Source organism: Nyctibius grandis, chromosome 1 (assembly GCF_013368605.1).
Source record: "Nyctibius grandis isolate bNycGra1 chromosome 1, bNycGra1.pri, whole genome shotgun sequence".
NCBI classification, from domain to species: Eukaryota; Metazoa; Chordata; class Aves; order Nyctibiiformes; family Nyctibiidae; genus Nyctibius; species Nyctibius grandis.
In genome coordinates, this window is record NC_090658.1 from 110,037,494 (window position 1) to 110,181,672 (window position 144,179).

At 40.6% G+C, this 144,179-nt stretch overlaps 2 protein-coding genes across 4 annotated transcripts; one reads left to right on the forward strand and one right to left on the reverse strand.

Annotated features, from left to right (window-relative positions):
- Window positions 1–7,054: 7,054 nt before the first annotated feature.
- Window positions 7,055–33,695, forward strand: TDRP (testis development related protein). Its single transcript, XM_068404869.1, has 3 exons — window positions 7,055–7,377; window positions 30,026–30,129; window positions 30,473–33,695. The coding sequence occupies exons 1-3, from the start codon at window positions 7,249–7,251 to the stop codon at window positions 30,816–30,818; spliced, it is 579 nt and encodes a 192-aa protein (XP_068260970.1). The 5' UTR covers window positions 7,055–7,248; the 3' UTR covers window positions 30,819–33,695.
- Window positions 33,696–39,481: 5,786 nt separating this feature from the next.
- Window positions 39,482–75,560, reverse strand: FBXO25 (F-box protein 25). 3 transcript variants are annotated; one of them, XM_068404281.1, is made up of 11 exons: window positions 75,494–75,560; window positions 70,397–70,540; window positions 62,512–62,621; window positions 61,129–61,178; window positions 56,948–57,040; window positions 52,486–52,579; window positions 51,581–51,765; window positions 49,503–49,685; window positions 47,251–47,394; window positions 43,455–43,481; window positions 39,482–40,651 (listed from the first exon to the last, which is right to left on the reverse strand). In XM_068404281.1, exons 2-11 carry the CDS (start codon window positions 70,531–70,533, stop codon window positions 40,562–40,564), a joined length of 1,113 nt encoding a protein of 370 aa, XP_068260382.1. In that variant the 5' UTR covers window positions 70,534–70,540; window positions 75,494–75,560; the 3' UTR covers window positions 39,482–40,561. The 3 variants fall into 3 exon arrangements, with proteins under 3 accessions (XP_068260382.1, XP_068260390.1, XP_068260400.1); XM_068404289.1 differs by lacking the exon at window positions 75,494–75,560 and adding an exon at window positions 70,647–70,711; XM_068404299.1 differs by lacking the exon at window positions 43,455–43,481.
- Window positions 75,561–144,179: the final 68,619 nt, after the last annotated feature.

Sequence of the window (144,179 nt, forward strand, 5' to 3'; positions counted from 1 at the left end):
GTTAGGAAAAACATAAATGAGGAAACATCTATGCTCCTGTTCTGCTGTGGGATGGATAAAAGCTTCTGTGGCTTTGAGGAAGTTGTATCACTCAGATGACAATAATTTGAGTTTTTGATATCTTTAAAAAATGTATTATTTGTAGATATACAATCTGTGACTACTTGTTGAGAGTTCTGCAGCAATACTTGCTAGTGTAGATGTGGCACTTGAAACGAAAGTGGGCTAGTGGATAAACAGCAAGAATGTGAAGTCAGGAAATTGCTGCTTGCTTAGTAACGGATTTGACAAAGCTTGCTAGAAAAATCTGTGTATTTTGGCTTCCAGCACATATAGCACTTCATTATTAATCATGATTTGTTGTTTGATTCCAGTAATAGCAAACTTTGAAAAAGAGGCAAAAATGATAAGATGCAGTTTCCAGCTATGAAGATGTTATTTGAGAAATACGTTGTCAGGATTAATTCACTAATATGTAAGTGAGCACTTTCAGATCATTGTACTGAAGCTGCACTATAAAGGAAGCATGTAATTTGTTTTCTCATATCCGAAGCCCATTTATTAATATAGCAAATAAGGAACATTTTAACTGTCAGGAAAGAGTAGAAGTTACAAATAAACAAAATTCTGTCTTAAATCACACATAACACAAAAAAGCAGGCTTTCTCACTGCAGAACAGTATTTCAGTCTTGCCTAGATTAAAGAATACTTCTTCAAACACATTTTCATTAATGATTACTTGCGATGTTTGTAACACAACAGGCAGTAAACATAGGACCTATTCATCAGTCTCCTCCCAGTCATGGCCAAAGTAGCCGTTCATGCCACCAGGAGAAGCAAAGTCAATGACGGGGACCCTGCAAACTGCATCATCTGCTTCCAGTCCCTCATCTTCTCGTGTCAATGAAGAAAGCACTGGCAGGCAGCATCCATTGCTTCCCTGGGCACATTCCAGGAGCGATTGATGGTGTTGGTGGCTGCCCTCCGCCAGTGCCCCTCAACTATTTTTGAGTCTGTGACACTCACACACCTTCCCTTTAACCTTTCTCGTCCCCTGGAATCACTTTTTGTTCTCCTCCTATTTCTTTTTTCCTCTAGCCCTTTCTCTGCTCAGAGGGCTTGAACATTTGGTTACGGTTGGGCGAGCACCTGGCTCTAGAAGGGAGGATGACCGCTAACATGGTTTAAACAGGACTTAATTAAAACTTTTTAGCTCCTTTTTGCATGGTCTAGTGAGAGCTTATATGCTCATTGCATCACTGAGAAATACTTGCAGAATAATTGGCCCCAGGAGAGTCAAATGCCAGTGTCTTGAGATTCTCCCTTCACACTGAGTAGTTTCCTTTGTTATCTTTCCACTGCTGATGTCAACCAGCAGCAGCAGCGCTGAACTGGAATGTTTCTGGAGTATTTTTCTTTGCCAGTCACTTTCTTCTGTCTGTCTTTTCAGAGATTTTTTGTGAGAGCTGGCCTCACAATGCTTTGAGCAAGGAGAGAACATGGAGGTAAGCTTTGCACTCTTCAGAGTCCTTGTGCTGTAGATTTGGACCAAAACTGTAGATAAGAATTGGCCCTCCAAGGAAAACTGAAGCCATATCTGCTATAGCCTGGCATACCCGCATAGAGCAGAGATGTCATTCCTGGCCAGAGCAGCTGCACTGGTAGATAGCTGTGTGTAGGCAAATCAGATCCCTTTTTTTCCCCCAATACACTTTGTTTTGCTCAGATAACAGTGGAACTACAAAACAAAAGGCCCTATCTGCAGTAAAAGTGCTTTGCCTGTTTGGAGTGCTGGTATATCAATGGAAATATTTCAGGCTGACATCACCAGTTCATCAGGCAGAGAAGGCCTCAATCTGCAACGAAAATTTTACTGTTGACTTAAATAAAATCCTGGGGAGGTTTCTTTAGGTTTAACTCTTTAGTTCTTCTGAAAGGCTGATTACTGAGTAGTCTAGTGGATGATGCATGTTTACTGTTCTTGTGTGAGTCTGGGCAATCTCTCTCATAAGCACTGTACCCTGTGGTTTCAATATTCAAAAGTTAGTCTCATAAATTTTCATTTTCATTAGCTTTTGGTAATTCAAACTTGTAAATGCACTAGATTTCCTGAAAAACTCTTTCTGACCAACACAATACAAAATACAGCATACCTCAAAAAATTGAGAACTTCACCCACTTCAGATTATGACATTTGTTTCCTGCAGACAATGAGATTTTGGTACTTGCAATCTTCTGAGTGCACTTCTATTCAATGTACGTATTGCAGACAACAGCATTGTTTCAGGTCATTTTATTTTAACTCTTTCGTGCCTAGGAAACTTTTTTGAAAAAGACTTGTGGAAAAGAAAAGGAATGTAAGACCAGAGAGGTTAAGTAGTGGTATGCTTTATCTAATATGCCATTTCCAGTAGAGGTCACTGCCAATTTGATTTACGTTACAGCAAGAAATCCTACAGTAGAAAAGAATGGAATATATTCTCATAAAGCTTTGTTATTAACATCTGGCTTGTGAAAATTAGGATATTGCCCAAAATCTGAGCTTTATACATCAGATTACCTTTTTGGTTTTACTTGTGTTACCTAACAGTCTTGTTATCCTCATAAACTTCCTGTTTCTTGAATCCTGCTTCAATGACATTCTTTGGAAATGAGTACACACAGTGTGCAATTACACAGTTGAAAAATATCTATTTCCTTTTATCAGTTATAAATGCATTATCTTTCAACTAAATGGATGCCTCCTTGTTTATGTCTGATGAGAAGAGGCAATTCTATTAGGTCTACCTACCTTTCTAGTCTTTTTCTGCGTATGTTTATGCCATTTCCTCTTACTTATTTCTGGGTTAAAGCACAGTATTAATCTATCTTCTTAAGAGTATTTTTACATGTCTAACAGTCTTTTTCATCAGTTCTGGCCTCTTCTCTTTTTGCTATGTCATCCCTGGAGACGTAAAATCTCTATAATAAATCATAATGACAGAGTATAAATTAATTTAGCATGCATTTGCATGCACTAAATCTGCTTCCTCTAAGACTCTTGGTATTTCTTGAACTGACTTATAGTTGATTCAACCAGCTGTCATTTTTTTTTTAATAAGTGTATTTTTCAGAAATATTTTGCTTTTCTCTCACACACATTTTCTTTGGACAAAGGGCCACACTGAATAAGTTGCCAAGCCACAAACAGCTTTCCTATACATGTCAGTATTTTAAATCAAATTGGTTTTGTTATCAATAAGAATGGAACTTGGCTAGAGACAGAAGATTTCCTTCCCCTTATGGGGCTGGACCTCATTTTTCTATTGGTAAGGCTTAAAATAGTCATATAAGAGTTTAGGAAATAAGGTTAGACCTTTTTGGGGTGTTTTCTGGCTCCTAAAACTGCTATATTTTACAATTTGCTTTAATCAGGAATTACTCTTAAGTTCCAAAAAAGTAATTGGAAGATGTAGCCCTGGCATTATTTTTGTGAACTTTGGTATGGTTCTAGCTAGATGCCTACAGTAACACCTAAGAAAGCTAAGATGAAAAAGGCAAAACCACACACTATTTCTCTCCACCAATGAGAAAGGGAGAATAACTGAGATTAGACATCTAGGCATTTAAAAATTCATGAGATTAATTCCAGCCTAGGACTCTGGCACTATCAGCTTCCAGAAAGTGAAAAACACTTGCTTCTAAATGGGGGTAGGAATCCAGGCAAGGATATACGGATACGCCAGTGCCTGTGCTGTTCTGGCACAGTGCCATAAAGACAGTTGTCACCATAAAATGGCTAACAATGGGCCACCGCAGGAGGAGAAGGATGTCTCTCTAATGCTCGTGGTGCATGCCTAACACTGCTGGGAAGTGGTGAACCTCATCGGGCTGGCAATAGTCTCCAACAGCTTGGTTAAACACTCTGAGTGCCAAGTGCAGCTGAGAAGGTTGCCAGTGGTGGCAGCAGTGGTAGATGTGTGGTCTCCGATGCAACGTGGCTCACCGTCCCTGGGTTTCTTTTTCTTCTTGCTTAGAGCAGCAGCACTGCAGCTGTGTTCACTTCTGCACAGCTTGCAAGCTTTTCAGAACAGGAAGCCACAGCAAGGTTAGTTTGCCAAGAAGGGCGATAGACCCCTCGCGTAAGATACTGATTGTGGCACAGGTAAGTGAGAGATGCCATGAATAGTAACAAAGATTTGAAAGGCAAACCGGGAGCTATCAGGGTAGATACGGTGCCTGAAACCATTGTGCATGTACCTGAGAGCATGGCAGTATCCAAAGGGCCTGCAGCTTGGAGTCACTGAAGTATGCTAAAGCCACTAAGTGTCATGCAGTTATTTGGTATGACACAGGGGATCACCTCTTTATTGTTCTTTCCTACCTTTCCCATTTTTGCTTTCTGTCTCTTGAGAGCCCAGTTTAGTGTGCTGAAAGAACTCCACCCTTTTCTCCCCTGGGTGAGAGACTGGAGCAAAAGAGCAAAGGAGAAACAAGTTTTTCAGTTTTGCCAGGTCATGAAGTGGCTGCTAAAACCATGTTGTCTGGCTTTGCCTTCAAAGCAGCTCAGTCTTCCATGGGAGTCAAAGGCTGCATTTTCTGGTACTTCTCACTTTTTTTTCCCCTACTTTGTGCATGTCCCTTAAGGGAGACAGGATCAGTGTTCAGAAGAAAAATCATCAATTTCTCCTCATAATGATATTTATAAAGATGTTCATAACATTTAAAATACCATGCAAGAAGTTTCTCACACAGGATTTCACAGCCTTCCCCTGCATACAACTTACGGAAGCATCACAATGTAGTTGCTTAGAGGAAGAAACTTTGTATTTAAGTGCTTTGTATTCTTTTTCATCCTAGGCAGTTCCAGTCTGTGGATGTCAGCTTCTTACTCGAAAAATCTTTTGATTAGGTGTGTATAATTAATTTTAAAAGGAAATAATAAATTTGTAAGCACAATGTCTGTAGAACAGATCAGCAGAAAATAATATTATTTTTAGAAGAACAAGAGATAGTGCTCAACCATGCCTTGGGGTCTTGAAGACAAATAGAAAATCTGGACTGAAATTCTCACCTCTCTGAAGTGAACTGGACAGATTTTCAGTGACTGAAGTAAAGCCAGGATTTCACACCAAAGTCCAAAATCTTAAGAGAAAACCTAAGGCAAAAAAAAATAAAACATAATAAAACTAAAAAAAGACCAAAGGCATGTAGTTTTTGTTTGGAAACTTACTGTAAAACTAAAGGCTTTTCCAGTCCTTCAAACACTTGTGCACTTGCTTTGTGCACATCAATATAATTTTGCTAAGTTCATTTTCAAGACAGAGGGCTAAAACTGCACTGGTGTAAATTCTGTGATTTCAGGTTCAAGTGCAGTGAATGTGTCTTTTGTGCAGTTAAGTAATAAATTACGGTTAGCTACACGGCATTCCTAAGTCGTTACAGAAATCCTTTATCAGTACAAAAGTGAGATTACAGTTAAAACCATGATGCCTCTGAAGTTAGCTGTTAGGGATAAGGATGTTTTATGACAGAAAAAGTAGTGTTTTTTCATTGATTTGTAAACCTTGACTCTGTGGGTGTTTGTACGCCACTGATGGGGAGTTATGAAGTGACCCCCCCTTACGAACGGGCAGCACACGGAGCAACCGGCCCGAGGGAGCTGATGTCCCAGCCCCAGGGTGAGACCTTTGCTGGCTGAGCAGGTAGGAGCACATTGCAGCCAAAAACACCCTCAGCAAAGCATTGCTGCTGTCCCATTGCTGCTGCCTGGCCTCCGAAGAGATCAGGCAGTCCAAGCAAGACTTGCAAGTCTTTCCGTGGTGCATGAGGGATCCTTGAGGGTTATGGCCTTTCACTAGAGAAATCACAGTAATGTTAAGCAAGCAGAACAACCAAAAATGGCTTTTTAGAATACTTTCACAGTTCTTTGGACATCTGACCCTAACTCACAGTTCAAATTAATGGATAAATGAGTGCTTGGGTGAGGTTTTTTCATGGAAAAGTATGCTAGCACGTCTGTTTGAAAAGAAGAACTGTCAAAAATACCAGCTGGTACATAGGGTGTTATATCTGGATCATTCAGACATCGAACTGGGAGCTGCTGGGACTCACTGGACTCCAGCCAGACACACCAGGCTTTTCCGTCCCGGCTGCAGGGCTCTGCGGGAAGGGGCAGGTGTGAAGGGGCAGGCGGGAAGGGGCAGGCATGTGGCGCCCGGCTTGTCCCAGGCTGCGGGGCATGGCTAAGGGGACTGCCTTTCCGGAGGTGCACCCCAGGTGATCCGTGGTGGAGAGGGGCCGGTGGGCACACAGGTGGGCACACGGGTGGGCACACAGGTGGGCACACGGGTGGGCACACAGGTGGGCACACAGGTGGGCACACCGGGACCCTCTGAGGTGGTGTCAGGGCCGTCTATGGGTGCCATTACCCTCAGCACCACGGACGTGCCCCACTCCACCTCAGAGTGCCCCGCGTTGCCCAGAGGGACACCCCGCGGCCACCGCTGCCCGGGCAGCGCCATCCGCACCCTCCACAACGCCCGCCGGCCTCTCTTCTGAGGGACCCGCGTGGGCTCTCGGCGGGGCCTCGTCCCTGAGCGCCCCTCCTGTGCCAGCGGAAGGCTGTGGGGGCTCATGCCCGCCAGGGGCGAGGCCGGGAGTGCTGCCAGGCGCCCGGCGTGCGGGAGGGGCGACCCCCGCCCCGAGGGCCCGGCGGGGCGGGCGGTGGCCGGCGCTGTCAGAGCGCTGCCGGCACTGCGCCGGTTGCCGCGGTGACGGGAAAGCCCCCCCCCCCTCCCCCCGTGCCCCCGCCCGCGCAAACATGGCAGCGCCGGCGTGGCGGCTGCGGGCGGCGGCTCCGGCGGGGCGAGGTGGCAGGTGAGGAGCGGCACAGCGGGGAGGTGTCGCCCCCGCCCGCCTTGCCGCCGCCGCGGGCGGGACCCTCCTCACACCCGGCTCCCCCCAGCCGCCAGGCGGGGCCGGGGCAGCGGCTGGGCGGGCCGGGGCCGCCAGCAGGCCGGCGGGCGAGGCGAGGCGAGGCTAGGCGAGGCGGGCGCGGGGGACGGGCTCCCGGCAGCGCCAGACAGCGCTCCTCCCTCCCACCGCGGGAGCCCCCCGCGGGGTGACAGCTGAGCCGAGCCAAGCCGTGCCCAGCCGAGCCGTGCCGAGCCACCCCGGCCGGGGCTGCGGAGGCAGCGTCCGCTCCCGCCTCGGCCCTCTCGCTGCCGGGACGAAGAGAGGCGGGAGCCGCCACCCCCGCGCCCGCCATGTGGAAGCTTAACAAGAGCAGCAAAGTTCTGCTGGACGACTCGCCCGAGGAGGAGGAGACGCGTCCCCGCGGCCCGCCGCCCGCCGCCGCCTGCGCTGCCGCCGCCGCCGCCTTCGCGGCCCCCCAGGTAGGCGCGCGGAGCCCGGCGGGGGAGGCGGGGGGCCGCGGCGGGGGAGCTCCGCGGGGCCCGGGGAGGTGTCTTGAGGCTCGGCCCCGGCCCCGGCCCCGCTCCCCTCCTCTCCGGCGGCATGAGTAATCACTTTTCCCACCCCTGGACGTGCCGCCGGGCTGGCCGTGGTCGGAGAAGGGGGCGTTTGCGCGGGGCGTGCAACTGTCACCCGATTTTTTGGGGTGCTGACTGGTTTCTTCCAGCAGCTGGCCTCCGGCATTGCTGGGACTTGCTATCCTTCATTCCAGTGGCTTCATACCGCAGGGTACTTTCTCTCCCAGCCCTAGGCAGGGGCACTGCAACCCATCTGTTAAGCACTGTGCGTTAAACAGTGATTTGTAAGGCCATGATCTTCATTTGCAGATGTGTGCGCGTTTGTGTAGAGCACTGACGTTTTGTCAGGATTGCTTTTTCTATAGTAATAGTAGTTGGTTATCTTTAAATAGCTGCAATCTTATTTGAAGGCTTTCATTGTTAACTGATGAGTTAAATGACCTTCTCAAAGTAATGGTCGCCTAACAAATACAACCTGAAAGGAAGGGTATCAGTTGAGTATCAGGCAAAACAACTAAAAGAATGTTTGTTGACTTGCTTTTAAAAACTTGAGAACAATTAGGCATCAATCCAGCTCAGAAGCCTGTTAACGCTGTCCAGTACTACTTTGTTATTGATCTTCCGTGGCCACAGTGTAGATGTCACATCTGTAGATGTTGTATGAGAGATTGCAGGACACCTGCATATCTAAAACAAGCAGTTGCTCAGGGCTGCAAACTGGTGAGGTTTGTATTCTAAAGAAGGTACCAAAAACCCACCCAACTTCCTGCGCTATGGCTGTCTTGCCTGCCTTGCTGGAAGAGCTGGAGTGTATCATCTGGATAATCTACCTTCTGGTTGACAACTGCTATGGGTTGTCAACATGCGTGGCTCCTGAAGAGCAGCCTCCCTCAATCACAGCAATTATTCCCTCCATCTTCCAGTAGCCAAAATCACCAGTCTGCTCCCCAGTTCAGCCTTGCCTTGTCCTTTCCCCTGCACAGGGAACAGAAGAGCCCTAGCCTTTGCTACTTGTTTGAGAGCAGCTGTGAAGACGCATATGGATGAATAGGATCTTCTCCTGTGGGAAAGGAAGAACAAATACTCATTTTGGAGACCCCTTTCAGGGGATGAAGGGGGATTTTGGGGTTGGAGGCAACCTGAAGTATGTCCCACAACCTCTCATACAATATCTAACCTCTCCCTCGTACAATTCCTATCCTCAGGTGTTTGGAAACTTCCACTGTTTTCACTAAGCTGCTGGCTTGTGCTATCTACAGCCCTCCTAGACTTGCTTACCTCCTGAAACCCTCCTTGAACACCAAAGGTCACCAAAAGCTTCCAGTAAATCCCACTGACTATGCACTGCTGCTCTACCACAAAGGCTCCAAACCCTCTCTGAGCCTCCTGACCTTAGCCTTCCAGTCAGAGGATGATTCTTCAGACTTCTGTCCTGACAATTCTTCCATTATTTTATCCTCTACTTTAGCAACAGAGGTTGGGGTGGGTTTTTTTTGTTTATCCATTTGTCTTTATTGTTCTGGGCTTCTGTTCCATTAGTGGCTGTCTCAAGTTGTAATGGTGATGTCAGTGATTTCTGGTGCAAGTTTGCCATTTTTATAAATTTTAAGAAAATTCCTTTCCAACTCCCACAGTGTCTATTACCAATGGCACTGGAATAAAATATGCTTTTTGGTATTGGAGGTGGCAGAGGAAAAATAAATTATTTTAAGGCACTAAATGAAATATTCTTGAAGATAAAGGATTCAGAAAAGTTAGCAAGGCTGTAGTGTAGCTTGGCACAGAAACCAGAGTGAAGACCATAAGCTATTAGTTGTTTTGTGTGTAAAATCAAGGAGATTTGACAACTGGGGGGAAAAAAGGAACAACCCCCCCAAAAACATTTAAATGTAGTTATTTTAGAGTTTATGTGCACTTTAAGGAAGGATAGACTGTATGGAAAGCTATGATTACCTGATTAACATTGTAATTCTCATGATCTATCAAAGGCAGCTTCTAGGTCAGCCATAGGTATAGTATGTCTAAAACGTGGCTTAGACAGGTGTCAAGGAGAAAGCGTGAGGTAACCAAATGCACTTGTTCAGCTTGTAAGAGCAGAGCTGGTTCGAGGGCCTTGCTTTTAGTCTTGACATTTTCAATGTTTCATCAGAACCTGTTTTTGCTCCCAATAATATGATCACAAGGGAGTGAAATCCAGTGATGTGTAGGGGGATTTGGTAATGATCTGCACTTTGCTACTGTGGTGTCCAGACCTGCATCGCCCAAACCCCTGACTGGGCAGGACAGTGGCACCACCAGAGCGGGGAGGAGTTAACGGTGGTGGAAGGAGTTCTCTTGGTACCTCAGCTGTGCATGAGAAAGTCGCAGTCTTCCTCAGCCTCTGCTCTGTTTGTCATGGTACAACCTGCTGAAGCTGTGAATGAAGGATTACATCATCAAGAACAGAATCCAGGACTTCCCTAATTTTCTGTCTTGAGGGCCAAAATCTAGATAATTTGTTTGAGTGCTTTTTAATTAATTAAGAAAGCCCAGCATTAGATTTCATGGAGAAGTTTACTGTTAGATTTAATTTCCTCTGGGTTGTTTTCTGATACGTCATGTGGTAAAAGAGAAGATGAACTGTAGTCATCACATTTTGACTTTGATTTATGATGATGTTTTCCCTGACAACTAGGTTTTGTCTTTATTTTCATTTTTAATGGGCAAGTGGGAAGAAAATCCTTAAGCTTCTACCATTCATGCTATAAATAACGCTGAAACTTTTTACTTCAAAGAAAATAAATTGGTAGTCACATCTGTGTCATTAAAACAGACCAGGTTGAAAGTGTTCAGTGTAATGAAATGTTGGTGCTGTATGTTCTTTCTTCAAAGCTGAGAAAGTGAAGGAGTTCTCACTGTGCAACCTAGTAATTAGGACATTGCAGTAGCAGACAGCAACAAAGAATTACGCTACTGTAAGTTTAAAAAAACCTTTGTTACTCTACAGAAATTTTAATCATCCTATTTAGATACGCAAACCTGTTCTGAGATTATTCAAGCAGACATTTGAATTTGTAGAAGTTTGTAGTTCTTAAATGGAAAAGCTTAGCTGATCTAAAGAGAGAAGTTTTGACAGTTCTGGTTTTGTGGAATACAGAACGTTTTGATTTTGTTCCAGGGGAGAACAAAAACAAATTTTAGAACATGAAAATTGCAACGGGAGGGAATTGTCAGCCTCTGGCCACTTTTTAGCAAAAGTTTCTGCATACATTCAAGTACTTTGAATTGTTAACACTTATTTAACATAGTAAGGTGTTTCCTGAGATAAGAAAGACAAGTAAATTTTGAAACAGTACTTGTGTAAATAAATGTGTGGATTGTTGTGTGTTTTTTTTAGACCAGACAGTTTTAGACTGAATCTTAGAAGTTAATTTTAATTTATGCTTTGAAGCATAAATACGAATTTATGCAATGAAGGTGCTTTATTGGCTAAAGTTGCAATTACTACATGAAGGCAATTTAACACACATAAACAGTACACATGTATAAAATGAAATTAATGTGTTTTTGTGTGTCTCTCTCAAAGTATGCTAGAAATGTACAGTGATGCATGCCAAACTTGCATTCAGTTTGTAATATAGTCATTATGTTTCAAACTGCAGTTATATTTTTGGAAAGGGAAAAATGTTGGGTATTGACTTCAGGAAGGCAATGTTTTGGCAGTCGTGCTAAGTCCTCCTTGATTCAAGCCTGCTATCATCTAATCAGTTCTCAGAGATGTCAATGCTGTGTCAATATCGCGTGTAACTCTGTAAAATGGCACTCAACTTTAAAATACGCCTATATATTGGGGTAGTGGATGGGTGTCGGGTGTCGGGGCTGACCTATATTATCTTCTGCAACTTTATCTTTCATGATCCTTAGCCTTGATCTGTTCTCCTTGGTTGTATTTTTTTATTATGTTCAAAGAGAATATGTGCAAAAACATGTTTTATGCTGAATTTTGTTTAGACTTGCTCACTGGATGTTTTAAAGTTGGCTATACAGAATTCTAGTTATCTATTTTAATGAAGGTGTTTAAGTCTCTGGTACAATTTTAATACTGGCTTTCATCTTGGAATGAGTTGAACTCAGACAGGCCCTGCAGGAATGGGTGGGAGCTGAGCAGCATTTCTTATGTTCTACTAATATGTTGAATAAGGGTATTTTTTAATTAAAAAATAAAGCAGTCAGTGTTAATCCAGCTAATGCCTTTCCTTCACTTTCTAACCATTTCAGTGCTTTGCCTGCAGTACTCTTATAATTCCTTCATACCTTCTTCTCTCTGCTAGCCTGTTTTTTTCCTTTCATCAGAGTTGTTCTTGTGACATTTCGGTGACATTTTCCTGGCTAAAATCCATCACCTGTATTCTGTCATCATTCTTGAACATTAGATTGTGGGACTGACAGCGAAGACTTCCCTGAGCCCTTCCTTGGCCTGCATTTCTTGCTTTTCCTCCTCCTTGTCACATTTATCTTCCAGCAGCTTCTTGAGTGGGTCTTGTTTCTTTCTCACAGTCTTCCTGGAGCTCTACGGAGCTGAGGGTGCTTTTGGGGCTTAGGCTTTCTTTTTTTTAATCCCTTTCATTTCTGAGGTGTTTTGCTTTCTGATTTATACTGTCATCTTTACACAGTTGACTCGGATCAGATCTGCTTCTCACCTCTTACGCCCTCTCTGTTGGTTTATTCTGCCTCTTAGAAGTCCTACAACGCATGTATTGTCTGGTTGGTCTCCTGCTATAGACAACATCAGTATCTATCATTTTCTTTCAGGCAAGCCTGTAAGCTGAAGGTTGTCAGTGGTTTTTATCTATTGTGCTAAAGAGAATTTGTGTCCAATACTTTACTGCTGCTTCCTCTCTAAAGTCCAGATCTGCCCTTTTTTTTTTTTAATTATTATTCTTTTTCTTTCTGTCTAGAGAGCTGACATTCTTGTGCAGACCCTCATTTCCCATCCTGATGGTGATTACTTCCTCTGCAGCTTCTAATACCTACGCAGTGTTTCCCCATCCCCTAGGCCCTGCAAATCCCAATGCTGATATTAATGTTGTTGCTTATGGCATAAAGTTTAAGTCCTCCTCATCCTTCGGTTTCCGTTTCTTCAGCTGGCCTCTCTTTGTTTCAGGACATTTACATTCAGATCTCTGTCCTTGCTTTCAAGGTTTTTCTTAGTACATCCCCTTCCTCTCCCTCGTTTGTCATTTTTATCACTTGTTGTATCTTTCCTCGAGCCAGTTCTGCTTTACCAGCTCCAATCGTCTCTGTTTGCCAGCAGCCTTGTCTGTCTTCCTCCCCTCCAGCCTAATACAGAATTGTCCCCTTTCACTGATGCACAAAACCGCTGTCTTCTCCTCCACATCATTCCTTGAGATCCACTTTCCCAAAGCTATTTGTTGTATCTTCATGGGGTTTTGCGAGGTTTCTGGAGCCATACTCTCCTAGCAGTGCTGGATTTGTTACCATTAATATACAAACTAAAATATATTGCTTTTTGAGAAAGAATTAATGGTTTTAATCTATTTAATTCTTTGCTGGTAAAATAGTTTTATTATTTTTTTCCTTGTTTCTATAGAAACTATTTGCCAGATTGCATGAGGACATCTGTAACATAAATAGCATTACTAGAAGTTACTGAACACTTTACCAGGTAGACTATCTTTCAGTTCAGTCATCATCAGAGGTACATTTCCAACAAGTTTCACCACTGGCTCTTTGTGAGGAGCTCCGGGATGGGTTCTAGTAGGTCTGTGCGAATATCAAAAGTGCTGATGAAAGCCGCATGTCAAAAGGAAGCTGTGTATTTGCGGGTGAACACTATAACCAAAAATAATGTGTTCAACCTGTTTTGCAGAAACTATACTACAAAAATACTGCCATTACTCATGCAAGAGCTTTTTTTAAGATATGTAATTTAATTGCAAACGCCATGACTGAATAAAAATTGTATGCCAGCTACTGTCTTTTTAATTAGCATCCATTGGTTTTTTTTCTGGATCAGAAAAAAGCAAATACGAACTTCTAGTATGGATAAGTTGTTAAAGATACTTGACAGATTTTCAGTCAGAAATTTCATCAAAATGGAAAACTTCACTGGAATATTTGGATTGTCACAGCGATTGAATTAAAATTGATTATTTGACTTTCTTACTTCGTTTTAGCTTTGACACACTGATGGTATTTTGGTCTTAATACAGCTGTCTGCATTGCTCGAAGCGTATTTGAAATATTATAAATTGGGCAAAGCTAAATTCTTAATGAGCAGAGCTTTTTTTAAAAATATTTTTAAGGTGTTTAATCTTTAATAACATTCTTCCAAAAATGTTTCTGAGAAGCAAAGTCTGAGTAAGATGTATTATAACCACTTGTTACGGAGATGCACAATAATGTGAAAAATTAATAGAATAACCTCATGTATTGATGTAAAAACAGAAAGCATAGAAATCTGGTGTTCTGATGTTTCTCTTTGTAATGCCAATAAAATGCAGAACTACAAAAGTATTCTTATGTAAATACTTACATTCTGAAATTAATCTTCTCCAGTAAGTTTGGTCATTTATATCAATTGACAGTAAAAATGTGGAAATAATTTAGATACTGTATTTAAAACATAAAGGAATGTGAAGCAATAACTGAAGTGGTTGGATGAAACAGAGTTTGTGAAAATGCTAAACAAGTTCTTGACAGCTGTGGATGCTGAAGGAAAGAGCGTCATCTTAATTTTAATTTATTCAGTATTAATAATAATTTGAAAGGTGAAAACATAGGAAAACGGTTTTTCATCTTCCAGTCGGTCTGGTGAATAATAGGTAGGTACAAAAGACTGGGGCGTAGAAGATGGAAGCGTTTTTAAATACATTCAGTGGTTGCCTGCTGTATCAGAAATAGTCACCTGGACTTTTTAAAGTCAGCAGAGTGAAATAAGTTCTAGAAATGGTCTGATGGATTATATTTTAGAAGCATGTGTCAAGATTAGTGTTGCCTACTAAATATATCCCAAGATGAAAGTATAATTCTTTACCATACTCAGATTTTTACATTTTCCTTTTCTTTATGGACAAAGTATTTTCAGTTTTGCCAAAGACTGGCAGAGGAAACTTGCAGGATAGGAGTCACTGTCACTATTTAGTTGCAGTGGCATTTCAAATCGTTTATTGTCATCATGTAAATGTTTTTCTAAGTGTAGTGAGCAATCTGGAGTGGAAAAGTATTTTTTATAGAAGAGAAAAATGAGTTTAAAATACCGAATTACCCTTGAGCATGAACAGACTTTAGAAATGCTAGGTTAATATTTTTTCATTGGTGATATTAATAGGAAATTTTCAATTTACACCACCTGCCCAGATAGCTAGTTTGGTTCACTCGCTTGCTTTAGGGACGTACAAATGGAAGATTGAGATCTAGCAGTAGACGAAATATGGACAAGACTAATGAAATGGTCTTGATCTCAGTCTAGGCTACCTCTGCCAGAAAAGAGCAGGGGCAATTCACAGTTCAGCACGGGACTTACGTCTGCTGAGCACATAGCCTCGTGTCCCAGAAGCAAGCTATGTATGACTGAGTAATGCATCCTTTATTTGTTAAAATTTCAAATGTCGTTCTTCCGTATAGGGCATGTTCAGTTTTGTGTGCGTGTTCAGGTACAGTTCAGCTTTATTTTTCAGCTGTGTTAAAAGAATATGTTGAAAATAGTATAGTTGTTTCAGTGCCTGTTTACATTTGATCACTGTTGCCTCTGTTGCATGGCTCGGAAAGCATATTCACATGTAGCATTTTTCCAGGTGTGTATTAAAGGTGCAGCAAAGAAAATGAGGCCCAGTGCTACTGATCTGCTGTTGCTAACTTTCTTCTTACTCATGTTTGAGTGCATTTTGAGTTGTTTTTTATTCGGTTCTAAAATTACATAAGCAGAGTGACTTTTGCATTAATAACCTGCTTTAGTCTTGTTTGTTTCATTTGACGTTAAGCAAGATCCTGCTCAAACCCAAGGAAATGGTTTCTTTTGTTCGCTGTGTTTTAAGATGGTGATCTGGCAATGTGAGCTCTTCTGAATCTGTGCTGACTGTCTCTGATCAGGCTGTGTATATACAGTTGTTCAGCTGTTTGGTTTGTAATCAGTGTTTTGGGAATCTTTCCAACTTCAGAGGTTAACTTTCAGGTTTGTGATTTCCTGAGTGATTTTCTTAATTTTTTTTAACCTTCCCCTCTCCTATCACTAAATTATTGAGTGGGGTTTGTGGAATACTGGGAATTGTGTTAAATTCTACCCTGGAGTATACCTCTTGAGGCGGTGTTTGTTTGGGTTTTTTTTTTTTTCCACTTAAATTATACATTTGTGGTTCATAATCTAATTTGCACTTACAGGCATGATAACCTAGACTTTAAATTACACTCAGTCCTTGATGAGGCATGGCAAGAGGCGGAGGGGATATACAGGTCAGTAGAAGGGCGAGAATTTGCACCGAAAGGACCTACTCTTTTACTAACAGCTTGTTTACTCTTACGTGTGCTTGGCTTTGACAGCCAGTGTGTGTACGATAGGAAGGTTCCACAACCGGATAGAGAAAATCGATAATGTACCATTTTATGTACTAGAGCAAAAGAAGGGCATGTGGGGTGAGATGAGGCTATTATTTGTCTTAACTCTTTGATGTCCAGTGTTCCTCATCTTGGCCTGAATTGCGAAAGTGAATGATCTAAAGACACTAATTAATTACTTTACCACAAAGGAAGCTGAGGGAAGTAGATTACAATTTTGATCTCTGTACAAAAAGGTTTGTGTGCTAGTTGAATTAATCCCTTGAGTACCTTATGGTTTGCAGTATGTCCAACAAAAGGGCACTTGTTTCCTTATGAAAACACACTGCGCATACCAACCTTCCCCTGCCAGAACTGGAAGGCTGTTCAAGTTGCTGATCAGTATTTCCCACTAGCATTACCATTTAGTCACCTATTAGTTACTAAATACTATACTGTGGTCCATGTTTTTGTTTTAAATTGAAGCAAAAAATGAATTGTTGTAACTGAACTGCCCAGATTAAAATACACTGAAATAATTTGTAAGTGTTCAGTGTCAGCATGTATTATGCAGCATGATAAAGAAAGCCCATCTTCACTCTTTACATGTAGCTGTACAGTAGATTGTTCCCTAAAGAAAATTTGAAAAACCAAATCGTAGACTCCCTGATCTCTGAACAGCAACAAAAGTAGAGAATATGTATCAGAAGAGGGTCTACTAATGTGTGTCACTGAAAAACGCAAATTATTCTGTGGGTAATGAGTGAAGACAGGTTGTATATGACTTCTCATCTTTTCTTCTCGCCTCTTCCCAGTGGTGGCACTGGTCCCCTCCCTCCCTCTCCTTTTTCCCTCTGTCATATTTATTTTTTAATACATAACCCATCCCTACCACAGATAGTGTGCAGGTCTCTCCCCGCGATGTGGTCCATGGCTGGCTTTGAACCCCCACACGTGCTCCTCCCGCGTTCTCTTCCTGCTGTGGAGCGTTAGTCTGCTTCTCTCTGCTTTCCCTAGCCACGGATTTTCCACAAAACGTTCCTCTGAGACTGGTGAATTGAAACCTACTGGCCAGTTTCAATCAAGAGTTACTGTGAGCACATGGGACATACAGATGGACATCACAAGCACACCACAGTTGTCCAAGTCTCCTTTTCTTAGGCAGTGTATCTTAAAAGGATGCTATGGATACTTGGTAGGTCTTCCACCCTAAAAAATGGATTTTAGGTATTGAATTCTCACCAATTGCTTTCTTGAGGGTTTCATATCTTTTAATCTTTGTATTTCGTATCTTTTAACTTCGTGTTGTCTTTTTACCATCAGCCCCCAAAGCGCGAGCATAGTTACTGCAAACTACTGACTCATTCCTTGTGAGGTAACACCTTGTATGTCCATGACTAGTAGCAGTGTATTAACACAGAAACACAGCCCTAGTTGTCACACTTTTAAAGAAACAAATAAATACCCCTTTTTTGTCTACTGTTTGTTGTGAATTACATCTTCTATCAGCAATAGTATTCACATTTTATTATGCTGACTCCCTAGCCACATGAGGTGCTCATTGCATCCCTTGGTTTTTCCCCAAAAGCTTGCACTGTGAAAGTTGCTTCACACTCTTGCTTCCTTGTGCTCTGGCTTGCTAGAGGCTGTATGCCTTCACACTTCTGTCTTTCATCTTCTGTGTAGCAGAACATGAAGTCTCTTTATGCGCTTTCATATTTTTATTATCCTTCTTAGATATTTGCAGAGCTAGAAGAATTAAAACAAGAGGTGTTATTTCTTTGGAAGGTTCTAACAGTGTCTTGTTTATTCTGGAGACAGTATTGTTGGTTGTTGAAAATGGTAGCTCTGCCAGCTCTGGATGTCTGAGATAATTTCTCCTCTTACCGTACTTCCCCTTGAGGCTTTTCTAGTTCTTGTAATTTTTTCTTTTTGGGAAAAAAATGGACAAATCAGATGAAGTATTCTCTAGCTCTTACCCTGTGTCCAAGCAGAGATGCCATCGTGTTAAGTGCAAGGCTTTGCAACCTCATCCAAAAGTTTGCGAGCTGAGAATGTTGAGGAGAAACAAGGAAACTTCTGAAACGGTATGTGTGTGGCATTTCTGTTTAAAACATTGCCAATGATTCTCTTAAAAGGAAAGAAGCAAAAAAAAAGGGGGGGAGAAAGTAATTGCTTGGAGAAGAGGAGACTGAGGGGTGACCTCATTAATGTTTATAAATATGTAAAGGGCAAGTGTCATGAGGGTGGAGCCAGGCTCTTCTCAGTGACATCCATTGACAGGACAAGGGGCAATGGGTGCAAGCTGGAACACAGGAGGTTCCACATAAATATGAGGAAAAACTTCTTTATGGTGAGGGTGACCGAACACTGGAACAGGCTGCCCAGAGAGGTTGTGGAGTCTCCTTCTCTGGAGACATTCAAAACCCGCCTGGACGCGTTCCTGTGTGATATGGTCTAGGCAATCCTGCTCCGGCAGGGGGATTGGACTAGATGATCTTTCGAGGTCCCTTCCAATCCCTAACATTCTGTGATTCTGTGATTCTGTAATTGAATTTCATTTGAGAGTACTACACATATCTTAACTTCATCATTTTTGGTATCCCATCTGCAATAATATCCTCCTGCATTAAGGAGAGCTAACTGAAATCCGGAAGTTAAATAACTTGTTGAGATCCACAGGAAGTAATATTCTCATTTTGGATGATAACAGGAGTTCCTGACTTTGTCTTCTGCCCCAACAAGCAAAGCTAGCTATCTACAAATCGCTCTGTTGCAACATACAGTTATTATTGAACTATAGCGTGATTGTCTTCATACTTGTTCTAGAAATGCTCCCAACTCCATCCTTGTCCCTTGTATAATACAAGTATTTCCCATAAAGGAAACTGAAACATTAGGAGGCAAATAAATAAATGTAAAAAAAAAATATAAAAAATAACTATAACAAAAAAAGGTGCATGGGATTTGAAGCTGGTATCTCAAAATGAAGCTGATACATGTGGGCCCCCACATGACTAGAAATACCTAACGCTTCTCATGCTGTATTTCTCACCTGTTTCTTATGCTGTTAGCAGAGTGAAGGAGGTCTTTGGTAATGCGTAGGAGCTGAGATATGGTGTGTTTTGTGTGTCTTGGGATATGTGCGCGTGGAGTTACCCTAAAACAAAAATTAAGCTGATGGAGCAAAGAGCCTGTCAACTCCTTAGCATTTACTTTAATGGAAAAGGAAGTTGATAAATTTGGTTTAGAAACAATGAGGGGCTGACATACGCAAAAAATGGACCAAAGTGAAGATGGGATTCTGTGAAAATGCCACTTATAAACCATTCTGTTGTGATTTTGTTTTTTCTTGGAATTGGAGTTAAATAATTTGTTCTAGGTAGCTGCTCTTGTTTTGTACTTGTGGACTGTTTGTATTTGGAGTTACATGTAGAGCAAAAAAAAAAAAAAGTACCATTTTTCTCATTAAAACACAGACTGAAGAAAATTAAAATTACATAATTCCTGTATGCTATGCCCCACTTTCTATATCTTTCTTTGGCCTCTAAAGTACTCCTGACACTCATCTTACTTGTCCTGTCTTGAAGAGAACGTTGATAGTAACAGGATGACCTGAGCGTACTAAGATACCAGCTTGCTTCAGAGATGGACAGAAATGCTACCCTACTGAATTACCTTCACTAGCATCTTCAGTACTCTGGTTTTCTTCAGGAATCTACAGTTATAAATGCAGGGGAAAGGAATGTGGGCAAAAGTCTGTCCTTTAGTTAAGGAAATGTAATGCTTTTTAATGTGAAGGAGGAAATAATCTTGGGGCATACCTCTCCCCGCATCCTACAGACACTGCAAAGACCATCATCTAGTATGGTATTCAGAAAATCAGTGTAGATCCAAAAAATACAGACACAATTATTAAGTTTTAAATTTTTAATTTTAATTGTACTAAAATTGTTATAATGCGAGGTTTTTCTTGATCTCTCTTTGGGTGTGGGGTTTTTGGTTTTGTAGGGATTTGATTTTGTTTTTTTTACATCTGCTGAAGCATTTTTCATCATTCTAAGTGCTGTTTTGTTCACATTTCTTATTTTAGTAGTGGTGTTCACTTAGTTTTGCATTGTGATCGTATTTTGTCAATTTTCTTTTATGATGGGCTGAATAGAATAAAAGCATTTATGAACACTCTAGAATTTGTCACTGCTAATTGTCAAACCAAAACTGACTATGGGCCTTTTTTAGCTTTATCCTTTTTTTGAGAATAAAGACCAGTTTCTTCATGATGAAGTTTCATCTTCAGTGTCACAACTTGCAACAAAGGTAAATAACTGTTCTTTGAAGTGTAATGTTTCATATCATATATATTTCAGTCACTGTATGTTAGGAAGTTACCTGTTTTTCATGTACAGCCTGATTAAGGAGGATATTTATTCACTTCATGGATGATTTTATAATTACATAATGATCCTTGGTCATGGGGTTCTCAGTGAAGTAGTATTAGTAGTACAGTATTAGTTAGAAAGCTGCCTTACTTCCTTTCATTAATGGGGAGGGGAAGGTATCTTAATTTTTTTTCTTCCACATAACAGATGTTAAAACACAAAATGAAAATAAGAAGCCACAGGAATAACTGAAGTCTAAGGCATCACTAAATTTTAGCTTTAACCAGCGATGGAAACATTAAAAGTAGAAGGGATTTGGGTTATTCATTCCATTATATGTAGCTCAGCTGGCTGGCTGACCACAAGAGGTTAGAGACTTTATCTCGTATCTCTTTCAGAAAAGAAAAGTAAGCATACAAGTTAAGTCTTTTTACCTTGATATGTGTCCAAGAATCTTTTTTAATGTTCTTAAAATACATTAGTAGAAGATTAAAGAACTGGAAGTTGTTATGATATGCTAGAGCTTGTTTTGAAATTCCATAGGTATAGAGAAAAGTATTTAAAAAAAGGTTCATTAGTGTAATAGAATGCATTAATATGTATAAACTGAACATCTGTCTCTGTTGCTTCTTTTTGTTCTACTTCAGATGCAGCATGATTTTCACTGAAAACAGAAGTCAGATTGTGTTATACCTTTTTCTACTTTTTAGAAGAAATGTATTCCTTTTCATGAAAACATAAACTACTGGTTATTTTATGCCAGATGATGAATGTTTAGGAAAAGACTCTTAAAATTAATTTGTTTTGTATTGAAGCTTTTTTGCCCCTTACTTAGTCATTCAGGAAGGCTTGCTAAGTGTGTGTTTTGACTTTAGAAAAGAAAAAAAGTCATCAGGCAAACCACTGAGCTGCAGTATTTTTGTCTTTTAAAGTAAAACACCCTTGTCTTAAAAATGTATTCACAAAAAAAGCACCTTATCCTTCTCATCTTCTCTTTCTTTATTGTTGTTTCTGAAAGCACTTCTGGATTTTATTTGGTTGTTCTGTCATCTTAGAAGCTGTGAGTACAGTGATATTCCAGAAGTTCCAAAATCTTTAATATGTTAATAAAAGGCTGATGAATTACATGTGTGGCCTTTTCAGTATGCACATGTCATGAATAAAACGGTTTCCATGTTGAAGCAGTATAGTGAAGAACAACGAAGTTCTTGAGGAAAAGGGCAGTGGATGAAGTGTATGTCTGCCCTTTAGGGAGACAGCCTTCCTGGTCTCTTAAAGCCTGAGTTTTAAGACAGTCCAGATGCCCAGAGGAAAGCCTTCAACCTAGGTCTGGAGGTGCAAAAGTGGGAACTAGTCCTAATGGCTGGAGATGGACGTTGTAAAATGGTCTTAGTTTCTGCTCATGCAGGAAGCTGCTCACTTAGCAGTGAGTACAGGCTAACTGCAAAGCTGAATTTTTCTAGTTCCCTCTTCACAGCTCTCCTGAAAGGCAGGTGTAGCTGGTTAAAAAGCCTCCTGACATCTCAAAGTAAGGAACTGCGACCCCTCTAGTGGTGCTCCTCCAAATGCAGAACTCTGGAACCCATGTTCATGATGTGCCTGGCCCTTCAGCCTCTGCAGCTGATCTTGGGAGTTTCCTCTGTGTGCTGAGCTTCTGAGTTAAAAGTACAGCAAAGGCTTCATCTACAGTTGTTATTAGGCCAGCTTTTGAAAAGAGACAAAGAGTTTTGAGAAACAAAATAAATCGTTTTAATAATGAAATTGGAGATGCTGGGACATTCTGGTGAAGATGCTGGTAGGTCTATATCCTGGAGTTTCAGCTCACGTGTGCCACAGAATAGAGTAACTGTTGGTCTGCGCACCAGCAGTTGGTTGAGTTGAGAAATTCTCCCCGCAGATGCTTTGATACCTGGAAGACAAATTTGGAGGAGGGTTATTTTTTCACTTTCTGTTGAGTTCTTCCATGTTATGAATATGTTTCCTGTAATGTGGGAACAATGCTTCTTTAATTAAAGCTGATTGATTGGCATTTTTAAATAATAATAAAACACTTAGTTGTAACTTTATTGAACTGTAAGGTACTTGTGTGGAAAATTCCATCTCTAGCTTTTAATTTTAGGCTCATTTTTTTCAGGGGGAGGAGGGAGGAAAGCTGTAGGACAAACAATTGTTTCTTCTCAGTCAGGGTTGAGAGGAAAATCTGTTCTTTTTTGTTTACATTTATAAAAAAATTCTGCAAGTATTTTGTGGAGTGCCTCTACTTTGCTGGAGGGTTTTGATTCACCAGTTGTCAATCCTCTGTGAAAATACTTGTGAAGGTCTGCTAAAACATGGCTAAAATATACATTTCTGGAAATCTCATTTCATACATGCTGAGCAGTGGATTTTTGGGGATTAGCTGCTTAACTACACAATGGCATTGAACATGCTCATTCTCATTGCAGGTATACAGCAAGAATCCCCTGTAACTGCTCTTTTTCATTCCTAATACTCTTGTTATGTGGCTTCTTGTAGCCTGCAGAGAGTGATTTCTGTGCTCCAGAGTCCTGCTGACGAGGCAGTTGGGATGTAGAAAAGTCTGACCAGAATATCTTGAAAGTACTGTACCCACTCATAAAGCTGTGCCATTTTAGAGCCAGAGTAATATTTGAACATACTTGAATCTCTTGCTTTGAAATGTAAACTGTCTTGTACCTCTAACATAGTGTCCCAAATCTTTGCTATTATTCTTTGACTTGATTGAATTCTGTGCTTTTTTTCCCTCCCATAATAAAGTGTTTATGTATATTAACTACATCGAACTAATGGATAGATATAACTGTTTTCAGTTAAATTCACACAGTTTTCATCATTAGTATATGTTCATCTATATCTACACACTTTTTTGTGCAATGTATTTTTTAAATTTGCTTTTAGGCAAATCTACTTCTCTAGTTTAAACCCAACTGTTAGTATTCCTGGTTTGTTGCCTTTTAGCCTAATTTTTCATCAAACTTCTTGCCCTCTAGTAGAGCTCTAATGATGAACTATGTACCTTTGACAGTAAAATGAACTGAACTTTCTTCATAGTGATGCTTTACTGTTTCTCAGTAGACTCTTCAATTGTTCAGTTATTACTCATTGCCTGTTTACCTAGTGTGGGAAGCTGAGAGTCATGTAAATCATCAGAATTTGTTGACAGGGTGAAAAAAGGTATACCTAAAGTCATTTTTGGTAACAATACCTCTCAATTTTGTAGGAGACTTCCAATTTAAGAGGAGCTGTCCCTTTCTGGGGCACTCTGTAAAGTTAGCTGTCAGTAGACATTTGTTCCCTGTTTTATCTAAAGAAAGAAAAATTGTAGTCAACATATGCAATTCATATACAGTTGATTCACTTGAATCAATATAGGTAACAAAGCAGAAAACCCTTACTGTAAGGGTTGAGTTTACAGAGTGAAGCTTAGGGGGTGAGTTTGGGGAAGCCATACTGTATGTACAAAGATGTATGTATGGAAGAAAGTGGATAGATGACTGCTACTTTCAGAGGGTGTTTGAGCTGCTACAAAAAAGGTGCTGTTGCCCCTAACTTCTACATTCTTTGGTGACTGACTGACTCAGTCATCTTTTAATGAGCTGATTCTTATCACAGACTCAAAAGAACACAAAAAATGAATGATTTAGATTTCTGCTGGCTTAGTGAGTTGTACTGGTTTTCCACAGCATCAGACAGGTACAGAACTATAGCATAAGGAAGGCAGTATAGATATGGGCAGGCAATTGACTGGGTTGACCCTTTTCAGCAGCAATGTCTGACCAGCCAGATCTGCCACCTTGGGAGACTTCTCTCTGGGAATCTGTCTGACAGATGGGCACCAATGCTGAACCATTGGCAAGGCAGAGGGAAGGGGAGCGAGGGGAAGAAACAGCAGGCAGCTTGACTAGGGATACAGACTGCATCCTTTACATGATGTTCTAGAAGTGACTACTTGTACTCCCAGTTTCAGAAGATATGCTAATTAAATGGCAGCTTTCTCATGGTGGAGAGAGTACTTTGTAAGCTGGAATGTCCTCTACTGAAGGGGAAGAATCTATGCTCTGGGCTTGAGCTTTTTAGATGCTTGTTGGGATAGACAATGATGATGGTTTTTCAGTAGTCTGCCAGTTGATGGATTAATATGTATGTGTAATTTCACTTCTACTGATCCTTTTAGGTGATTGCACAGGGCATTGCGCTGCACAGGTTTTCACAATCTAAAATGGAAGAGATGGGAGAAACTTTTATTAATTGCTGTTCTGATAGTCATACCCTATGCTCTCAAACTGATACGAGACCAGTCTGTAATCCTACTTCACAGAATACTGAAATGGCATCTTGAGAAGTTTCTGCTTTGTTTCTCATTGGCATTTTTGAAAAATAGTAGACTGCAGCATCCAAGCTGGTCCTCTAAAGGTTTTGACTTTCTAACATCTGATGTTAGAATTCTAGTCCTTCTTAATAGTGCTCTCTTTTCTTAGTAGTCCCTTATGGGCATTTCACTTGATTAATTTTTTTTTTTTTTTTAACCTGGAGTTTTGACTGTACACCTAGTTCTATTCTAGAGGTATCAGTCATCTTTGATTTTTCAAAGATCACCTCCTCCAAGCTCAAGAATAGCCCATCCCATCAAGCACAGAAAGAAGGAAAGTTGGGAGGAGGCCTGTCTGCATGAACAAGATGTTCCTGAAAAACCTCAAATGTAAAAAGGAAGCATACAGGAGGTAGAAGCAGGGTCAAGTGACCTGGGGGGAATATAGAGACACTCTTTGAGCAAACAAGGATGGGGTTAGGAAAGATGAAGTCTACCTAGAGTTAAATCTGGTGAGGAAAATGAAGAGCGAGAAGAAAGGTTTCTGCATGTTCACCAGCAGCAGGGACAGTGTAAAGAAGATGGAGTCTGACTCTTCTTGGTGGTGGTGAGTGAATGGGCAAGAGGCAATGGGCACACACTGGAATAGAAGAAATACCATTTAAACATAAGAAAAAATGTTTTCACCATGAGGGCGGTCAAGCCCTGGAACACGTTACCCAGATAGGTTGTGGATTCTCCAGCTGTGGAGATATTCAGAACCCAGCTGTATGTGATCCTTGGCAATTTGCTCAAGCTGACGCTGCTTTGAACAGCGTGGTTGGACAAGATGGTCTCCAGAGGTCCCTTCCAGCTGTAAAGGCTGTGTGATTCTGTGAACTTTGGATGTTGAATTATTTCTTTTTCCACTGACACATGGAAAAATACTTTAAAGGTTTGAGAATACAAGTTAGTCAGTTATGTATATAAACTTTCAAAAAAGTTTTAGTAGTACTTTTGTGTAGACAGTTACATCATAAAAATGAAATACAGAACTTCTGCAAGTAGCTTGATGCTTTAAGACCATATCAGTACTGTATTTTCATACTTTGCATAGCTTTAATCTTTTTACATAAAACAAGTCTCCGGTGTGGTGAGGAGTCAGCTTACCAAAGTGTCATCTCTTCTTTACTTATTGGCCTGCCTTTGACATCCATTGCAAGGAAGCTAATTGTTCTAGGATCTGAGTCTTTCTCCACGTGCTGCATAAGAATGTAAGAAATTCCTAGCTGATTCCTGGCCCACCGAGTCTGGCAGTCTTTCTTTGGCTGTGGTAACAGGAGATGCTGTTCAGGGAGAGCATAGCTTGGCCAGTTTCTAAGGCCTCTTCTCCTAACATCAAGAATCATTGTTTCAAGATATTAGAGGATACCTCTAAATAGAGGGTGTCCATTTACGGATCTGCTGTCTGAATTTGTCTAATCCTTTTTGTCATGGTTCCCAGCATTTTTTGGCTTTGCAGCTGCTGCATGTCAAACTGATGGTTTCAGAGAATGGTGACTTGAAGATCTCTTTCCTGAGCTATACCTACCAGCAGATACAGTTGTAACTGTTCCAGATGCATTGGTGGTGGTGCTTGTCTGTAGGTTAAAAGTCTTTAAAGAACATTGAAAAGAAATACAGAAATGCAGCAGGCTGATTTGAGGGATTTTTTTAGTACAGGACAGAGTTACATGACAGCTGTAGTCAAAAAGAAACATTGTTGTCTTAAATAGTTCAGTAGTTAGAAAAAATCTTCTGGAAGTGGGAAATAAGTATTTGACCTCCTCCTTTGCTAAGGTTTATATTCTGAAGTATGGTGCCACTGAGAAGCCTATCAAGAGTGAGCTGTTCATTCCTTTTCAGTTGAGTGAAAAGATGCTTCAGAAGATCAGCGCTGGTGCAGGCAGGTGTAGAAGAGGAGGCTTAAGCGTGGCAGGCAGAGGTTCTGGTTTTACTCTTGCACTTATGGGGTTTCTGTCAGCCTAGTCCATTTAATATGCAGTAGGCTTTGTGCAATGAGTTTTATCACATATTAGCAAAATATGGTCTATTTGGACACGGATGTTCTTACGTAGATTATCCTGGCAGTGTTCCCTTTGGAAACCCCAAATAAGTAAGTGGTGGAAGTACGTCTGAAAGGTTTAGTGTATGTTTCCCCTACGGACTAGTTGAGAGAAGAATAAATCAGTTAGAATCTGCTACGCGCTTATTACCCTTGTGTATACCTAACAAATGCCATGGATCCATCGTGGGAGTGCTTGTTTATGAAAATAGTGAAGGAATGGTACAATGTGTACATAGGTACTGATTTATGTACAGGTAGAAAGAGTGCAGAGTTTGTAAATTTGTATCATCTGGAGACCTGTACACACTATCTGCTTGCCATTGAGTAGAACTTTTTAATTGTTCTTAAAGATATCTGTAAATCAGAATCAGGCTTAATTAAATTAAATTTTAAAATATCTAAAGTTAAAAATATGGAAAGCTTGTGACTAGATATTAACAAGATTTTATTATGTAATGGTTTTGGTTCTTTTGGTGGTGGTGGTGGTTTTGTTTGGGGTTTTTTTTTTTGGCTGGAGGATTGCTTGGGTATCCAAAACAATGCAGCAAAGCTAGGAGTTTAATCAGTGAAGTACATATGATGTTCTAGGTTAAAAGAAGGTGTATGGGTAGGTATATGCTTTTTACGTTGAACATAAGTGTGTGTATAAATGCTTATCTCTAAATCATCTTTCATCAACGCTGTTCTTTAAAGGCACATATAACTTAAATTAAGCTGGTTCTCTGTATTAAATTGCTATCTGAAAACCAGTAACAAGGTGTTTTTTTTTTTAATCTGCAGATTTATTATTTGGCAATGGCTTGATGAAACATCATTAGTGAAGAAAGACAAGCTTATATATAAATTAGATCACTGAGGTATATTTAGGTCTTTTACCAGTTTAAAGGCCTAAAGGATTAAGGCAGTATGAGTATGTGCTGCTTTTAGCTGTGAGTTTGCCTATGGTAGCAAAGGTTCCTTCCCAAAGACCCTGAAATTACAGTAGAGTTTGAGTTAAGGTAACAGAAGATGAAGGATTTAACATATGAAAAGCTGAGTGCTTTCTAGAGTTTCTCTTTTTCTTTTTTTTTTTCTTTCTTTCTTTAAACAGACTACTTCCTTCAGCAGCTAACTTCGTGGAGATTCTTCCTTTTTTTGGAAGTTTGTTGTAGATGAAGTACTTTGCAGTGAGAGGAAGCCGAATCAGAATAACAAATCCTCTTGTTAAACTTGTTACAGAATTTAACTGAACAACAGAAACAGATGAACAGGTTTAGGCCTTTATAGACTAAAACTGAGGTTTTAGACCATTATTTGCACCACAGAAGCATTGAATATTGAGTACTGCTTGGAGAGGCTGATAGTTTAAACACAAGGATTTTGTATAGCAAGGTATCTGTTTGAAGGTATAATCTGCAGCTTGCCTGGTTTTGTTTTATACTATCGACAGTACCAGTCGTCTGTCAGACGGGTATGGTGAGTCTGCCGCAGCGATGAAAAGGTGAAGTTAGCCGTCTACATATTTTTAACGCAATTAAAAATAGAAAGTGTATGTTTAATTTAAACATGGGAGTTTACTTACTATAATCTATACTCACTTGATTCTCATAGTGGAAAAAGAATATGTAGAGAAGCTGTTGCTTTTCTTGTGAAGCCACGAGGAATGCTGTGGTTTATGGTAAGATTAGGCGTGGGTTTAGGAAGAGGTGAGCAGAGCAGTTGCGGAGGCCTGGGTTGTGGTGAACCTGTCTCTGCTGTACATAGTCTGTCCATACCCATGAACGAGAGCTGGAAATTGCTCTGGGCTTGCTCAGCCTTCCCTCTTCAGAGTTCTCCAGAGCTTTGCTGAAAGCTGGGTCCATGTTTGTATCTAACCAAGGTGAAACTGAGTGGTAGGAAAGTCTAGGTTAGACCTTTCTCCTGATCCTAAAATGGACCTGCTATGTCTCCTGAGTTGGAGTAGCTGAGGCGGTTCAGATGTGTGTAGGGAAGGTGGGTGAGAAGTGAAGGTGTAGGACATAGTGAAACGGGAGAACAAGAGACAGAAATACTCCGTGACTAACGTGTGATAACAAGGGTGCTGGTTTACTCCTGTAAATGGTAGAGGTTGTGGGTTTCTGAAAGGTGAGGAGTTGGCAGTACCAGTGTTTTACTGTCTGGTGTTTGTGCTCCGTTGGTAGGTGATGTGTCATATGTTTTAAGGCCTGGATGTACCAGTTATGCACTGTAATCAATTAAAACCTATATGTCAAATTGACACTAATTTGCACCAATGAGTTCTGCAGAAAGGATGAAGCATAATAATAGGTGATGAATTTGCCTTCACTCGTGTTAATTACAATTTTGTTTTGATTGTCTGTTATACTTTGTAATGTATTGTTATATTTTTTTAAATGTAATCAAGTAACGCTGATAGACTGTCACTCTGCCATTCTTACTAGACCTTGAGAGAAAGAACAGCCACTTCCATATTCTGTGCTCAGCACGCATGCGTGCATTTCTGTTAAGAGTCCCTAAGCATGTTATCAAAATAAAAATAACCAATACCTATTTTTTTCACTTTGGAGGAGAGGGGATCAAACCTTTAATAATGTTGAAAAAATAATTTATGCTACATGTTTAACGGTCGCAGTAAATTTAGAGAGCACACTGTAGTGCACCAGTGCCACGTGTTACATTTCACTGGTGAGCCAACGCTCTTACCCTTTTTGCTTGCAGGGCCACAAGAAGTAGTTTTGGTGAGTTAAAAAGAGGACCAATGAGTGCAAAGCAGGTTAAATCTTAAGAGTTTCATAATTCAGCTGGCTGTCCTGTCTTTTGTGGCCCCTTCTAGCAATGACTGTTCGTTTCATTTCTGTCTACTGAAGCCCCTTAGACTGTTCCCTAAGCTGCCTAGGTTCCCTTCTTACTGTGATATACTAAAACAGAGCCAGCAGCTCCTGCCTGCAGAAGAGCATCCAGGAGCCCAGCAGTACCCACTGACATCACTTGCCAGCCTCTGCAAACTGACAGGGTTTGTACTCTTTGCTCACCAGGAAAGAGCTCTCGCTGCAGTAACCCAGCCTGCTCTTTTCTGAAACACGGCCATCCTCTGCAGGCTGTGTAGAGCCCCTGCGCTCCCAGCTGCACCGTGCGCGAGATGTAGGGCTGTAGCTGCCTGTCAGCCACCCAGAGTCAGCACTGACATCCATACTCTGTGCTTGTAAGTCTGTAACTCACATTTATGACGACGTTCACTTCTCTCTGTAGGTTCAAGGTGCAAGTTTCCGGGGTTGGAAGGAAGTGACGTCTATGTTCAATAAAGATGATGAACAGCAATTGCTAGCAGGATGCAAATCTCCAAAATCCAAAGGGTGAGTAAATTCAATTGTTCTAATGCATGCTAAAATACTTCATACATTTCCAAAGGCAGTTCTGTGTAATTCATGGGGGGGGCAGAGTGTAAGTTCTTTTATAGTAGGAAATGTCCATACTCAGTCCACTCCCAACTTATCACTGCAAAATTCTACTGTGTTTAGGCTTACATGTATACGAGGGTGTTTCTCCTGAAGTTCACAGTAATGGATGTGCTGTCATAGGCTGACAACTGACTAGCATTCCTCACTATAAAACATAAATTAATTGAATGTTTATTAAGAACTATTAAATGCATTGTTAAATGAAGAAATTAATCACCTCATCATTGTTATTTTCTAGAACAAACTTCAAGTTAAAGGAAGAGATGAAGTCTGAAAAGAAGCCAGGTTTTTGGGACAGTTTGGTGATAAAGCAGAATGTCCAATCCAGGAAACCAGATGAGATTGAGGGATGGGAACCACCACAGATTACCGCTGCTGACTCTACCCGTGATGCAGCAGCTACTTTAAGTGACTGCACAGCCTGGTCAGGCTGGGAAGATGAAACCAAAGGCTCCACAAGATACACAAACCTGGCCAGCTCAGGAAACAGTTCCAGGTGGAGTATCAAATCTGCTGGCAAGCTGGTTAGTATTAGACGTCAAAGCAAAGGTAACCTTACTGACAACTGGGAAGAACTAGAATGATACTGGTAATGTGAAATACTTCATAGATAAGAAGAGAAAGGTTCCATGATTTACTCATATGTTTAAACCAAAATCAAATCTGCTCAATATTGCACCTTTATACAGTACTTTGTTTTATTTGGATTGTTACAAATTTTTGCTCACCTGATAGCAAATTTTCGTATTACATTGTTAAATAGCTATGTTTTCCACACTGAGAAAAAAGTAGAGAATCTATTTTGTGCCTATATTTCACATTCAGACTCTGCAGTATGTTGGATTGTTGGTTTTACCAAAAAAATGTAATTCCTTAGTGAATGTATACACTGGTTGTAAATTTGTCTGCCTTACGTAGGAACTTTCACTAGCTTGAGGTCCTGTTTTTTTTTCTGGTATTTGAGGGCCACTCAAAATTTTAGTTTTGATGCTGTCCCTTTTTAACTAAGAATACTGATCTGTCGCTTGCAGGGAGAATGCTTGTACTTAGTAGACTGTTTTCCAGATCTTCAGCCTCAGCATATGCTTCAGCTTGTGCACACAAGATGCTCAACTGTCACAATGTGCTATACTGTGTATGAAATGGGAAAATACTATTCTAATGTAATTCCTTCCATCACAGGATCTTCACCAATAGTCAGGTCAAATGGGTCTTCCAGAGTTGTTGTTTTTTGTTTTGTTTTTTTTTTATAGTGAACATTGTTTGACAAAGCTAAGCTGCTCGGTTTTTAAGGTGCATGTTATGTCAAAAAAAAAAAAATGATTGGAATTTGGAAAGCAGCAGTGAGTAGAGTGTAAGACGATCTCGATTTTTCAGTATCTGTAGTCCTGAATCTATGGATAAGTTGCTTCTTACGGAAGGGCATATGTTTTCATTTTTACAATAGCTGATCCTTACTCTACAAACAACTTTTTGTTTTGTACCATGTTGTTCCTTCCCTGCTCCATACTCTGGCATTTTCAGGGTAACTGAGTAACTGAGCCATTGCAAGTATGTGCATGCACACAGCTCTGAAGCATTTTTGTTCTAAAGCTCCGTCTTATTAGCTACTGATATTTTAATTTTTTTGGTAAAAGAAGGTGAAGTGTTAACCTTGAGATTTGAAATGTATGTAAGAATACTAGAAGTGCCTCTTTCTAGCATATTGTCTCTCATTAGCGGTGTGGCTGATGTCAGATCCAAAGTTAGTTTCCATTTTGTTTATATGACCTATATAAATACTACTTTAACATTCATGGAAAAAATCCAAACCAAAAGTTTCATAAGAAATGAACAGTAGGCCTTTTCTCTCCTGATTGTTAAACTGGTATAATGGAACTGAAAACTTGTTGACTGCCTAGCAACATGGCCAGTACAGTCGGAAGATCAAGTTAGCATGTCAGAGGAAATCCGCGTTTTTACAAGAAAGCATATACCTTTATATAACAGATGTCTTGTAAACATATTTTTGCAAGAAGCTTATGCTGATGAAAAGGGATACACGCAATTTTCTTCTAAGCTTGTACCTTGTTTCTGTTACTGCCACATTACTCCTTTCTCAGCGCTCTCTTTCTCCTCTCCCAGCTCACGTATAGTTTTCTGGATTACAGTTCCTGCATACCTATCTTTTGGACATTCCTGTTGAGATGTGCCTGGAGGGAAACTGTAGTAAAATGTTTTTGGTTCTGGTTTTCTTCCTGTTTTAATAGGATGTTAAAAGTCCTTGTTCTTAAGTTTATATAAAAGAACATCAGTGTTTTATGCTACAAAACAGGATCTTGTAACTGGCAAATGTAATTGTAAAATTGGTGTTATATATTAAAAAATACTAATAGAGGAGAAAGGGTTAGCATTTATATCACATCATTTAGTCTGTGAGTAAACTCTGTATTTGCCTTTGGCAAGTACCTATGCTGAGGTTAATAATAGGAAAGAATTAGTATTCTTGGGTAAAGTATGCTGCATTTTATAGTTTATGGAATACCCTCTAAGGCATGAGCTAGTATTTAGTTTGGTTGTTGGTGCTGACCTAAAAGAACAGAAAAAGATCTGCTAGTAGCCCTGAATATTTTGCTTTCAAAGATGGGCTGAGAACTTTTAATTTCCCTCCTGAAGAAACTATTTATACTGTGACCAGTAAAGGTTTTGCCTTGCACATTATACTGTCAAGTGCCTGTTTATCACCTTGATGATGTGTTTGATGCACAGCTTAACTGCAACATTTTTCAGTTTGTTTTTAGATGTATGATAAAGAATACGCTCATAAAGCTGAAGCCTATTATAAAACAAAATTGCATCCAAGTGGGAAATTGAGATATGTAAAGTTAAGGTTTAACTCCTAGTGATGAAAGTTTTGGTGTGCTTTTTAAGTGATATTTCCTCAGAAATAACCATTCTAAGGATGAACATTGTTAAATTTAATATAATTTATTGTTATGCTTTAATAATGTATTTGTCTTTTGAGAACTCACTGGTTTGAGCTTTTCTTCTCTTATGTTTATAAACTTGTCTGAATTTTCAGAATGGGGTCCTCTTTTCTTTTACCTTCTTTAGATGCTTAACTACATTATACATTTATGGGCTTAGGCTATACACAGCTCCATATGTGGAATAAGTGTAGAATATATCCCTTGATACTTGTTTTGAAATTGCATTTCAGTCTATGTGAAATGGTTTAGAAGAAGGTAGCATTAAGATTGTATTATAAGATTGCACAAAATAAAATATAGTTTATATTGCTTTCTCGTAGCCAATCTGCATGATTGTTGGTGTGGTTTTAACGGGAATTAAAAGCTTCATGTGGCTGTAATTAGTCACTTAACTCTAAGCAAAGTTCTTTCTGAGTATTTTTATTTATTAGCATCATTTGCAAAAAGAAAAATAGTATTTTCCATATGAATAAAGATTTAGTTTGAACTGAATTGCCTTATTCTTTGATATTTTTTGTCCCATGTTATTTGTCATGTGAACTTGTTTCCATCTGCATGGACGTTACTTGCATCATTGTAGAATACGGCCAAGGAAGTAACAGCTATGTTTGTTTCACCTCGGTGAATCATGCCGTCTCAGAAGCTGCAGCATCCTAGATTTAAAGCATCACCCATTGCTTTCACCGTAGGAAGAATTCATTGGTTTTGAGAAACTGCAAATATTTTGTTTTACTGTTATTTATTGGCTTAAACTTTTTTTTTTTTTTTTTTAAATTTATTGGCTGTTATGAAAGCTTGGGCAGAGCAGCATTCTTTCCCTAAGGATTTCAGCAGCTACACGTAAACTGGAGGACCTGGAATGCTTTTGCATACACTGGCCCCATAACGAGGTGAGACCTGCACGTCCTGGACTGTGACAAAAGTGAGATGCAGCTGCTGTTATCGGCAGATCGGCTACAGAAAGCAGCGTATCGTCAGCATCTCATTCTTCCACTCCACACTGCTGGCTCTGTTGTCTAAATAGACTTAGCAGGGAACATTTAGGCAAAATGTTTCTTATTAGAGTGTGTCAACCAGCTGAAACAAAAAATTTTATTCCTACAAGTTACATTCTTAGGGGAAAAAAACCTGTATCGAGATGCCTCTGACTATACCCAGGTGGGTCAGGTGCATGTCTGGACAGGTGAAGGGGAGTGGAGTGACCTGCATTTCCACACCCTGGGTAGACAAGGACCCTGCCAAATTTTGAGCATTGTTCCCACAGCCCGAGTGAATTCGGCCTGGCATCTGTCTCAATTTCCACAACTTTTTGAAACGCTTGGTAATGTATATGGATGTCAGATGACAAAACTGTAGTCATGTCTCTGTACAGTCTGAAAAGAACATGAATGTACGTGTTACGTAGCTGTTTCTTGCATATCTAAACTGTTCTTACTGATGTTTTCTTTTTCCCCCGAGTGCCTGCTAGTTGGTTTCTGATGTATCATCTGGGAAATGAAACCAGCACCATGAAGAAGAATAATTTCCCAAAAGGCTTAGTCACTGGTGATAGTTTGAAAAGGTGTATATCATTAGATGTCTGTCTCTCAAAAATTTCTTGTAGTGTGACTGCTTTGTACCATACAAGAGAGGGAATTGGACAGGTAGGCAAAGAATCCAGTTTGGAGATTGAAAGGAGAGAGTTGCATTTATTGTAAGTGCAACCAGTATAATAGCAGAAGAAAATGCTTCTTCTATAGTTACAAAGTAATAAAGAGTAGGAAAACAATCAGAAAATAGGGATGTAAATAATAGGAAATTAAATGGAATATATAATAGTAAACAAAATGTAAGGAGAAGATGGTTTTTCATATGATATTTACCAATTCTTATCACAGGTACTGATGAAGAAATACCTGCTCTGTATCTGAAAAGAAAATTTTCCTATTCTGTGTTTAGTATTTGCCAAAAGATGCAAGAAAGCCACTATATTCTTTTCAAGTCCATAATGATCTGGTAAAAGCTTGTCTGGCACTTAGATTTTTGTGCTCTTGAGATCCAAATAACACTAGTGAAAGCTTAATAACACATTTTGAACTCTGACTTTACTCTTGGAAAAGAAAAAGCGTTACTCTCTGCAGAGAAAAACGCACAGCTGTATTTTGTAAGACTAATTTGTCCACTACTGAAAATAATCACGTGATATTTTGCTTTCTAGTTGCTCTAACCCCTTCTACTGACAAGACTAACTGAACAGTTGGGTTTAAATATTTTTTCAGAGAATTGGCTGGTTTTAATTATTTCAAGTTGTACAGCCAAACAGCTCAGATTTGATACAGAACCATTCCTTGAAGTTAGCAATGCCTTCTGGCCTTTCTTATCTTGTACCTCTTTCCTTGAAACCCCCAAATGCTGTTGTCTTGACCATCTTTGTCCAGGAGTCTTGCGATTCTCCACAAGATTATGCTGCTGATGTTGGAGAGACAGAGAAAGTACTGTGGTGCATGTGTTTGTGCTGGAGAACGGAAGGGAGACTCATGTATTCAGAGTCCAAGTACTGTACTTGGTATATTATTATTTTCTTGCTGCTAAAGCTTTCTTATGTGCAAGATAATGAATATTAATTATTCTTTGCTTTGTTTTATTTTTGTACTTGTCCCCTGTTCGGGTTTTTTTTTTGGGTCACATATGCAAAGATATCCTCTCTGATTACATAAAGACCTAATCCTTGCTGTTCCTGTCATGACGGACACCCCCTCTCAGGCAGACTTGCCTTCAGTTTAATGCCTGTAAACAGTTTATCGTTTGAACATTTGGACAGAAACTTGGCAACCAACATTTGACAGGACAAACAAAGGAAAACAAGTCAAGCATCATTTCCCATTAGGAAGTAAACTATTGTTTGATAGGATGGAGCACAAGATTCCCAGAAGTCGTACTACAGATACACTAATGCTGCACATAGGGTTATTTTGAAAACTGGAGACTTAATGAAATATATACTAACTCTTTTTTTCGTTTTATAAACTCACACGTCTCCTGAAGCACGTTAGCCGGTCTGCATAGTGTGGCTGTTACGCTGCTGCCTGCAAGAGAGCATGTGTGCGTTGAACCTAACGGTTGTGGCCAGCGTGGATGGCCTGTTGGCAGTTTAAGCCACAGTGGAAGATCTGAGCTCCTGACCTGTGTGGTGAGAACTGGCTGCACTGGGGAGAGGGGGAAGGTTTTCAAGACAAGTGAAGGAGCAGATATTCTGGCATCGAGGAATGAAGCACAGTATAAAGAGAAGGAAGAAGTCCAGAACATCTGAGAATGTTCCTAGCTGGGTTAGTATTAATATTTACTATTAGGCTAGGGATTTAGTGTTAAGAGCATCAGCACTAACACACAGCTAGTCCTCTTGCCGAGTGTTTCTTCTTTGTTATCCTATTCAAGAACAGGATTTTTGGCTGTGATGAGCAATTAGAAAGAATGTCCTATGGGCACAGGTACAAAATGAAGGTTTTTGGATGCCTTTAACTTTGGTGCCCTGTAACTCACAGCAAGCACTTCTCCAGTTCTGTTCCATACTACTATGCCTATTCATTAGACTTAATTGATCAAAAATGTCAAAGGTGAGTGCAGGTGGTAAAAGACTGTACCTTTAAATGTAGGATCAGTAGAAGGCATATGGTCAGCTTGCAGCAAGAACTTAAGTGGTGGTGGGATTAAACTATTGAAGTTTTAGCTGAACTAAACAGCTCCATCCAGCATGCTGCTTCTTCAAATGCTGTTACTTTCAGCCTCCTCCCCTTCTCTGCTCTCTTACCAGATTCCTGAATTCTCTTACCTGTCATGTCCTTGGGTGACATGAACTTTGCAGGAGCTGGGAATTATGTTTCTGGTCCAACTGTCTCTTTGAGACTGTACATGCTGCGGTATGTACGCTTGGTCGTGCCATGCCGCACAGCCAGGCAGCTGCTGCCCACGTTTGGCTGTGATGCTTTCACCCTTTCTTTTTCTTAGGTGAGTACCTGAACATCTATCTCCATGATTAAATACTGACTGAGGGCTAGAGAAAATTAATTATTATAGGGGAGTGGAGTAGGTTCAGCTGCAAAGACTGAGGAAGAATGGTTCTGTGAAAATTATCCCTAGCAATAACTCATTTGGTTGGATCAGCAACTTGAACTGACTGGCTGACTCTGCAACTCCATCCATGCCTGCCACAGCATGGGGGAGAGGAGGGTGAATGTGACATGGGACACAACACAATGTCAAATGTAGCTTTCGGGACAGTGAGTCCCTGGAATGAAGGTTCTAACTGTGAAGATTTGGGGTGAAATGGGACCTCTCATGGACTTTGAAAGCGGTGTGCTCTCCTCAGCCTTTCAAAGAAGAGTGCAGGTGACAAACTTCCAGAAGAAGATTCATATGGTTGCCTTTGGAGATAAGTCTTTCTCTGTCTCTGGTCAAAAGTTAAGCACCTGAGGCCGTTTGTAGTATGCTGCTTGACTTAAGTGTCCTGTTTCTAGCCGTTGCAGAGTGACTTCTTGGGCACTGAGCTTTCCCCATGTCTTCTGTGAGAAGCTACGATGTACTTGGTTTGTTACATTTGGGTTACAGAACTTCCAAGTATCAGGTGCTGAAGTATTGGTGAGTGATTTTGTGACCTTTTTGATGAAATCAGCTTCTGGTGCAATTGTCTGACTTTCAAGCCATGCGGCTTAAGAAATAGGTACGCTCTTTCTATATGTATGTATACATATATATGTATATATACATATATATATATGTACACATATTTACATATATATGTGTGTATATATATATGACAAGACTTTGAGGTTGAGAACAATAGCATAAATGCAAAATTAATAGATTTTGCCTCTTATTTATTGCCTCCTTTCTTTACAAGTATATGTCTTTAATGATTATTGGCTCAGAAATGCACTCATATGTAAGACTGAAGCTAATGCAACTCTGCGTATGACAGCCAGCACGCAGGAGGCCAAGAGTGGAGGTTTATGACATAACCCTTCTCAGGGGTTACAACACTTTAGGTTACAAGGGTAAGTGCTGCTATAAAAGGCAATGAGATTAATTCAGGTTGTCAGAACATGTTCTTTACTACAGGTGAGGTATTTATTAACAAGATCATTATCCTGAAGGTGAAGTCAGCATGATGGGTGAAGAGCTAGCCCAGCACAGTATCAAACCATTTTTTACAAGGGCATGTAGTGACAGGATGAGGGGCAATAGTTTTAAGCTGAAAGAGGGTAGATTTACATTAGATATGAGGAAGACATTCTTGACCATGAGGGTGGTGAAACACTGGACCAGGTTGTCCAGAGAAGCTGTGGATGCCCCCTCTCTGGCAGTGTTCAAGGCCAGGTTGGATGGAGCTTTGAGCAACCTCGTCTAGTGGAAAGGTGTCCCTGCCTGTGGCAGGAGGGTTGGAACTAGGTGATCTTTAAGGTCTCTTCCAACCCAAACCATTCTATGATATGCTGACTTCAGAACCTTTCTTTAAAGCTCTCAAAGAAAGCAGGTAGCATCCACAGAGATAGTTACAGGAAGTTTCATGAAGGGTAGCAAAACTGTAACCATGTTAAAAGGAGTGGTTAATGGATGCCAGCCATCACCAACCACTGTCAAGGTTACATAGGGTCATGTAGACAGGAAAGCAAGTCTGCACCCCTTACATTAGTTAAATAAATGGGATGCAAGTCATTGGTAAGGAAGAGCTGCTGGTTCCTTAACAAATCCACTGGCTAAAGCAGTGCTTGGGCTAGGAAAGCGAGGCTTGCAGCACCATTGTGAATGAACAGAAATACAAATGGATGTCACTGCCTCCACACCTGATCATCACCATAGCCACAGCAGACACCTTAACTGAGAGAATGAAAAAACCCAGTGTATTGAAAATTCCACCTATCAGCAAATTCAAGGGAGAAGGTTGGTATATCACTGAAATTTAAGTTAAAGGGAATAAAACTGTCTCCTAAGGAAATAAATATTCTCTTGTGCAGAGTTTATCACAAGATTTTAACAGTCCAGCTATCCCATTTAAAAAAGTGCTAATGCAACTAGTTAGTGAAAAGTAATGTCACCTGGACTGCTTCTAATGCATCTCATTCCATTACCAATTACTACAAGGAACAGGTTACAAAAAGATCTTATAAAATTCAAATGGATTCATATCTATGCACAAGAGATTTTAGGAATAATAGGTAAAACCATGATTTATTACACTGTACAAAACTAGATTCAGAACAAGCAAATGCAGAATATAGTACATGATTTATTTTTTCTGTACATTACATATTATTAAATTTCATTGACAAACCCATAACTTCCCTAATTTTTCCTTTACCTGCCTAAGCCAAGCAATTAATTTTGTTCTACACAATAGAAGAAAACAACTTCCTGGAGATTTTATCACCTGATTAACTTGGCAGAAGGTGCTTCAGCTCAGACTGACTTCTGTGTTTCCCATAGGTTGTAAAGACTTGTCAGGGTAGAACCTCTGTTGGTAGCATAGTGTCCTGCCACTGTACCAGGCTAGAAATAAGCAACTCCATTCTCATTAAAATTTCAATGTCTTCTTCTTAGAAGATGAATTAATGCAGTTGCATTTGTAGACATACCATAGACTGTATAAATGATGGCTGTAGCTACCATCAAAAAAATCGCTTTCCAGTAGCCCCAGATCTGTCTCTTGAGTTATGCAGGATGTGCTGAGATAGGTTATATGTTTAATAAAGTCCTTAAGAAAAATAAATATTTTTGCATAATGCATGTATGTACAAAGATTGGTCAATTTCCTTCATTCATAGCTTCAATGACAGATATAACCCCAGCTCTATTTTATTCACTACCTCACAGTGATTAATGCCACCTTGGTAACTGATGTATTAAGAGTCCAAGAAAATATTTGCCTATTCTTTATAATAGTGCAAATTATATGGCGGTGTTTTGAAAACAGTGGTTTAAAGAAAGAAGGATTAACAAAAAAAAACAACCCTCCTTTGGTCCCTGTAAGAGTAGTTTAACTCTTCCACAAAATTTTCAAAACTCCCCCACATAATTAACCAATTATTAAGGCGTCAAAATAGTGGAATTAAAGTTGAGATTAAAATGGTCTTTCTTGGACTTGAAAAGAAGTCCACTGCAGATTTCCCGATAAAGAAATGTTCTTAATGTTTCTCCTCAGCTCTTGTCTGCACAAAACCAATACACCAAATCAACCTGTCTGATAATCTTCCCCCATATCTTTTTTTTTTTTTTAAACAAGAACAAAACATTACACTTAAATATATTGCACAAAAAGCATAACGTATCCTGCCTGACTCTTCACAAAAATGGCCACAAACACAGGAGAACAGCTACTGAACATCTCAAAATTTGAAGAGATCAATGAAATGCTGAGGAGATACTGGCATGAGACAGGTGTTTGGATCACTGGCTGTGCAGGGGTGTCCTGTATCCTGCAAAATGAAGGTGGGAAAAAAATAAAAAGTAAGTTCTCTTTCCATACCCATAATCTCCCTCCACCCCCAATTAAAAAAAAATGCAAAAATTCACATACAGGCACATGCAACTACTTCCACTGTAAACAAACTGATAGGAACTTGCTCTTTTTAAGAATTCACCATATTTTTCTTTAACTGTTTTAGAGTAAGTTGTTAAGAAAATAGGCCTTTCCAGTTTGGCTGTGGTAGTGCACGGTAGCTTCAGATTTCAGAAAAAAAAAAAACCAACCCTTCTCCTCCTACCAAAACTAGAACCTGAATCAGAGCTCTTGAAAAAAGTTTCATATTGCTTACCCTTATAAAAAAATAATGGATAATTAAAAAAAAAAAAAAGGAACTGCTTTGCTGAACCTAAATTATCTGTTTAATAAAAATCCAAAATCAACTACTACACTTCAGGGGCGAAAATGAGCTCCTTGCTTTCAAAGTGAAGGGCAGCAGACACTTCCCCAAAAAATCTTGAACAGCATGTTTGAAGTCCCAGTCATAAAGGTTTTTCTACCTTCCTTCCCTTTCCTTTCCCCCCCAACATATTTTTCTCCTCTTTCACTCCTGCCTTTTCCCCACCTGCAAGCATTGCCTTAAAACAGAAGTTAGCACCCAGCCAAGTTAGGAATATAGAAGACAGACAGGATGGAAAGGCTTTGTCATTCCAAATTCACTAAGCCTGCAGTGCTTTCTTTAATATTACAGAAACTTAAAATAATCAGACAATTGTGCTGAGTTCAAGATTCAAATTCCTCTTCAAATGAAAAGTTCATTTTTGCACCTTATGAGAACCCTCTAAAGGAAGGAAATGCTAGAAGTGTGATGAGAAGAAGGTCCCAGACAGTTCAATGGAGAGGTTAAACACGTTGATCAATAATGTTGTAAAGCTCAGAAACTCTCCTCCCCATGTCTTAAGGAGCTTCTCTCCCTTTTCCACCAGTGTTGATGAATTCACCATGTGGGGCAAGAAAACTAGAGTAAATACATGGTAAGTAGATCACAGACCACTGCAGTCTTCATTACTTTTGTTTCCATACAAAATGAAGTTACATGCAGTTCAGTTAATAGAAGGAAAGAACCTCTAAGTGAGGTTTTCTTCTCACTTGGAAACTTAAATAAGGCAAGTGCTGTCAGAGATGCCACGTTCCCTTCCAAAGTCTGTGCAACACCAAAGTGCACTAGGTGAAACACATTCTAAATACTACTCAGCTTTTCCAATGAAAATTGTTATTCTATAGATACATTATCTGTGTTTGTCCATTAAGTCTATAGATGACTACATGAAAACATCACATGGTGTCACCTCCTCATACTCCCACTTTTTCATAATTGCTTTAATATCACCCAAGAACCAGTTGTTACTGGGAGAAACAAGCAAGCAAGCAAAAAAAAAAAAATAAATAGAACAGACAAGTGGATTAGACCCCAGGTAGAACTGCCTATTTGGGAAAGTTGCAGATGAGAACAAAAAGACTAAGACCAGAAGTGTTAAACCTAACACCTTCATCTTGAGAAGACATTTGCAAGGAACACATACACCACAGCAGAAAACGCTCTCAAAGGTAGTTGCTAACGAACTATCACCTTCTCTACCCAGCGCCATGTCAGTGTCATGTCATCGCTTTCCTAGTTTCCAGGAAAAAACACCATCAGAATTAGGATTCTGGGAAAGAAGTTAGCGTTTATCCTCTTTTAGTGCTTATTTACACTCTTAAATATTTTAGACAGACTTTGTAACATGCTATCTGCTTTGCTCCACACATCATCATAAAAACACTTTTGAAAGCTCTGCTCAGTCAGGAATTACAGGTCCAATAAAAATCTCAGTAAGATCAGTTCTTGTGGTTTTTAATTATTAAAAACAACAGAAACAGCAATTTTACAGTGAAAAAAGTGTTGAGGACTGAAAAGAAGGATCAAAACTTTCCTGTAATTATGAGTATTCTTCCTTCCAAGTAAAGTATATTTCCCTTGAAATTACGTTTAATAAATAGTGTTCAAATCATACTGATTTTCAATGTACCTACTTAAAGCTAAAACAGAATTCTTTTAAATTAACAAGAGAATTCACCAGGAGGAGTGTTTACTGGCAAATGTATGTTTTCCTCCTCAAATGTTATCATAACCGGAAATTAAGAAGCTCCCATAACAACTTTGGAGCTACAGTCCTTTTCTGTATAATTGTTTCCACCATTTCTTGGTTCAGAAAACAACATTATAATTGCCTCCCCCCAGTCTCCCAAGTCATGTGCAGCATGTTTTGGAAATTTCTTTTCAGAGAGACTCTTTTGTAAAAGTATGTGTGTCTACAGCATTCCAAGTGAAGTAAAATCAATTTTAGTACCTTTGCATTAAATAAAGCTGTCTGAGATTCATGTTATTGTGTTCAGATTTAAGTACTGAATTAAATACATCAGGGAGTGCAGAAACAGTTTCTAACATTGAGTGCAGAGAAACTTATTTCTTAGTGAATCTTGCCAGTCTCACTAGCACCATGCATCTATGTTCATCAGAAGTTGAATTATGGTCCCTAGTTTAGATGGCATTAACAGGGAATGTGGCAATAATAAAAACCAAGTCTGATTAAAAACTGAGATGGAAAGTCACCAATACCTTATCTAATAGGGAAACAAGAAACAAAGTATTCCTGCAGCTCAATTGATGTGGGGAAACAAAATCAAAACAAAGAGTATCAAACCCTTAGAAATGAACACACTTTGACATTACAGAACAGTCAGCAATGGGAACAGATGAGACACAGAGGAAATACCTTTAGTAACAAAGCAAGGTGGTAGTCCTTTGAGATCATGAAGAAGGAAGCAGGAAGGACAGCCGTAAAGTAAAAGAAGCAGAGTTAAGGTTTATTGAAGCTAAGGTTCATGTGCCATTTAGAAAAAGTGTCTTTATTCTTGTGGCAAATCACAAGCAGCTGGAACACCAGAACCAGCACAAGCCCCAAAAAGACTAAAACCAAGTGTGAAGCATATCACTTATGCAAAACAATTACACTATTTTACATAAAATATATATGGATACTGAAAGAAAAGGTATTTCAACTTCTATGGCCACCTCAGGGATAACTGAAATGTGCTACTGAGTTAGCTAAGAAATTAAAAGAATTGCCCATGATTGCAATGTTGCCTAGTGGAACAGAAGGAATAGTATGCGTAAAAAGCATTCAGAGGCATCAGTCAATAATTAGTTTGCCATTAGTTTTACGCTCTTAAAGACTTCTTAAAAGTAACACCAAGATTATTATAGCATACTGAAAAGGGAGACGTCATTTCCCTACTTGAACAGGTTTGCTAATTCAATTCAGTAGCCATCAGGCCCTTCTTTTGCAAGGCCTTCTTTAAAAGGACACAAAACGCAGGACTGAGAATTTCCTGTGTGTAGCCCTCATCAACTTCATAAACTGATGAGCAGAATTTTCATCACTAGCTAGGCCTGTGCTTTGAGGCTACTTCAGAACCTTGCTGCTCACTCTCAGTGTAAGTTTACCCACAACTAGTTCCTATAACTTATTTGTGTCAAGGCTGTCCCTTAGCTTAAATAATTTCCCTAAGTAGTCTCACAGTTATTCATCTCTTCTCTGCCTCTGAGAAAAGTTTATGGAGAGCTGTCACATTCCTTACTAGCTTTAACACAGCTAAGTTAAAAGAAATTAACTTCTGCTGGTCTTCTTTATGCCCTGATCACTTAAGCACTTTTTCCTCTGCAACTATTCCAATGTTTTGCTTTGTTCTTGAATAAGCGGAGAAAAAAACCCCAAAGGTGCAATACCAAGAAGTGTGCAGCTCATTGCCTAAAGTTCTTCTGGATGCCCTCGAAAGCAAAAGCTGCCCAATTTTGGAAGTGTACCATTAAAAGAAGAAACTAATTTTTTGCATATTATTAACTATTTGAAGAATCCAGTGCTTCCATTTGTTTCAAGATTCAAACCCTTGCTACTTTTCCTCTGTAAAGTAACTGATTTCTCTTTTAAAGTTGTTTTTTTTTTTTCTCTGTATGCCCAATGGAATTTGGCAGATTAAAAACTTCAGTTGAGAACGAAAATCTGTACATTATGGATACAATTATATGTCAACCACTCATATACATATTTAATTTAATAATCTGTCCAATCAAGTATGATACTGAAGCTTAAATGAATTGTCAAAGCCTGATAAAAGTTCTTTCTGATTAAGAAATATTTTTACCTAGCCCAGAATTTTTCTAGAATTAACAAAGTACCCCCTGTTCCCCTGGATTTCTCACCTCTCTTTAGAAAGCTGGGGAAATTATATAGATCCAAGTGCCTGAAAAAGCAGAACTATTTTTCCCCCCTGTATAACTCAGTGACTAGCACTACTGTACCCACATTGCCCTGTAAACAGAGGGGCTGTTTTCCAGACCAGTGATTAACCTCTTAGTGTCCCTGCCAATAAGGATGCCAGTTGTACAGAAATCAATTTGTTTAACAATCTATTTCAGCCTGATCAGTTACTTTAAGACAGGGACAAGGCTTAGATTCCAAGACCTAGAGAAGGAAAACTGTAATGAAAGCTTGTAGAATAATCAGGTTGGAAGGCACCTCAGGAGGTCTCTAGTTCATCCTTGTGCTCAAAGCAGGGTAAGCTATCAGATCAGACTCAGAGGTTGCTCAGAGCAGCCTGGCTCTGAGCTTTATCCAGTCAGGTCTTGAAAACAAAGGATGGAAACTGCACAACCTCTATGGTCAAAGCGTTCCCTTGCTTGGCTGTCCTCATGGCAGGCTCTTAGGTTCCTCTGAAGCAGTCTGCTCCAGCCTCTCCTCACAGGGCAAGTCCTCAGGCCTCCCTGATTATTTGGCCCTCACCTGAACTCCATCCAGTTTATCAGTATCTTTTTCATACTGCATCCCAGCTGGATGCAGGATTCCAGATGAGTGCCAAGTGAAAAGGGATAATAACTTTCCTCAACCTGCTAACTGTGCTCTTGTTAAAACAGCCAGTCCCAAACACCTGCTACAGAATTTTAGCGCAGAAGCATGCAATTAATCTATATCACACCCTCATTTTAAGCCCTGCCCAAATCTCCAGAATGAGGCAGTCAGCACTGGAATGGTGATCTAGGAGGTACTGCTCATCAAGCCAAACAAAGTACCTTTACAACTTACTGTGCTGTGTTTCACTGAAAATGTAAAACCACAAAATGGGTGCTATTATTCCAGTAGTAGACTGGAGTAGTCAAGGTAAGAAGACATCTGCCTGCACAGGTTCACTGCCTCTTACTGTCACACAATCACTGATGTTAAACATTTAATTCCAAACACATTTTAGTCATTCCTAATATTAAAGTGCTATACTTTCAATTATACCAAGATCAGAATGAGAGAAATTTACTGTAGAAAGCATCAACACTTTACACAAAGCCCAGGAATCCAAAGAAATCTGATACCAAAAATGCCCATCTGTGTGCATACTGTGTGCTTACCTTAAAAATTTCCACTTTCAAAGAGAAAACTTTACCCTACTACTGAGCAACACTATAAAGACTAATTCCACTGTAATGTCATTCTTGACACAGGTTCTTCAGCAAATGCCCAGGCTTTTCACAGCAGAAGCCAATTCTGACTACCTGCTTTCCTACTATTAATTTAGCAAAACATATTAGTACCTGAAAGGGCTCCTGTGATACCAAGGATACTCAGCTTTAAGATAACATCATTCAGTAACATGCTACTTTATGAAAGCTAGCTTTTCCTGTTGAACAGCCTAGTTTTTTCTATGGGAAATAAAAAAGCCTCACACTGACATGCAACTCCTCTTAATATTACAGAAAGACAACACAAGAGCAACTCATTTCTGTGAATCAGAACAAGTATTTTCCAAGATTTCTCAAGCATTTCATGCTTTTTGCTGTCTACTTAGCACTACCCATATCTGATCTTTGAGCTGAAAAATTAAAGAAGTCTCTCTAGCTAGAAGGCTAGATTATGGTGCAACACAAAGTAAAAGCAGGACTATGTGTTCACAAACGAGTTAAACAAGAAAATGCCCTACAGAAATTAAAATTATCCTGTAGGACAGAATAGGCTTCATAGCAAACATCAGAATCAACATAAAATGCATTTTGAATGAAGTTTCAAACACTCCAAGATTCACAAGGGACAGAAGCAAGACTAAAAGCACAATTTTACACCAATGTGGAAGGAATACTATAGTAGTAAGTTCTCATTAGAGACTTATTGATTGCCATGCCATCATTACAAAATGGACGTCATACAATGGCTAACTTCATACAAGTTCCTAACAACTTTGCCTGAGACTGAAGAGATACAAGACAGAGTGCAACTCTTTCCACATAGCACTTTTCCTTGCAATTCTAAGTATTGGGGTTATCAGATATCAAGAGATAAGGATGCTAGATAAAGAAAAACTTCAGAATTTAAGACTGATTTTATATATGATTTAAAAGTTAGATGTTAGTTGTTCAATCACATTTCACATGAGAAAGCTGACAAGATGATCTTAATATTTTTCCTTTCAGATGATCACCAGTAGCTGTTTGAACTTATTTCTGATTATCTGTTTCAAAGCTCTTACCTTCCAAAACAGAATACTACAGTGTCGACAGAAATGCAAGGTGTCCCCATACTGTTCCTTTATTGGGTAGTATTTCTGAAGTGCAAAGTACATCAGCTTCCAATCAATGTGACCTTTCTCTGATAGAATCAAATGCCTACAAAACTGGACATAAAATTAATATCTTGCTTTAAAATTGTTAAAGAACTGGTTGAATCAAGTAAAGGACTGGGGTGGGGTGGGAAGGGGGGTAGTTAAACTGAAGTTTTGTAACTGGAATTCTTTGAAGTCAATAATCTAACATCATACATCTCTGAAAAGCAGTGAGAAAGATCTAGCCACAAAAAAATGGAAGGTAGAACACTAAAAATAGGAGACTGCATATTTGTCAAGAAAAAGTAGGCCATACACAGCTGATCTAACTCCACTGTCTTGAAATGATTCTAATTATAGCCAATAACCATTAACAAAAACAATATTTAGAGCCATAAGTAATTAATTTTATACTTTAAAAAAAACACTCAGGAATGAGATTAAAAAAGTGATTGTGCATTACAAGTAGTGGTTTTCTGTTAAGACAGCAACTATGGGTTTAAATAATGCTTTTTCTTTTATTTTAAAAGTATTTACATGACTATTTTTCACAATTACTTATCTTTCTAGAAGGATAGCAATAATCAGTGATTCATGTACTTCTTCAGGACATAATCTGCATGTAAAGATTAGCTGATGCACAATGGCTATTTCTCCCCAGCTTAACATACAGCCAAGTTTTATTAGTATTTATTTGTAAAAGGCTTCCTGTTCCACTCAGTGTGGATTAATACTAATACATTAAGAGCTTTCTTCATTCAGAATACAAGTTCTAGATGGGGAGAATAGCACTGCCTTTGTGATTTCAGCTACACTTCACATCATTTCATAATATCTTCCCTGTGTAGAGTTCTCATTTTGTCCAAAAGTGCTCTTCAGATATCAAGTATGTTTTTGTGGTTGTTTCAATGGTTCAACAAATATACTGCAGAGGACAGGAGAAACAACCTCACATGACTCTGTAGCTTATTAAGGTAGTAAAAGCAGAATTTGATATTGGAAAATAAATAAAATCATTAGATTTGTATCATTAACAACCTGATAAGAAATCGAATGTGAACATTCAGGAATGCATTAGAAACACGGTGTAGAAGTGTCCTTTATAAAGCACAGGGCTAGCTAATTCTACTAAAATGTTTAAGAGATTTTCTTCCCAGCTTTACCTTAGTGTAACAGCTTCTACTCCAACCAGTTTTGTCACTGTTCCGTAGAGCTTACCTCATCTACCCTCAAAATCCATTCAATTGTTACATTAAGCTTAAACTTCTTATCCTCATAACTTCACCGTGCATTCTTCAGAGTTGCCTCTGAAGGAGGGTTTTTCGGTTTGCCTTTGTCTGTCTATATTCTCCATGAAGTTCACTCTAAAGCTTTTCATCTCACCAAAATTCTTATTTGGGTCAACTGCATATGAGTTAATTATCTTCTCTTCTACCTTTCCTGTTATAACAATAGTTAATCTGGTAGTCATCAACCAAATGGTACCACTTCAACCTATCAGATTTAAGAATGAGTATTTTCATATTCTTCAGTCTGGCATGCACTAGGTTTTTAAAGTTCTTCCTCCAGCTCTGATGTGGTAACTTCTATTTTCATACCTTTATTTTCACCTAGTCTGATTTTGTCCCAGCATGTATTAGTGTCAGAAAACGAAGACAGTTCTGGAGGCATTCCTACATTACTTTAATGCTTTTTATGAGGAAGTGACAGAAAAGTACCATTTCTCTTTTTGTTCTTAATTTCAAATCTCAAATATTTGTGTTTTTCTTTTTTTTTTTGCAAATCTAATTTTGGCTTCACCAGACTGTTCATGTAGTCTAAAAGTCTGAGCAATCTGTCTGCCTACCTCGATAAGTAAAACAAATTCTACTTTAGGTACTACAATTAGAAACACCTTAGAAGTATCCTCTACCACATTTGTTGGGAATTGTGTAGTAAAATGTCACCTTACAGTAGACATTTTTTTAAAGTAATGCAAGGAAACAGCCTGATAGTTATCCTAAACTCACAGGCATACTGAATACAAATTTTGGTATGAACCAAGACCAAAAAAAGAGAACATTTTCATTATTACTTCATGCTGTCACATTATCTCAAAAAGGGCGAGTTCACACTTCATTATTAGTATACCATATTGCAAAGATAAGGGCCACATTTACACAAATGACAGAGTATATTACCTGCTTTTCCGCAAAATGGTACTGGCAGAGTTTTTTCCACAACTGTCTGTCTTCACTGAGCATGTACAAAGTTGGGGTCACTTGACCCAGCGTAATAATGTCCCAGCCATCAGAGAATCTGTACAAGATGTTATTCAGCATATGCAGAGGGAGATCACTAAGCGTAAGACCACTGTTGACTTGCTGGAAATAAAAGTTTAAGATTTTTAACTACAAAAACTTGATAGTATAAGGTACAAATAAGATTTTTACTTTCGAGGTATCTCAGGTCTTAGTTTGTACAAAACCATTGAGTAATATCTATGGTTAATTCTGTGATACTTTGATTACTTGGCTACTTTTATTCTCTAACTGCTGTTGTTAAAAACTTAAATGACTACAGGTACAGAAGGGGCTACAGGCTGTAGCTTTATAACTTACAGCTTTCCTACTGTCAAAATAAACATATCCTAAATTTCAAATAATTTTAAAACACTTCCATTCTCAGAAAATAATTCAAGAGTATACAGTCTTGAAAACTACAATATATTCAATTCCACCTTTGACAAAAGTGGGCTAAAACCCTAACTATAATACAGGTATGAACCAATTATTTATATTTTGTAGGATAACTAGTTTCTCAATTTTTATTAATAAACAGAGCACATGTCAATTTGCCTTAAGACAACTAGAGTACTGAATATAGGGCTGACAAGCAGAAATACAGAATGAGAACATTATGAAAGTCAGAAGCAGAAGAGAATAGATTTGTTTCTGAAGTCTAGAGATAGTTTCCCTCATACATAAATGAGGAATTTTGCAGGGGGTGACAGATCAGAGCAGTGAGAAAGTTTCAGGAAGTTCAGCAGAGGTGTATACACTCTTTAACGGGGTAGCCTACAGTACAACTCCTACATGACTGAATCTGAAGCCCATGCTGCCAGGTGGCACAAAGCCCAACAGGGCTGGAGGCGGTGTCCCAGCTGGCCAGGGAGGGAACGTGGGCAGCTGCCGGCCCCACCTAGCAGAGCTGCCCAGTTGCAAGGCACAGGCAGCACAGCAGCTGTACTCTAGAAGGCTCTCGCTTATGTCAGTTTATTTCACGACCATTCATCTCACTTGTAGACTAGACTTTCCATAGTGTCATCTGTTATAAACATCTCTGGGACTATCATTCTGTTCAGGAATATGGGAGCACTGCAGATGCAAGATTTCTCATCAGTTTTTTCCATCTGAGCTGTTTTACATTGGTTGAAGTGGCACACTGGAAAGAAACAAACGCAGCAACGGCAATGTCTCAAAACTGTCTATGCTGTGTTGCTTGGCATATGAAAACTGCTGAGATCGGGTTCCCCACTTCTCCTTTCTATTCCAAAATTAGCTGTTCTATTCAGATACTCAGCACACACAGCAAGGACAATTTCAAAATTTCATAGCTGAAAGCAAAAAGATGAAACTGTTGTATGACTTCACTGTGAGCAGTATCTCACAGCATTTCTTCCTCCAGGACTAACCCAGCCACGTTGAAAAAAATTGCCTGCTTATCAGAAGTTTCCACTATAAAAACCTGGAGCAGTGCATACCACATGCTTTGAACAAAGTCACGTGATCAGAGTCCAGATGCTGAAGTCATTATCTTTTTTTTTTTTTTTACAAAAAGCAACTGTGCTAATGAATAAAGCTGTAAAATTGCTACTTGAATATTTTATTTCTGTTTTCTTTATCCACCTCTAAAATTCCTCTTAGATTTGTATTTCTTTAGTAACAACATTTACTTTGGAATTAAAAATTGGTATTTTTTCCATCTGACAAAGATTTTGAAATTTATTTGGGTGAGAAAAACAATTCCATCTATACATCTCTACCAGAAACCAGTTGTACAGGCACTGTAGCAGTCCTCCTTAGAAAAGAGCTATTAAAACATTAGAAAATTAAGTTGATCCAATTTCATTAATTTCATATTACTTCTCTAAAAACAAAGAAAACAAGTAAAACTGTTTAAGATGTATTCGAAACTTTGTTCACTTACAAATCATAAACCAATGTTCAACATACTTTCCCTCCCCCAATTACTTTTTTAGCATGATTTAATAATATACCTTGTTCATCTGAAGGTTTTTTAGTTGTTGTTGCCACAGAAGGATAGTTTCTAGTCTGCAAATCCAAATATTGATGTTCCCTACCAGCACAGATTTTCCTACTCCCCTAATCAGTATACAGAGAGTAGAACTGAGATCCTGTAGAAGATCTTTGATTAATCGTGGGTTATATTGGTCTTCCATGACTGGAAAACAAAACAAACCAAGTAACAGTTTTGGTTAACTCAGTTAATACAGTTAGCTCATGCTCATCAACACTTTTTTTAGATGAACTGATTACAAGTCAACTGTTTGTGTGCAAATAGCTGCCCTAATTCCCACCATGATATTCATTAATGCCGTTCCACAAGTGCAAGATCAATAATTAACAATTTCACGGGCAAATTTGATGAAACATTTCATGCTATGAATTTAATAAACTTAATACTGAACAACCAGTTATAAATCTGATTTCTTCTGTTCAAAGCTGATAGTATTACATCTCCATTTAGCATGGTTACCAGAAAAAAATTTTTTCAATAGTAATAGCTTTTTTAAAATAAACAATAAAGAAACTCTAAACCTCAGTATGTCATGCAAATTGAAAAAACAAACATGTTGCTAACCTAAAAGCTTTCACATTTCATAGAGAGTATAATTTAATAGTAATCAATAGTTTCTGAATAGAATGTAATTGTCATTTAACTTCACTAATCTGTTTCAACAGACATGATTCAATAATCAAAAGAAAACAACTTACTGAAACTGTGGGATGGGAAGTATGAGACCTTTTACTAATTAAATATGCTACTGCTTTATCTTATAATGTAAAAAGCAGTAATAAAGCTAGAAAAAAAATGATCAACTGATACCTTAGTCACAGAGATTAAATCTGAACAAGCAGATTACAAAACATTAGGTCTTACCCTTCCGCACAATTTTGTCCAAAATGTTAAAGTAGTTCTTCTGTGCTGCACCACTCAGTGAGGTTAACTGGGATTTTGCAATTAACTGCAAAAGCTAGGTCAAAGAATTAAAACTCAGAAGAATGGCAGAAGTAAAGGATGGTTTTAAATACACACTGTCAGTACATACATTCACCTACAACAGCCTAGACCACTGCAACCGTATTTCATGAAAACGTTAACTACAGAGTTCAGAAAATGAGGCAAGAAAAATGTGGAAAGTTTTCGGCATTCCCACTGGCATCCCATGAACAACTCATGAAAGCAGACACGTTTTCAAAATACTATACAAACACTAGTGTTTATCTCCGTGATAGACCACATGACATATGCTCTTTATAAGCTGTAATGCAACAGTGGAGGGAGTCTGTTTTGGATGCTCACAGACAGAAATATGGTCTTCTATGTGGCTGGGTCCTGCACCCCCTGATGGAATTAGGGGCCAGGAACATCACACTGAACTGATACCAACTGCCAGACTTCCAATTGCTGAGTATTATACTGGTCAAACCCAGGTGTGATGGACTTAGTGCACTACTTTCTGCTCATGGAGGGGAAATGCCGTATTTTACCCAAACTGGGGAAAAAAAAATAAATTTGTATTACTCCCACATTGAGGTTCCTGGTAGAAGAAACCACAGTAATCTAATAACAAGCAGTATACATACAGTATTAGTAACTTTCTCTTAACTATATAGTAAGGATCTCCTAACTGTCCACACATTTCTCTCTGGAACCACTGTGACAGATGAACAGCGAACAGTGGGAATAGTTTAGGGGAAAGTAACCAGAATGGCTGAGAGTTCTTCCTGCACATGAATGCCAAGCTTTAGCTACTAGAGGCAGCCCTCGCTCCATTTCTGACACCTTTGCTTTACATTTTAGATTCAGTTTTGTAGCTGATAAGGACTGTTGCCTCTTTAACAAAAAATAGTATGAAATAAAGAGAGACTTCGATGTTATGACAGCACTGCAATGTTTGGAAGTGTGGCACTGAGCTTTACAATTGTGATTCATAACGCTGAGTTCAGAACAAGTGTTCTCAATACACCAGAAAGGGAAAGCAGGGAGCAGAAACCAGCATCCCCTACAGAGTGCTCTAAACACTAACCTGCAGGGCTGTGCTTTGTAGGACAGCATCAACTATTGGCACAGAGGGTGACCAAAGACTAAGCCTGCCAAAAATTATTTTGTATCTTCAATTCTAAAACACCGATTTGGCACTACACTCAACGTTAATTTTCCTTTTGAGGAAGAGAGAATACACCTGTTCGCTCCCTCATTTAATAATGTTCCTTCTGGCTTCTCTGTATGATCCCTGACAAAACATTATGTGCTATGAAAGGAGGAAATAATTCTCCTGATGTATTTAAACACAAGCAATCTATTTATACAGTTTTTGAGACTAGATATCAGGACCTCTTTCTTGGCTTTTTCAAAACCTTTTAGTTTGATTAATAATTTGGAGCACACTTAGAGGTCTCTGACAGTTTGCCAGTTCAAGCAAGCATGTACATTTCTCTTGATTAATTTTAAAAAAATTCAGTTATGTCACTCAGACTCAAGATCAAACCAAAGAAACAAATTCCACCTGGCTGATTTTAATGAAGATTCCAATTTCAATGAAGGTTAACATGCAAGGATTAAGACAATTTTAGCAGGTGCATGAGTACAAGGATCTGACATCAGTTCAGCCTTAGTGAGATGTGCACAGCCATGGTTTATGTTGTCTACTAGAGATTATAACTTTGAATGGATCAACGATTTATTCAGATGAAAACATTTTGAAAAAAGACCATTCATATCAAACTCAATGTATCAGACATTTAACAGCTAAGAAGTGATCATAATACTACAGAACAAACAAGCACAGGAACACAGCTGATCCTAACTCCTCCCCCCACTGCCCACCCTAAAAGAGTCTTGGGCAGACATCTATATTAACTTTTAATAATAACTAGGAGAATTTTAGTTAGCTGGAGAATCAAAACAGATCATCGTGGTGGTCCGGAAACGAAGAAGAGCTATGCAATAGGGCTTGGTATTTAAAAAGGTCATTGATTTATATCTTGCTATCTTAAATGCAACAAGCAGAACACCACACATGAAAGTAATCATCATTGTGTTCATGCATAACTAAGAATAATTCTTAGAGGAGAAGAAATAGGAACTGCTGCACTGCATTAAATGATATCTACACAAAACATCTCCACCATTAGAAACTTCAGGGAAGTAAATGAGAACTTGTATAAAGCAGATGGGTATGGGATGACCTGCTAACATTAGGTCTCAGTTGCAGACTGGCTTAAAACTTGATAGAGCAGATTAAACATCCTTTTTAAAAATCTGCTGCAACTTCACATATTACTGATATCCACACAGATGTTTTAATTTATTAGATACAACACCACAAGTGTTTCTCAAGTCAACAAGTTCCACAGCTACAGAATGAGGAGCAGCTGCATTCATATTGATCATATTTATTAGCAGCTCAGTAACTTTTAAGGTCTTAGATGTACATTTTCTGTACCTGTTGATAAAAGTCAGTTTGCCTCCATCACCTCAGAGGAACTGATGGGAAGACTTAATTGGAAAACAATTCTAAAACTTTAAAAATTTCAAATAAAGTCTAAAATGTTAAAAGGATTTTGGAAGTCTGCCTGCTATTCTAAATCCACCCTAATTTCTTAGGGTCTACCATCACTCCAGTAACAGTCTGGATCACAAAGCCAAATTTCTGAATTTTAAAGTATTGCTCCTTTCTCAACAACCTTAAGCCTGGCTAACTAAACCAACCACGTTATATTTTTTGGCAAACAGAAGGAAAAATGGTCAATGTGCTTACGTTATACTTTGTACTTTGTTCCAATCAACTCTTTTGAGCAACCTGGCTTAGGCACTGCAGCATCTAAAAAAACATGTAAAATTCTAGTTCTGGATTCATCCTGCCTGTTTACCATCCAAGTGAGGCACTCAACGTTGACCTCATTTATAACAAGATTCATCATTTTTAGGTGCTCTTTTTTCTTCCTACTGTTCGAGGCCGAAAAGTCTTGGGAAAGATCAAGGTTCTTGTTTCTGCTCCCAAAACAGAATTAAAAAGCAGTGTTCTAAACCACAATGCATACATATATGAAAAAATCTGCAAGGGGAATAAAACAGGTAAGCACCCTAACCACTACCCTGGAAGCAATCCTTTTTGCTTTGTTTCCTTTGGTCCCACATCTCTTTGTTTTTCTGAAAGTATAATACACTGTCTCAGCTTCACAAGGATGGGTAGAATGTGTTTTCTCTCCAAATACTCCACTGCCTAGTGGTAAGGGTGTTCTCCTGGTATGTTTGTTTAATTTTGATTTGTGTCTTTTCAAGCTCTGGATACATTCCAACCACTACATTATTTGTGAACAGCCTCACCACTGAACCGAACTGAGTCCTGATATGTCTCACATTTTGAGCTTGTCTAGGAGTTGGGACAAGCACTTTACTACCTCTGGTTAGATGACAAAAAACTTGGGGCTAGAGGAAGATCAGTACCTTCCAGAACAGGTATTTCCAAGTGGGCAGCTGGTTAGGCATCAAAGAAATTATGTCATGCCTTAATGTGGCTCCCTAAAGTACAAGTTGTGTAGTTTTGGAAAACAGGCTGATAGTGCTGTTGTCCAGAACTTACATGTTCCATGCACTTAATTCTCAGCTTAAGACTAGACCTGACCCAGAGAAGCTAACATAGTGAGAAAGGGACTTTCCAAGAATCATGGGATTAGTATATGATAAGTGTTTCTATAAACTTTATGTCACTACATTATTTGTAAGAGACAACTTGCAATAAAACTCATTCCTGGAAGACAAAAAAAAAAGGAAGACTGAAAAAGCTAGAGCCTCGAGTTTTAAGGGATGATAATGAAGGCAAATGCATATATATAAAAATAATAATAAAGTGCAATGAATCACAGAACTGTTAAGAAGCTGCAGAAGAAACAGAAACTGCAGAATATTTACACATTAAATATTCTTCTGGAAATTGCTATTTTAAGCATATTTAAAACATAGTAAAGTATATTTAAGATGTAGTACACTCTGCTATTTTTGGTTGTATAGTAATTATTTTGCCTTTAAAGAACATTCACTACCCAGACTGATGAACAACAACTCAAACTACTATCAGTGTTTCCCTGTAAATACACAGCATCCTGGCCACCACCATCCTCCTCAGGCTATAGGCTTTCATAGAGCAATATAACGAGTTTTCACCAAAGAAAAATTACTCAGTTTAAAGTTGCTTCATGCTGTATACATTACATATGAACAGGGTATTTATACAGTCACAAATCATCAGCTGTTCAGTGCAAAATTATTTCCTTTGTACACATAGGCACATCAGCAAATGCATTTTTAAAATATGGATATAAAATAAAGAGCTTACTTTGACCACATAATTGAACCTTCTGATGTCCTGAATTGCACTTGAAAAGTCTAAGCGGTTAAAAGCTTCTCCCAAAGTGCAATAGCCATGTCTCTGAGAAGAAGAATAAACACACTTTAAATGGAAAGAAACAAAGAAATGGAGGAAAATATTCAGAAAAGCACTCTGCCATGCAACTGATGCTTATGTATACCATGCTCCCTGAAACTATAATGTATCTGGACTGAAGATTTATTTAATCTCTGTTAGAACAAATGAAACCAGATATGCTATTTGGAACCAACAGATACGTATGCAATATCACTCAACAGCAAGGCCTTCAAATTCATACTAATCATGCAATCTGTAATCACTGCTATCCGAGTGTGCTGGGAACCTACTCCACTGTTGCATGGACACAGTGCTGGTACCCTCTCATGGCTATCACGCTCCCCATTTGCCTCAGCAGAAGGTAGAGCTTGTTTGTACAGCAGTCTGAACTTACAACCATAAGCATCGACTGACCGAGTTTATGTTCACATTTGAGGGTAAGAACACAGCTACTTTCTCCTGGGATTGGAAGGACAAATGGTCTCAACATCTAGAATTTATTTTGTGGGTGCTAGAAATTTAGGCACCATTTTTCTTAGTTACGAAGACCAAGAGAAACTGCATTTTCCTTTGGTGCTTCTGCACCAGTGTCTTAAGGTGAAAGTGGAAGTTTCAGAGGCTGTTGTGGAACTAAAGGTGGTATTGGCAGCCCAAAATTACATGGGATCACATAAGCTGAGTAAATTTAAAGCCACAAAGCCACACAGGAGCCTTGGAGCAAATACAATGAGGCTAAAAAAACCCCACAACAGGTGAACGAGATACTTCCAGAGCAGTGTGCTAGTATGGCTTATCAGCACAGGGAAGGGGGGTATAAATAGTTATTTGAAGTTCATTCCTAGACAGACTTCCTCAGTGAATTATGTGGTTGTGAAAAGATGGCAGTACAACTAACATTCCTTTTTGCAACCCAATGAAAGCTTACCCTGGATGTACCACAGTGGGACAGGAGACAGTTAACTATTCACTGCAGAGTGGTGGTAATTACCACCTATCAGTTAATGACTAAGTTCAGGATCATGCTGCTTGCTCATCCACTTAAAACACTTGAGATCCAAGTGTGCTGCACACTTCACAGTATGTACAACTTGGTTGGCTAGTAGCAGTGAATTAACACTTGCAGAGAACAAAACTTTTGTTGAAATCTAAATATTTGTGGCTGTTCTCTGAGTAAACAGTTACCAAAAGGCCATGCTTAAATACATTAACATGAGAACTCCCTTGAACAGCTGGAAGCACATTTCTATGAAGCTTCAGCTCTACCTTTTCCAATGTACTATCATGACAAAATTGCTCAAAGAGCATCTCCTACTTCATTTCAGCTATATACCTGTGCTTGTTTTAGTTTTATTTATTTTCAGTGCTCTCCCATAGCATGTTTCACATGCTTCTTACCAAGACCTTCCTGCTCTCGTCATTCTCCCTGAAATGCAGTACCCAGTTTAGAAAAAGTTTCTAGTTGCGAGACTTAGCCAGTTGGAAATCAAGTAAGATTACAAGCCGTAGAAAAGTAGAGCCTCTGTGAATTATGTTTTAGATTACCTTAAACTGGTGCTCTGAATTTTTTGGTTCTCGTATGGTTATTCCTTGATACTTTTTCATTCTGCTACTTCACTTTTAACTTTTTACTTTAAGCTTTTGAACTTATACAAGGAATTACTTGAAAAAGATCAGTGATTAATTCTAACCATCCTTGTTTTGTTGGTTTGTTTGTTTTTGTTTTTTTTTTTTAAAAAAAACAAACAGGAAAGGTGAATGGTCAATTATTAGAAGACAACAGCAGTGACAAGAATAAGCTAACTGGTACACCAAAATATTCTGTCTACTCTCTCAATGGAGAAGAAACCCAAGCAAATTGTCACACATCACCAGTACACAGAAATCCCAACATACAGGTTATGAAGGACAGAATCACAGAATGGTTGGGGTTGGAAAGGACCTCTGGAGATCATCTAGTCCAACCCCCTGCCAAAGCAGATTCCCCTAGAGCACATTGCACAAGGTCACGTCCAGGCAGGTTTTTAATATCTCCAGAGAAGGAGACTCCACAGCCTCCCTGGGCAGCCTGTTCCAGTGCTCTGTCACCCCCAAAGTAAAGAAGTTTCTCCTCATATTGAGATGGAACTTCCCAGGTTTCAGTTTGTGCCCATTGCCCCTTGTCCTGTCACTGGGTACCACTGAGGACAGCAATGAGTGTTTTTAGGCAATTTGTGTTTTGGCCTCAGCTTAACAACCTTATCATTCAAAACACCATAATGACTGGTGACAGTCTGTTGTCCCCACTTCCTTCTTACCCTAAATTTAAGATGGCACAAAGGGAAAGAGGATGCTTGAGACTTTTGCAGACCAATGTAATTAACTACATCTATCACAGATGAAGATAAAACTGGGAAAGAAGGCTATGAATGTGGTGAAAGCCTTTTTAATACCCTTCAGATGTAGAAGGACAGCCTCTGTGTCACTGGCCTGCAAGGTGAAGTCTTCCAGTGTCTCCTCTATGTAATCTCTCTCTTCAACAGCATGCTCTTCCTAAGTACAGTGCTCTTTATAATCTCTCTCAGCTCCAAAATGCAAAGCCAACTTTCGCCTCTGTGGCTAAGGGTCACACAGAATCACAGAATCAATCATGTTGGAAGAGACCTCTGGGATCATTGAGTCCAACCATTGCACTGACACCACCATGTCAACTAGACCATGGCACTAAGTGCCATGTCCAGTCTTTTCTTAAAGACATCCAGAGATGGTGACTCCACCACCTCCCTGGGCAGCCCATTCCAATGTCTAATAACCCTTTCCGAAAAGAAATTCTTCCTAATGTCCAACCTGAACCTCCCCTGCTGAAGCTTGAGGCTGTGTCCTCTTGTCCTATCACTAGTTGCCCGGGAGAAGAGGCCAACTCCCACTTCACTACAACCTCCCTTCAGGTAGTTGTAGACTGCAATAAGGTCACCTCTGAGCCTCCTCTTCTCCAGGCTAAACAACCCCAGCTCCCTCAGCCGTTCCTATAGGTCAGACCCTCCAGATCCTTCACCAGCTTGGTCGCCCTCCTCTGGACTCGCTCCAACACCTCAACATCTTTCTTGAAGTGCGGGGCCCAGAACTGGGCACGGTATTCAAGGTGCAGCCTCACCAGCGCTGAGTACAGAGGGACGATCACTTCCCTAGACCAGCTGGCTACACTATTCCTAATAGAGGCCAGGATGCCATTGGCCTTCTTGGCCACCTGGGCACACTGCTGGCTCATGTTTAGCAGGCTGTCGATCAGCACCCCCAGGTCTCTTTCCACCGGGCCGCTTTCTAACCACTCTTCCCCCAGACAGTAGAGCTGCATGGGGTTGTTGTGGCCGAAGTGTAAGACCTGGCACTTGTTCTTGTTGAACCTCATCACACTCACCTCCCTCCCTCCCTCTTGGCTGGCATTACTGTGAATGAAAGACATACTTACGGGTGTCCAAGTTCCACCCATCCCAGATCACCATAGGAATCAACACAGGAATGAAACTAAAACTTCAAGACAGTTTATCTCTATGTACAATGGATATATTTTAACTCTTGGCTTTCCAGGAAGTCATTTCAAGATCTTTCATGTTCCCTTTACAGTTGCATGATACAGTTTGCATTCCAAGCTGAAAGCCTCTGGACTTTGTGGAATACAAGGGTCCTCTTTGCAAAGTTTGAAACTGAAGTTTTACTTACTTATATTCAAATTTACATCAAGATTGCAAAACATCAGGTAGCTGCCTGCAGACACTTTCTTTAGAGATATTACTCTAGTTCTGCAAATATTTTAAATTTTATTTCAAAGACACACAATACAGATACAGACAGATGGGCTTGGAGAAGCAGTGGAGAACTATTACGTCCATCCTTGCAAGTTCCGTTCCCACATCTCTGCCACAATGACCCACATAAAAGGCACTTTGCTAGCTGCCTTTGCCTCACCACGTACAGGTGTACTGTTGCCAATGAAGAGAGAGTTGAATATAACCCTTAAGATGATACAGCACAAATACATTTTTTTTCTAATATACTATTTGTCAATTAAGAAGCAGAAAGATTGTAGGAATTGACCCACAGCATGCAGGACTTACTTCCCTGGTGCTTTCCTTATGAACATAAATCCACTTCTCACGATAAAAACCTAAAATAAAATATAAGCATTTTTAGGCTTCCACTTTAGGTAATGCCTTCTAGAAACAAATTGAGCAAAACAGACCATCCTCAACAAAATGCTTCATAAGATAGGAGCGATGGTAGAACAGTTTTAATGAAGGAGGTTTATAAAGGCTGAAAAGGATAACTACAAATTTTCAGGTTATGTAAGTCAAAGTAAAAAGGAAAAGTTAAATAATTTTGTACATCAAACACAAGAGTTGGCACACAACTGGCAGATGTGGCACAACTTTTGTCAACTGTGGACCAACAACAGTCAATTTCTCCTACAAAACCCCTGATCTTTTTTAATCCAACAAGCTCCTTAGCATTTAACACAGGAAAGTACAGAAACGAGCAAGCTTTTTGGTCCTGAATACTCCACCCCTCTAATCTTTCTTCTGTAAAGGTGCCTGCTCTGCATCCACTTGGTTCAACTAGTTGCAGAATGCTGCAGGGAAGTCTACTACACAAGACTAATAAAGGCAACTAGGCAGACCTTCAGCTTTCAGAAGTCTGGTATGTCATCAAATGGAAGCGTGCTTTTACATATAGCCACTTGAATATTTTGAAATACTTTCTGCCCAGACAAGCCTGAGGAAGCTCACAACTTCCTGCAAGACCATCTCTGTTACGATTTTGGGAATATACAAATAATGGAGATAATTTCAAGATTAAAGCATTAGAAATGCCAAGAAGTTGCTTATCAACTTACCTTTTTTTACCTACTCTACGAAATTCTCTACATCAATAAGTTTACTTGCTGTCATACACATTTGCAGTCTAAAGTAGAGGTGATCTTTTAAAAAAGAGAACTGACAAAACCAGCTTTAATATTTTAATTTTTAAAAAAGACTATTTTCAAGAAATTCAATACTGATAAAGTCTTTACCAAGAGCTACAGGTATTATGACAAAATATATTTATTTATGAGCTGATTCTAGAGCCGTAGCACTAATCAGAATTTGAATTAGGCAAAAACAAAACAGCTCCTTTGGTAAGCAGAAGCTTCCATGAGCATCCAGAAGAATTTAATCTAAAACTAGCCCACAAAACAAAACAGTGGTTAGTATCAGAAGACATTATTCAGGAATTACTATTCTTAAATGAATTACCTTTGGATCTTTGAACATCACACAACAGATGATCAATGCCACAGTTCAATTAAGGTGTATCACTTCTGACACCAAAATTCATTGCCAATACAGAAGTAAACATAACTCAGAAGGCTATTCTATAGATGAATATACATGAATGGCTATTATAAAATTTTGCTGAACCTAGGAGAGTTTTCTAAAATAAATGAAAAAACCCAGCCTTACATTGCGAATCTGTGTTATTCCTACAATGATCTTTTTTCCTTTTCTTGGCTGCAAACTCACAATCTTCAGTACTGTATATTTCTTCATCTTCATCATCACCAGTTAAGATGCTGAAATAAACACATCCAATTAGAACAGCAGTCATTAAATATTTAAGATGCATACAGCTTATAATTTTCGGCATTTAAGTCTGCCAGCTGGAAATACATAATCGTACTTTTAATGATGTTCTTCTACCTGATGGTCTATAGCAACATATATCTTAAGAGAGAAGCTGTCTTGCTCTTTTCTTCCCAGTGGGGTTGAATTTTGTGTCAAAGTGATAAAATACACAAAAGTATCTTCCTAACAGGTATCTTTTTAAGTCATTACTGACATTTAGGAAGGACTACCAAGGAGACAGTACTAGCTGGACAACTGGCTGTCTGCAAAGCTCTAGTGTACAAAAATTCATTATTTGAAATGGACCAAGCCTTGAAAAAACTGTGCACCCAAGTAAAAGTCAGTGCAGAATTACTGCACATCCCCACATAGGCAGAAAGCCAGCAAAGACAGACATCTCTTACTACTGTCAACTTTAGGGCAAATAAGTTCTTTTAATAAATGCCTGATTCACAACACTGTACAGAATTTGTGTCACAATACTGTTTTACCAATGACTTGTAGGGCATCAAGAACCATGTGGTCTACCCTCTTCTCTCCCAGAGAGGATCAACTATACCTATGTGCCTTCTGACAGTTAACTCTGTAACCTAACACTGAGGACTGTATTGAATAATCATATATATAGTGGATATATAGATAGTGTGAGTATAGATATATATAAAAATATATAAAGAAACTATTCAAGAAGTTTTGTTGGATAAACTAACCTTTCTAAAATTCATATACATTAAAAAACTGCCTGTGCTACATAAAGTCTACACAGTTTCATAGGGTTTTGCTTTCCATTTTTGCAGATAATTTTAAGGAACAGCAATACAGATAAGAATGGGGGTTCATTTTTGTAGCACAGAGAAGGAAGATAAGGCCACAGTCTTGCACAGATAAGCAGAACAACTAAGGATATGTGGTAGTGAAGCTTAACTGTAGGACTGTTTTATTTCTCCATTATTACTCTTCGACAAGAAAGTTGTATACAAAACCCTTCCCATTCATTACTATTTTTAATCTGAATATGCCAGATGAATCTATCAATGTCAGTTTGAACTTCAAATTGCACCAGCAACAGTTGAACACTGTAAAACTGAAGCATACCAGTCTATTAAAATATAACCTGTACTTGGGCATTAAGTTGCAAAAATCAAATTACAATAGTTTATTGCTACTAGTTTATACAGTTAAAATTTTCAGCTTGAACCATCTGTAAAGGAGGATGACTAAACAACTTTGTAAAAAAGTTTTGGTTTTTTAATTGCTCTAATCAGTAAATGCGAGCTCAGCTTAAAGACACGCAAGTTGAGAAGACTCAGAAGTAGAAAGTTGTTTTCATCTTTGGTTTAAATCCTGAAAAAGCTAACATACCTCTGCATTCAGATAGTGCTCAATCCAAGGCGAGGGCCTTAGTTTATGACCTACCACTTTTAAAGCAGAGCATAAAGACACAACAATTTCAATATTCTATGCAATATTGCCAAATATCGTATCTGGTTAAACAGCAAAAGAGTTTGGAGAACAGGAACTGGTAACTGACAGAAGGAGAACATCAACACTGACAAGTTACTTTAATGATGTAACAGTCCCATCCATCAGGTTTTTTTCCCCAAAACTATCATAAAGGAAATCTCTCTTTAAACTCACTAAAATCATTCATTTAATTATGTTTTAGCATATTGACTGCATCACCACAACATGTAAGAAGTTACTGCAGAATTAGAAAAGCTGCTACAGAATCAGAAATAGAGCCCAAAGCTCCCAGACCTAGCTTTATCATCCTAACAACAGATACAAGGCTAGACCGATACGGCCTGATACTCTGCAATGTAATTCAGGCAGAACAGCAACATGCTTGTTCCCAATGATCCAGAGCAATGACGAGAGAAGTGGAGTTGGCATTCCTGAAGGCCTGCTTTAGAAGAGGAAGGTTAATCTGGCACGATTCCTTCTTTTGTTCCTGGAGAGGAAGTGTCCCTAGAAAGCAATTTAGACCAGTAACATACCTGAAGTGATTTAAAGCCCGTCCTTGCCCCCCAGTAATATACACTTCCTCAAACATCATATAAACAACGAAGGCAGCTGAAGGACAGTCAATTAACAGAAGGAACTGCGAAGATGAAGAGGGTTATTTCAAACACCTTTTTCTGACATTCAAATTCACCTGTGACATTCCTGGAATTCTTCATGTCATTTTAGAGAAAAGATAAATTCGACTGTTATCTCTGAGGACCTTCTCATATGAGGCTTTATTTCCTCATGTTCTGTCCCACTTTACGTGGGGAATCTTTCCCTACTTATCTGTAACCATCACTATTCTTCTTAATAAACTTTAAGTCTCTTACTGAGAATGAAATCAAGGGTCTTGGAGACATCACAAGAATGGGACAGAAACACAGGCACTTCCCCAGCGACTGTTAGCCTCCTTCCAGAAATCTGGAAAGCTGGTTGATGAGTAACAAAACTGCTCCACCATTTCCAAAAGCAAACCCTGTCCCTCCCAAACACCAAGCTAAGATACAAGAAAATGAATCAAGTGCTGCATGTGCCACATGGTGTAACAGAAGCCTAAATTTAATGCTTTTACAATAATACTGCACATGACATCTGAGTGCACCTGGGAGGATTTAAATACATACATAATACTGACAATTGACAGCTATTCTTACTTTCTTGATGATGCATTTCAGAAAAAATTACTCTAAAGCTTCTAGAAGTGAAGTACCTGGTATCCTTAGAACTACAATACCCTATGTAGAGCATGCAAGAATTTCAGCTTTTTCAAAAAAGTAATTTTATAACAGCATTTAAATAACCTCCTGGGTATGACACTTAAAACGCTGGAAAACTTGGAGTTCAGATAGCACTGTCAGCTATTCTTCCTCGTCCTCCTGCTTCTTTTCTCGAGGAGGAAGGAATGCCCTCAAGTCATGCAATTACCTACAGAGACACCCTAAGTGTTTTAGAAGAGACTAAAAGCCATTTACAGCTTGACCACGCCTGGAAAATCCTGAGGTAAGTGCCTGCACCAAATAATGTTACAATATATTTGTCAAACGCCAAAATTATCTAAGACTAGATTCAAACCCAAGGACTTCCATCCAGTGGCAAAAACACTTTTGTGAACACCGTATCTCACTTACAGAAGTAAACAAGAGACACCAGAGACTCAAATGACTACCCTGCCAGCCCAAGGAGTTCATATGAGCCTAACACACAAAAAATGGAATATCACCATCATGAAAATCTTATTAGTCCGATTCTCTCTTTCTTTTACCTCAAAAGGAAAGCATAAGACAGCTTTACTCCTAAGCTGCAGGCTATTGAGAGGTATTTACATACAATTCTGGAAGGCAGTGCTGTTCTCTCTAGCCACCAAGCTTCAAGGACACAGTGCCATGGCACTGGAAATATTATCTATCCGTGCTAGACTGTATAGGTACAAATTGCTGTTAGTCATGGCCAGCATTCAGCCCACAGAGCTTGAAATAGCACTGCCTCAACTACATTTCCAGCTACTGTATACCTTGACTACAAGGTACTCTTCACTTACATAATAATATTAATTATCCAAATAAGTAAGAACTGAGGGCCTCATTATTTCCATCCCAGTTTCCATAAATTGAACTAATTTAAATTGCAACTATTCAGGCATTATTCCAAATAATTTAAATCGTTCCTGCACAAGTGATTACATTTGTTAAAGCATGGTTATCATTAGGTCCACTGTTTTTGACTAATTCATCAACTGGATTCACCAAGGCACTGGATGACTAATTGAATAAGGTAAAAAGTTAATTTTAATAAAAACATATTATTCTTCAATTTATGTAAGTTATTTACATGTCTTGAAGGTTTATTTCTGAATCTGTTTGTGAGTAGATCTTTTTAATTTCTAAAGAGAAAGTATTTGTAATTGATAAAATACAAAACTTGGCAAGAAACTCTATCCATACTTTCTCTCATAGAAGAGAATACAAGCAATAGTAAAGAGAATTTCAGTCAACTATAGCTTGACTTTATTTCTTTTTAAAGGAAAACTGCCCTAACTGCTCCCTGGAATATAATACTCAAGTACTACCTTTAGCATAGATTTCTACAGAATATTTTGGTGAAAAAAATTATTTAATTTAATGGGTGAAAATAAATAAAAACCTGTTACGACAGCTAAACTGGCAGATACCATCATCCCAATTCATAGGGCAGTTTAAAAAGAGACAAGTAAGTACTTATGTATTGCTTACTATGCTTCTTCCATAAGGAAGGAATCATTTAATCAAGCATCATTCTTACTCAGTTCAACATCACGTTAACAGATAACCTAAGCTGAGCTGCCTATTCAATATACACAGATAACGGTTTCCAAACAGCTTAAGATGATACTGAAACCCAGCCAGTAAGATGCAATACACTGCTGTATTTCAAGACGAAACCCTGCACATGGGATAGAAGAACCCCATGCCTGGGTATATGCTGGGTACAGACTGGACAGGAGGCAGCTTTGCCGAAAAGGAACCAGGTGTCTTGCAGATAACAAGCTGATCGTAGGTCAGCAGTGTGCCCTTGTGTTGTATAAAGCCAACTGCACCCTGGGTTGAGTTAGGAAGAGTGTACCCTGCAGGCTGAAAGAAGTAATCATCCCCCTTTATTTGGCATGAGAAACTGCATCTGGAGTACTGTGCGTAGTTTGGGGCTCCCCAGTACAATAAAGACATTGGCATACTGAAACAAGTCCAGTGGGGAGTTGCTGAGGTGATCAGGTACTGGAGCGTAAGATGCATGAGGGTAAGAGAACTGAGCTTGTTCAGCGTTAAGAGGTGGTGGTGGAGGGAAATTCGATTACTGTCAATATCTAATATGAGAGTATAAATAAAGATAGAGCTAGACTGTAAGGTTAGAGGAGGTGGGCAGTAATAAGTCAAGTGGTAATGGACGCAATCTGTGATAAGAGAAATTCTTATTAGATTTTGGTGGGGGAGAGGGAACAAACAAACAAAAAAAATCAGTGAGGATAACAGAACTTTGAACAGGAACCCAGAGAGGAATTTCCATTCTTGGAAATGCACAAAGCTCAAGCAGGCAAGGCCCTATACAGCCCAACCTCAGCCGGCCCTGCTTTGCGTACATGTTTGGACCAGATGACTCCCATAGGTCCTTTCCACCCTGAATTGTTCTATAATATTGTAAAAATAGACATTGCTGTTTAGCAGCAAAGGTTAACTCATAGATCCAAAGTTCAAGGTGTAGTGAAATTACTCCCAAGTAGTGCTACTTTGCCAAGAAGTACCAACTTGAATTCTGTAGTCTAAGTTTGGACAATATACATTTTTAACCAGAGACAGAAGCAGAACTAAAAAAAAAAAAACCACAGGGCTACAGAATATGGTGTGGTTTGGCTTTGCTAAGAAGGAGATGTGTAAGGTGAAGATGGGGAACTGGGGAATCACTACAGATGAAGGCATCTGCTGTACACTATGTTGGTCCCTGAGTTTGGGATTCTGACAAACTGGCAAGCTAGCCTAAGAAACCCAAATCATGAAACACCTCAGATTTCATGAAAACTTTTTCCCCCCCAGAGCATTTCCTAGCCAGTCCCTTCACATTAATGTACCTATTTTAGTCATGAACTTTAATGCTCGTATCTTTCCAAAAACACAGTTGATTTAAATCTGTTTCTAGCAAGACAACTCCAGAGGAGTTCAATTTTAAGTTCTTTCAAGAGTAAGGAAAAAAAAAAATCTAGTATTTTTGCTTGAAGAAGCAACAAGAATACCTCACCTTGCTCTCTGGAGAAAAGATATACATAATTAGGATCAGAAGAGCAAAATTCTTAATAATATTCACAAAGACAATGATCATTTATGCCATACTTGCCAAATAATATTCATTAAAGCAACCTACAAGATATAATTACTTAGTAACTGTGCAAATAGCTATCAAAATTAAATTAGATTTCCTTACATTTGCTAACTGTATTATTAAAAATATATGAAAGAGGGAAGAAAAGATTTTTTCAAAAATATTTAAGGCAACTTCTGTGCTGGAGGCTTACTGAACACTTTTCCAGACAGGCGGTCTTTTGTATCCACAGTGGCCGGACTGTGTGGAAAAAGCAGCCCAAATAAGACCAGTTACAGATGAACACAAAAAGAAAAAAGGCATGAAGAAAACAGTAGGTCAAGATAAGCTTAATAATAGGGGAAAGGGACCTGGGGGTCCTAGTGGACAACAGGATGACCATGAGCCAGCAGTGTGCCCTTGTGGCCAAGGCGGCCAATGGCATCCTGGGGTGTATTAGAAGGGGTGTGGTCAGCAGGTCTAGAGAGGTTCTCCTCCCCCTCTACTCTGCCCTGGTGAGGCCGCATCAGGAATATTGTGTCCAGTTCTGGGCCCCTCAGTTCAAGAAGGACAGGGAACTTCTAGAGAGAGTCCAGCGCAGAGCCACAAAGATGATTAAGGGAGTGGAACATCTCCCTTATGAGGAGAGGCTGAGGGAGCTGGGTCTCTTTAGCTTAGAGAAGAGGAGACTGAGGGGTGACCTCATTAATGTTTATAAATATGTAAAGGGCAAGTGTCATGAGGATGGAGCCAGGCTCTTCTCAGTGACATCCCTTGACAGGACAAGGGGCAATGGGTGCAAGCTGGAACACAGGAGGTTCCACATAAATAGGAGGAAAAACTTCTTTACGTTGAGGGTGACCGAACACTGGAACAGGCTGCCCAGAGAGGTTGTGGAGTCTCCTTCTCTGGAGACATTCAAAACCCGCCTGGACGTGTTCCTGTGTGATATGGTCTAGGCAATCCTGCCCCGGCAGGGGGATTGGACTAGATGATCTTTCGAGGTCCCTTCCAATCCCTAACATTCTGTGATTCTGTGTAATAATTCTTCACTGCTTGATAACTCTCGAAGTTTATTTCACAAATTTAGAAAACACAGGTGTACGAGTACAGCGAGTCCTAGCTTGGCAGTAAATTCCCTCTATATCAGATCAGTTACTGCATCATTTACTGGACTAACAACAAACCACTGAATGTTCCCTTTTCTCATGAGCATATTATGCTGGAATTTATGACCAAGAATGCTATCCCTGAGAATTACTTCTTTGTGGAGAAACCAAATAGACATTTGTCTGGACAAAGCTGTCTGTATCACAGCAGTCTGTGGGCACCTACCACAAGTATTACTTTATTTAACTAATATCTTTATCACCTGTTCTACAGGAGCACACACAGTCACATATTGTGTTAGAGTATTACCATAAAGCTACCATTAATTGTGTATTTGGAGCAAAAGCGATATATGATTGTCATAAACAGTCCTAATCCAACACCCAGTCAACAGAAAGTCTTCATTCACTTCCAGGTAACATTTCAATATGCCTCTTGCACTTGCAGTTTATAAGTATCACTTATCTTTAAATAGTACTTGACAGGTTGTTTGGTCAGATTTTTAAAGGTTTTTTTTTATTTTTAAAGACATAAACCATAAGATGGGATCTGTCTACCTAAAACAAGCAACTCACAAAGCAGTGACAAAAGACAGACAATCTCCACAGGGGTCTCCCGTCTGCCTAACTAAACAACACACACAGCTGCATTTGTGTGCTTCTGGTATATGCTGATGACATCATCTACCACAGACACTGGCAGTCTGAATGGAAATTAAGTCAATCTTTGCCTTCCCACCTGCTATTAACTCATGTAGAATCACTTTTTTTTTTTTTTTACTTACACAGTGTGACTGATATCATTCAGCTGATTATTCCCACCCTCAAGTGCAGGACTGAAGGCTTCACATCGTTTCCATCCATCTTCTGTTTTAACCCATCTCCATCCAGGGGATCTCCAGTCTTGACCCAAAAATGGCATGGTTTCTCTATAAACAGCAAGATTGTTTGTGTATTAGTTAATAATTAAGAAAAGCTGCAAAAGTCCTCATCATTAGTTCAGTTTTCTCTTTAACCTTAAAAAATTATGATTACCTTGACGAAAGAAAGTTCTCTGTAGAGCATCCTTTTAAGAAACAGATTCAGAGGTTTCTTAAGTACATTTTTGATTCTGTAACCTCATTCTTCTTGTCTTTCAGCATTTATTAGATCAAATTAGGTTTCCTAGTTCTTTAGAGAACAAGGAGAAAAATCATCATAGTCCAGGAAAGGGGTGATACCAAAATAAGCAAAATTGTATCCTATGTAATCTGCTCCACCATGATCAAACAGATTACTGATTTTGAGACCTGACTAATAAAGAGTTTGACAGGCCACAAAATCAGTGTTGCTCCTTTTATTTCGTTCTAAGACTTAGAAATACTGAGTTTGTGCTACACTGTACAGTGATGTTTCAGTAAAGGAATTTTCATTTTCCCAAATACTTTTTCAGTTGTTGTCAAGGGTCACCTCCCACAGTAGGCTATTAACTGGATACCAGGACAAATAGAGATAGCAACATAAAGTCAGTTGTGACTTGTCTCCTGAAATTCCTATAAACAGGTGCAAGTCATCACAGGTATATCATTCAAACAGTGTTCTGCCACCCTTTTTCAAAAGGGAGATTCACTTCTGACACATTAAGTAAGAATTTGAACAAAGCGGTTTTCTACACTTTGACGACTCTGACCTTGCTAGCTTTTGCCCTCTTCTTCCTATTCATCATGCATACATGTTGCTCCTTATTTTAACTACAGATTTCACATGCAAGCTACACAGGGAAAACAGCATTATCATATTTGAAATGTATGTTAATATAACACCAACAGCTTTATTCCTAACAAGTGCATTTTCTAATATTTTTTCAACTTGAAAAAGCATTAGGCCACTCAGTCAAACACCACTATGAATTTATTTATCCATTTGCACTCTTGATCAGCACCTGCCCAATACACTAGTTAGAACAGGAGAAGGCACAGATGCATAAAAACTCTGAAAAAATACCAGTTGAGTGAGCCAGTATTTTTTTTTTTATTAAAAAAAACGCACACCACACAAAACAAAGCGCATTGTCTAGCCCTCAGCATTGACTAAAATCCTCAGCCTTCCTCTGCATCTAACAGGAATCTTTTCCAAAATTTACCACATCCTTTCCCCCAGCCACCACAAACTCTATTCATGCCTATCTGCTTTCCAATCTTCTGACTGCTTCCTAGGAGTTATATGACCCATAACATACTTTTTTTTTTCCAAGTTGTTTAGAACTCCCTCATTTTGAGTGAAATTAAGGGCTCCTGTCTTTATGATACAACTGTTTAAGTAGTTGGTGCTCACGAGTGCATTTCAGAATAACGGAGGTTAAAGTATTTTTACTCCTGCCAAGATAAGCAGAATTTACCTGAAAATTTGTTAAATCACTGAAAGAGACTCAGAAAACAGTACACAGCAAGTCAAAAACATCATCTTAAATAAAATAAAAGTTTTTGAACCATATCTAGAGACAGAGAGCTCACAATCTATTCCTGGTCAGCAGCTCTGATCTAAAATTAAAACACTATTGTAGGTGCATATCATTACTCAAAAATTAAAATCTAGGGAAAGAGAATTCAGGACCACAGATAACATTATAGGCTGAATGGGATAGCTCGAAAAAAAGATTCAAAATATTTCAAGAATACTTACATTGATAAATAATTGCTAGGAAAAGGAAGTGAAAAAAAATGAGACCACATACTTGCAGCAAGGTGTGAACATGTATTGTTGGAAGTTAACAGGACAAGTTACAAAAAAAAAATTATGAAGAAGAAAAAGCTTCCTGAAAACAATACAAGAAAACACGCAGTATTTTGTTCAAGTGGATGGAAGTAGCTGAAGTCCAAAGCTAATCATAATTTACAGAATAGGATGCTTAGTATGCTTTGTAAATTCTTAAACTTTGGAAAAAAAATCTCAGGGGTTTCAAGGTATCAGGCCACCCATGTAAATGCTATGTATAACTTCCCTCCTAGGGAGCTGTACTGGCACTTCAAATGACATCCTTCAATAGTTACATGCTCTAAACCAGACTACTTTCCAGATCTTTACAACCTGAAAAGTGATGGTCTTCCGTTGCAAGGTTTCAACACAAAACAAATGTTCTGTCATCCCTCCTCCAAAAAATTACATTAAGTGTTTTCAAAATAATAATAATAATGGTACCAGGAAGTGTCTGCTCCCAAAATCCTGGAAAACCATACTTAAGAGAAAAAGCTCATAGAGACATGAACGATTGCTCTCTATGTATGATATATTCAACGCATTATCTTTCTAAGAGAAGAAAATAAAAAGCTATTAGAAAAATAACAGATTACTTTAACTTCTTTAAAATTAAAGATTTGTGAAAGATCACAAAAAGTCAGTAATTCTGTGAGGTTAGTACATGCTGACCTAATTTTTTTTTTTTTTTTCAAAAAAAACAGATATTCTCCATCCAAGACATAGTTTCACTATTGCACAAGCTAAGAGTGCATCCATCAGCAGCAATTGCACAAAATGACCTGTCCCCATGCTGAAAAGTTGTAGCTCATGGAATCAGAAATGTAGACGTATCCTTCCAGTAACAGTGTATTTATGACCAGAAATAAAATTAAATCCATTGCTTCCCACTTCCTGTAGGACTGAAGTGTAGATTTGATTATTGTTCAGAAGTAATTGACCAGATTTTAAAAAGTTGCAGTGTATCACAAATATCTCTCCAATGCATATCTCTCATATGAGAAGTGATCACAGAGTATGTCTGCCCAGACTGGTATAAAGATTCATGCTTTTGCAGTCAAACTTTGCTTCCCCATTGCACTAAAGCATCCCTGTGGCTTTCAGACCAGACCTTGCTCTCCAGTGTTCCTGCATACTTTATGGAGCAGATCTTCAGCAATAGCAAGCAACTGTTTACTTGTTAAAGCTTTCACCACAACAAAAGATGAGCTCCCCAGACTTGGATTTTGGGGAAAATGCAGCAGGCCAGCGTTCTTTAATGCTCAAAAGGACTTAGAAAGCAACGTGGTCATTATCTAACAACAGGGGTCTAGGGAAAGACGTTGATTGCATTTAACTTATTCCTAAAGCCAAATAAGAACAAGAGTTCTTCACTTTGCACCACACATCTTTTCCTCGGGGCGGGGGGGGGGGGGCGGGGCGGGGGAAGGACTGGGAAAACAAGAACCACAAGAAAGAAGCACAGAAGAGGAGGGCTGCGTATGCCAGCTTAGTACACTTTGAGATTACAGTAACTGCTCTAGCCATCCTTGCACTTGTAAGGGAGTTCAGCTTTCCGTGAGGTAGATACCTCACCACATGAGCAAACATCACTGCAAAGCCATTCATAATTGCAGCAAGTCACCCTACTACTCTGCCACTGTACTGGAGATCTCTTCTGTCTATGTATTCCTATACTTAAGAACATATCATTATGATCCAAACCACTCTTGTTATTCAGTAGCAAGACTGTTGCCAACACAATGGGAACAGGCAAGGTTCTCCTGTTTCCAGCACACCCATCCCTTCCTTTAGCATAGAATGGTTTGGGTTGGAAGGGACCTTAAAGATCATCTAGTTCCAACCCCACCACCATGGGCAGGGACACCTTTCACTAGACCAGGTTGCTCAAAGTCCCATCCAACCTGGCATACTAACAAAATCTTTTCAGCGGCTCAACTTTCAACAGAAACTGCTCCTTTACACTCTCACTACAGGCAAATGACTTCCAGACTACCTTCTTCGAGGAGCTAGCCCAGTCAACCTCTGTGACTCACAGGTCAGAGTCTGCTTACAGACTTCATCACACCCCATGTTTTTTCATATCAAATGACAGTCTCAAAGTCTCAAACTTGCACAAGACCATGATTCATCAACTCCTCATCTTTTGTCTTGCCCACCCCTACTCTGATTTTTATTTACCCATACACCTATTTCAGTGCATCCACTTCTCAGTTCCCAACAGGCACAAATGCTCCTCCTCTCCAACAGAGCTGCCTACCCCAGGCTTCTGCCCTCCAGCCTGCTGCTGTCCCAGCCCTTGCTTCTCCCAATTCTCCCACCCTCATGCAGCCTACTGATATCCCTACACCCCACTCCTCCAGGCAGGCTCCAGACACCTCCCTGCAGCCCCCTCTGCCATGCTGCCCCTCATTCCCAGCCTCTTCCCCAGAGTCATAGAACCATAGAATCATTTCTGTGGAAAGGACCTTTAACATCATCGAGTCCAACCATTAACCTAGCACTGCCAAGTCCACCACTAAACCATGTCCCTAAGCACCACATCTACACATCTTTTAAATACCTCCAGGGATGGTCATTCCACCACTTCCTGGGGCAGCCTGTTCCAATGCTCAACACACTTTTGGGGAAGAAATTTTTCCTAATATCCAATCTAAACCTCCTCTGGCACAACTTGAGGGCATTTCCTCTTGTCCTATCACTTGTTACCTGGGAGAAGAGACTTACACCCTCCTTGCTACAACCTCCTTTCAGGTAGTTGTAGAGAGCAATAAGGTCTCCCCTGAGCCTCCTTTTCTCCAGGCTAAACAACCCCAGTTCCCTCAGCCGCTCCTCATAAGACTTGTTCTCCCCATCCTGACCCTAACATCTTATCCCAAGGGGCTCCACACACCCCTAAGACCCAGCCCCAAACCCCTCAAGTCATACCCGCCCTTTCTGTCCGCGCTCAGTCCCAAATCCCCGGGCCCGTGGGCCTCACACACAGTCCCAGCACCCCTACAGGTCTCATTGGTACACCGGGACCCCCATCCATCCATCCATCCATCGCTCGCTCGCCCCCCTCCGCTCGCTCGCTCGCCCCGCCCCCCTCCCCTCCCCGGGCCGGGCCGGGCCGGGCCGGGCCGGGCCGGGCCGGGCCGGGCCCTCACCTCCCGACGGCGGCGGCAGCAGCAGCAGCTTCACTCCCCGCAGCTCAGCCCGGGCTGCGGGGCTATTGACGGAAGTAACATGGGGCTGCCCTCCCCCCGCCCCGCTGATTGGCCGCGCCGCTTGTTGCTACCCGGCAGCGCCTTTCTCCATTGGCGGAAGGGGGCTGTGGCGTCACCGGCAGGCGCGTCACCTGATGGGGGAGCCAGGCGCACGTGTCAATGTTTTGGTCGGCCGGGGGCGGGGCCTGCGGCGCGAGCGGGGCCGGTGCCGCCGCCGCGCCCGGTGCTGTCGCCGCGCTGTCCCCGTGCTGCCCCCGCCGCGCCGGATTGGAAGCAGAAGCGGTTGTCCCAGAGGTCCTCGGGGTCCCAGAGCTTGTATGAAAACAGGCGGCTGGAGGAAGACACCAGTTCAGGGCTGCCCTGGGGAGAGCAGGAGGAACTCGGGGGTCCGGGAGGGGCTGATGAGCGTGGGTCGGTCAGTGCCTTGGCCGGCTGCAGGCCGGGTGTACATCCCGCCTACACGGAACACGTCTTCTTTCGGTGGCTTAGAGGTGTTACGTGAGGCTCGGAGCTACGCTAGGCTTGTTTTTGTAAAGGAGGAAATGGGAGACAAGCCCATAGGAAACCAGCCTCATGGAGCTCCTTGTTTCTTAAAGCTTTAAGTCATAAATATATGATTATATGAACATTTCAGCTTTCACTTAAAAATCAGTGATTTTCCCCTGCATGAATGTGGAGAAAGATATAAAAAGATAATGTCAAGGAGCTAAAAATAAAATTAGAATTGTGTTTTAAAACATTGTAATTGGTCTTAAATATTTTTTTGCTGTAGAACAAGGGGTTGACCTTTAATTGTTTGAATGCTTGGGATTGACAGTACTGCAATTGCTGCACGTTGTCCCTACCTGGAAACATTCCCTAATCCTTTTGCAGTTCTTTCCCATATGAAACTGGAGGTTATAATCTTATAAAATAACTTCAGTGCTATAAGAGCACAGAATTCAGCGTAGGCTCAGATGATTTAGAAGGGCTTCTTTTCTGTCTTTGGGTTTGAAAAAGTTACGTAAGTAGGTCTTTTTGATCTGGGATTTGTTGAATATGTTCTCAGTATGTCACTTTCAGTAATTAAACTACTGTCTTAGAGGTGAGATTCATCTCTTTTCATGAAGAGAGAAAAAAAGACTATACCCTAGTCGTTTTCAAGACCCTGTGGTCTTGACACAAATACAGCCATGGCAAAGGTGCTGCCTTTGCATGGTAAAACACTGTTGGCCACGCTGTCTGCCAGCCTGGTTGTCATATTGGGGAATATGGTGATTGAAAATAGTTCGCCAGCCTCACACTGGAAAATGATGTGAGTCAATATTGACAGTTTATGCTGGTCTGGAACTTTTTGTGGGGCAGTGCACTCTCTCGTAATTGTTTTAGCATTGCTAACCCTCCTCTCATTTCCTCAACTCATCTGGATTCTTGCTGACATCACTGGCTGCTGTGGGCAGCCTTCAGTCAAACACACCTAGTAAGACAGTTGAGTCTACCTGCAGTTATCCTCACATTCACGAGCCTGAATGATTCTGTCATAAATGTATGTCTCAACCACACTACTCTGCAAGGAACTTGTAATGCTTCTTGCCCAGCCCATGAAAGGGTCTTTTTTGCTCTTTTGGATCTCAACCTAGAAAATTCGTTCATAATGTGACAAAAATAATTTTGTCTCCAGTTTCCTTCTATATTTTCTCTCCGCCTCTTGTGGTGTGTGGACATACAATGAGTACGTAGTTACCTCACAGCCCAGGTGGGGCTGATCTTTTAGGGCAGGTGGGTTTTGACTAGTAGAGCATCGTGAGCAAAACATCTAATCCAGAAGTGATGCAGTTCAGAAAACATGATGTAGTACTCTTGTGTTTGAGGACTAGGCAGCACTAAAACACTGAAAGAGAGTAACTGGATCTTACTTCTTGAAGAAGTGCAGCCTTGTTGGAATGATTCACACTGGAGCAGTTTGTGAAGGACTGTATCCTGTGAGAGGGACTCCACGCTGGAGCAGGGGAACAGCATGAGGAAGGAGTGGTGGAGACAAAGCGTTATGAACTGACCCCAACCCCTGTGGCACGGTTCCCCATCCCCCTGCGGCACTCGTAGAGGGGAGGAGGTGGCAGAAGAGTGGGGAACAAAACAGTAGAGTGGAGTCTGGGAAGAAGAGGGTGTTGGGAAGAAGATGCTTTTAGTTTTTTGTTTCTCACTATCCTATTTTAATAATACACTATTTTTAATTCACAATAAATTAAATTAATCTTCCCCAAACTGAGTCTGTTTTACCCATGATGATAATTGGTGAGTGATCTGCCTGTCCTTATCTAGACCCAAGAGCTTTTTCATCTTATTTTCTCCCCTTGTGCTGCTGAGGAAAGGGAGTGAGAGAGCGGCTGGGTGGGCACCTGGCAGACAACCAAGGTCAACCCACCACACTCTCTTAATTATCAAGCCCATCTGGTGGATGGTACCCCAAGTGAATACCTCACACCTTAGGAAGGATACAATATGGAAGGAGGAAGCAGAGGACATGATGTGTTTCTTGTACCTTTTTTCTCTTTTATGATACAGGTTCTAGAAGAGCAAGGACAAGGGTGGCTTCCCAGCTTGGGCAGTCTTTTTGACTTCTGTTGCAAATTTAATAAAGTCATTAATAGCTGAAGTACATAAGTAATTGGGTTTTCCATGGCAACTGTCTTTCCTGAATATTCACTGCTACTCTTATCCAGCTATTATAGTATTTTACCTGCTGGCTTCAGCGTATTTATATTAATTACACATTAGAGGGAGCTGCAACAGTATGGATTTTTTTTAGTACAGACCCACTTATTGTAAGACTTTGTGTATATGTGGTTTCATTCCAAATGTCTACAAATCTTGTGCTAATTCACAAGCAGATGTAAAGTGACTATTGCCCATACTGTTGAGCCATCCTCTCTATTGCAAGTGTAATTTTAGCTGTCTGTACTAACAGAAGTCTTTTTGCTATTTACTATTAATGACATCTGTCCATCGCTGAAAAATTTTCAAATGAGTAAATTTAGAGATATTTCCCATGTAAAGAATAGTTGCTGTCTTGACAGTCCAAGCTCCTACCTATAAAAAATTCATCTAGGGGATTTAGCTTCTAAGACTGAAAAATTTACTTTAAAATATTTTTTATGCGTAGTACATGTCTATGTTAAAAATGTACAAAAGAAAATGTGTTGTTTATTTTGGGAGGATTTTAAACATTAAAATAACATAATGGCATGTGGAAACTTCAAAGACTATTCTAATCAACACTGAGCAGCTCAAGCAATTCTTGAGTAATTTAATAATGATTGACACTATTCTGTTTCAGACATTCTTCATAAAATTCTGTGATTTTTTCTATTCTGATGTCACAGTCCTTATCTGGACCTTCTCTGTTATGTTTTATTTCAAACTAAAGCAGTTTAAACCTTTGCAGTGGAAATTAAACAAACTTCTCTGCAGTGTGACTTACTGCTTTTGATCGTTTCAGGGGGATGTAAAGTGAAGATTGCATTAGACCCAGATGGTGTCCTGTTTTGCAGTTGGGATGGTTACCCTTGTTGTTGATAGTAGGTCCATGTGAGTAGTGTAGATGATACACTCTAGATCATTGCCACATTAACACGAAATTAGGAGACTGCCAAAACAAAAGGTAATGCTGCTACTCTTCCTTCATTACATTTACTACTCTCCCCAAAGTATGAGAAGATAATATTTATGTGTGTAAGGATACCTATAGATGCATAAGAGAGCATCCCCCTTGCTGGAGGCTTGGCTGCTGGGGCTCAGGACCAGCTCAGAGGTGGCGCAGCCCAGGGCAGCCCCCTTCCCTCCGAGGAGAGTGGAGAGAGTCTCTGCCAGCACTGTGGGGAGCCAGCCTGGCCTGGCCATGTAACCTGCTGAGCTGAGCCGAGCCCCGACCTAGACCTGCAGACTGACTGCCCAGCTTGACCTTGGACCTTCCTGATGATCTGGACTCTTGGTTGAACCTGGCCACCATCTGTGACCCTGCCCTCACCTATTTGCCTCATGCAGACAGGCCCTGGTTGGTGAGGTCCCTGCCTTGCCAGCCCTGGGATCCCTCTCGGCCCCCCAGTCCACAGGGGTGTAATGTAATCAGACAAATTGCTCTACGAAGACCGTGGGGAATGGAAAGCCTTTATGAAAAGAGACATCTTATATGAGCTTTGTGACAAAATGAATTCACAGATATACAGTAGGTTATTAACAATTACATTCAAAGATGTAATTATTTTCAGCAAAGATTCACAAATCAATGTTGGATGTAGAATTTTAACACGAAAGTTGTTTTATTATATAATAATTTGCTGTTGAATATAAAAACAGATTTATTTTGGTTGGAAGGAACATTATATAGTGTAGGGCAAAGAATTTTGAAGAATAGTAATTATTCTAGGAAAAAAATGGTGACAGTTTGCTGGGAAATAACATTAAGGTAGAAATGAAAGAAGTTTCAGTGTTGCAGTGAAAAACATTGTTTCTCTGGAGTTTAACTAAAATAATGTGAAGAACAGTGTGTGCCATGTCTTGAGACAAATCTTTAATTGAAAGCACTGGGACACCAACAGAAATTACACTGGTCAATGTCAGGTTGGATACTGCAACTAACTCATTCACAGTGGGGGAAATGTGAGGTCAAAACTAAGTTTTGGAAAAGAAATTTTCATTTTACAAAAAATATGAGCTTTGCTTGTATAAGAGAGAGAAAACTAAGAAAGGAAATGAACTAGTTCAGGAATTTGCTGTGTGGAGTGGAATTTCATGGCAGTTCAAGCTGTAGAAATCAGTAAGAAATTACTTATAAAAGTGAGGATAGCAACAGATTTTCTAACCTTCTGCTTGAAACCTTTAACCAGAAAAAAGCCAATTTTTAGAAGCAGACCGCCCGTATTGGGAAGTTACCAGTTGTTTTCACCATATTTGTATGCATCCATACAACTAATAAATTGCTTTGGATCAGTGGTTTCATGTTCATAAGAGAAAGTTATTGCTGCAGCAAAAGCCAGGGACATACTGCAAGGAGAAAATGGACCAAAACTGAAGGCAATGTTCTAATAATTAAAATAGATATAAAATTAATCTATAAATAAGAAGATATCTAACTTATAGGAGAGAGATTCTCTCTCCTTTTCCTCTCTTCTTTCTCTCAGCTTTTCCCATAAGAAGAAATGGAACAAAGAAATCTAATTAATTTTAGAGAAGCTTAATCAGTATATGAAGGGGGCTATATGATGTAGTTGAATCTGACTGCAGGGAACTGAATGAAAACTACAGAGGTACCGGGAAGGCTAAGAAAAGTATTAAACTATTAGTCTACTGTTCTACAAAGTGTTATGCATTGGTATTTATTAAAATGCTCAGCTAAAAGAGATGGCTAACAGAACTGCTAGCTGCAAAGGGTAGGTTTTCAGAGGAAGACAGAGAGAGAGAAAAATAGGGGTTTCCAGAGAAAGAGAAAGATAGCTAGGGAATATGTAGAGAAATTAGGTGTTCATCACTTTGGCTGGACCTGATAGATTGGGTTACTTAGACTATAAGCAAGCTGAAAGATACTAGCAGTTATGTAGAAAACACACGGAGGACTGGAGACGTACAGCAGAACTGCAAAAGGGCAAACATGGTGTCTATTTTAAAAAAAAGGAAAAAATAGAAACAAGAAATTATAATTTGTAAATGCAACTTTAACTTCTGGTGGGAAAATCTGGAGCTAACATGATCTCTTTAGTGAGCTGGTTTGCGGAATAGAGTGTATGCATGGTAAATTGGTAGACGGTAGGAAACTGGCAGGATCTCTAAGAATGTGGAAAGATACGCCAAGAATTAAAACTGGCCTTGGAGAAGTGGTCTGAAAAACAGAATGAAATTCCCTACAGACATTCTTTTCTGTATCTACTCATAATTAAAACGTCTGTCCATAGTGTGCTTCTATCCCATCTAGCTATGCCTGTGATACAACCACTGTTTAATGGAATTGCATAAAACCAAACAAAATTACTAGTGCTATCAGTAACTGCCTTTATCTCAACAGCAGAAGCTGTATCTGAAATAACAGTAACATTCTTTGGATAAACCTGACCATCCAGGAAATAAAAACGAAAGCATTTTGAAGAAAGAAAAAACTACTGAACTTTACTTAGCTTTTGTTTATACAGGTGAAGCACCCTTAAATAAGAGTTGTGTTAGTCAACTTAAGTTGTCTTGCTTGTGGTAGTGTGACAACAGAATCAGGCTCTCTGATTTATCAAAAATTTTAATGGAAGCCAACAAACACATTTTAATCTCTGTGTTTAATCTGCATAAGATGCAGAATCCTAAGTTACAGTAATTCAAGGTAAAAATAAATGTGTTCTTGGTTTACACATGTGCTTAGTTATTGCACTTTAGCTCAGTGGTGTCAAAGAAATGTGGCTGTGGCTTCCTAAATGTCTTGTTTCAGGTTTGCTTTCTGAAGTGAACTGCAGATGCATAGTAAGGAAAGAGAAAAGGTCTTGTACAATAAAAAATCTGATTGAAGACCCTTAAAGTCAGTGTGTGTTCCCACTGACACAGCAGACTCCAGAATAATTTCTAAAACAAGCTAACCAATTTCTTATTTCAAGTACTTTGATACTATGCCTATGCTATTTTTTCAGAAATGGAAAATCTTCCACTCTTACTGGAAATTTTTCTCTGGTAAATTTTGCATGTTGAACTGAATGGCCTAATCTCTTGAGGTTTTGGTAGTTTTCAGTTTCCATGTCTTACGTTCTTGCAATTTTGACAATGTAAAGGAGGGGAAGAGGCTGGAATGAGGTAGGGGCACAAGGAAAAAGGGGAGATGCTGAAATAAAAACAATAATTTCTGTAGAGGTAGGTAGCAGAACCAGGGTTTTGGGATAATCACATCATGAATTTAGATTAGATATTAGGAAGAAATTCTTGACTGTGAGGGTGGTGAGACACTGGAACAGGTTGCCCAGAGAAGTTGTGGATGCCCCCTCCCTGGCAGTGTTCAAGGCCAGGTTGGATAGGGCTTTGAGCAACCTGGTCTAGTGGAAAGGTGTCCCTGCCTGTGGCAGGCGGGTTGGAACTAGATGATCTTTAAGGTCCTTTCCAACCCAAACCATTCTTTGATTCTATGAACGCTGGAGCACTGTGAATTCTGCTGGTGTGTATGTCTGCTTCTGTGGGGTGCAGGCTTTGCCCTGATGCTCATTTTTTATAACAAACGTAGTTGGTACCATGGGTTTTGTTTATCACCTCATTCTAAGATTTAAAACAAAAACAAAATTGTGTGACTTTTTGACCACCAAAAGTGATGTTTTAGTGGCTTTGGGGCACTAAGTCACCATAGACATTTGTGTATCAGATTGGTTTTTAATGGCTACTTTCTTTGAGATGCATCATGGCTGCCATTAATAGTGACAGACAGATGGATAGTTACAGTTTATACTTTCGTCCCTTTCAGGTGTCCTGTAACGACTTTGAAACCTCGCATTTTCAGTCTCTTCTCTCTCAGGAGGTTCTTAGTTACAATGGCTTTCTCTTCAAAGCCATTGTTCATTCTTGAACTCAGGCTGTTCATGACTTTGGCCAGAAGGAGTCACTGTCATATTTAAAATGCACCACCTCCTCACAGCAGCTGGAAATTAGTGTTTGTATGTAGTCTTTGTGCAAGTGTAAGCCTGCGTGTTAGGCTTTTTTTGAGAAATAAATTGTGGTTATAAATAACATATTGGTGTTTGATTTTAATAGGGTAATTTGCAGTGCTGCTGAAGGAGAGTGGCACCAATGGATTATCAATCTGACTGAGAGATTAAACAGCAAGCAAGCTGCCAAAGCCTTTAGTTGGTAAGGTGTGATGGGGTTCGGAATAATTTTATCCTTTATTGGAAAGATGCAAAGATAAGTGATTCTAATGAGTTAAACCAAAACCTGAAGGTTGGCTCTTATAGAGGTTGCTCTGTAATATATGCTCTATATATTGTATATGTACAGCTAATTTAACTACTCAAAAGTGTATCAGCGATTAGTATATGATCAGTAATTCTATACCTCATCATTAGTAGTCCTCATGAGTAGTAATCCTATGTGATCTGTGGCTGTAAAGGGTTCCCTTTGGAAGCACTAAACAGAAGAAGTCTTAAAAAGTAATATATTTTGTGAAATAGGAGCACAATATACTTTTATGATCCTTATTCATAGTCTTGCTCACCATGTAATTACAATCCCTAAATTCACATTTCCTACTGAAGAATCTGAAATGCTAGCTTTTTATTGTTACTGTGAGTTTGTCCAGTAAAGCTTTATGGGTTGAACTTCCTGCATTTGATTATTTGTTCTTTGCTTACTGTATTAATATGAACACCACTTTGTATGACAGCCTTCCCTAAGTGCCACCCAAGCCCCAGGGGAGTCAAGGAGGTTTTTGACCTTTATTTCACAGGAAATGAATCAGGCTTGTTTATACAGAAGAAAAGCAACTGCATATCTGGAACTACAGTTCTAAACTTTATAGTTAAATTCAGTGCCAGTCTAGTACTAAAAACAGTTGTCATGAAAGGTCTGGGCAAATTTCAGGTTTGTTTTCTTGGTGGTTTTTTTTTTTTGTGTTGTAAGAAGGAAGACAACAAAAGCAGCATTTTATTCAGAGTCACAAATAGATTTCTGCATAAATCTTGGGACTATTCTACTACACAGAGCAGAACTTCTTGGCAGTCCGTTTATTCAGTTCTCAGCAAGGTTTAGAACTATTAATTCGGAGTGTACATTTCTTCACATGTTTATGGGAAACTTTGGTTATGAATTTATCAATATCTTAAATATAAAATGTATGGAAATGCGTAGGAGTTTTTAGGAAACAGTTAAAGACCTTGTGTGTAGCAAAATTCTTTTTCCTGACGCATTTTGATAGAAAAAGGAGGATTATAATTAAACTGAACATAGTCATTTTCAGAAGCACATAGAGCTGGAAGACATGTAGATTTCATTCATTCATTATTTGAACACAAGCAATATGCAAAGAATTAAATAATTTTTAAAACCTTTTAAGATAAAACTGACTCATTAGCACCCATATTAGACTAGAGAAACAGCAGGAAGTGAGCAATGTGCCTTTCAGGTTGGAAATTTATGCTAACAAATACCAATAAACAATGTGAATAGCCTTGCTGATAGCATTGGGAATGCTATTTAAACTGACATTACATAGCTAGGTGTACAATTATCCCACCATCTAGAGGCAAGAATCACTTACATATTTTTCTCCTGCAAGCACCCTAGTTAAATGAAAATAACATTTACTGCAGCAATGATCACCTATCTGTACCCAAAGGATAAAGAAATGTGTTTAAAACTCTGAGAATGGAACAGGAACCACATTTCCTTGATTCTCATTTTTCTTCTTCCCTTTCTTCTGCTTCATTCTTCCTACTTTGACTTTCTAGATTTCAGACAGGGTACGTCCCATACTGCTCCTCAGCAAAAAAAACAAAGGACTTGCACACATGCAGCAGACAGCTGTAGGCTGATGGCCTATCTCCTTTCATTTGGCTTCTGGGTTCTGTGGAGTTTTTGTTCTTCCCAGTTCTGACCTGAGAAAAAGGCTGCCCTGGACCAGTATTTTCTCCCCAGGCTGTCATCATTCTCTACTTTTTTGAAGATATGGTGTTTAGCATCTAGGTCATCCTGTGGGCCCTTTGAGAAGACAAAATGGTACCCAATGATTGCATCCACACTGTCATATTAAACATCTGGGAAATGAATTTTAGGGCAAAATGGCATTCTTTTACATCTGAAATAAGGTAACAGGCATCTCAGATCTCTCTTGTGTGTGCCACTAGTATCCCCCAAAGGAAACTTTGGGTGTGTACAGTGCTTAAAACATCCCACAGAGCGCATCACCTGCTGTGTGGATCTGGCACTGTGCAGGCTCTGGATGTTCCAGCTGCTCTTGCAAAAAGACAACCTGGAGGAGAACTCCTAAGGATCCTTTGTAGAAAACAAAGAGAACGCAGGCTGCCTGTGAGGGCAGTATTCAAACCAGAAAGATGAGCTATCTCTTATGGTCTTTATGTAACTGTTTTACCTTCCCAAAGCTGAAGAATTCATACAATGGGAGAGGTTAGCAGTCACTCCTAATCACTAGCAGTAGGCCTTTGGGATGAACTGGAATTTGGAGCACTTTATAAAGTGCAGTAAAGATGTAGCCATTTTGTTTAAAGATATATCTGACTTGGTTAAAAGTGGCCCAGTCAGATCCTTTATATTCTATGATTGTTAGAAAGGTCTGGTTCTATGATGCCACCGGTTGTGAAAACTACTGAAACTGAAAGGAATTTTGCCTAGGTAATGGCAACAGGATTACACCGCTTAGAATTCTCTTCCATGGGATTTTCATCACATTTAAATCAATATGCTTGAAAGAACGTATTTATGATTGAACTAATAATTAATTGTTGCTGTTAACCTCTACCCTTGTATTAATTCTTCAGCTGTGGGAGGATGCAGCAATTACCTATCGATCATTAGAGTTAGCACATCGTTCTGATTTACCTGTCTGAAAGATATTACAATTTGTTGTTGCTAAATTAAAAACAGTTAATCGCTTTCCTGTATTCGTTTATATTAAGGAGATTGTTTCCTGATTAAATTTGCTGACAGTTCTAAAATGTAAATGCATGCCATGTACTATTTTTGTGTCTCTATTTTACAGCACAGTTATATTTTATTAATTTAATTAAATAAAAATTATGAAGGAAAAAGTCTTTTATAACTTATATATTCAATCTTTCAGCTCCAGAGTTGGGTTCTGTACAAACTGTATCTGGTATAGTAGAGGTAAGAGGGTCAGGGGAAAAGTGGTTTTTTCAACCCTTAAAGCTGTACTAGGTTAAGTTTCTGTAGTGACAGATGAAGTTTCATCTGGATTTAACTACCATTTTGGATGCTTATTCCTTTTATAGTCACTTGCATGCTTGTTATATGACACTGCCTTTCATAGGGAGTGTTAATCCCATGAGAGTAACTGGAATAAAGTGGTGCTGCAGGGATTACAGCTGTGAGATGGACTGGGCTCAGTAACTTCAGTCAGAATTTGGCAGGGTGAAGACTGGCCCCAAGATGCTGTTGTTGTGCAAGAAGTTAAGTAGGAGCTGCAGCATCTGGAGAAATGGAGGCTCGGGGGAGACCTTACCACTCTCTACAACTACCTGAAAGGAGGTTGTAGCGAGGAGGCTGTTAGTCTCTTCTCCCAGGTAACAAGCAATAGGACGAGAGGAAACAGCCTCAAGTTGCGCCAGGGGAGGTTTAGACTGGATATTAGGAAAAATGTCTTCACTGGAAGGGTTATCAAACATTGGAACAGGCTGCCCAGGGAAGTGGTGGAGTCACCATCCCTGCAGGTATTGAAAAGACATGTAGATGTGGTGCCTGAGGACATGGTTTAGTGGTGGACTTGGCAGTGCTAGGTTAACGGTTGGACTTGATGATCTTAAAGGTCCTTTCCAACCAAAATCATTCTATGATTCTATGATTCTCGCTCTTGAATACAGGCTATGTTATTCCATAACGTTATGGTTCTACCACACTGGAAAAGCTATTTGCCAAAATATCTGCACCCAGAATCAGTGGGACCCTCAGGTTATGGAGCCCAGTGCTTGTGGATGTGGATACAAGATTTAGGCTATGTATTTCTAAAAAAGCTCCCATCTGTTTCTCAACGCAGCCTCAATCACATCTCACGGCTCTTGCAGCAGCTGCACTTCTAGAACACCCAGCTCTTAGTACTTTTCATGTGATCACAGAAAGTCAGTTAGCACTGACAATGCTGTCTTAAGTCCAGTGCCTTTCCCATGAGGATGCTGAAGGCAATTTCCACCCATAATTTTGCCCTAAGCGATTAGTCAACGTGGCTAGCAATGTGGCATGAATTTCATGGGGCCTGGTTCAAAGCCTTGTACTTGGCATGTTGTGTTCTAGCAGCCTTCTTCAATGCTAAGGGAATTGAACCGCCTGCATATTTGCTTGCAACGCAAATCCAGAAGTTGGCAGAACCCTCCTGTGGTGAAGAAGGAGGAATGAGACAAGTGACAGAGCGCTCTGTATTGTTTTTCTCCTCCTTATCTAAGACCAGTGCACCCTTATCCTCGCCTTTTATTGTATCCTAGCTGATATGAATGTGGTAGAAAGTGAGGCAGCAGGTTAATTATAGATAAAAATAAAGACAGGATTTTTCAAATAAGTCTCTACCAGTCTTGAGTATTTATTTTATTTTCATGTCAGAAAAGTTACTGAATTAAAAAATAGTTTGAAATTATTTACCCTTACTTGAGGCCATGCATTTAATTTAATGCAGTACCAGCCACTGGTCTGATTTTTTTTTTTTTTTTACAGTTTTATGTAGTATGTACATGCTTTGAGCGTGAAGTCCATCAGGAGACAGACATTAACAAAACCTTCACAGCTTCCAGCATTGCAAGAATGTAATGGGCCCCACAAACTGGCAGTCCTGGTGGCGGGAGGAGCAGCCTGGTGAATTCTAGTGGCAGCAGCAGCTCTGTGGTTGTAAAGCACTGAGTTCAGAGGGTGAAAATGCATTAAGCAAGTGCTATATACTTTCAGTAATCTATCACAGGACAATCTATCATGCACCTCCTTTTCCTTGGATGAAATCGCCTTCCAGCACCATCAGCACAAATATATGGAAGAAGACAGAGAAACATATGGCTTGCAGTACTTCACTGACAAATTGCTTCAGCAGAAAGCATGTCTTTTCATTTACCGTCTCAGCCAATGCTTAGAGTTAATCACAGCAACTAAGAGCCACTGCTGTGCCATATGGAAGCAGAGCTAACTGTGTTAACAGAAATTTAAACACACATGGGGAGAGTCACAGGCATCATGAGACCTGGGCACGTACATTTAATAGTCAGACAGGAACACTTGACAGAAAAAAGAGGAAAAAAAAGTTGCACATTGCATGAATCTTATTCTTTCCAAGACACTCTCTCTTTTGACCTAAGCTTTCACCTCATATGCTCCTTCATGTATCACTGTGCTCCATGAGTTTTAGCTACTTTAGATAGAGTAGGCAGCAGTAACACTGAGAATGCAGTCCTGATCTCACTGAAATCAGTGGCAAGACTCCGGTGGACTAGGGTGAGCCAAAATTTCTTTTAATATAGATTAAATTCTGTGAAAAATGTTGGCTTAAAATAAAAACAAAAACCTTTCTGCTGTCTTTCTAAATATTACAGGAAAACGCCACAGTTGGATCCCTGTTCTCCAGTTACTTGCCGTTATGATGAATTATTGGGTTGTATTGTGCTTTGGGATTCCAGGTCTAAAGGGATTGTCTTGGCAACTTTGCTGTATCTTCACTTTAATCAATTAAGTAATCAAATTGTCCTTCCTCCTCCAGTGTTCTGTAGACCTCTCTTGAAATTATTAGAAAAGATTTAGAGGATACTAGATGCCCTCAGTGAGCACATAACTCAAAAATCTCATTACCACTCATGAAGAATATTCAGAACAGGGCTATTTAAATGACAGGCTCAAGTCCAAATTTGGACAGTTAGTAAATTCTTTCCAGACCTCATGAGAGTGAGTTAAGGTAGGATTCATCTCATCAGACTTCAGCCATCTCTAGTTTAGACAGGTCTACCTGAGCTTGCTACCTGATGCTGTTGATATACTCGGGGTGTGGGGGAGAAATAGGCAATTTTAAGGCACATCAGTAATTTGACCTGTTTTACACTTCTGCTTTAGAATGCGATGAATTGTTCCCTGAGAGTGCCTGTGTCTTTCCAGTGACTGGAGAGGGAGCCTGAAAGGTAAATGTCTACATTGTAAATAGGTCTATTTAGGTGAGATTCACTCCCTCTGTGATCATCTTTCATTTTCCTGCAGGATATCCCATATGCCTCACAGCTTTAGGGGAACAATTTCTGTTCTCACCGTAGTTCCCAACTGCTGTACCATGACTAGATGGCCCAACAGAATTGAAACCAAAGCACTGGTTCCCACTAGCTGACCTCGGAGAAGTTATGCAGGAGACATGGTAGAAGCTGGATGGCCTTTATCACAAATGGTCGATAAGGTGAAAAGAATGGATACAGAAGAGGATCAAACTAATTTAAAGATTAGTGGAGACACACAAATATGTGCTTTACCTCATAAAAATGGAGAACTTTAAATACACCGCTGTTTTTGACACTAGATGGCAACAGTATACATTAGAAATAGTGGATTCTCAACCAGTAAAAATAAACATTACTCAAGGAATTGAATGAAGGAGAATCACAGAGATTATTTTTAGAACAGATTTTGCATGAAATTAGAAAAAAATAAAGCGTGTTTAGAGTACCATATGTTTCTGCTGTCAAGATATAGAACCTAGAGAATCTGATCTACATCTAATAGAAAAGCTTATAATTACTCTGAATTGGAATCTGCCCTCCCATGAAAGAATATTTATTAGAGATTCATCAATCTAAACAAAGGCTAAACGTAGCTTTTACTGACTGGACAATTAAAGAAGGTCTGAAGGTCAAAGGCTCCACTCCTTTGCTCCTCGGCTTCCTAAACAAATCAGTGTATGATTAAAGCTTGAGAACAGTTTTGTTTTATGACCAAATACATTTGTTCACGAATCAAATTTTCATTTCCAGCTCTCCAACAGAGAGTAGTGGACACTCTACTGTATGACTCATTTAATTAAAAAAAAATAAAATTGAAAGACTGCAGAGAGATAAAATTGTGACATCAGTTCAGGAGGAGAGATCGCAGCTGCACTTCTCCCTTCACAGTGGTCTAAATCTTTTGGTTTGGTTGGTGTCATTAGCCAGTACAGAGGAGTAGAAGGATGTGAATTTTTGATTCTAGCTGTTCCTTTTCCTTTCCTGATGCACTTGAGATACCATGTTGGGGAGACAGCATGGATACATCTGTATAGAACTTCCCTATTCCTCACTGCTCATTGGTTTTAGGATAATTTTTATGAATATATCTTTCTCATTGTGGTGATTTTTAGGATAAATATCTTTGTCCCAGCCAGACCCAGTACATTCTCATTTGAGCTTGCCAGGTTCTGTCTGGGATGGAGAACAATGGTGTTGTTTATGGAGCATCCCATAGCTGTCAATATCTCATGAGTGCTGATGAGTCATCAGTTCTGTGATACCATAATATGATTTCTACAGTAAATGGGAAATTTAGACCTTTAAAGAATAGAAGAATGAAGTATTTAAGGATTAACAAAATGTGGAGTAAAATTCCTGGACTATTCACAAATTATCCTTTTAATATTGCTACCATTTTGAAAGAAAAAAAAAAATCTCATTTCTTTTGACTATTCTTCTGCGCTATGGATGAGTTTCCTGTAAAACAAAGTGGGCATTGACTGAATTAGCATGCTGCAGAGTTTTCTGCAGGACTAAAATCACAGCAGTGGTCAAAGCTTCACACAAGGTGGGGAGGGGGGTGACTGCTTTTTTTTTCCTATAACGTCATACAGTAGAGTGGAGATTTGGGCATTGAGGCCATCTTCCCAACTGCAAGAGCTGTGTCTATATTGTCTTTTAAGTGTACTCTTCCTTTCACCTTCAAGCAGAAGCTCACTAAGCATCTACATTATCTATATTCAGGTCTGTGCTATAGTCAGATAGTGTGTGTTATCCAGGATTCAGGTTCTGAGCTTGCCAGTAGGTATTTCTGTGGAGAGAAATTCTGTAGCATCGAGCACAGGCAAACTTTTAACCCAGTCTCAAAGGTTCACAATCCACAGGATAACTTTCAGTTCTCTGGTGATTTTGAGGTGAGGTATGTCCTAAGGGAAATATTTTTGGAGGAGAGAAACAATGACCTTTCTTTACTGCTAGGTGAATATGGTAACTTCATATTTCACAGATGTGGCGTATGAGGCAGAAAGATTAAGTGAACTGCTCAGGGCTATAGAGAAAATTTTGTATCAGAGCCTGGATCAGAAGGGAGGAACTGGTGACTCCCAATGCTATGCTAAGATACCTCTCTCTGTTAAAATAGGCTATGAATCATCCTAAAAGCCAACAGTAATGCTTTATGAGTCTCAGCACTGCAGATGCTATTAGTACAGTTTAGAAGGAAGGGACTTCTTTATGAACGTGCAGCAGTAATAATTCTTAACTCTTATAAGCATTTTTGCATCTTCAAAGCATTCACAATCTGAATCCAGCAAAACATGTGGTGTGTCAACCCTGCGTTCCCAGAACTGTCCTTGGATTTACTTTTATCGAAAAAATTCCTATTATTATTATTGTTTTTCAAAATGTAGTTTCCAAAGCGTGTAAAACTGACTTTGCAGTCATGTCTGCTTCCTGACAATGCCTTTGTTTTCCATCCTTAGGAGGTATTTATAAGATAGTGTAAGCTTCTTGGTGGCAACGGTGCACAGAGACAGAAAAAAAATCCTAATGTGAGCCTTTGTATTTCAGGACATATCTCCATTTCATTCGGAATGATAACACCTGCTTATTTTCTGTCCTCTTTCAGATATGAACAATGTTATTGAACCTGTCTGGTGAATAATGTGACTGCATATGAGACAGATTCTGTGGAATTGCCTTTCCTGACACAGTCAGCAAGAGCAGAAGACTCAGGGTAAAGCCCAAACGATCCTTTCACGAGGGGAAGGAAGAGAATCTCAGATGTCTGGGAAGAGCAGGAAGATTCTCCTGGGCACTGCGAAGCTGTGTTCCAGAAACTTTTCTGTGTCTGTACAGAAGGAGATTTTCAGGTTGAACAAGAGCAGACCTGTTGAATACATGTCTACATGAGCTACCCTCTTCTTTGGTGTAGGTGGTACATTAACTCTTAGGCTAGTACATCTCAAAGGACAACGATTCAACAAAAAACATGCTTGACATAAACCACATGCAAATCCCTCAGAAGTCAGTGGGATTTTAGCATATACCAACTAATGTACCTGCCTTATTTGAAGCCTTTAGTTGCATAGCAGTATGAGGCATTTTATTGTTGCTCTACAACTTGCAAACAATATTCCAGTTCCTGAACCTTGCAGGATATAACTGGCTTCCCAAGGCTATGTGTTGGGACCTAAGGACTTGGACTGTAATATTTATGGTGAAACGAGGAAAATATTTTGGTAGTATTGCAGGTATTTTTTTACACATCTGACTAAAGCTTACAATATGATGATTTGAAAGTAAAATAGAGGTAAAATCAAACACCTCATGCTTGAACTGTTGAAGTATGTTAAGGCACAAGAAGATTAAGACACTGTCTTAATGTCAATTTGTCTAATTAGATATATCACAAAACCAAATATACTGCAGTACATTAAGGAATCAATCCTGGAGGTTAAACTCCAAACTAAGGAGGTAGGAGATAAAGAGCATTTGTGTTGTGGAAGTTTTGCTGGTGTTCTTCAAAGGGCTGTTTGTATGGACAGATTCAACTGTTTCAGAATAGAGGGTTTGCTGTTGAGAGGGCAGGTCTGCACAGAGTGGACAAAATGCAACATCTGCTCTGAAGTTGTGCCCCTGTTGCCCCTTGCAGGATAAAAAGTGCTGAAGAGCATCTGCTTCCGATGTATAGTTGAAACGGAATGATTTCACTTACATTCTGTACTAGCACTGTAATTGCTTGTGAGGATTGACTATGAAGTCACTCTCAGCTGGATTGCCCGTGAAACTCCTTTTGCTTCAGTTACTTTCTCATCAGTTAAGATCAGCTGGATCACCTTGGTTGATAGTTTCTAAACCAGGTGAATTTGGAGTCAAAAGGCACACTTCTTTAGGTTACTACTAGAGTAAATCAGGAATAACTCCACCTAGTGGTGCCACAATGGTGTGTGAGGAGGAAGCAGACCAGTAATGTCATGGGGGATGTTCCCTTGGCGATCAAACTCACTTATCTGGCTGAGATGATGATTTTAGTTGAGTTTCAGAAAATAATGTCTCTTATTCTACTGAATAACTTGATCTTCTGTCTCCCTCTGAACATCATAAGCTTCTTGGCAATTCTTGATTAGAAGGCAAATTTCCAGTGTGTATGGGACGTGACGGTAATCCCCAAGTAATCCACAGCCCCCAGAATTCAAGGTCAGATAGCATAGATGGGCTTGGAGAGGTACCAGTGTCTGGCCTAGCACAGAAAGGGCTCCAAGACTGCAGAGTCATCAGTTATTTCCTCTCAGCCATGAAGTGGGTTATTGCTATAAAGGTGCAAAGCCTTGAAGAATCAGGCCGAAGCTTTATAGATTATGGAGGATATTTGCATACTTGAGTGTGAAATGAACTAAAATAACTTGAAGAGAGAAACAATATAACATGTTGCACAGAGCCTCACTCACGAGTAAGCATTAAACATGAAAAGGATCTAGTAAGATGTCATCCAGATTCAGGGAGCTCTGAAATGACACTGTTAATTGTTGTGGTGTCTGATGTCTCAGACAAACATCCCGCCATGTTCTCTCATCTCTTTCTGTATTGTTAGCAGGTTTCACTTGACTTGCAGACATGAGCTCGTGCAGATACTTAGCAAGAATATCTGCACAGGCTTGTTTATGTACCAATATGGTAGCTCATTATCTTGATGTCCTCAGAAAATAACTTTTAATTAAGTGTGATTTTTTAAAAATCATAAAGATAGTCCCAGATTTTTCATTAAAATTAAATGCTGCATCCCAGGTCTACTTTCACAACAGAGATATGTAACACTGTTAACACCTTGATCGATTATTTGTACTTAGCCCCCTGCATAACTTGCCTCTTTGAAGCTATCACTGTTCGCATTTATCATATATACAATGTCATATTTTCTTCTTCATTTAGCTGTCATCTCACTGATATTGTCCTTGGTTAAGTTACTTAAACTTCCATGGGCCACCATCCCATGGCTTGATCTAGCGTAGGTACTCTGCTTTAAAGCTGCCTCTTCTCTTTCTGTGCTTTCTTAGTAATGTCACTTCCCATATGCGTTATGAAATCTGTCCATAAACATCTTAGCATAAGGGAATGTAAGTGTCAAGCATTTTATACTCTTTCGCAATTATCATTAAAAGGTTTAAATTCTAATTAAAAAAAATATTTTTCTAGAGTAATGTTAGCTGTCTTTTTCAGTAACTTTGTTTTGTAGCTGATGCAAGTCACTTCAGACTGTGTTATTAACTCCCAGCAACCAAGTTGTTTACATCCATCCAGCACATTGAGAAGAAACCAGAGTCTTGTAGATCTTGCTGGTGATTGTGCAAGTCTGATCCTGCTGTCATTCAGGTGAATCAGACAACAGTGCAGCTCTGGTAGCCATTTATTCAGGTATTGTGTTTGAGTACTATCCAACCCAAAAGTGATAATGTAGCCCAGGAATTAACAATTAATGAGACCCTAAAAATGAGAGGAAGGCTGCTGTGCCAGCGAAGAGGAATGGCTGATAAGAAGTGTGGTCCTAAATAATTTTACTTGTGAAATAATCCATGCCCTTTTCTGAAAGTGTTGAAATACTAGTTCAAGAGACTGCCTTGGAGTCTGATTCAGATAACTATTCTGGATATGTAAACTGTTGCCCATTTCAAGTAGTATGATATTATTTCCTGACTCAGATTGACTAGAGCTGTTATCATTAATCAAATGCCAGAGGCAACTCCAGAAAGCCTTTATATCTGTAGTGAAGAATGATGGATAGTTTGTAAAATGGTCAGGCATCCTTCTTAGAGAAAAGTGCTGTTTAGGTGTGTGGTGTTTTTATTATGGTAGGTCAGTACAGTTTGTGTATTAAGAACAGCAACGGGGGAATGCTTAAACAATGTTAGCATCTGCTATCCTGTTATCACCATGTCTAAACACCAAATGTTTCAGAAGGCGATTTAATCAAGTACTTAATACAAATATAGCTTTACTGTCATTTCATGGAATAAATCCTCATTATACTGGTATCGGACTATAAATGCAGAATCAATGTAAATCATTCATGGCACTTCAGATATTGTCATAGGAAGGCAGACATCAACCTGTTTTACTTACACAAATCCATATATATTTCCTTTTCTAATACCTGAATGAATTAGAAATAATGAATTACCTGATCCCAGAGTGCTTCAATTAAGTTATAAAATTCATACGGCAACTTCATGAAGAGAGTATGAAACTACCATTTGAAAAAGGCCCCCAAATGAGAAGTAACTTAGTGCAGGATGATCAGTACTTGCATCTCTGCCTGTTATTACAGATGTATCATACTTCCATGATCAGATGCTATCCTCAGTTGTTCATAATGCTGGTACTTACAGCCATTGGAGCTGAAACTTGGAGACTATGTTTACACCATGAGGCTAAATACAGCCAGGGCACTTGACTGCCTATACTGCTGGTTGTAGCCTGCATCCTGGCAAAATTTTATCCCATGCAAACCAACAGTCTTCTAGCTGATAGCTGGGCATAGTTCAGTCAGCACAAGCCAGGGAGACAGTCAGGCTGTGGCCATTAGGTTTTGGGATGTAAGAAAACTTAGTGGTATGCCTGCAAGCTGTATTGTGATACTTGGCTGCTCAGTGCTAGAGAACTGTCTCCAGACTGTTTTATTTACTAGTCATAGCATAAGTGGCACTAGTCAACCTCCTCCTAATTTTTGTTTGCTTGGAAATTTTCAGTGAAAACAAAGAATTTTTTTACTAGGGATAAAATAAAAGAGAAATACAGTTGTCTTCTCAAGGTAAAACACAGACAGCCTTTTTTTCTGTTCAGGTATAAAGGTCTCATGCCTTTGAGGCAGGTCTTCCAAATTGGTTGGCTTGGGATGGGACAAAGGGGCACTTAGCACTTTTGTCAAGCCTCCAGCTCTTAAGAAAGATAGAAAACAAGAACATAGTGATCATCTGTAAAATACTTAGCTAAGAGGGAGCCTGGCATCACTCAGGAACTCTGTGGAAGAAACAAAGACAGAAAACAATTGCTAGGAGGCTGGAAGCAAAAAGAATGAGCAAAAGATTGAGTTGCCTTAAGCTTGAGATCAGCTTTTTTGTTCCACAAGTACCCTGCCTCATTCACTAGAGACCTTCTTACTCCCTCAGGAAATGAGACTGCTACCGATAAGAGCCTCCTTCAGTATTCTGCCTTGATTTGATCCTCAGCACAGCTTGGGAAATAACTGTATGTGCTATGTAATTAAACGTTGTACTAAAGCAGACATGCAAGAGAGATCAATAATGTTGTCCACATGATCGGGAAACAGATATGTCACTCTGTTGGTAGTTCTTGTTACTCTAGGCAACATTTGCTATGGCTAGCACTCTTCCCGTCAGAGTCCCAGCACTGAAGTAACTTGATTATTGCAGGACTTTTATCATACACTCTGGATTGCTCTGATGCTCAATCTATGGTTTCATCTTGGTGCACCCAAGCTGTTCCATTAAGGAAAAGTCCTGAATGTCCCGTAAATGAAGCTTTACTCCCTTCCTTGCTCTTGCAGCCTCAGATATGTCACAAAAACATGGGGACATGTTTTCTTCACGCTCTTTGCATTGCTGCACTATTGCTTGCTGTAACTGTCAGCATGTAGTAGAGTATTTTCAGAGCATTTTTCTAAACCTCCTTGTGATTTGTTTCAAACAGAGAAGCCAGAAGAGATTAGACTCAGCCACAGTGATATTTCCTTTGGAGCAGACTGCAAGACCCACTGTTACCGGAAAATAGTAACCAAGAAAACTCTCCAAACCAAATGATAGTTTAGAAAGCCGACATTGGTTTATTGCAGCACTGGGTGCATGGGGGATATCTCCTCCTAGCATGCACACCTAAGAACAAAAGCTTGCTCCTTATATACAATTCCAAGGGAAAAACCCACCCAATTAAAAAACAACTTATACATAACACATTATGTAATGCATTATGTAATGTCTTTACACATGCGTACTAAATTGGGGAAGGGGTCTTTGGTGGTCTCTGGGGGTCGCTGGTGGTCCCAATCCCCCTTAAATCGTGCTTGTGCGCAAGCGTGGTTGAGGCCTTCTTGTTTACAAGTACATGTGTTCCCGAGAAGAAGATATCGTTTTGGACTTATCTCTCCTCCTATTTGATTCATAAGAGTTTATGAATCAAATTAATTTAGACATCACAAAGTTATTCTTTACAGTTTTGTTTTGTCTTTTGGCCTTATATAATTAGCAGAGACCTTTGTTTATCTAAGAGTAAGTGTAAACAGCATGAATCTTTGTTTACTAGAACGTTGTTATCAACCCCATAAACAAACTCTATCTACAAAACATGTAGATACTTCAGAACCTATTATTATTATTCTATATTATTCTTAGCTAAAAGGAAGATTATTGACAGGAAAGTTTGTTCTGTATAAAGGTAACACAGAGCAAGCCTTTAAAGCTTACTCTGAGGCCTACTCTTGCTAAACTGTTGCTAACTTGAACCCTCTGATATCAATTCCACCCTTTGGAAGTAGTTAGATTTATTATCTCACTACTTCCATATATTTTTCTCAATGATTCTCTTAACACAACCTATGCAGATCCCTATAATAACTATAATAACAACTACATAAACTATTCCCTCTAATAATGTGGCTAACCATCCTTTTAGAGACAATCCACCTAATTCTTGCAGGATTTTGTTGAGCCAACTATTTTCAGCTGCATCCCTGATTGCCCTGCTGTCTTCTGCTACTTTCTTCATTTTGTCCAATTGCTCTTGCAGGTTATCAGTAATGTTTGGGATGTGGATGCAGCAGTGCTCTTTGTCTAACTTAAGATATCCACACGCTCCTTGTTCTTTGACTAATAGCAAGTCTAAGGCCAGTCTATTTTGCAGAGTCATTTTAGTATTAGCTTGGTTTGTTAACAATTTGGAATCCCTTTTGAGTGGCTCTTGATAAAGATTCTACTTGCCACGTTAGATTTTCTATTAGCATCCGATTTTCTAAAGCCATCAGTCCTGGTAAAAGGAAACTTTGAAATCCCCATTGAAGTTGTGACCCCAGGGGATAGACTGACTGGCTGAATGAGGAATTGGGATACATGCTGTTACACTAGTAAGATTGTTCATTCTATCAAACCCTTGTATCAGAGTTAGAATTAAGTTCTCATTTATGACTGTATTGGCCTCTCCATCTGTATCAATTTCTGCATTTCCGAACATCACTGCAAGGGAGATAACCCAGAACCTTGTGATCCCCGAGTTAATCTTAAACATAAAGGTCCTTGTTTTACAGTCCATTCTGATTCTGGTGATGAAGCTGGTTTGATCCTGCTGTGATGTATCCACGGAGTGACTCCCTCGAGCTTGACAGCTGTGTAGGTGGTGAGCAAAATCTGGAAAGGTCCTTTCCACTTCTTTTTTAGCAGTTCATCTGACCATGTCCTCAGGTACACCCAGTCTCCAGGTTGGTATTGATGCACAGGCACGTCCAGGGATAATGGTGTGCTCACAGTGATGTACCTGTGGAGGGAGGACAAAACCTTTCCTAGAGAGATAACATATTCTTTCAGATAATGTTTCCCCATGATCTCAGGATCAACTCCTGTTTCTGTCACCTCATAGGGTTTACCATAAATGATTTCAAAAGGACTAACCTTTTCTTTAGTTTTAGGATTCGTAGCAAAACTAAGGGTAAAGCACCGGACCATTTTATCTGGGCCTCTTGGCAAATTTTTACTCATCTGTTTATTTAAGCTTTGATTCATTCTTTCTACTTTTGCACTTGATTGAGGTCTCCATGGGGTACGGAGGTTCCATTTTACCCCTAACACTTTAGCCAAACTTTGAACAGCTTCTGATACAAAGTGTGGGCCCCTCTCTGAAGATAGTCCCATAGGTACCCCAAATCTTGGTATTATTTCTTTAAGCGATATTTTTGCTACTTCTCTTGCCTTGTTGGTGTGACAGGGGAAAGCTTCCGGCCAGCCTGAAGAAGTACCTATCATTACTAAAAGATACCGATACCCATTTTGCCGCAGTAATTCGGAAAAGTCTATTTGCCAATAGTCTTCTGGATTGTTTCTTCTCTTTGTTGCTCCTGATAAAGGTCTCTGCTGGAGTATGTTCCATTGCCTGCAAACAGTCATGTGTTAATTTTTCCTACCAGGATCTGTAGTCAGAAAGATTGCTGGATTCAGGATGCTGGTTACTTTCAGTTCCACATCATCTTGTTCCAGAAGGACGGCTTGATATTTCAGCATCTGTCCCGGTGACAGCCAGTGTCCTCCTTTTTGTTCTAGAACAGTTGTAACTGCATGGGGCACAAACACAGTTCGCTTTCGCCCGAGTATCAATTTTCGGGCTTCTTGGATCAGTAGTACTGTAGCTGCCACTGCTTGGAGGCATGCTGGCCATCCCTTACTGACATTGTCTTGTTGTTTTGAAAAGTATCCCACAGGTCTTTTCCGTGATTCTAGTTTCTGGGCCAACACTCCCAGAGCAATATGCAGTCTTTCATGTACAAATAGTTCAAATGGTTTTTCTAAGTTCGGGAGGCCCAGAGCTGGAGCACTCATTAAAGTCTGTTTTAGTTTTGCAAATGCACCTCTGCATTGCTGAGTCCAAACAAGGAGGTTTCCCTCCCCTTGTACAGCTTCGTATAAGGGTTTGGCAATGAGTCCAAAGTTCATTATCCAGAGGCGGCACCGTCTGGTCATCCCTAGAAATGCTCTAAGCTCCCGCTTTGATTTGGGTTCCGGGATTTGGCAGATAGCCTCTTTTCTTTCTGTTCACAGATTACGTTGACCCTGGGAAATTGTGAATCCCAAATACGTTACTTCTTGCTGGGTTATCTGTGCCTTTCTCCGGGAGACCTTGTACCCTGCCAGTCCCAGAAAGTTTAGAAGATGTATTGTTATCTGTATGGAATCCTCCCTGTTATTTGCTGCTACCAGTATGTCATCCACATACTGCAGTAAGGTGATGTTTTCATGCATCCTCTGCCAGTTCTCTAATTCTTTGGCCAATTGATTTCCAAAGATTGTAGGACTATTTTTAAATCCTTGCGGCAACACTGTCCAGCACAGTTGAGTTTTTCTACCAGTCGTGGGATTTTCCCATTCGAAAGCAAACAGTTCCTGACTCTCGGCTGCCAGTGGGAGACAAAAGAACGCATCTTTTATGTCTAATACGGTAAACCATTTATCTGTTTCCTTCAGAGTGGTTAAAAGAGTGTACAGGTTTGCCACTACTGGGTGGACATCCTGCACGATTTGATTTATAGCTCGTAAGTCCTGAACCAATCTATATTCTTCTGAACGAGGTTTCTTAACCGGCAGTATCGGAGTGTTGTATTCTGATTGGCATTCTCTTAGTAACCCAAAATTTAGAAATCGTTCTGTTAGTGGTTCTAGTCCTTTTCTTGCTTCCAGCTTAACTGGGTACTGCTTTCGTCTTATCGGTCGGGCGTCTGGTTTCAGCTGGATGATTACCGGTTCTGCCGCTCGGGATCGTCCTGGTGTTCCTGAGGCCCATATGAAAGGTGACACAGCATCTTCTGGTATCTCCTGTAACTCGGCTTCCTTCTGTAATATAAAAACTTAGGCATCCAAAGCTTTATTTTCAGGGATATAGTTTTGGATTTTTCCTTTTGTAAAAGTAATTTGTGCATTCAATTTACTTAGCATATCTCATCCTAACAGCGGCATGGGGCAATCTGGTATGTAGAGAAATTGATGGGTTAACACCCTTTTCCCAACTCCAAATTTTAAAGGCTGGAAAAATGACCGATCTTCTTTCTGCCCCGTGGCAACAATAATTGGCATGCTTTGATCACTCAAATTACCCTTGCATGTACTTAATACAGAATAGATAGTTTCCGTGTCTGCTAAAATTTTACTTTCTCATTTTCCAACCTTACTATAACCAGGAGTTCTGTTGGGGAGGGTTTCAATTCCTCCCCCAGTCCTCCTCAGTCTGAATCTAAAGTTATCATGTTAGCAGCTTTCCTTGACTTTTTCCCAAGGCCTCGCTGACCTGATTGCGGACACTCCTTTTTCCAGTGCCCTTTCTGCTTGCAGAAAGCACACTGATTTTTTTCTAATTGCTTTGCAGCACCTGGTACTTTATCGGAAGATTTTCTTCCCTTTGGCCTCCCCCGAAAATTCCGTTCTCTAACCCTATTATTTTCCTGGGCTATAGCTGCTGCCAGTTGCTGGTTGTTTTTAAACACTTTTTTTTTTCCTTTTCTTTCTCTACCTTTTCTCTGTTGTCATACACTTTCCAGGCATTCTCTAACATTTTGTCTAGCTAGTGGGCATTTGCCCCCTCTATTTTCTGCAGTTTCCGTTTTATGTGTGCACTAGATTGTCCCGTAAAATTGTGTATTAACGAGACAGCATCTATATCATTTTCCGGATTCAAATCAGTGTATTTTCTTGCAGTCTCTGTTAGTCTTTCAAGGAAAGAGGAGGGATCCTCATTCTTTCCCTGAATGACCTGATATAATTTAGACCAGTTCTTTGACTTTGGAATAGCATTCCGAACACCATGCAAAATCAATCGTTAGTATTTGGTCAATAACAACCTCTGAGCAGAAACATTAGGGTCCCAATCAGGATTATTGGGAGGAAAATGTTCATCTAACCGTCCTGCTTGTGCAGCTTGAACATGCACTCGTTCAGCCTCCTCTCTGGCCTTGGCCAGAATGAGTCGTTTTTCCTCGAAAATCACTAAGTTATTCAAGATAATTTGCAAATCTTTCCAATCGGTATCATGATTTTCAATTATAGTTTGCTACCCATTCAGGGTCCTCCCTATATACTCCTGCCATCTCCCTCCAGGATTTCAGATCCGATACAGAAAACGGCACTTTTACCCAGACCGGCCCCTCCGGTCCTACTGCTTGTCTGAGAGGGGCTTGCATATCAGCATTTCTCTGCCTAGTCCTACCCGCCACCGGACTGAAACCTGCTTCACCTTCACCATCAGTACTGTCCGATTCACTTTGTTCATTATCCCTTCTCGGTCCAACTAACATCTGAACATCCTTCTCGTTCTCCTCCTCCTCTCTTTTCTCCTTATTACACCGCTTACCAATGCTGCATGCTGAACAACAACGTTTAGGCACTTTCTTTTTCCCTGCCTCTAACGCCAATACTTCATCTTTGCTTACAATCAAACCACATTCCTTATGCACATCATAATCATCCCGTAATGCAAAGAACAAATTCACATACGGCATCTCATCCCACTTTCCTTCTCGTCTGCAGAACAACATTAATTGCAGTATTGTGTTGTAACTAATACTCCTGTTTTTAGGCCATTTCTCCTGATCATCTAGGGTATATAAAGGCCACCACTGATTACAATATTCTACTAACTTTTTATGAGTAAGGGGATCACCCCCAAACTTTTTCCAGTGTTTTAATATACACCCTAAGGGAGAGCCCTTAAGAATCCCCCCTTTGGTAGACAAACTGTTTCCCATTTTACAAAGTTTCAAAATTAACACAAATACCCGAACAAGGTTATATACACAACAAATAAATCTATCACAGTTCACCGAGCTGGACCGGCTGTTAAACTGATAACAAGCAATGAACGGCAAAACGCCGCTCGCCTCCCCCCTTTCTCCCTTCTCTCCCCTGAAAGGGAGGAACGGAGAACACAGAGAGAAAACTTGCAAGCCGAAAGTCAAAAGCAGCTTCGCTAAGCGGCAATGAATATACAAATATATACAAATATGTACAAAACCAATATTCAACCCAAAATCCGGACTCCGGGCGTCCCCGTAGTAGCGTACGGATTATCACAATTGTGCACACCAAAACCAATAGCTTAACAACGCGCACTTAATTCAAGTACGACTTCTTTGTAAGCAACCCAAAACGCTTAACAACGCGCACTTAATTCAAGTACGACTTATTTGTAAGCAACCCAAAACCAATAGCTTAAGCAACCAAATTAAAATACCGGTACCAATACTAACAACCAATGTCGTTAATATCCCAGATAGCTGTTAGCTGTCTCGGAAACTCACCCGACCAGGGAATCGGAGGCTTCCCCGAAAATAGTCCGGTGCGCGCTGGAGTCCTCACGATTCCTCTGGTCTCTGGAGATTCCGGAGAGCTGGTCCCATCTGGGTCGCCAAATTCTGTTACCGGAAAATAGTAACCAAGAAAACTCTCCAAACCAAATGATAGTTTAGAAAGCCGACATTGGTTTATTGCAGCACTGGGTGCATGGGGGATATCTCCTCCTAGCATGCACACCTAAGAACAAAAGCTTGCTCCTTTTATACAATTCCAAGGGAAAAACCCACCCAATTAAAAAACAACTTATACATAACACATTATGTAATGCATTACGTAATGTCTTTACACATGCGTACTAAATTGGGGAAGGGGTCTTTGGTGGTCTCTGGGGGTCGCTGGTGGTCCCAATCCCCCTTAAATCGTGCTTGTGCGCAAGCGTGGTTGAGGCCTTCTTGTTTACAAGTACATGTGTTCCCGAGAAGAAGATATCGTTTTGGACTTATCTCTCCTCCTATTTGATTCATAAGAGTTTATGAATCAAATTAATTTAGACATCACAAAGTTATTCTTTACAGTTTTGTTTTGTCTTTTGGCCTTATATAATTAGCAGAGACCTTTGTTTATCTAAGAGTAAGTGTAAACAGCATGAATCTTTGTTTACTAGAACGTTGTTATCAACCCCATAAACAAACTCTATCTACAAAACATGTAGATACTTCAGAACCTATTATTATTATTCTATATTATTCTTAGCTAAAAGGAAGATTATTGACAGGAAAGTTTGTTCTGTATAAAGGTAACACAGAGCAAGCCTTTAAAGCCTACTCTGAGGCCTACTCTTGCTAAACTGTTGCTAACTTGAACCGTCTGGTATCACCACCTGTTTGCTAAAGACTTCCTACCATTACAAATAAAGATGAGGAAAGCAAAAACCAAGTAGTATTTCTTAGAATAAGAGATGATTCAGGAGCCAGGTCTCTGGAGAGTTTGATTTGCAGAAGTCACAGTGAAAATCTGTCAGCTTGTACCTTAGAGAAAGTGTAGAAAATATAGGATAACAGAAATAACATTAGCTATTAAATATATGAATTATCAGTTTTAAATTTTACAATGTCTGCTGTCATAGTCTTGATTCCATTTACTTGTATAAACTCTGGGTTTTTCTCTTGACTGTTAAATGAAATTTCAAATTAACAAAGATTTTGCTTCTGTTAGCATATCTGTGACGAGGTTGAGACCTGCATTCTTTTTTTACCTAGCTCTGAGACATCTGAACACAGGATAGTGCAAGTCCTGCATTATTAGTGACAATTTCCATATGTTGCTGTTTTGTTTTGTTTTTTTTTTTTTATGTGACAGTGGTAGATGAAAATGAGAGGTAAATTCATGCTATGTGGAGATTTTATATAGTTGTGAAGCAGGTTATCAACCAAACTTTTCGCCATTACCCATTAAGCCATTAAACATCACCCATTTAATTTCTAAAATTGAGTCCAGGAGAAGGGTCCCATCTGAATGTGGCTGTATAGAAATTCAGGAACTGCGAAACCCCAGTTTTCAAAAAGTTTTTTTTTTTTAAAAAGACGAAAGCAAGTAGTATTCAATGCAGAACCTTCTACAAATCCTGGCAGTCAGGTTAGGGCAGAGGGGAGGGGAAGAGGGCATTTCTGGAATAACAGGTTCGTTCTCACAATATATACAGCTACATGGTATCTTGTCTACTGAAGGCTGTGAAATAAGGAAATCATTATTTTCGTTTTTGGCATCTTTTGGATGCTCTGATAGTTGTTAAGAACTGTATTCATTACAGAGTAGTTCAGACCTAGCTAAGGATAAAGGCATCTTCACACCATCTTTCATCTTTACCTTCACTTTTCTGTACTTTGTCTTCCCAAAGGGTGTCACTGACTTCCAGCTGAGGAGCATCCCCCTTAGCAATGGGGTTATGGGGTTACATTTTTCAGCTTCTCGTTGGTGGCTTTATATGTCCCCTTTGTGTGCTGCAACTTGTTCTGTTACAGCCTTTGTCGTGTAGAGCTTGGTTGAACTTGACTCATATGCAGCAGCACAGGCACTGTAGGTAGTAAAACGTACCTTAACTGCCTGCCAGTTGTCGAGTTAATTCATGCAAATAAATTCCATGTCAGGTCTGCTTCCTGCACATTCAGTGTTCGGAAAAGGTAATGCTTTCCTCAGAAGCAGAAAAGAACTTCAGTAGAAAAACCCTTTTCCTTAATTCGTATCAGTCACTTTTTCTTGGCTGAGCTTCTATAAAGTATTGAGTATGCAAACACAGAGACAGAACGTGGTATTTAAACTGTTTCTCTAAGTGTCTGGTTGCTAGGTCGTTATCTCACTTGTTGACAAATATTCTGTTGCTGACAAGTGAGCTATTAAACATTAGTTGAATAGAAGAAAATAAATGCAAATTCTCTTTTAATTACTTGAAGAATTTTCCACGTCACTCGGTACCATAATAGCCTTCTTCACCAATGTGCATATCCTCATTAATACTCCTATAAAGGAAGGGAATTATATTATTCCCGTTTTACCAATGAAATGTAACTAGAAAAGATACAGTGACTTGCTGAAAGCTACGCCAAGATAGTAACAGAAAAAAGTTCAAAATTCTTAATTCTTGAGTCTCAATCCAATTCCTTAACAGTAAATATCCTTTCCTGTAACCAATTTTTATTCCTCTAGCCTGTACTCTTCTCTCACAATTTCAGTATTTTAGCCAGTTATTTAAGTTGTAACTGATATTTCTGGTGATTACACATTGGCTTATAATTTATTTTTCAAACAGAAAATTTAAAAAAATATAATAATTTTGTGACAGAAAATAACAATTAAAATGGAAAATAACATTGTAATGGATATCGTGTTATTTTTACCTGACATAAATTTTTACTTGAAAATATGCAGGGGCAGACAGACGTATATTAGAACATATTTTGTATTCCAGTTATGAATAGAATAGTTTAAGAGAAACTGACTATCTTCTCATCATTCTAAAAAAAGTATATCCGGTACTGACATTTTTGCACTGAGAGACAGATGGAATATCATCAAATGATCATCAAACTTCAGTATACCAGGAAAAAAACCCACATTAGCTGATCAGTGAAAGAGGTCTCTCTGTGAAGGGCATTCAACGGTTTCTTTCAAAGCCACCTTTCACTCAGTGGGGAAAACAGCAGTTCCTTTTTCCTGCGTAGCGGGAAATATAGGACTTTCCCCAATGCTCAGCTTTAAGTCTAAATCAAAGTTCCATGAATTCTGTTTTAGGATGGGTATTTTGAATGTTTTCATGAATAACTTCAGGGGAGTAACATTTGTGGATGACGATTAGATGCAAGGTCCACAGAAGAGTAGAAAGGTACCATGTAGCTGTACACATCACGATAACTCTCCGTTGATTACAGCATACAAAGAGACATGTCCTCCACCTTTGATGAGGAGTCAATATGACACGGAAATCTCTTGAGTTAACTTTTGGACGGTTTGTGTTGAGACACATAGACACCAGCTACATTAAATTAATGCTACTTGGAAGAAACTAGCTAAAAATACGTATTTTCAAAAATTTTGTCCACGGAGAGTAGCTAGCTCCCCAGAATTGGAAATGGCTTTCTTTGCCACATAGTCATGGACATGTTCTTTAGTCAGTGATTAAGGCACTTGGAATAAGGGACTCTGAGTCCTGGGTTTAAGTCCTTCCTGCTAGGGATTGTTCTTCACTGCCTGTAGGAAGATCACTGGGTGAACTCTGCTTGCTTTCTTGGAAGTTGGACTCTGAGGAGTTTTTTAGATCTAAGTACTTTAATCATGAGTCTGTGTACCTTGCTAGAAATATTACTTTATGTAACATAAGCATTGTATATCTTCCTGCTTACGTTTCTGCCTACTCATATATAAATATACATGAGCCATGTTCCTACTGTCTTGGTTTTTTATTCTTTGATTTCATCAGTGCCCTCTTTGCTGAATAATGGCACAACTTCAACAGGGAATGGTAGGCAGTGCAGCCTCCTTCCTACAGCACTCCAAGAGGAAGGAACTGAATTCAGGTTTCCTGCTTTCTGGACCCATCCTATTTTGGCCGCATTTCAAAAGAGAAGAGTGACTCCTGCCTAGTATTTGAAAAATAATTATGCTTGTGCTTAGGAGATGGTACTGAGCTGTGGATCCCTGGTACGACATCCCTGTGGCCGCCGATCAAGGATTTAACTCCAGAAAAAGGGAGACTTTTGTAAAGCTCTGCTCTGATGGAGTCCTATTGATGAGCTATGGGCAATTGCATTTAATTTTAAATACCCTTTATAAATATTTAGCTCTCTGGATAGAGATTATGAATTTAAAATGTGGGTTCCCGTTTCCAGAACCTGCTATCAAATGTTTAGGTTCCAGTGTCCTTTAACAGGTCTAACCCATGGGCTTTAAACCAGAGTGTGGAAGTCCATGAACTTTTCAGATAACGGGTTTCTCTTCCTGCTCACTAAATCCAGTGAGTCAGTAAAATTAGGAAGCACATTTACATGAAGTATGACTCACTTTTTTCATTAAAAAGTTGGCAAAAAGAATAGAGGACATGCCTTTTTGTAGCATTCATTTTGCAAATTGTATTCAACTGCTGCCAAAATTTCTGTTATTACTGTTGGTTATTTAGTCCCATTAGCAATATTTCTTTTGGTCTACCGATCCTAAGGGCTTATTTTTCTAGTCACATGGGAATGATGTGTCCAGGTAACTCCCTTTCTTATGAACTGGAATAAAGGGCCTAAGCCAAGTGTGGATTCCACTAAATCTTGTTTGGAGCTGTAGTGGTTGTGATCAGCAGGTTGAGGGAGGTGATTCTCTCTCTCTACTCTGCTTTCCTGAGACTCCACGTGGAGTACTGCATCCAGCTCTGGGGGCCCCCAGCACAAGAAAGACATGGACCTGTTAGAGCAGGTCCAGAAGAGGGCCACAAAAATGGTCAGAGGGCTGGAACACCTCTCCTCTGAAGAAAGGCTGAGAGAGTTGGGACTGTTCAACCTGGAGAAAAGAAGGCTCCGGGGAGACCTTATTGTGGCCTTTCAATACTTAAATGGGGCTGTAGTGACAGGACGAGGGGCAATGGTTTTAAAGAGAAAGAAGGTAGCTTTAGATTGGACATAAGGAATAATTTTTTATGATGAGGATATTAAGACACTGGAACAGGTTGCCCAGAGAAGCTGTGGATGTCCCCTCCCTTGGCAGTGTTCAAGGCCAGGTTGGATGGGCCTTTGAGCAACCTGGTCTAGTGGAAAGGTGTCCCTGCACGTGGCAGGGGGGTTGGAACTAGATGATCTTTAAGGTCCCTTCCAACCCAAACCATTCTATGATTCTATGTTGATTTCAGTTGATGAGAAACTTAACAATTAAAAGCTAACTTTTAATTGCACTGCTGCGAACTTTGTTTTTCTGAATGAATGTCATGTTTATGTATTGGAAGCCCAGAAGGAAAAGCAGCAGCAGCAGCACCAATGTTCCCAGTGGAGGGAGGGCTTCTGGCGCAGTTTCAGCTGACTGCTGAGATCCGTAGTGGGCTGGAAACCCTGCCACTTTGGCTCATTATCAACACACTCCTGCCTGACATGGAGCCATGATACTTCAGACAGCTGATGAAGTGTCTTCTGCAGTTGTGACAGGCAGGGACTCTAAAACCAGTGCGCTCTGTGGTACCTGAGCAAACTCAGCAAGAGCCTGGGCTCCCACTGTGAATGTAGGCTTCTACCCTCCCCTGATCAGTGGTATATCTACCTTCAAGATGAAAAATGGTGGTATGCAATACAGCTCCATGGAGCAGTAACAACAACAATAACAGTAATCAGTGGAGTGGAGCTCTAAGTAGTGTCCTGGTTTGGCCTAAACCAGGCTGATTTTCCTTTCAGTGATTTTTACTTTCAGCTAAGTCTCCTCTAAATAACTGCACTTTCTGAAACTAACTGCATGTTTTTGCAGACAGTGTCTGCTTCCAGGACTGATAACGCTCGAAGTTTGTAGTTATCGCTGAGGCACCGGTAGGGATGTTGTGCAGTAAGGCTCTTGCTGTACTTTTTTCTTAGAGAAACCAAGGTCACCGCTGGATTCCTCACTGCTTACAAGTGAAAAGCTGAAGGGGGGGTCGCAGCTGCAGGGGGGAGCAGACAGGGCAGGTGACCCAAAATTGACCAACGAGGGTATTCCATCCCATACACGTCATTCTCGGTATAAAGCGGGGGGATCACGAGGGTCTCTCTTCTCTTGCTCGCTCTTGCTTTTTCTGCTATGGCTGGTGTCCAAGGAGGACTCCGACTGTTTTCCTGCTGCCCCCGATTCTGATCTGCATCCCTGAATCCAGCTCTCGACCGTCGCTAGGCCCAGCCTGGGCCTTCCCGGAGCCTGCCCTGCAGTGCCGGTGGTGACGTTGCCGACATCGGGGGAGCTCGATCTTGGTTTTGTATACATATTTGTATATATTTGATTATTCCAATATTATTATTATACTCTTTTTCATTATTATAGGTTTATTAAAACTGTTTTAACTTTCCAACCCGTAAGTCTCTCTCCCTTTTCCCTTTCCCTTTCCCTTCGGGTGGGGGGGGAGGGTTAACAGAGAGCGTCTGCTGCAGGTTTAATCGCCAGCCCAGCTTTAAACTGTGACAGATTTATTGGCGCCCAACGTGGGGCTCGAGAGAAGCTCCAACAGGTTCCTCTGATAAGTCGAATCCCAGCTCCGGCGGGAGGAGACCCGGAGAGCTCAGCTGAGAGAGTATCAGATTTCTTCCTTTGAGATTTACGAGGGGTTGGAAATTAAAACAGATAGCGAAGATGCTGATGTCATTTTTGAATGCTGTGTTATCTCATCTCTTTATAAAGCCTTTTACAGAGTTAAGTGTAATGATACCTTACTTGCCGTATGCGCTGTTTGTTACTGTTTATGTGCAGTTTATCACTGCTGGGCACTGGTCAATGTGCATTGTTTTGTTATGGCGTTTCATACTGATTTATGTCGTGATAAACTGGGCTGTTACTATTCTGACCGCGGTAGCAGCGATTTTATCTGCGGGCTCCGGGCGTCCTTTAGCTGATTGTGTTAATGATTACACTTCCAATTTTACTTTGGGAAATAGTACCTTCTCCTTTTCTGCCAAGCTGATTCCTCTAGATTTTGTGAAATTCGGATGGTGCTGTCTAGGTGCATGTTTTTATTTTCGGTTGTCCTGAATGGTTTCTGATGTGGGATAAGATTAAGTATCGGTGCAGGGACAGGTGTAGGTGTTATGCAGCCACCTCAGATCTACAGCGTGTTGCTGCCGCTACAGCTCGCACCGCAGCTGCTACACCCCCCCAAGATGGCCACTGCAGCTACTCAGACTCTAACGAGTCTCAGCACTCCCATGACAGCCACTGCATCTACTCAGAGTCCAGCATCTAACGAATCTGTACCAATTGCTCCTGTAACCAGGAAGAAATACAGAAAGAAATCAGCTCGTGAAGAGGAGGATGATGACTCAGAGCCTTCTAAGGCAGAGCCATCACAGGACCCAGGTGAGGGCCCTTCTCAGGCAGAGTCAGGGCCCGACACAGATGGGGGTTCCCTTGATCGTCATTTTAAAGCAGACCCATCACAGAAGAAAGGTCGTTCTAAAGCAGAACTATCACAGGAGGAGGACTCGGATGTAGAGATAACCTACCACTCCTTATCCCTGAAGGACCTGAGAAATATAAGGAAAGATTTCAGCCGTTATGATGGTGAGCCAATTATTACCTGGCTGCTCCGATGCTGGGATAATGGGGCAGATAGCATGCAATTAGACGGTAGAGAAGCCAGACAGTGGGATCCCTGTCCAGAGATGGTGGTATTGATAAGGCGCTTGCAAGAAAGTCAAACACTATCAGTCTCTGGAGGCGACTCTTGTCAGCTGTAAAGAGCAGGTATCCCTATAAAGATGATGTTATGAGCCACCTGAGCAAATGGACCACTATAGAAAGAGGTATTAACTACCTTAGACAACTAGCTGTGCAAGAGATCATTTATAGACACCCACGGGAAATTGTAGATCCTGTAGATCCTGATGAAGTGGAATGCAACCGATCCATGTTCCGGAAGGTTGTGAAGAATGCTCCACCGACATATACCCATACATTGTCAATATTAGTCTGGGGAGAAAATGCTATGGCACGACCTAGTGTGGATGAAATGGCTAACTGTATGCGACAGTATGAAGATAGTATTTCTTCCCCACTGCAGGCCCGTGTCTCGGCTGTGGAAAAACTGACTAAGGAAAACAAGGACTCATTTAAACAACTGTCAGACAAACTGTCCAGGATCGAGAATAAACTGACTCTCTACCTACACAGGCACGCGTTGCAGCTGTTAAGAGAAAACGTCCTCCTACAGGACCAGCTCAAAGGAAACGGAACACATCACGAGGTATCCTGTGGTTTGCCCTGCGTGGTTATGGGGAGGACATGAAACAGATGGCATGGACAACCTACCAGTACCCTACAGGCACGAGTACGTGAGTTGCAAGCTAAAAGAAAATACCAGAGAGAATTTTTCTAGGAGGATGGCTGCTCCAGTTACCAGTGAGCAGGACCCCAGTCAGGGTAGATGGGCCTCAAATTCCTTTTCCAAAGTGTGAATAGGAGAAATGAAGGTCCAGTCCCTGTGAGCAGCACAAATCCATTTCTTAATTAGGGGGGCCCTGCCTCCAGCCAGGTGGAGGAAAGGGACAACAGAGTTTATTGGACTGTGTGGATTCGATGGCCTGGCACATCAAAACCACAAAGGTATCGAGCCTTGGTAGACACTGGTGCACAGTGCACCCTAATGCCATCGGATCATAAAGGGGCAGAAACCTATCAGTATTTCAGGAGTAACAGGAGGATCTCAAGTGTTATCTGTATTGGAGGCTGAAGTGAGCCTAACTAAAAATGAATGGAAAAAGCACCCCATTGTGACTGGCCCAGATGCTCCATGCATCCTTGGCATAGACTACCTCAAGAGAGGGTATTTTAAGGACCCAAAAGGGTATAGATGGGCCTTTGGTGTAGCAGCTGTAGAGACTGAGGGCATTAAACAGCTGTTTACCTTGCCTGGCCTCTCAGAGGATCCTTCTGTTGTGGGGTTGCTGAAGGTCGAAGAACAACAGGTGCCAATTGCTACTACCACGGTGCATCGACGACAATATCGCACCAATCGAGACTCCCTGATCCCCATTCATAAACTGATTAGACAATTAGAAAATCAAGGAGTGATTACCAAGACTCGCTCACCCTTTAATAGTCCTATATGGCCAGTGCAAAAGTCTAATGGAGAATGGAGATTAACTGTGGACTATCGTGGCCTAAATGAAGTTACGCCACCGCTGAGTGCTGCTGTGCCAGACATGCTAGAACTTCAATACGAACTGGAGTCAAAGGCAGCCAAGTGGTATGCCACCATAGACATAGCTAATGCATTTTTCTCTATTCCTTTGGCACCAAAGTGCAGGCCACAGTTTGCTTTTACCTGGAGAGGTATCCAGTACACCTGGAATCGACTGCCCCAGGGGTGGAAACACAGTCCTACTATTTGCCATGGACTGATCCAGACTGCACTAGAAAAGGGTGGAGCTCCAGAACATTTGCAATACATTGATGACATCATTGTGTGGGGTGATACAGCAGCAGAAGTTTTTGACAAAGGGGAGAAAATCATCCAAATTCTTCTGCAAGCTGGTTTTGCCATAAAAAGAGGCAAGGTCAAGGGACCTGCCCGGGAGATCCAATTTTTAGGGATTAAATGGCAAGATGGGCGTCGCCAGATCCCGATAGAGGTGATCAACAAAATAACAGCTATGTCCCCACCTACTAACAAAAAGGAAACACAAGCCTTCTTAGGCGTTGTGGGTTTCTGGAGAATGCATATTCCAGATTACAGCCAGATTGTACGCCCTCTTTATCAAGTGACCAGAAAGAAGAATGATTTTCAGTGGGGTCCTGAACAACGACAGGCCTTTGAACAGATTAAACAAGAGATTGTGCATGCAGTAGCCCTTGGACCAGTCCGTATGGGACAAGATGTTAAAAATGTGCTCTACACCGCAGCTGGGGACAATGGTCCTACCTGGAGCCTCTGGCAGAAAGTACCAGGGGAGACTCGAGGTCGACCCCTAGGATTTTGGAGTCGAGGATACAAGGGTTCCGAGGCCAATTACACCCCAACTGAAAAGAGATACTGGCAGCATATGAAGGAGTTAGAGCTGCCTCAGAGGTAATTGGTACTGAAGCACAACTTCTCCTGGCACCTCGATTACCAGTACTAGGCTGGATGTTCAAGGGTAAGGTTCCTACTACCCATCATGCAACTGATGCTACATGGAGTAAATGGATTGCATTAATTACACAGAGGGCTCGAATAGGAAACCCTAATCGCCCAGGAATCTTAGAAGTGATCATGGACTGGCCAGAAGGCAAAGACTTCGGAAATGCCACCAGAAAAGGAGGTGACACGTGCTTGAAGAAGCCCCACCATATAATGAACTACCAGAGGATGAGAAGCAGTATGCCCTGTTCACGATGGATCTGCTGTCTGTAGGAAAGCATCGGAAGTGGAAAGCTGCTGTATGGAGTCCTATACGACGAGTCACAGAAGCCACAGAAGGACAAGGTGAATCAAGTCAATTTGCAGAGGTAAAAGCCATCCAGCTGGCTCTAGACATTGCTGAACGAGAAAAGTGGCCAAGGCTGTATCTTTATACTGACTCATGGATGGTAGCAAATGCCTTGTGGGGGTGGTTAAAGCAGTGGAAGCGAAACAACTGGCAGCGTAAAGGTAAACCTATTTGGGCTGCTGAACTGTGGCAAGATATTGCTGCTCGGCTAGAGAAACTAGTCGTGAAGGTACGTCATGTAGATGCTCACGTACCTAAAAGTCGGGCAACTGAGGAACATCGAAACAACCAACAAGCAGATCAGGCTGCTAAAGTGTTCCAAATAGATTTGGACTGGGAACATAAAGGTGAACTATTTTTAGCTCGGTGGGCTCATGACACTTCAGGTCATCAAGGAAGAGATGCAACATACAGATGGGCTCGTGACCGAGGGGTGGACTTAACTATGGACTCTATTGCACAGGTTATCCATGATTGTGAAACATGCGCCACAATTAAGCAAGCCAAACGGTTTAAAACCTTTGTGGTATGGGGGGCGGTGGTTGAAATATAAATATGGGGAGGCCTGGCAAATTGACTATATCACACTCCCTCAAACCCACCAGGGTAAACGTTATGTACTTACCATGGTGGAGGCGACCACCGGATGGCTGGAAACATACTCTGTGCCCCATGCCACTGCCCGGAACACTATTCTGGGCCTTGAAAAGCAAATCTTGTGGCGACACGGCACACCAGAGAGAATTGAGTCGGACAATGGTACTCATTTCAAAAACAGTCTCATAGATAAACTGGGCCAAAGAGCATGGTATCGAATGGGTATATCATATCCCCTATCATGCACCAGCATCTGGGAAAATTGAACGGTATAATGGGCTGTTAAAAACTACCCTAAAAGCAATGGGGGGTGGAACCTTTAAAAACTGGGATAAGCATTTGGCACAAGCTACCTGGCTAGTTAACACCAGAGGATCTATCAACCGAGCTGGCCCTGCTCAGTCAGATCTTTTACATACAGTAGAAGGGGATAAAGTCCCTGTGGTGCATGAAAGGAATCTGTTGGGAAAAACTGTCTGGGTTCTTCCTGCTACGGGCAAGGTAAACCCGTTCATGGGATTGCTTTTGCTCAAGGACCTGGATGTACTTGTTGGGTGATGCTGCAGGATGGTGGACGTCCGATGTGTCCCTGAAGGTGATCTGATCTTGGGTGAGAATACTTAATTCTGAACTGCATGATGTTAATTGCTGCATAATACTAACAGTGTTCATAAGTGTCTTTCAGGTTAAGACAGTGGTGACGAGACCAGAGCTAGCTGCAAGTGGCGTCCAGTAACCTCCTCGAGACTGACATCTTTAACCTGCAAACCCGTGGGCATGAACTGTGACAAAACTCATACCATGTCTCCTGCCCTGAGAGACTCCTAGCCAGATGGAAACCCACAATCCTGAACTAAATGAACTTGATGAACTTTTTTTTTTTTTTTCTGTATAGAGATGAATCATAAACTAATGTTATCTGTATATATTTTAAAATGAAAAGTTAGTGGTGATCTGAGTATGACGTGAATGGTATGGAATAAGGGGTGGAATGTCCCTGTTTTGGCCTAAACCAGGCCGATTTTCCTTTCAGTGATTTTTACTTTCAGCTAAGTCTCCTCTAAATAACTGCACTTTCTGAAACTAACTGCATGTTTTTGCAGACAGTGTCCTGCTTCCAGGACTGATAACGCTCGAAGTTTGTAGTTATCGCTGAGGCACGGTAGGGATGTTGTGCAGTAAGGCTCTTGCTGTACTTTTTTCTTAGAGAAACCAAGGTCACCGCTGGATTCCTCACTGCTTACAAGTGAACAGCTGAAGGGGGGGGCGCAGCTGCAGGGGGGAGCAGACAGGGCAGGTGACCAAAAATTGACCAACGAGGGTATTCCATCCCATACACGTCATTCTCGGTATAAGCGGGGGGATCACGAGGGTCTCTCTTCTCTTGCTCGCTCTTGCTTTTTCTGCTATGGCTGGTGTCCAAGGAGGACTCGACTGTTTTCCTGCTGCCCCCGATTCTGATCTGCATCCCTGAATCCAGCTCTCGACCGTCGCTAGGCCCAGCCTGGGCCTTCCCGGAGCCTGCCCTGCAGTGCCGGTGGTGACGTTGCCGACATCGGGGGAGCTCGATCTTGGTTTTGTATACATATTTGTATATATTTGATTATTCCAATATTATTATTATACTCTTTTTCATTATTATAGGTTTATTAAAACTGTTTTTACCTTTCCAACCCGTAAGTCTCTCTCCCTTTTCCCTTTCCCTTTCCCTTCGGGTGGGGGGGGAGGGTTAACAGAGAGCGTCTGCTGCAGGTTTAATCGCCAGCCCAGCTTTAAACTGTGACAGTAGCTAGGAAGCGACAAACTAGTTCTCCTATTTGCCAAAACACAGAAAACTTGGTTCAGTTTGTGAGCTTTGCTAAAAGCAAATTATTCGAAAGCTATTGCTAAAATGCCAGCAGAGACTTCAAGCAGTTCTTAGCTCATTATCCATATGCTCACCCTTACTGGTGATAACTTTATCTCATGGTGGGAAGCATTGCTTTATTTTCATGGCAGGAGTTCTGCATAGACTCAAACTAATGAATTTTCATTTTTCAGGATGTCTTGGGAGGATGCTGTCACTGATTTCATACCATCTAGGCACCATCCCTAAAGATAGAGGTTTGGGCCTGTTTCATGGGAATTCATAGCATGCACAAATTTCAGGGTTGTCAATAAAAAGTGAAGGTGCTTTACATGTTGGAAAACCAGATTCAGGTACCAGATGATTATGAAAATCTATATATAGTATGGAGGGCAGAAGGAATGTCCTGCCATTAGGAAAGATGCTGCTAACATATGTGAAATGTCCTTTGACATCTGTAGGGGATATAGTAAGAGTCAAATTTCCAACCAGTGCCAGAGCTGGTGCTCAGCATCTAATCTATTGGTATTAACTGTAGCAATTGATGGAGCATTTCCAATTTCTGGGGAGGCTTATTTAACATTGTTGAAGTTATTCTAAAATAAGTTGAGAAATCTATGACAGCTGGTCAAATTTATCCTATGTGTACTTCACTGAAATGAATCTGGCCCAGATAGCATTTTCAATTTCTCTTGAAGTGTGACCACAATGCACAAGCTGGAATGGAGAAAAAAAGTCAAGATGTCAATCAGTTTCTAATATTATAGTGAATAGGTCTGACCTGTGAGATATGACTATAAAAGTAGAAGGCATGATACCAAGGAATTTAGGAATCAAGTCAAAATTAGATGTAATGGCTTGATTTATTACTAAGCAGTAGGAAAGTTTAATCAAATCACATTTTGTTGCTATTTTTCTGTTGATAAGAAATACATCTCATGTTGTGCTGCATTGTGGAAAATGGTCTTCAGAGTCACCAAACATTTTTTTTTCTTAACATGATTTGATAATTACAGACAGTGGCCACATAGCTTTAGACAAGATGTGCCTTTAAAGCATGAATTTGCCAGGGCTCTGAGAGCACTAATAGCCTTTAATGGCCCTGACCAGCCTTACCTGGAGTCTCCACCCCACCACTGCCTGGGGGCTCCATTTCAGCTCAGGTCTGGGCATCCAGTCCTGGCCCCAGCTGTCCTGTGGATGGGCCTGTGCCCAGCTATGTCTCTGGTCCTGCCTCCTGGATGGATCTTGGACCTTTGCTACAGCCTTGTCTCCAGTACTGTCTTTGTCCTTAATCTTCTGATGGTCCCTGGATGGACCATGGACCTGATTCATGTCCTCACTATGTCTGGGACTGCCCTTGCACCCTGTTGCCAGCACTGCTGCACAGATGCTGTGGGGGTGTACCCTGGTCAGGGAGGGCACTGCTGGATGGGCAGTCACCCTCGGCTCCCAGCTCACCTTCCCTTAGAGAATGGCCCCATCTCTTGCTGCTCCCTGCCCATGAATTTCTCTGCCTGTAAAACCTGAGTGTTCTGCAAAGCTTTTTTTTTGGTCTTTAGTCCTGTCCTACTTGATTTTAAGGGCTTCTGATGTTACTTCAGACACTTTATATAGCAGCTCAGTTAACACTAGGTTATAATTATCACTGACTTGTAGAGATATAGTATCTATCAGGGCCTAACACTTTTTTCCTGAGACACATGCAGGATCTTGCCTCTGAAGTTCTGCTCAGTCTCTGTGCATCGACATTCATGCTCTGCCATAGCAATTGCTTTGTGAGTAAATAGACAAATGACTGTTAGACGTGTACCTGTTTTCATGGTAAATACTTAGAATCAGAGACTTATGGAAAAACACAGTTTGGAGGGGACATTTGAAGGTTATCTGGTTCAGACTCCTGCTCAAATAGAGCTGTCTTTGAAGGTAGATGAGGTTTGTTCAGGGCTTCATTTAGCTGAGTTCTGAGTATCTCCAAGGATGCAAATTACACAATTTCTCTGGGCAGCCTGTTCAAGTTACCCTCACTGTGGATCTTTTTCCTCATATGTGATAAGAATTTCCCTTATTACAGCTTGCATCCTTTCTTGTTCTTTCTCTGTGCAACTCTGAGCTCCATATTCTCTGTAAACTCCCATGCAGATATGGAAGACTGTTATTAGGTCCCCCCTGCAGCCTTCTCTTCTTCCAGCTAAACAAATGCAGTTCGTTCAGCATCTCTTTGTACATCAAGTGCTCCAGATCTTTAACGATTGCAGTAACCTGCTGCTGGGCTTGCTCTGATTTGTCCTTGTCACTGTTGTGCTGGGGGCCAAAAGTGACACCACAGTATTCTGGATGCAGCTGCACAAGAGCCGAGTGCAGGAGAATAACCACTTCCCTTGGCCTGCTGACTATACTTTTGCTCACACAGTCCAGTATGTGGCTGTATTTGATTTATATATGCAGCAGAAGTCTGAGTGTGGCTACAGTTAAGCTTAAGGCACTGCAAAGCATCTCAGTATTTCCCCTTTCTGACTGAGCCGGAGGATTGCACTGAATAGGGGTAAGGGATCTAATTTGTGTGTGGGTGAGGCTGCAGCTTGCCATCATATCCATCCATCTGCCATTTCTTCTTTTTTTTAAGAAATAGAGAGTATATAAGCGAGCCTCTCTACTTATTACTCTGCCCTTCACATTCATCTTTCTGCAGAATGTGCAAATGATGGCCATTCCATGTACTTGCAAGCTCAATGGATTATAATCTTGCTGTGAAAAGCCCTACGCTTTTCTGGGGCTTTTAAAGACAAGTGTTTAGTAACAATTTCCTCTGACTCCAGTGACAACAGTTTACATAAGACAGTGGTGAAGGTCTGGCCAATATCAGTGGGAACATGCAGGTCATTGCACTGCCAGATATGTTAGGATCTTGTGAGCAGAAAAGCTGCTTGATCCGAAGTATCCCAGAGTTTTAGCCTCCATACTTGGCATACTGCCGAGCCCATCTTTTTGAAAAGGCATATAGGAGCAGAGTGGCTTTGGAAAAGTTTAGGGCAGAATTTGGTTTTGTTTTGAATACTTTTGGCTGGAGATGGTTGCCTGTAAAAGCGGTATGGAGAGAAAAAGAATTGCTATTGTGACTGTGTAAGTGCTAATGTATTAGCAAAAGTACTGCAGTGCGATGAGAATCTGTCCTTTTAGTATGCTGATTTAAATAGGGATGAAGAGTGAAAGGGAAAATGAATATACATGAAACAACATTTCCTTCTGTTACAGTCTGCCATTACAGAGGTCACTGATTCCATTGTATGCAATATTCAGCTGCAAAGCAGAGCAGATATGTGCATGATGTATTTACAGTTTTCATGCTGTTACTGGACAAAGACTTGAAAAATGCCAAGCATCTATAAACTCTCAAGAGCTAGACAGCAGCCAAAGGAAATAATATTCCTCTTCACCTGAAGAGAACTCAACACTTCTCCGTATTTACATCTCAAACACACAGTGAATGTGTGTTTCCTTTTCAGTCCTTAAGTTGGCCTTTATTGAAGTACTTGGCTGTTGTTGAGTGAAATTTATGACATTACCGGAGGTTTGAAGCCACAAATATTTGTGTCTGTATAACAGCACGGTATGGTTCTGTCCTTCGTACAGATCAGTACACTGCAGTGTGCAGAACTGAAATGGCTCATTCAAGACAGTACAGTGGAGAGAGATGCTCAGTGCACTGACACATGCTTTTCATTGTAACTGCCTCTCTCTGCAAGCTGTCAAAGGTCTACACAACAAGAAGTAAGAATATGGAGTCTTGTCACTGCCTCAGGGATCAAGGGTGCTTCAGAGACCTGAACAAAGAAAAAAAAACATCAGAAACCTGCTCATTTGGCAAGCAGAATGATCTATGTGTCTCATGTCAGAAATAGGATTCAAAGGTAATGCAATATTTCTTTACTTACTGCTATTTTTAATATAAATACCAATGGAAAAAAAATAAGGATAACAGGGAGTTCAGCTGAGGAGAAGAACTTGCAACCTGATTAATACTGACTCACCTAACAGAAGTTTTTTGAGGATTTGGGGTTTCTGGGCTAATGAAAGCAATTTTGAGGTCTGCTTCATTTTTAGCTCTACTCTTATCTTATTGAAGGCAGTACATAGGCTACTCAGTTCAAATCTGGAGAAGTACTTGACAGGGAGCAGGGTTTGTATGTTTATACCATTTACCTCACTAATAAAGACAGTGGCCAGAAGAAGACGTTACTGACACAGTGAGTGTTCACATCGTCTTCAGCTTCCATGCGAACATATTGGAAATTAAGGTCATAAAAATAGTTAAATATCACTCTCAAAAAGGCATCCCAGTGAAGCAACTGTAGCGGGTAGCTTTTATACTGTATGCTTTTGTTATGCTTTGAGTGTAATACTGGCATCTGAATTAGATACAGTTGTCCAACTGAAGTCCTATGAAAGCAGAGTAGAACAGAAATATTGCTTCCTTATGTCTTTAGAGGCATATTTCTGTTTATATATGCCACTGTGGGTTTCCTCTACTGTCACGGCACTTCTGCTTTTTCATCTTAATATTGGCTTCAGTGCCAAACCCTTTTTTGAAAGACTATGTACTCAGTTATCCCCATACTTGTATTTTTGCAAATGATTATTACCCCTGAAAAGTAATATTCTGCACTTGTACGTATGTTTTGAGACCACTTCTCTAATTTGTCAAATTTGTTTTTCATTATAGCTCTGTCCTGCAATAAAATTCTTCAGCTTTATGAAGCCTGCACATCTAGGAAGCATATTCCATCCCTTGAAGACTGATAGAGCCAGGAAAGACTGCTTTAAAGTTTTACTCAATACATCCTCTTATTTTGAAAGTGGACTACTGATTGCTACCCACTTAGTGGCTACACAGTGTTTGAAATAATAGTCTGTAGTATATTATAATCTTTTTTCTGGTAGATGATAAGAGTGACCTTTACAATGCTGCAATTATGCAATACAATTGCATCTCTTAATTTTGTAAATTCTCACCTGTTTTACTCTGCTGGGTCAAATGATCCAATTACTCTTTCAGGACCCTTTCTCAGTCCACAATATTTGTTACAGAAAATTTCTAAAAGTGTCAATCAGAATCTTTAATTTATATCTTTATTTTTTTCCTCTTGGCTGATACGATATGGTGTGTATAAAAGGCTTGGCCTAAAAACTGTGTATTTTTAATATTAAAATTATTAACAAGCTCAAGACAAAACTGGATATGCCAAAACCATAGAGAATGTATATTGCTGTTATACTCAGGGTATATAGTATTTTAAACAAATCTCAGCAATCATGGTAGGAAATTCCCGTATCTTGATTCTTTTCATGCCAGCTATTTTGGCAGGATTATGAAAATATTTAAAAAAATACTTTGAAATGAATTTGGCTCTCAGACACATTCTGCAAATCTGGAGGAATTCCCACTTAGCTCATAGAGTTACTGGAAATTTAACATTGCTGGAACTGTGAGCTAGTGCCTACATTTACTGAAGTATGTAGCAATCTTTCCATGGATTTCATTAGACTTTGATTTACAGTCTCCAAATCTTAAAGATATTCTTTTTATATGTTAGTGTATTCAAAATATTTTGTTGTCATAGATTTCATGTACACCACCTTTTTTTTTTAATATCCAAGCAAATATTTGGCTTTAAAAAAGACAAATTATGTCATTTTGTTGTTGCTGATACAAAGTCCTGAGTAGAGAAAGTTCCATGTGTAGAAAAAGATGATGTTCTGGGTTTTTTAAATATAATTAATTATTCAACTGATATATACAATATACAGCAGGCTTCTGCCTCTCACTGAACAGTTCAATCACAGTTCTTCAGGGAAGTGGACTGCCAAACCTGGGGAATGACTTCATTTTGAGCAGGTTTATCTGTATGTCCAGGATTAATTAAAATTAACTTCTCTGTATGCAGAAAGAGAAGTGATTCTAGTAAGACAAGCACTGCATTAAAACATCACCCAGAGGTGATGTAACTGCTGAAAGAAATTCATACAGTCACAGAAAGATTTACAGAAGGACTTGGCTATCATTTCCCTGGTGCTCAGCTTCGGGGACTTGTTCTTTGCAGTCCTTACCTGTAGACAAAGCACCTTCCACAATATATTTATGAGTACTCAAGTTGATAAGGAACTTACACAAAAATATAAGTGTTTGTGGAGTGCATTTTTGTTTTTACGGCATCTTGGGAGTGTTGGGTCCTGCATTCCTTTTGCGTGTTGCACTGTAGCTCAAGTATTAGCCACTGCCACAACCAGGTGTCAGAGGGAGGATTGGAGAGAGAACCTCTCATGAGAAATACTGTGAGCACAGATTAACTCTTGGCATTTCAGCAAGCATTTCTGAGCCTTATTTCTATTTTTAACTCTGTTTTGTGAGGGTGTAAACTTGCTAAGGCAGGAGACTTTAGGAAAGAAAGTTAATTGTGAACTACAGAGATAAGAAACCTTCCCTTTATGCGTCCATGTACACTAAAGCTTTCTGAGGCACTGGGTTAGCTACACAAGAACAGTTAGCTAGAATAATGTTGTAGACACTCGTGAGCAGTTGCATGAAATATTTCTGCCCTCATGCTGAATTCCCTTACCTGTACCATCACCATTGCTATTCCTTCAAAAATGCAACAGGATTTGACCTGGCCTAGTCTGCAAAATATGTTCCAAATCTGAGGCTTCTGGGGACTTTTTCAAGCCATTGCACCATTTTATAAAGGTAGAGAACTTCCATAAAGCTCACTGCAGGTAATACACTTCCATTGTTACCAGCCACAGGGTTTTGCTTACCAAGCAAGCCCCTAAAGGAATGAATGGAAGTTCTGAATCCCTCTGGTCATCTAAACTTATTTTGGGGTATTTTTCCTGATTTAATGAAATAGAAATGGTATATTTTGTCTTCATTATTTTTCAACTTGCAGAAATAATCACAGGTGGGCTGGTAGGGATTCAAAGAAAATCTGGAGGTGTTTAATTTCCTACCTTAGGTGCTTCCTGTTGCAGACAGGTGTGGTTTGCTATCTCTGGTGCATGGTTATATATTTAAGCACATAGGAAGCCAGCCTGACATTTGTCATCACTAAGTAATACCTACACTTAGAACAGGAAACTTAGAGGCAAAGATCATCATTTTTGTCTTCTAGTTGTACAAAAAGGGCCCTGATTTATGACTGTGATGTCTGTGCCGGCACTTTAAAGGCAGATAGAATAGATTTGCCTGTTACTGTTACTAAAAGCTTACAGCTGAAATTGAAATGATTATTTTATTGGTTACAGTCAGTGATCACACTGATTTCAGCTGTGGGAGATGAAAATGTCCCTTTTACCCTGAAAACTTTTGTAATAATTTCAGGCTAGTGCTATTTCCACTGTAACACTGAGGCTGAGTTATGTGGCTAATAGTGATACATCCTGATGTGAGGGCAACTGCAAGGAGCCACTGTAATATTACCAATTTTCTAAGTAAGTTACTTGTTTGTAGCGTTTTATGATGGTAGGAAGGAAAGAATCATTATGATAACATGGTCACTGATCAGGAAAACGCAGCACAGTACTACTTCTCTTGCTGAGCAGAAAAGAAAGTGAGGAGTTTGGCAAAGAACAGGGGACATATCTTTTCTGCAAGCTCACTCTTATATTAATAGGAATTTTCCGTTGTTTTGTTTAACACAAACCCAGTTTGTTTATTTGCTTTTAATTTCAGAGAGTTTTTGGTGCATTGCAGTCACAGTGCACCCCACTGAGATAACCTAGAAGGGCATTATGTTTTCATGCACATGGAACAAATCATGCTCTTACAGGCTATAGCTTCTTTAATTTCAATTAAGGAAAGTGACAAGAAAGAACAGAAAATAAAAACTCCATGAGAGAATATAGGAATAATGTCTCTTCTATCACATCTTACAGAAAGCAAAACTTGGTGTGTAAAGAAAAAAAACAGCAATTTGGAGGTGAAAACATAGATGTGTTTAGTATTCCTTATATTTAAACTGTATGTAAGAACTCCTATCAAAAGGAATGGTTAGGAGTCCACAGGACTCTCACAGTGTTTCATGTCACCATTGAACAACACTAATTTTAGGTAAGCAGTCATTCAGGGGTAGCATTTGGAACAGGGAGAAGATTTATCACTCAGAATCTGCTAAAAGCTTTCAAAAATTAAAAAGCTGTCCTCACTACTTCTCTTTTAATGGAATGTCCTTAAATGCACCAACTCAAAACTTGTATCCACATGATTACATGACATTAAAGAAAGCTCTTTTGGGGAAAAAGTTTCAACTATGTGTCCCAAGTCTCAAAATTCAGATAGCAAATACAAAAAAGGCAAGAAACAAAGTACTATTTTGGAAATACCGTGATTTTAAGCTACTTACCCAAGCACTTTATCATACTTCTTATGACTTTGAGTAGCTGGGGATAAACAGCTAAATCAGGATTTTATGCTTGTTAAAATTTAAAGGAGATCTGTAGGGTTTTTCCTAAAATTCTTACCAATGGGAAGGGTGCACTGGTCAGCAAATGTCCCATGGGAAAGGTCATTCCCATCTGACAGTCTCTCTTATTAGCTCCGAAAGGTCTCTGCCTTGTCCAGAGTATGCTGAGCTTGTCCTGGAACCCTGCACACTGCAGAGGTGAACCAGTCACCCTGTTTGGGGCTGCCACCCCTGTGTGAATATAAGCTTTGTGACCTGCCAGGTGCTTGGATACTGCTTTGAAGAATGTGGAGACCATAAGTAAAAGCAAAATGAACCGAATATCATGCTAAAATGTAAGACTTCACAAGTAGTATATTTGTAGCAAGTAGAGAAGAAAACCCCAGGTGTTTCTAGCTACTGATACTTTGCTTAGTAACTTCAAGGTGCTCTCTAGTCCACTGGCCAAAGAGCTATTGACAGTGATGCAGCTCTGCCAGCTGGGACCTAGACATTTTAAAACATCTACCTTCATGATTGCATCCACTAGATCAGAATGACATCTGAGATGATGCCTTTCCTTTTTGTCCCTTTTCTCTGGGGACTGTTGGGCTTGTTCAGCCTGGAGAAGAGAAGGCTCTAGGGAGATCTTCTAGCAGCCTTCCAGTACCTGAAGGGGGCCTACAGGAAAGCTGGAGAGGGGCTTTTTACAAGGGCGTGTAGTGATAGGATGAGGGGGAACAGTTTTAAACTGAAAGAGGGTAGATTTAGGCTAGATATTAGGAAGAAATTCTTGACTGTGAGGGTGGTGAGACACTGGAACAGGCTGCCGAAAGAAGCTGTGGATGCCCCCTCCCTGGCAGTGTTCAAGGCCAGGTTGGATGAGGCTTTGAGCAACCTGGTCTAGAGGAAAGGTGTCCCTGCCTGTGGCAGGGGGGTTGGAACTAGATGATCTTTAAGGTCCCTTCCAACCCAAACCTTTCTATGATTCTATGATTCTATGACTCCATTCAAAATCAAATGTATTCACCTTGTTGTCTTCTAATAAGTGAATCAACAGTTTTAAACCATATTCCAGAAAGCTGTGGATTTAGAAATGCTGATGTCCTCAGAGCACGTCAGACAGAGTTAGCACTTGGCCAGACAGTAAACAAAATATTCGTTAGAGGCAACATCTAATGAGTAGCTTGATGCTTGACAATAAACAGATGATTTACCTGTTGAGAATTAAGTGTTCTTTGCAGACTGTTAAGGAGTGGTATAAACCTTAGTGCACAGCCCTGTATATAATATACATCAGAAATATGTTTTATATACACATGGAAAGGAGAATTATGAAAGCACCTTATTACTAGTTATTGACAGAGTCTGGAAGTGATGACAACCAAGCAGGTTTGGACTGATGTTATGTTTGGAATGAGAGTCCTCCCCCAGATTTGGCTTTCAAGGAGTACAGACACCATGGCAACCTTACCTAAGTGTGGTGAGATTCAGACACATTTTTTTCCCCCTAATCAGAATGAAGTAATTAACCGCTGCCACAGGTAACTGCTTAAATTGGCCTGTAGTCATCGTCGTCAAGAATAAATTTGTGTTTATAAGGTTTGTTTTAGTAACTTCTAAAAAAAAATTTCAGATATGAAGATGATGATATACTAGATAGAATGGGAAAAGGGGTCAACAAATTCCAGAAGTGTTCAAATTCACCTGAAAAGCTTCAACTATGTACTTTAAAGTGTTGATTAAAAACCACCATGCCAATTATCTATGTTACTCTGAAGCAGTAGTCTATGTATTATCTTTCTTCATCAGTTCTTTTTTATACCTGACTCCTGTTGACATCCAGCTGTCTGGAATTTCTTCAGAGTTCTAAGATTTATTGAAAAATAACATCAGAAAGATAAAGACTTCTTTAGACAAGTCTTCCAGATTTTTAGGTAGGAGTTATGAAGTTAGGCGATTTTAATGTTTGTCCCTCATAGGTACCCCTAGTAGCTAAAAGGAGAGAAAGTTCTTCAGTTCCTCATGTGTACACCATCCTGCTTCATCCCAAATCCATCCATTAAGCCTGCCACTGAAATAACTCAAGATTTTCTTTTAAAACATTACTTTCAGATCAACTTTGGTCATAATTTTCTGCAGTTAGTAAGTTATATACTTGTCAGAGTGATCCCCCAAAGTGCCATATTCTAATCTCTATATTCTTTTTATTTGTCACAAGGAGGTCTTTAGCAATGTTATTTGATGTTGTGTGAAATCCCTTGAAAAATGGGAATTTTTAATTTTAGGAACTCCAGTTACATTTGCTAACTGGCCCTATAAGTTCTCCTGTACATGTCTGTCAGACTTGTACAGTTTTTAAAATTTTACTCTATCCTATATTTGCTTAAAATGCAATGTGATATGTCCCAGGTGTTCTTGTTTATACGCTACATACTTTACTTAATCATGACTTTTTAATAAATTAGTATATTTACTAATTCTGATGTTGCTTATTTCTAATTAATTAGTAATGACAAAATCTAAAGAAAAAGGAGGATGGAAGGTGTATTACTCAATGCCTCTTTTAAGCTTATTGCCCAGACATTTTAAATTGCCATGCAATGTATGTTTTACCTTTGACCACAGTGTTATCTTTAGGTTGACAGTTGCTTCCAAAATCGAGTGTACCTCACTGGAACATAGTTTACCTGTTCAGCCACAAGGTTTTTGTAGGACTTAGGGCAACTGTCCTGTGCACATCTGACACGTGCTGCCCCGCTGCTCCTGTGTGATGTGCAGAGATGGCAGCAGCGGGTGCCATGGCTGCAGGCTGTGAAGCTGAAGCCTCTTGCCCTGGGAGTTTTCTGCTTCACACCTTGGCTTCCGAGACTGAAATTCAAGGTCCGCTTACAAATCAGTCCCGTTTATGGAATGCTGAAGTGCTAGAAGTTTTCTTTGTATCTTTTTTGTTTGGATACTCGACTTTAAAACTATCCCTCAAGATTAAAAAGGAGAAAAGTTTACTTATGTGAGACAGCAGTACATAAAGTGCTTGTATGTGAAATGAGAGCATGCCTGCACCAGCTGTCAACAGCTATACAACCACACATCCATTTTTCCACTTACTAGACCTATATCTTACACAAATTTGAGCTGATCCTTTGATACCTTGTAAGCCTACCAGAAAATCTTGTGTACCATGCAAGTCACATTCCAAAACTTTAATTTCCAGAAACCTTGTGGTAATGCAAAGATATTTGAGTCAGATAATGCATTAAGCAGCAAAAACAGGAGCCTTTTATAATATTCAGTTGTTACTTACTATGTATTTTTTTCTATAGATCAGCAGAATGGTGTTAGACACATGGAATGGTAATAAATGAATCTTGGACTAGTTGCAAAAAGCCAGAAGGGACTGGGGATATAGCTTACACACTGCTAGTAGCACATATAAAGTCTTTGTGTTTAAGGTTTTGGGTTTATTTACAGTGGAACAAATCTTAAGTGAATCATGGTTCCTTTGATCAACTTATGTAAGGAAAGGAGATGCAAATTCCCGGAAGAGAACAGTCCTGCCATGGGAAGCTTTCTGCTAGACTGGTCAGATCTGAACACATATGTCTGAGCTCTACTTCCCTAGGCATATGTGGAGGCAAGGACTGGCTCCACTGGCGTCACCCTCTGGACTCCACACATACACATAAATGGCACCAGGGCTAAAGGCTAGCCCTCTTGGCCAACCCACAGCAGCTGCAGTTCCTGCCCAAACAGAGTCAAACCTTTTGTTTTGAGTTTCACTTACAAGCTGGGACTTGGTCTTTAAATTAGCTTCATCAGGACAGAACTAAGGCTGAGAGTATGTAAGATGCAGTCTGACTTGCCGGCGCTATCCCAGGCTGCATTGGGAAGGGAGGGCCAGAGGAGGTTACAGATCATTCACATTTTAGCCTCTTGATGGTACCTTGATCAGCTGCAGCAAGGACAAGGAACAATAGCACCCATCAGGGGAGGAGCCCAGGTGTTCACAGCTGACCTCCTACAATTTGTACCAGGGAGAATGGGAAATCTGGCCACTTTCTGCTATCTGTTCTTTACCACAAAACATATTGTGGTTCATTTTCTTAGCACAACTGCCTTACAAAGGTAGGGTGATTCTGCTTTTGTCAGTGGCCTCAGTGGTATAAACGGAGTTAATGACGAGACTACTTTATCTCAAAGCTTTACACCTAAGTGTACACACTGGGATTCAGTTCAGAAGTTAAGACACTTTTACATATAGGTATCTACTTGTAGGTATGTACAAACTCACTGAATATCTAAAGTTTCCGCTATAGTCAATGGAGTTCTAGTTAATGCAGAGCCAAAGGATGGCTTGTCTAACCCGCAAGCCAGTTCAAGGAGAATTTAGTTGCCTAAGTGTAAATATCTGGTGCCACTGTTAAGTGCTGTCCACCTGTAACCTGAGCAGGAGGGAGTATGTGTGTAGGTGTGTATGGAGCTGGGTGGCTAAACTGGAGGCTCTCAGAGGGGGTGGTGAAGACGTGTATCATATCCTGAGGTGTGGGTGAGGATGGAAGGATGTGAGAACTGCTGCAGTGGGTGCTTGCCTGGGAAATACTGGGTGTACACTTCCCTTTGGTGAGGCATTATGAAATATCAGGTACATAAGAGGAGGTTTCCTTTTCAGGGAGGTATTATGAAATTCAAAAGTGTTTCATGACTTTTGCTCAAAGCTGTAGAAGAAAATGTGTTGGGTCCATTCCTCTCTGTTGTTAGAGTAGGCTTTTCCTTTTATTATTTTTACCACTTGTTCTCATTCTTGAGTGATAGGATAAAAACTGACTGGATGGCTGGGCCCAAAGAGTTGTGGTGAATGGAGTTAAATCCAGCTGGCTGCCGGTCACAAGTGGTGTTCCCCAGGGCTCAGTACTGGGACCAGTTCTCTTTAATATCTTTATCAATGATCTGGATGAGGGGATCAGTAAGTTTGCAGATGACACCAAATTAGGTGGGAGTGTTGATCTGCTTGAGGGTAGGAAGGCTCTGCAGAGAGATCGGGACAGGCTGGATTGATGGGCTGAGGCCAACTGTATGAGGTTCAACAAGGCTAAGTGCTGGGTCCTACACTTGGGGCATAACAACCACATTCACCGCTACAGTGAAGAGTGGCTGGAAAGCTGCCTGGCAGAAAAGGACCTGGGGGTATTGGTGGACAGCTGGCTGAATGTGAGCCAGCAGTGTGCCCAGGTGGCCAAGAAGGCTAACAGCATCCTGGCTTGTATCAGAAACAGTGTGGCCAGCAGCACTGGGGAAGCGATCATCCCTCTGTACTCAGCACTGGTGAGGTCGCACCTCAAATACTGCGTTCAGTTTTGGTTCCATCACTACAAGAAAGACATTGAGGTGCTGAAGAGAGTCCAAAGAAGGGCAACTAAGCTGGTGAAGAGTGTGGAGAACAAGTCCTATGAGGAGTGGCTGAGGGAACTGGGGTTGTTTAGCCTGGAGAAAAGGAGGCTGAGGGGAGACCTCATCGCTCTCTACAACTACCTGAAAGGAGGTTGTAGCAGGGTGGGGCCTGGCCTCTTCTCCCAGGTAACAAGTGATAGGACAAGAGGAAAACAGCCTCAAGTTGCAGCAGGGGAGGTTTAGATTGGATATTAGGAAAAATTTCTTCACTGAAAGGGTTATCAAGCATTGGAACAGGCTGCCCAGGGAAGTGGTGGAGTCACCATCCCTGGAGGTATTTAAGAGATGAGTAGATGTGGTGCTTAGGGACATGATTTAGTGTTGGACTTGGCAGTGCTAGGTTAGTGTAGGACTTGATGATCTTAAAGGTCTTTTCTAATCAAAATGATTCTATGATTCTATGATATTTATGCTCCCTTTGACAAAATCAAGCAGGCTTATATGTGGATAGATGTAGATACATTTTGCCCTGGAACACTGACTAATGAAAACCCCCACAGGATGAAAAGTGATTAGATCAATGTTTTTTATAGAGCTAAAACCACTGAAATAGTTTTGGTGTAATGATCTAGTACTCCAAGTGTTTTTGTACACTTCAGGACAAATACTGTCATGAAAGATAAAAGGTGTCGTAAACATTTTGATTTTTTTCTCTGTGCATGAGTAGCTAAATTCTGTTGTTAAATAAGCAGAAACCAAAGGGATCTGATTTCTTTGAGTAGACCTTGGCACCATAAATAAAACAGAAATTCTGCTGGAATATCTCCTTTTACATAATGACTCTCACTAATTGGCTTGCTAGAGAGGTCTGCAGCTTTGCACGTTGGTTTGAAGCTCTGTGCTGTAAACAGATCATTGATTACGACCAAGCTTAAAAGTATTCCCCAAAAGATATGTCAAGAAACTATATTCTAAACTCCAGGGAAGATCCAGAGCATATTCCTCGTGCTATAGATATATTTGGCCTGTTTATCTGTAGAGATGTAATGCAGCTGAAAACTTTAGTATCAGCACCTTGATCTACAGGGTCAATATTCTTAAAAGAATTCCAGTTTGCCTGTCAGAGAGCCATGTAATATTATAATATGAGTTGTGGAAATGATCTTTTAATATGAATAATATCTAATAAATAGCCAAATTACCTTGCTAGTGAACAGCCAATAGATTAAAAGTTCTTTTAATTATTTTTTTTTAAGACAAATGCTTGTGGGCAGGAAACATTTTTTGAAATTGATAAGAGCTTACAAACAGATTGTTAAAAATAAATGAGATTAACAAAAATGTAATTATATGATTAATTATGACTTTATGATACATTATATTATAAAACTATTATATACAATTAGTACAGTATATAATATAATGGTCTATATTACATATGCTGTATAATATATGATTATAGCATGTGTAATATAGGTCATAATATAATATAATATAATATAATAATTTAATACATAACTTCCAATAAATAATCTAAGACAACTTTAACAGCGATAGATTTCTTACATGGTATAGAATTGGCTGGGTGAAGTTAAATGAAGTGGTGATATGTTAGCTGAGATGTGAAGCAAGAGGCCAAGAAATTTCTTGGCTTTGATAAGCAAGAAGACATGTTTGTTAGATTTCATTATGGGGAATTTGAACAACAAGCAAAAATAATAACTAGAAAGGAACAAAATGTGGGACTAAAGACCAAAGATTTGGAATGATTTATGTGAGAGCTGTTCACAATACACGTAGCTGATATCAGCTCTCGAAGGTCTGGGTTTATTTCAGCATGTCACTCATGGTGGAATCTTTTGGTTTTTTTTGGTGTTTCTGGGCAGTAGATATTGTAGACTCTGCAGTTCAGGATAGAATTCAAACACACCCTGTGAATGAGAAAAACCCATTTTTTTCTTATGAAATACTTCTGTGTATGAACAGGAGTTTAAACAATGTTCCAGTAAACTGGTTTTACTTAAGCATATGAAATCTGTCAGCGGGATTTTGTACAGATAAGCAGACTCAAGAGTCACATGTTTGGTGGTCCACAGGTGGCTCAGCACCTCACAAGCTGGACTTTCATTAACTGGCCTTTCTTAACATTGGAGATGAGAAGACAAAGCTATTCCTCATATCTCATTTGCTTTATCTAAAGTATCTACTAACTAGCACTTGCCAGGAGATGGCTGAGCATAGAGTATGCTGGCCTTTTAAATACATTTTGAAAAACATTCTTGAAAGAGAAGCTTGCCTTGCTGGTGGAAGGGTACAATTGTTGGTGACACAGAAAATTGCATTATACCTTTTCTGAACCAGTGATCCCTTTAAATCCTCTGTGAACCACTGGGGCCTGACTTTTCTCTCTCATGATGTTCAGCATTATTGATGTCAATAGTTTCTCCAGGTCAATACTACAACAGAGAAAAATAGTTCTCTTGTCACTCTAAAACCGAGTTTTCTTTCTCATCAATAAAAGGGCAGTAAGTAAAGGGAAACAGGAGAGTGGTGGTTTAGTCAAAGTGGTAAGAAAACAGTTTTGGGTGAGATTTGACCTCCTGTGCACAGTGGGTAGCACCTGACTCACTTCATAGAAATGGCATTTACAGGGTAAACTGACATTTGTGGGGAGAAACAGTACACATTTAACTATGTGTTAACAGCGCTGCTTTGCGCTGGTTTGGCTAACTGCCGGAAAGTTCACAGAGCAGCAGCCTCCTACTGTTGCACTTAGTCTTGACAGAGATGGCGAGCACTGCGTTTCCGAGTGATTCTGGTGCCAGCAGAATGAAGACTGACATTACTAGATGTCCTTACAGAGTACCAGGACTGGCAGGTGCTTTGCTCTGCACCTCTAATGTTTCCACACATGCTCATCCCAAACCTGGGAAGAGAAGCATCCCAGGAGGTGTAGACCACCAAGCTCTCCCTTGCCCGGGCAGGTGCTCCTCCGGCCGTGGTTTGGTGCATGGCTGAACATCCCAGTAGTCTCTGGATGATACCTCTGCTCTCCACAAGCACTATCAGCGTGTGCACCCAATTCATGGTATCCTTATTTCTGAAAAGGGGCAAGTGAACTCAGCGTGTGGATTTTGCCATCTAGTGTGTGTAATCACCAAAGGGTGTCCAGGGAATACTAAAGCAGAGGTGGCTCTAATCTTAGAAAGTGACTGGTTTCCTCTCCATGGAGATAGGGCTCACAGAGCCAAGCAGTTGAAATGCTGTCTTCTGTTATTCCTGCCACATGCTCCTGAAAGAGCTGCTGCTGCTCTCTGCCGGCCTGCTCCATGTCACTGAGCTGTCCCGTCTTCCAGCAAAGACATTTTCTGCAGACAAAAGCCACTGTTCACAGGCAGCAGAGCTGCTAGCTTGGATCAAGGGGCTTCTGACCACAAGAAAGAGGCTGACCTAAGAGCAGTCATTATTCATGAATTGATTCTCTGCCCACCTATCAGGGCTGTGATTTCTGCATCCTTCTTCTCATTCTCTGTTTGATTTCAATTCTCAGTAATCACACTACAGGCTTTCCAGTCATGCTGCTCTTTGCCATGCAGGGAAATAATGAAAACACAATTTTACCTTTTAAAAAATACGAGAAAATAAAAAGGACTTCCCAAGCTGTCATCCTCAAGAAGCTTCCAAGGCCAGAGTTGGAGACCTATGGATAATCCTCAGAACAGCATTACCTTAATGCATTTTCCATTAAATGTCAGATAAAGGTGGCAAAAATGTTGGGAGGTGAAGGCAGTACAATTGTTTTAGAAACCCTGAATGATGTAACAGTCAAAAATGCCACTCATCATGGGCAAAAGATAGAGAAACTGCTAGAACAGGCTTTCTCACAGCAGTGAAGAGTCTTCACCCAAAAGCAGACCTGAACTCTAAAATGATCAGCATGTAACTAGTGTTTGGCAGCCACCAAAAACCACCTCCAACTGCCTGCATGAGCAGACAGGGAGATGAAATGGATGGCAGGGAAGGTGACTCAGTGGGATCCTTGAAGTATTCCTGGGTAGAGGAATCAGACTGTGATCTCTGGACTATTTGAATCAATGGATATGTCTAATGTCAACATTTCTGTTCAGCCACCTTGTATTTTTCACAAACCACCAAGAACCTTTATCATGCAATGTGGAGCCACAAACCAACTATAGACCCCTTTCTATGGCCTCACAGGCCTCTCATGGTCTTCAGACCATAATCCATGAACCATAAATGCCTATGTGAAACACAGATAGGGAACTGAGGTGCACCTAATTTTTGGCATCTTTATCTTTGAAAAGGGACGAGTGAATTCAGTATCTGGAGCTGAAAAATTTGTTCCAGAATGGATCTCTTACTTTTGTTTGACTCTTGAATGGATGCATATTTTAAAAGTGGTTAGTTAAATATAATAGTTTAATATTTAATCAAATATTTATGTATTATTTAATAACCTTTATATTAGCAATGATCACTATTTAACATTAAATTAATTTGGCAGGTGGCATCTCAGAAAAACTTACAGGGCAGTACTTGAATCCAGGACATAGAGAATCACAACCCTGCACCACTGCTGCACTCATTATCCTGCACTTGTTGCGGCACACTGTGGGGAAGGTCCACATCCCATACTGATGAAGACCCAATATGATCTGCAGCAGCAGGGGAAAAGTACAATCCCAGACTTCATCTAGACCCCGTGCATTCAGTGCCTTGGCTGCCTGCGTGGTCAGTGGAGAGAGAGGAGCTCTTCTGGGAAAGGCTATGGGCAGCTGCCATGGTCAGCAGAAAACCAGCAGAAAGCACGAGCCCAGTGGTGCCACCACTCTGTTTTTATGGAGAGCCTGGGTGCTGGATGCACGTGGGGCTGCTGCCGGGGCAAGAGCTAGATGCTGAAGGCCTCTTGGGGGAGGAACATGCCTACAGGGTTGAGGATCCCTCTCATTGAAAAGTAGTGTCTGAAAGAGGTGGTAGTTTTTGCACTGTAGCCAGGGCTGAGAAATGTGCTTCTGAGGTATTTCTGAGCTGTGGTTCCTCTCCCCAAGACAGTGGCCTAACTTCCAGCCTAGGAGTGTTCAGAGGAGATGATGCTGGGAGGTGGAGCCAGGTGGGAGAGGACACTGAAAAAGAGTAGCCTCCATCCGTATGATGAAGGCGGCACACAGGCAGGAGCACAATAAGATCAACAAAGATAATGCAAGAATCTGAAGCCTTGTGATTTGGGCACATGGAGAGATATCACAGGAGCAAAGCTGCATTTGGTTCCCAGCTTCTGCTCATGTGCGTGGACCATTGCTTGCCACTGTCTTGATGTATGTATCTTGGAGGAGTTGTGTGCACCTCTCAGCCCTGCTGGTATTAGCAACGAGGCAGTACTAAAAACCAGACATTCTGGATTGTGCTCTTGGACACTGGGACATTGGACCCAAATTTTGCAGAGTTTTATTTCTTTCCAGCTAATATTTTTCTTTTGTGTTCCAAAATAGAGCACTATGTGGCTTTCACAGTTCTGATGTGATCTTTCATGGCGTTTCCCGGAGGTTCCCGGCAATGAATCAGGAGAGGAGGGGGCGTAGCCGGAGGCACCGCGGAGGCACCGCGGGCGATTTAAGCGATTTAAACGCTCCACCCCCTGTTATCGGGTGATAAAAAGCCTCCTGGAGGGCAGGGACTAGTCCCTGGCCAGAGGGGAGAGGGAGACTCAGCAGTGCCTGTGTGAGTCAGCAGTGACTGGGTGTGTCCCAGGGCAGGAGAGGCTGCAGTTGTTTGCAGCTCGTTGGGGAGGGCACTGACTCCCTCCCAGTGCACAAGGCGAGGAAGGTGCCAAGGAGCTGTGAACCAGGGGTGGCACCAACAGGTATTTCCCAGTTCAGTGGAAGAACAATGGTATCTACCCGGTGGAAGAAGACCAAAATGGATGTGGGAACCCAGACAGAGCTCCCACGGAAAGAGGCGATGGTGCAGGTTGCAGGCTGCAGGGAATGCTACAGCGTCTCTGTGGTGTCAGGGGGCTGTGTGCGCTGTGAGCAAGTAGATGATCTGCTTGGCCGAGCGGCACAGCTGCAAAGCCAGGTTGAAAGGCTTCAAGCCGAAGTAGAAAGGCTTAGGAGCATTCGGGAGGCTGAAATGGAGATAGACTGGTGGAGCCAGGCTCTGCCCTCCCTGCAACAAAAATGGGAGCACCTGCCGGAGAGCTCCCAGGATCGAGGGACCCCTGTACTCTGCCCCTCTCAGGTGGAAAACAATAACCTAGAGGAGAGGAGTGAGTGGAGGCAAGTCTATGGCCGTGGCAAAAGGCGAGTGCCCTCCTTGCCTACCTTGCCTCCACAGGTGCCTCTGAGCAATAGATATGAAGCCCTAGTGGAATACAGCCGGTCCAACGGGGATGTGGTGGAGAGGCAACCTATATCAGAGGTCCCACCACAGTCAGAAAAACCTGACAGGCGTATAGCTACCTCCTCCACAAGGAAGAAGAGAAGAGTTTTAGTGGTTGGAGACTCCTTCCTAAAGGGATCTGAGGGCCCAATATGCAGAGCTGACCCCCATCACAGGGAGGTCTGCAGCCTGCCTGGAGCCCGAATCAGGGATATCACCAGGAAACTCCCCAACCTGGTGAAGGCCACAGACTACTACCCCCTGCTGATCTTCCAGACAGGTGGGGAAGAAGCTGCATCCCGTAGTCTGAGGGGGATGAAGAAAGACTATAAGGCCCTAGGGCGGTTGGTGAAAGAGTCTGGAGCACAAGTTGTTTTCTCCTCTCTCCTTCCATGTTCAGGTGATGACGTGGGATGGAACAGTAGTATTCTCTCTATTAACGCCTGGCTACGAGACTGGTGCTATAGGCAGGGCTTTGGGTTCTTTGATAATGGCTGGTTTTATAAGACACCAGGCGTGACAGTGATACATGGGAAAGGTTTATGTCGTAGGGGTAAAAGGGTTCTTGGACAGGAATTAGCAGGGCTCATTCGGAGAGCTTTAAACTAGATTCGAAGGGGGATGGGGTGGTAGCTGGGCTTGCACTACTGGGGCAACGCTCTAGTGTTGAGGTAGACCAGGAGGCCTCCCATCCCCCTGGGGTGAATTCAGGGGGTGAATCTGGGATGAAACCGGTGTGCCCAGCTCGCTCCCTGAAATGCCTGTACACCAATGCACGCAGCATGGGGAATAAGCAGGAGGAGTTAGAAATCCGTGTTCGGTCGGGGGGCTATGATCTAGTGGCAATTACAGAGACTTGGTGGGATGCCTCGCATGACTGGAATGTGGTCATGGATGGCTATGTCCTGTTCAGGAAAGACAGGCCGCTAAGGAGAGGTGGTGGAGTTGCTCTTCATGTGAGTGAGCAGCTAGAATGTATTGAGTTCTGTCCAGAGGCGGATCAGGAGCGAGTTGAGAGTTTGTGGGTGCGAATTAAGGGGCAGGCTGGCAGGGGTGATACTGTTGTGGGTGTCTATTACAGGCCACCGGATCAGGATGAGGAGGGTGATGAGGCCTTCTACAGGCAGCTGAGAGCAGTCTCGCAATTACAGGGCCTGGTTGTTGTGGGGGATTTCAACTACCCTGATATTTGCTGGGAGGCCTACTCAGCCAGCCATCCCCAGTCCAGGAGGTTACTCCAGTGCGTTGATGATAACTTTCTGATGCAAATGGTGGATGAGCCAACTAGGAGAGGAGCGCTGCTGGATCTTATCCTCACTAACAAGGAGGGTCTGGTTGAAGAGGTGAAGGTTGAGGGCGGCCTTGGTTGTAGTGACCATGAGATGGTAGAGTTCAGGATCTCATGTGGCAGGAACAGAATAGCTAGCAGAATCACAACCCTGAACTTCAGGAGGGCCAACTTTGGCCTTTTCAAGCAATTGCTAGGGGAAATCCCATGGGACAGGGTACTAGAAGGTAAGGGGGCCCAAGATAGTTGGTTAGCATTCAAGGACTGCTTCTTCCGAGCTCAAGATCAGAGCATCCCAACAGGTAGGAAGTCAAGGAAGGGTACCAGGAGACCTGCATGGTTGAACAGGGAACTGCTGGGCAAACTCAAGTGGAAGAAGAGGGTGTACAGATCATGGAAGGAGGGGCTGGCCACTTGGGAGGAATATACATCTGTTGTCAGAGGATGTAGGGAGGCAACTAGGAAAGCTAAGGCCTCCTTGGAATTAAACCTTGCAAGAGAGATCAAGGACAACAGAAAGAGCTTCTTCAAATACATTGCAGGTAAAGTCAACACTAGAGGCAATGTAGGCCCACTGATGAATGAGGTGGGGGTCCTGGAGACAGAGGATAAAAAGAAGGCGGAGTTACTGAATGCCTTCTTTGCCTCTGTCTATACTGTTGGAGGCTGTCCTGAGGAGCCCCGGACCCCTGAGGCCCCAGAAGAAGTCAGGATAGAGGAGGAATCTGTCTTGGTAGATGAGGGCTGGGTCAGGGACCAATTAAGCAACCTGGACGTCCATAAATCCATGGGCCCTGATGGGATGCACCCACGGGTGCTGAGGGAGCTGGCGGAAGTCATTGCTAGGCCACTCTGCATCATCTTTGCTAAGTTGTGGGCAACGGGAGAGGTGCCTGAGGACTGGAGGAAAGCGAATGTCACTCCAGTCTTCAAAAAGGGCAAGAAGGAGGACCCGGGTAACTATAGACCGCTCAGCCTCACCTCCATCCCCGGAAAGGTGATGGAGCAAGTTGTTCTTGGTGCTGTCTCTAGGCACATCAAGGACAGGGGGATCATTAGGGGCACTCAGCATGGCTTCACCAAGGGGAAGTCATGCTCAACCAACTTGATAGCCTTTTATGAGGACGTAACCCGGTGGATAGATGATGGTAAAGCTGTGGATGTGGTCTATCTCGATTTCAGTAAAGCGTTTGACACGGTCTCCCACAGCATCCTCGCAGCTAAACTGAGGAAGTGTGGTCTGGATGATCGGGTAGTGAGGTGGATTGTGAACTGGCTGAAGGAAAGAAGCCAGAGAGTAGTGGTCAATGGGACAGAGTCCAGTTGGAGGTCTGTGTCTAGCGGAGTCCCTCAAGGATCGGTTCTGGGACCAGTTCTATTCAATATATTCATTAATGACTTGGATGAGGGATTAGAGTGCGCTGTCAGCAAGTTCGCTGATGACACAAAACTGGGAGGAGTGGCTGACGCACCGGAAGGCTGCACAGCCATTCAGAGAGACCTGGACAGGCTGGAGAGTTGGGCGGGGAGAAATTTAATGAAATATAACAAGGGCAAGTGTAGAGTCCTGCATCTGGGCAAGAACAACCCCATGTACCAGTACAAGTTGGGGGCAGAGCTGTTGGAGAGCAGCGTAGGGGAAAGGGACCTGGGGGTCCTACTGGACAACAGGATGACCATGAGCCAGCAATGTGCCCTTGTGGCCAAGAAGGCCAATGGCATCCTGGGGTGTATTAGAAGGGGTGTGGTCAGCAGGTCGAGAGAGGTTCTCCTCCCCCTCTACTCTGCCCTGGTGAGGCCGTATCTGGAGTATTGTGTCCAGTTCTGGGCCCCTCAGTTCAAGAAGGACAGGGAACTGCTAGAGAGAGTCCAGCGCAGAGCCACGAAGATGATGAAGGGAGTGGAACATCTCCCTTATGAGGAGAGGCTGAGGGAGCTGGGTCTCTTTAGCTTAGAGAAGAGGAGACTGAGGGGTGACCTCATTAATGTTTATAAATATGTAAAGGGCAAGTGTCATGAGGATGGAGCCAGGCTCTTCTCAGTGACATCCCTTGACAGGACAAGGGGCAATGGGTGCAAGCTGGAACACAGGAGGTTCCACTTAAATTTGAGGAAAAACTTCTTTACGGTGAGGGTGACTGAACACTGGAACAGGCTGCCCAGAGAGGTTGTGGAGTCTCCTTCTCTGGAGACATTCAAAACCCGCCTGGACGCATTCCTGTGTGATATGGTCTAGGCAATCCTGCCCCGGCAGGGGGATTGGACTAGATGATCTTTCGAGGTCCCTTCCAATCCCTAACATTCTGTGATTCTGTGATTCTGTGATTCCGACCATATTTCTGTTATTTCTTTTGCTCCAAAATGTGAGAAACACATTACTCATAAAATATTCCCTGCCTCCTGCTTTCAGTTTTCAGTGAAATAATAAAAGGCCTGTTACAACTCGTGTGCTTTAGTCCTCATTATTTCTGCCCCGTTTTCAACAGCTGCTTCTATCATGGAGTATAAAATCTCCAAATTCAGGTTGCATGCCAAAGAAAACAACTGCAGTTCACAGAAATCCCTTAATAATTTCAGCAAAATGCTGAAGGAGGAATTTTGTAATTAAAGATTTCATATTTTTTTGCTCGATGTTCCATGCTGGGCTGGGAGGACTGGGGGAAAAATGGTTGCACAACTGTCAAGTTTTTATTGGAATAACTTTGTCATATTGTTATCTCTTCAATTCATGGAATAAATATTTATGTGTATCCTTTTTCCGGGCAACCTTCAAATCCACATTTTCCTCAGTAAATTGTTGCAGCATTTAGATTGAGTGCTTTGGCAGAAGAATTTAATTCTATCCCAAGTTTGTGGGTTAGTGTTTGGCAAACCTTAATACATAACAAATCAATGTGATTTTATCAGGGTCCTGTGCCATGCATCCTGTGAGCTAATATGCTGAGTGTGGAGAATGGAAAGAAGCAAAACTTTTGTCGTAGCAGAAGCTCATATGAATCTGATGGTACCTTAAGAGCAACTGCTCTGGCTCCATCTATGATGTCCATGGTTGTCCTTTTTGCAAAGCCCTTGGGGCTCAGCCAGGAGGAACTTCCTGGTGTCTATACTCCTGTTCCTGTGTTTCAGGGACATAATTGTGTTTTCTCTCACAGGAGTTAAAACGGGACTGAAATTTATCCAATACCAAGCTCAGCAAATGATCTTTTGAAATCATGTCCAGAGAATCCTTCTATCAGTTCTAGCAGGACACAAGTTCTTCCTGGTGGATGTGGATATACCCAGACAACATGCAGCTAGCTTCTAGTGAAGCACACTCAGGTGCTTCCTGTACAATTGCTCCTTGTCTTTTAGGACATCATTCCTTGTCCTCTTCTTGATTAAGAAAATGCATTTAGCAGTCAGAGCTGGAGCACCTGCATACTCCTTTTTTGTGAGTTTACACAATAATTCTTTCTTGTGCCCTAGATGAACCTGTTTTACCCACAGAAGTTGGTCTGACATTAGAAGGTAACTCCCTCCCTCATTTTCTGAGACTTTTCTGTTAGGAATGCTTATTGCTGAAAGTGCTGAAAGCTCAGTCTTTGGAAAACTGAGAGCTCTACAAGCTTTAAGAAGTCAAACTGAAAAAAAAGAGAACATTCCTACCTCTCTATTCATTTGTATGCACATGTATAATGATAGGCAATAACCACTGTCATTGATAAAGTACACGAATTAATAACAGGAAAGGTTCAATATATTATTGCAGCAGATTAATGAATGGCTGAGCATATGATGAAATTGTAAATTTAAAGATAAAGTCTATATATTATAGTTTTGTCCTCTTGTCTCTCCTTTTTATTAGAACCTTGGTGTATTAGCCTATTTCTAAAACTCTTATTAAAATGTTGCTGTGAAGTGATATATTCTGTTGCATAATATTGAATTTTAAGACTTGCAGCCTAGCCATGCAGAAATCTCTGCTGAGTCAGCAGAATGGCAAGTGCAGAGTTTCTGCAGAGAAAGGCATCGCCTCCCCTGACTCACTCTGCCGTAGACTTGGAGTACAGGCTCAGCCCCAAGCCAGCAAGAAAGCTTTGAGGCAGAGTTCCTTAAGTGGGAGAAAAAGGAGAAAGCATAGAAGGAGGACATTCAAGATGACTTTAATTTGCTGGATTATTATTTGGGAGAGGTGTGTAAAAATTTGATCCACTGTGGACAATTTTTTTTGGAGAGTAAGGTTAGAATGCTATCTGTTTATGGTTATAAATACTAAACTTTTTGAAAAAGAAAAAGATAGCAGAAGACTGTGATGTAAACTCTACCTGAAAAATCTAGAGTATTCCAGTAAGAATATGTGGATGTACATTGATGCAGTTTGCACCCATACGGATTAAAGAACATAGTTATAGCAGAAGAAGTACCCAGTATGTAAAGTAGACTTTACTCCATCAGGCCAGATTTCTACATCTATTTCCTTCCATCTTTTAAATTATTTTTTTAGTTGCAACTCTGTACTGTCATGACATCAGCTGATATCAGGTTATACTAATTTATTTGGATTTATAGAACTTCCAGTGAGGGTTATGTATCTCTATTCATTGTCTATATATAGCTGAATATATCAATATCACAGGCACAAATGTACACACAGGTGTTCACATAATGAACACATGTAATGTGTTCATGTAAAGAATATTGTAAGCCTAAAAGCAAAAGTACACAGCTTTATTACTTATTTGGCCAACTTTGGAATTTAGGCAGTTAGTCTATGAGAAATAATATACTATGTTTCCTTGGCTTTTTTTTTTTTTTCCTCTTGCTGTTTTTTCAGTCTAAAATAGAGAAGCCCAGTCTGTTCAAAAGCACAACTTCTAGATGCTTCAGAAGGAATGCAGCAAAAATAAGTGTTTAGGTTGAATGCACTCTGGTCTGTTTAAAATAATTCATGGCTGTCTTACTGTGGGAGTAGTAATTATTGATCAACCTCTTTTTTTTTTTTGTTCTTTTTTAAAGTGTTGAAGTGCTTTAACCAGCTGCATTTGTAGAGAGCTTTGTGAACTTGGCTTACTCACTACAGCTCAGCCACTGCAAAGCTAATGAGGCTACTGACCTTGATGACAGTAAGGTTACGAGCCTCACAAAGTGAATACGGGGCACTGAAAGATGTTTGTTTTCTGCCATTTTATTAAAATGCATTTTTGAAGTTTAATTGCTGGTACAGATAGTCAAGAGATCAGAGCAAGGAGCCAGAGAAGAAGCCACATTCTGTGGCTATTTGTGGATTAATGAGTCTTTCATGGCAGAGCTGTACTGCTGTCTTGCTTATTGAGTATGCATTCTGCTAATGTTGAGAAATTCCTTCAGTCTTCATGAAATGTAACTCTAATCCTCCTTTGACTATCCAGTCCTTTGTCTTGGGATCACTCTTTGGACAGGTCAGAAATCCTGCCTTGGAAAAAAACCAGAAAATTCCCATCTGTGCTTGCCATAATCTAAATCAAACACTCTATTCAAACCAGACTGTGTTTAACGGTTATCACAGAATGTTAGGGATTGGAAGGGACCTCGAAAGATCATCTAGTCCAATCCCCCTGCCGGAGCAGGATTGCCTAGACCATATCACACAGGAATGCGTCCAGGCGGGTTTTGAATGTCTCCAGAGAAGGAGACTCCACAACCTCTCTGGGCAGCCTGTTCCAGTGTTCGGTCACCCTCACCGTAAAGAAGTTTTCCTTATATTTATGTGGAACCTCCTGTGTTCCAGCTTGTACCCATTGACCATATTCATATAGAACATCTTTGGTTTTAACAAATAAATCTTTGGCCCTGCATCACAGGGTTTGCTAAAGTGTTTGTCTTGGTGTCCTCATTTAGCCCACACCCAGGGCTAAACAATAAACAATTTTTCTACCACCCAGTGTCCCTTCCCCAAACAAGGAAGAGAACTGGGAAAAAGAGGGAGACTTGCAGGTTGAAGTTAAACAGATCTAATGAAATAAAGAAATCAATATAAATAACAACACAAAAGAGAAAAAAATTACACTTATCTATAGAGGAGGAGCAAGAAGAGCCCCACCTCTCCTCAGC

Coding starts and splice junctions, on each gene's coding strand:
- TDRP (XM_068404869.1), top strand. CDS start 7,249: ATGTGGAAGCTTAACAAGAGCAGCAAAGTTCTGCTGGACGACTCGCCC. Junction 7,378..30,025: donor CCGCCTTCGCGGCCCCCCAG/GTAGGCGCGCGG, acceptor TTCTCTCTGTAG/GTTCAAGGTGCAAGTTTCCG. Junction 30,130..30,472: donor AAATCTCCAAAATCCAAAGG/GTGAGTAAATTC, acceptor GTTATTTTCTAG/AACAAACTTCAAGTTAAAGG.
- FBXO25 (XM_068404281.1), bottom strand. CDS start 70,533: ATGCCATTTTTGGGTCAAGACTGGAGATCCCCTGGATGGAGATGGGTT. Junction 62,622..70,396: donor AATGATATCAGTCACACTGT/GTAAGTAAAAAA, acceptor TGTTTATTTCAG/CATCTTAACTGGTGATGATG. Junction 61,179..62,511: donor GAATAACACAGATTCGCAAT/GTAAGGCTGGGT, acceptor ATTTTATTTTAG/GTTTTTATCGTGAGAAGTGG.